Raw genomic sequence first — 144,179 nt, forward strand, 5'->3', positions numbered from 1 at the left:
TTCCAAAAAAAGTTTTTGCAGAAAAAGGCTTCTTCCTCATAGAATGAGGTTTACCACCGTCGGAAAAACCCCTCAATAGCAGCATGGACGCAAGTATTGTTTTTCAGAAAAACGCTGCAGTATAGACTCACCCTTAAAAAAGTGATGCTTGTAGTCAAACAGTTACAAAATGACAAAGTACCTTGTCATGATATTTCATCAGAACTGCTAATGAGAAGACGCCTTGTTCTTTGCCTTCACAGAGTTGTCTCAAAAATCTGAGAAAAGTGATCAGCTTGCTCTCATTAAAGCAGTATAACCATGCTGGTAGACCCTGAGAAGCTGTTTATGATCATACTCTTGAGCTGCCTGAAATACTGTCTCAAACAAAAATGAGAGAGAATCAGTATGGTTTCCATATAGGTTTTTCTACAATCCATACTACATATGTTCTGAAGAATGTTATTGAAAAACAGCCAGAACAACAACAACAACAGGAAGTTAACATTGTTTTTATAGACTTTGCAGCTCCTTTGGACTCTATTGCATCTGTCAGCACTGTAGATATGGCTGAAGTAGCGTAGGGTGCCAGAGGACTCAATGTACTGTGACAGGGTCAGTCCCACTCCTGGGTCCCAGACCCATGTTCAGTCCACAATCTCCAGTCTAAGTATTGCAGCACAGGTTTTGCTTATCCCTTTCAGCGTTTTGTGGAGGGCTGTCCCTTGGCAAAATGGCTGTCAGGACAGATGCTTTTGGTCAACTTGAACTGGGTTGCCAGTCCTCCCCAGTGACCAGCTGGACTCTCTGGTCGCTTGGGGAAGGGAGACCAAACACTCCCTGTTGGAGTTCCTCACCTTCCCCCTCTCTTGGCAATACCGTTGTTCTCTTTGTCAGCAACCTTCTCAGTAGTAACTCCTCTCCACCTCCTTCCAGGCTCCTCTTCCACTCTCCTCCCTGCCCTGCCCCACAGGGAAGCCTTTTAAAGAGGTCCTCTGTCTCCCTGAAATCAGCTCAGCTGGCCCTTTTTGCTTTAGAGCTGCCCTGTCACAGCTGCCCCTAATTAACCAGGGCAGTTGCTATTTCAGAGCTGCCTTTCTCCCCATTCTGATCACGCCATCTCACCTGCTCTGTCACAGTACTTAGTGGAGGTCTGTACAGAAGTCCATTTAGCTACGTGATGGTCAATCGTTGTATTGCAGACTGGTTTTCTGTTAAGTCAGAAGTATTCCTGGGATGCGTTCCCTCACCTACATCTCTTAATGTTCTAATAGACTATCTGATGACAAAACTGATGGAAGTGTATGAGTAGGACATTTAATGATTCATCGTTAGAGGATAGTGCATATATGGATGATACTGCCTTACTTGGGAGATGCTCACCAACTACAGCTCATTAATCCTGGAAGAGCTATGAAAATCTAAAGATTCCATGGGACTTAAGATCAATGATGATAAAATCAAAGCTGTGCATGGCCCCTCTAAAACAGAAACAAATGGCTTGCTGACACTGTACATCAAAGTCAATAGCTGAATGGGTGAATAGTTTTATCTAACTGAGAAATTGGTTGATAGCAAGAGGTTCTAAATAAAAAGAAGTCATATCAGGTTGATTTTGTGTCAGTGGCATTTCAACATAGTTGAAGGCCTCTTTAGGCACATCGGCATGTCTGTGTGAAAACTAAGATACAAGTGTCCGATGTGGTGACAACCCTGTTATATGGAACAGAAACATGGTCATTAAAAACAGCTGAAGTGAGGAAATAAAACAGTTTTCAGTGTTGAATGAAGTTATGGTGTATTCTTAACATCAATTTGTTTGATTTTGTCACAAAGGAAGAGATACTTAGATGAAACTGGCAAATTCCAGTCTTGCGTCAGTTGAGAACAAGATGACTGTAATGATAGGATTCACGTCCAAAGTGTAGAAGGCAGCACCCTTTTACAAAAGCTTTATAGGACTGAATTCGAAGTAGGGCATAAGGCCAACCACAAATGAGATTGAAAGATGCAATTTTGAGGAATTCAGGAAACCCAAATCCTCCCATACTAATTGTTTTTCAAGAAAAAATACATGCAAGGGCCTATTCAAGATGGTAGTCCTTTCTAAGTACCACCACAGCCCCTTTATAGCCATGTGCACCTAATGCATTTGTTGCTGTCTGTTTATGTGTCTCTGTGTACACCTATGGATATCCGTATGTGTATTGTCATGGCTCTGCTCTTGCAATATAATAATGAGCAACTACAGTAGAGTCTCAATTATCCGACCTTCCTTTATCCGACACTCTGTGTTATCCGACCTGCCTGTGGCTGCCCAAGGCAATTGTGCGGGCGGCGGAGCTAGCAGAGTGGATCGCGGAAGGGAAGGCGCCGGACAGTGCAGAGACAAAGGCAGTGAAAGAAGAGGGAGGAGAGAGCAGGGCCATGTGGCAGGATGCCGGAGAGCATCCGCCCCTGCCCCCTGAAGGTTGCGGGGCGCTCTGATCTCCTCCATTCCCTCCGGCCAGCCGTGCTGCCCCCAACCTCCCCTATCCCTCCTGGCCAGTTGGGCTGCCCCCGACGACCCCTATCTGTCCCAGCCAGTCGTGCTGCTACCGACCTCCTTGATCTCCCCCTGCCAGTCGTGCTGCCCCCGCCCTCCCCTATATCCTCTGGCCAGTTGCGCTGCCCCTGACCTCCCCTATCTCTCCCAGCCAGTTGCGCTGCCCCTGACCTCCTTGATCTCCCCCTGCCAGTCACGCTGCCCCGAATCTCCCTTATCTCTCCCAGCCAGTCGTGCTGCCCCTGACCTCCTTGATCTCTCCCAGCCAGTCACACTGCCCCCGACCTCCCTTATCTCCCCTGGCCAGGGCAGGGAGGTCAGGGGCAGCGTGGCTGGCCAGGGGAGATCATGGAGGTCAGTGGCAGCATGGCTCCCCATGAAGCAGTCGAGCATCTGCACAGCGGCAGCTGACAGAGAAAATATCTTGGACTCTGCAACGTATTTTCCATAATATCCGACATTTCGATTGTCCGACCATCCTTCGGTCCCGTTTAGATCGGATAATCGAGACTCTACTGTACCATAAACCAGAGCAAACAAGCAAGCAAAAATACGGTAGTGAAACACCCTTCTCCCATATTTTTCTTCTACAGCTCATTACTGTCTGATAGACAGATATGATTATGCCCTTTCTGAAAGGAAAGTATCACATTTACATTATAATCAGGAATGTTCTAATGATGAAGCTGTATTTGGTTTGAAGAACCAGCACTTAGTGCACCAGGAAACTGCATGATTTCCAACACTCCAGTCATCTGAAGAAGTGGGTTGTGCCCACAAAAACTCATGATACCATCTACATGTTTTGTTAGTTTTTAAGGTGCTACTAGATTATTTGTTGTTTTTTAAGATTTTCATAAAACACTAGGTGGCACTCCAAGCATATTTCAACCAGAAGGATGGCTACACCACAAACCACAGAGGTCTGCTATTCACATGATTTTTTTATATCCAGACAGATACTATTCCAGTGTCTGAGCTGATTTATCGAGAGAAAATTTGTTTGAAGATATGCAGTGTTGTGGCCATGTTTATCCCAAAATAGTAAGGAGACAAGCTGCATGAGGTAATTTATTTTACTAGATCGAGGTATGTTGGTTTGAGAGAAGAGGTTTCTAGTTTATATAGAGCTCTTCTTCAGGCTTGAAAGTTTGTTTTTCTCACCAACAGAAGCTGGTCCAGTAAAATATATTACCTCACCAATCATGTCTCTCTAATTTGTTTGAAACACCTTTTGTATGAGTTTAAAGCCAAGAAAGAAAGAACTCACAGGTAGCAGAGTACAAATGAAAGAAATCAGATAGATTCTTTTCTTTTCTTTTATTCTGGCTAGGCGCTTAAGACGAGAAACGCAATACACATGTCTGCAGAGGGCACTCTAACATATCTTACATGTGCCTGTAGTACATATGAAGGAGACTTCAATTATTGGCTTCACAGTTGCAATAGTATTTTTTTCACATAAAGCAAGATTTAAAATCCCTCAATTTCACAGTTCAGGGATTTAATTTGATCTCTAAATTTACTACAATTTCTGTTCCAAAGACAATTTAATTTTCTATTATTTTTTCATAAAATAATGATTAAGTTTGCAATAAAAAACAATGTCTGATCAGTCAGATTCGAAATGTGTCCATGACAAAGAATTTAATTTTCTTCCTTTTCTCCCTGTAACTTACCAACAGTAACACAGCCTCAAGCCTTCATCCAGATATGACCATCACATCTCTAGCACTGGCCACAATAGAGATTTTAAAATTGAATGGAAAAAAGTTATTCAATATTTTCATCACAACTATAGTTGGTTGGAGGAATTTTAAGATAACTACCTCAAAATATGAGAGTCTATAGAAATCAAAATGCTCTTCAAAATTGTGTCAATGTAACTGGAATTTGTTTAGGACAAAACAATTGGAAAAAATTTGTTGTGTTGTAGTGTTGAAATTTGAAATTACATCATTTCCAAGTTTTTACATTTTTATATTATATCATACACAATCTTCAAAAATCTAAAGTAAAACAAAATGTTTCACTTAATGCAAAATGAAAATGCTTAGAATTCAAAAATTTTCTGTTTTTGCTCTGATTTTGAATGAAGCCAGATTTTGAAGTCTCAAAATATTTTGTGAAACAAAAAACTTCCATCCTCTGTGTATCTCTAATCATAACCCTTTCCATTACACCAGGAAAGCCAGCCAGATATACCCATATCCACCACTCTTCAGCCATGCTTCTCATCCAGGCTGTGTCCAGACTCAGGGGTTTTTTCGGGAAAAGTAGCCTTTTTCCGAAAAAACTTCCCCTGCGTCCAGACTCAAGCCGCGTTCTTTCGAAATTAAATCGAAAGAACGCGGCTTTTCTTTCGATGGCGGTAAACCTCAATTTACGAGGAAGAACGCCTTCTTTCGAAAGTTCCTCTTTCGAAAGAAGGCGTTCTTCAATGTAAATAGGGCTTCTTCGAAAGAGAGCATCCAGACTCACTGGATGCTTTCTTTCGAAAAAGCAAGCCGCTTTTTCGAAAGTTCAACGTGCAGTCTAGACGTTCTCTTTCGAAAGAGCCTCTTTCGAAAGAGGCTTGCAGTCTAGACATAGCCCCAGTCTGCTCTAAAAATATTAAGGACTAGTCGACTAGTTGATTCCCCCCCCTTCCTGCCTCTATCAGACAGATATATCAAAAGGGGTTGAGAAAGAGGAAGTACTTCAAAGCGGCAGCGCCGCACAGGTGATCCCAGGCTCAGCTGTGCGACACTTCCCCTTTGAAACTCCACCTCAGCATTTCAAGGCGGTAGCCCCGCGCAGCATTTCCATGGAACCCAGGATCAGCTGGGGAGTTTCCTGCAGTGTTGGAACCAGTGCCAAATGCAGAGACAATACACCTCCCTCCCTATTCCTACTTGAGAATGTGGTACTGTGACCAAAAGGCTAATGTGATCAGACATATACACAGACTCTTGAGATCATTTTCAGTTGGTTATTCACGATGCCCCCCAAGTTTTGAATCATTCCACCCCATGTTAGACTAGCTCATCTGATAAGGTTAACCTACTGGCTAACATTCTTTGTTCTTAGACATAAGACCTTACATTTGGTTATACTACAATGCATACATTTAGCTTGGGCCCAGCTTTCCAACTGATTCATGTCACTCTGTATTAGTGTCTTCTGCTCTTCATTATTTACCACTCCTCAATTTTTGTTATCTACAAACTTTATGAATAATGACTATATGTTTTCTTCCAGACTACTGATAAAAACTCTAAATAGAGTAGGGCCAAGAACCAATCTCAGTGTTATCCACTAGAAACACACCAATTTGATGATGATTGCCTATTTACAATTAAATTTGGAGACATATCCATTAACCACTTTTTAATCCATTTAATGTGTGCCATTTTGATTTTTATATTGCTCTAGTTTCTTAATCAAAATGTCATGTGGGCTCAAGCCAAATGCCTCATAGGAGTCTGAATACATCACACCAACACTATTACCAAAGCAATTTGTAATTTCATTATAAAAAGATACAGAGTTATTTTGACATGATTTATTTTCCATAAATCCATGTTGTTTTGCATTAGTTATATTGGTCTCTTTTAATTTTCCATATAGTAAATCCTAGCTATTCCATTACTTTACCTGGGGTCAAGGACAAGAGTACAATTACCTGTTTAATCCCATTTACCCATTTTAAACATTGGCACAATATTTCTTCCTGTCCTCTGGAACTTTGCCAGTGTTCCAAGACTTAATAAAAAAATCAATATCCATTGTCCGGCCTTTTTTTTTAAACTCCTCCTGGATACAGGTGCTCTGGACCTGCTGATTTAAAAATATCTGATTTTAGTAGCTGCAGATTAACATCTTCCTCAGTTACTGGTGGCATAGAAATATTTAATAATAATTTGGCTTTATTTGAAAATACAGAGCAGATATAGTTATTGAACACTTCTGCCTTCTCTGCATTATTGACAATTCTAACATTTCCATCTAGTAATAGCCCATTGTTATGTTCCTTTTGTTCCTGATATATTTAAAAGAATGCCTTTTTATTTTCCTTAATTGTGCTGTCCATGTATTTCCTTAGTGTCCTTCTGCTTTCCTTATCAATCTTCTTCCAATTTATAACCGGTTACCAATTTTTCCCTTTCTCCATTTGTTACATTTAAAAAAAAAAAAAACATGTATAATGCTTTCACTTTTAAACAGGAAAAGCAAAGCAAAACAAAGCATTAAAATATCTGGAATTCAAAGGTTAAATGATCATTTATTCTGGGAAAGTTCCTCTTTCTTTCATAAAATAGGAAGAGGATGAAGGTGATACATGGTGGAAGGGGTGGGCAGGAAGCTTATATAATATATCCCCAAAGCTTCCTAAGATTCAGCCAACCTAATAGTGATGGTGGTAATAGTGTCACCTAGTTCTCTCCTCATTTGGTCTGGTCAGAGCATTTTTAGGTTAAGTCAAAAAGCAGCCCATTGCTGTGATGGAAAAAATAGCTGGGTCTCAGAAAGGTAAGTCAGGAAGGTGATGCTGGCTAATTGTTGGATGAAACGACCTCCAGGACTTTAAGATCCCAAAGATATTAAAATCCCCTTATAGTTCCTTCTTTAAAATATCCAGAAGATGCATAGTCAACCCTTTACTGTCCCATTAGTTTCACCAAGCAAAACTAATGTCAGGCTATTTCTTTCCTTTTCAGGGTATGTCTACACTAGCTCGTTAATTCGAGCTAGGTAGGCAAATGAGGCAACCGGAGTTGCAAATGAAGCCCGGGATTTAAATATCCCGGGCTTTATTTTCATGTTCCCATCCGGTCGCCATTTTGAAATTTCACTAGCCTGAACTCACTGCCACGCAGCTACACGCAGCAGTGAAACGTTAATTCGAACTAGGAGTAACAGTTAATTCGAACTAAGATCTTAGTTCGAATTAATGTTTCACTGCTGTGTGTAGCCGCATGGCAGTGAGTTCGGGCTAGTGAAATTTCAAAATGGCGACCGGACGGGAACATGCAAATCAAGCACGAGATATTTAAATCCCGGGCTTCGTTTGCAACTCCAGTCACCTCATTTGCCTACCTAGCTCGAATTAACGAGCTAGTGTAGACATACCCTCAGAGAATTCCTAGTTCCATAAGAATGCTTAGAGGTCATATCAAGACCCAGAATTATAATGCAAAAGGTAAGTACCAGTCTGTCCTACTCCCAGTCAATCTCTCCCAGTGAATCACTCTGGTGGCATGTCTATGGTGGATAAGAGATAGTTCCTCTTCTCTCTTGCAAAGTTTCTGAGCTGTTACTCTGCTCTGTCAGGGTTCAGCAAAGCAAGTATCTCTCGCTTCTACTGCCTTTCCAAATGCATTTTCTTCAACATCTTTGGCCTCTATCTGGTCCTCTTTCTACCACACTCTGTGACTGGCATTTGTACAACACAAAAATGGATTTAAGTAGCAGTTTTATAAACAGGAACATTATATGATCACTCATGCAGCTGCATAATTGCAGAGCACATGGGACCTGGTCCATAAGTAACTTTTGCATTTAAATTTTGGATTTCAAAAGAACAGCACACCAATAAGCTAAACCTAGTTATTTTCTATGATTCAGCAGCAGCAATGAAATAATTCATCATTATTAATGGAATCAGCTAATCACGTAGGGTACGTCTACACTAGCCCCCTAGATCGATCTAGGAAGGCTAATGAGGGCGACCGAAATTGCAAATCAAGCCCGGGATTTAAATATTCCATGCTTGATTTGCATGTTCCTGGCCGGTCGTGATTTTAGAAACTGACTAGCCCGAAGTAACTGCCCGCGTCTACACGCAGTGGTGAAACGGGATTCCGATTGAAAGCCCCAACTCGAATTAGCTGGTATTCCTCCTGCAATGAGGTTTACCAGCTAATTCGAATTAGGGACTTTAAATTGGAATCCCATTTCACTGCCGCGTGTAGACGCGGAAAGTTACTTCGGGCTAGTCAATTTCTAAAATGGCGACCGTCCGGGAACATGCAAATCAAGCACGAGATATTTAAATCCTGGGTTTGATTTGCAATTCCGGTCACCCTCATTAGCCTCCCTAGATTGACTAGGGGGCTAGCGTAGACGTACCCTTATGTAAGGGGTCTGTTACCCCTTACTAAAACTCTGTGGGAGTTTTTTGGTTTATCAGCTTCAGAAGGGGAAGGGTTCATGAGACTGACAGACCCCAGAGACAATGGAAAGCAGTCAACACTCCAGCTCAGCCTGACTGACAAGTTGTAAGTGGGGATTGTTCTGGCTCTGGCTCTGAACAAACAAGCTGTGTGCAGAAGAGGTCCTGCAAAGACAGAGAGCTGAAAGAGGAGTACAAGAAGAAGTCCTGCAGCGACAGAACCAGACACAGACAGGCCAAGCAGTGCAGACCCTGTGTTGAGCAGCAGACTGGCAGTGCTCAGAAAGCCAAAAGGAACAGAGAAACAACACAAGGAGCTGGAACTGGCCAAGCAGCACAGCCTGCAGCTGGATGTGGTGAGCTACTGGGACCTGCAAAGTGTGGGGAAAGGCTCTGGACTGGGAGAGGGGTCTGGCCACTTAGAGACTGAGGCTGTGTGGTCACTGCCAGTGCAAGCGTGTCCAGCCTGCAGCCCCTTGCAGCACATCCAGGGCTTCTAAGGAAGAGACTGTGAACTGTCCTTACACTCTGCAGACTGCTGTGTTGATGTCCCTGTGCTATAGAGCAGGGCTGTGTGTTCTCATTTAACCATTCTCATTGTTTCTTATTCTATTCTCTTTAATCAGTTGATGTTTAATAAATTGTATTTGCTTTGAACCTTATGAAGTGGTCACTGGGCCAAGAAGGCCTGCAGTGTAAAGAGAGCACCTCGGAGTGGGGACACCCTAACTCCTGCCCCTAGTGACTACAAGGTCAGGGATTAAGCCCCAGGAAACCTGGGCCCAGCCTTGTTGGGGTTTCAAGGGCTCTGCTACTCAGGAGAGTGGAGGGGGAGCCCTCAGGATCAGGGAGCCGTGGGGTAAAGGAAGTGGGAGCGGGGACTCAGATCCTTTCGCTGGTTCATTTCACCGGGGTGTATAGAAGCCAGGAAAGTTCCCCACAAGAGCGGGACCATTCCCCCGCTTACACTTAGGCAACTGGAAGGTACTTGAGATAATTTCAGCTGAGGACACTTTTGTTGCCTTGTTTTTTCATAAGACTGTCTGACACAAAGGTGATAAGCAGAACATGAGATGAAATCAGACTCAACACTCAGGTAACACAGTTCTGTCCTCCTACAGAGTGGGTGTATTCTCTAAAACTACTGATAATACCAGTTCATGTTCATCCTTCACTCACTATACTGAGCTTCACAACTGATTCAAACCAGCCTTGAAGATACTGAAAATTACCTGAGCCTCTGAAAACAGAGACAAATAAAGATATGAACTCTATCATGTATTCAGCCATGCAAAATACTTTTCTACACTTTAATTCAAAAGAAAACTCTCTATGTGTTTCTACATGCAAATCAGAGCATTAAGGAATCTGATGATGGCTGGATCATTTTCAAAAGGACTAAAGGTAACATTTTTAGATGTGCTTAAGTCACATAGGTTCCTAAATCCTATTCACTTTCCAAGGGAAATAGATACCTAATGATCAATGAGTCTTAAGTCTATTTTAAAAATTTTCCATTCAGCCAGACTCCTATGCACATATAAATTGCAGGATACACAGAGAATCTCACAGCCAAGGCATAGCTCTATGAGTCTACAGCTCCCATCTTAGTCTATCCCTTTTTTCTGCGTCTGTGTTACTGAGGTAGGTATCAGTGAGGCTCTGAGCCTAACTGGGCTCTTTATGAGCTACTTTGATATTAAATTAATAATAATCTAAAAATACGGTATCCTCTTTTTAACTGAGAATTTGAAAAAACTGTGAGCTAAAAATGCTGTAGAGTGGGAGTCTGGCAGCATGCCCAAGACAAAAGGGAATAAAAAATGTGTGTCATTCTCCTGAATGCATCAAATTTTAATCTGAATTGAAAGCAGATTTCTTTGTCCCAGGATGTCTCACTCTTTCATTTTAGGCAGGCTTTACTATGCTCTAAATAACATTTCCATAGCAGGATTTAAACAGGAAAAATGGGGTACATTTTTTTATATAATGGATGTGCTTAGATGATGCAGCCATCACTGTCTTCTCAAGGTATCTTACAACATGTAAAGATACCCACATAATTAAAAAATACCATTCACAAAGGACATTCTAGTGAAATGATTCTGTTTTATTAGGGCTATTGTCTTGCTGAGGAGGCACAGAAGATTACCAGGAATTTCACTGCATTCAAGTCAGCTTCAGCTAGAATTTCCCTGCAATCTTCAGTCTAGAGACTCTAGGGACAGCCTGTACAGAAGGGTGAGTAGAAGCCTCATCTCAGGGACTGTTCCAATCTAAATATTTCCAGCAACCTGAATATTAAGCAACTGGTATCAGGTTTCCAACAAAATAATTAACCAGGAGCTCAAGGCAGTGGGCCTTTTGTCAACCCTCCTGACTATGTGAACCTGGCAATCATATTGAGCTGCTCAATACTGTGCCCCTCTCCTCCACCACTGTCTCACTACCTGAAATGTTGTTGCAAGAGCTGTCATATGAATGAGGGATTGGAGTCTATCTCCCCAAACTGAGGGCCTGATTATCAGTCACTCTGGGTATGTCTACACTTGCACCCTAGTTTGCACTAGGGATGCAAATGCAGTCATTCGAAATAGTCAATGAATCAGGGATTTAAATATCCCCCACTTCATTAGCATGATCTCATCGGCGTGCTAGTTCGAATCACAGCTGATTCAAACCAGGAAGTGTGCACCGGGATGCGTTAGTTCGAACCAAAAAATGAGGAGTAATGTTAGTTCGAACCAAGGGGTTTGGTTCGAACTAACGCACCACGGTGCGCACTTCCTGGTTCGAATCAGCTGTGATTCAAACTAGCGTGCCGGCAAGATCATGCTAATGAAGCATGGGATATTTAAATCCCCGCTTCACTGACTATTTCAAATACCTGCATTTGCATCCCTAGTGCGAACTAGGGTGCAAGTGTAGACATACCCTCTGTTCCTGCATATGGGGCAGGAATGGAATGGGTAGGAAGACAAAGGTATATTGGGACTCTGAAGTAAAGACATACCCTAAGCAGGGGTAGCAGGTTTGTAGAAATTTTTGTGGTGCCCAAAATGTCCAGAGTCAGCACCCCTTTCTATCCAAACTCCCTCCCCGAACCTGCCTAAGTCTCTGGGAGGAAGTTTGAGTGGATGAGAGTGTCTCGGATGCAGAAGGGTCAGAGTTTGGGTGCTGGGTACAGGTTCTGAGCTGGCACTAGGGATGGAGTGCAGGAGGGGGTAGAGGAAGGGAGTTTGGGTGCAGAAGGGGAAAAAGTAGGGCTCTAGGAGAGAATGTGGGTGTGGGAGAGGGTCTGGGGTGCAGGCTCTGAGATGGAGTCAGGAGGCAAGTTCTGGGCTGGGGCAGGGGTTGGGGTGCAGAATGGGGTGAGGGATGCAGGCTCTGCGAGGAAGTTGGGGGCACAAAAGGGTGCAGTGGGAGGGAGGAGGGATGCAGGGGGAGTTTGGGTGCAGGAGGGTATATGTCAGGATGGGGTACAGGGTCTGGGATGGGGTCTGGATTCCCCTTGTATCCCTCCCCAGCAGTCGCCACTGCCCTAGTTGGAGTGCTCAGCTCACCAACAGCCTGGCTGGCAGGCTCCTTCCTTCCCCTACTCCCTCTGGCTGGGTCAGTGCTCCAGGAAAGGCCAAAGCCCTCTAGCTTGAGGCCAGGTGATCAGAGAGGGTGTGGGGCCCCTACCGGATGAGGGCAGTAATCAAGTGACAGATGATGTGAGGAAAGCTGAAGTACTTAATGCAGTGGTCCCCAACCTTTTGGGGCTGCCGTGCACCCGGGGGCGGAGCTGCTCATGCACCGCGTGTCTGGGGGTGGGCCTCTCACGGGCCACACATCCGGAGGCGGGACCACACATGTGCCATGCGCCAGGGGCCAGCACCAGCATGTGTCGTGACCCCAGGGCAGGAGCCGCCCATGTGCCAGGTGCCCGGCACTGGCATTTGCTGCGACCCCAGGGTAGGGGCCACCCATGGGGACCACTGACAAGGTCAGCTCCCACATTAATGCGCTAAGTAACGCAACATGGGACGAAGGTGGACAGCCCTTGGTGGGGAAAAAACAGGTTAGGAACTATTTAAAAAAGCTAAACGTACATAAATCCATGGGTCCAGACTTAATACATCCAAGGGTACTGAGGGAGTTGGCAAATGTCATTGAGGAGCCTTTGGCCATTATCTTTGAAAAGTCGTGGAGATTGGGAGAGATCCCGGATGATTGGAAAAAGGCAAATGTAATGCCCATCTTTAAGAAAGGGAAGAAGGATGATCCAGGGAATTATAGGCCGGTCGGTCTTACCTCAGTCCCCGGAAAAATCATGGAGAGGATCCTCAAGGAATCCATTTTGAAGCACTTGGAAGAGGGGAAGGTGATCAGGAATAGTCAGCATGGATTCATGATGGGCAAGTCGTGCCTGACCACTCTGATTAGCTTCTATGATGAGGTAACTGGCTCTGTGGATATGGGAAAGTCAGTGAATGTGATATACCTTGACTTTAGCAAGGCTCTTGATATGGTCTCCCACAATATTCTTGCCAGCAAGTTAAGGAAATGTGAATTGGATAAATGGACTGTAAGATGTATAGAAAGCTGGCTAGAAAGTTGGGCCCAGCGGGTAGTGATCAATGGCTCGATGTCAGGATGGAAGTCAGTTTCTAACGGAGTGCCCCAAGGTTCGGTTCTAGGACCGGTTTTGTTCAACATCTTTATTAATGACCTGGATGAGGGGATGGATTGCACCCTCAGCAAGTTTGCAGATGACACTAAGCTAGGGGGAGAGGTAGATACGCTGGAGGTCAGGGATAGAGTCCAGAGTGACATAGACAAATTGGAGGATTGGGCCACAAGAAATCTGATGAGATTCAACAAGGATAAGTGTAGAGTCCTGCACTTGGGACAGAAGAATCCAAAGCATTGTTACAGGCTGAGGACCAACTAGCTAAGTAGTAGTTCTGCAGAAAAGAACCTGGGGATTACAGTGGATGAGAAGCTGGATATGAGTCAACAGTGTGCTCTTGTAGCCAAGAAGGCAAATGGCACATTAGGGTGCATTAAGAGGAGCATTGCCAGTAGATCCAGAGATGTGATTATTCCTCTTGACTCGGCTCTGGTGAGTCCACATCTGGAGTATTGTGTCTAGTTGTGGGCCCCCAATTACAGGAAAGATGTGGATGCATTGGAGAGGGTCCAGCGGAGGGCAACCAAATGATTAGGGGGCTGGAGCATATGACCTATGAGGAGAGGCTGAGGGATTTGGGTCTATTTAGTCTGCAGGAGAGAAGAATGAGGGGGGATTTGATAGCAGCCTTCAACTTGCTAAGGGAGGTTCCAAACAGGCTGGAGAAAGGCTGTTCTCAGTAGTGACGGATGGCAGAACAAGGAACAATGGTCTCAAGTTGCAGGGGGAGAGGTCCAGGCTGGATATTAGGGAAAACCATTTCACTAGGAGGGTGGTGAAGCACTGGAATGGGTTACCTAGGATAGTAGTGGAGTCTCCATCCCTAGAGGTGTTTATGTCTCGGCTTGACAAAGCCCTGGCTGGGTTGATTTAATTGGGATTGGTCCTGCCTTGGGCAGGGGGCTGGACTTGATGGCATTCTGCGCTCTCTTCCAGCTCTATGATTCTATGATTCAGGTAGAGCTGAGCCCTGCATGTGCCAAAGCTTCACACAGCAGAGACATAGGGCAGCCTCTCTGCACCTCAGCTAAGCTCTGGACTGGTGCATGGGAGGGGGGACACTTTTCAGCCTGTTCATGCACCAAACTTCCAGGTTCCACAGAAGCCCTCCTGCAGGCAGGGGTTAGCACCCTCTTCACCCCACCCTTCCCTGGTCCTGCCCCCAAGGAATGCAGGGCTGCTCTGCCACTTAGGCTCCCTCCACCTTACTGGCCAGGTTCACTAAAGCCTCTGCAGTCAGGTTCCCTGGATCCTAGTGCACAATACAGCCTTAGGGTTTAACCCCTTCCTGCCCACACTGTAGCCTGGTTATGTTGGTGGCCAGCCGCAACTTGGAGGTGTTAGATGCTTTTGACACTGTGTGGGGAGGAAGGAAGGAACAAACTGCTTCTAGTCATAGAGGAAGTGTGTGTGTGGGGGTGGGGTGGGGGGTGGGGGCCGGAAGAGATGAACTCTGAAAAGACATGGGCCAGGTCATCCCTTCCGTCCCCTCTCCACTGTATCTGGAAGCAGCTCTCATCCTTTCCTTCCCACACACAGTGCCAAAAGGCTGCTGCTGGCCACCTTCTGGTGTGAACTCTGGCAGAAACCTAGAGAGACAGGGCATGTGGCCCTTCCTGTCCCCCTACATGTTGCTTTGGGAAGACATGGTGTCAGGTGACAGGAGAGGTGGGTCCATCCCAGGAGCCCAGCCAGGCATGGAAGGTGGAGAGTGCAGGGCAACGAGGGTAAGGTCTGTCGGCCATTTCCTCTGTGTGTGTGTGTATGTGTGAGTGTGTGTGTGTGGAGAGAGTGAGAGTGAGAGAGAGTGTGTGTGTGTGTGTGTCTGTGTGTGTGCGCGTGTGTGTCCTCTCCTCATGTGTGGGAGTAGAAGTGTGTGTGTCATCCCTCCTTGTGTGAGCCTGAAAGCCTTAATGATAGAAAGGTAAATAAAAGAATCCAACTACACAGTATTTCTTTTTAATGGGTGTTCACTCAATTAGATGTTAATTTTAATGTTTGTACTGCATAATTGTGATTGATTTCTATTGAACTCAAATACAGGAATTTGAACAGGTGCCCCATATTCAACATAGGGAAATATGGCCATCTTACCTAAGAGTGAAAGAGATTTACCAAATTAGGCATCCTAGCAGCAAGACATACGCAGTATTTCAAGTGCCTAAGAGAAGCCCAAATGTCAATCATTTACAAAAAACCCATTTACAGAGAATTCAAACTTATCTCCCCTTTTGTTCCCAATCTATTTATATCTCAATAAAGGTATAAGCTCTTAACCTTGAACCATGCGACAGTCTCCAAATTTTGCTTCCTTGAATCACAGAATAGCTTATTCTTTCAGACCCTCAGTTTTCCTAACAAAGGGATACCAGACCATTTGTTGTTTTTTAAGTTTTAAGTTGTTAGCCCATACAAATTTTAGGCTTGTATGAATGGCTAACATAATTTTGTTGGATAGATAAGGCTGATTTATGAGAAACATTCAGGAGTGTTGGTTACCACACAGGATCTTGAAACACTTTCAGCCAGCCATTTTAAGTAGAAAAAACATGCCCCTAGAAAAAAAAAAAAAAAAAAAAAAGAGTAGTGCTAAGCTGAAATTGTTTAAGATCAGTTTTTTTAAAATAGTTCCCAAACGTGATTAGCTTACTAGAGAAGATGTTCCCAATCAGAGATAATGAAGGGGAGTGACGGCTATGTAACTGGGATAGCATCCACACAATTTCCATTCCATGAAAGGGGGTGCACTAGCAAATGCCAGACGAGGCATTAAAAAATGGGCTTGAAAATTTAAGCTCTTATCTTAATACAAAAGTTGCAAAATAAAGATAATGTGAAATGAATCCAGTAAAATGTTGTAGTTGTTGTTGTAGTTGTTGTGGATATTCAATCAAGCACAGTATCTGGTTTTCTTCTCTTAACTGGGATGTCTGCCGGGGCATCTCAGTTAAGCAGATTTAGCACAAACCTACAGGAGTGTGGTCTCTCCCTTCTGTAGAGCCTCTTTGTTGAATCTGTGCTTGTTACAGTCCCCTTTTATGCCTTGCTATTTGAATGTGTAAGAGAAAATACTACATTGTCTTTGCAAGAGGATAAGAATTTAGTTTTGTTAGTGTCTTTTTAAATTGTCACCAGCTTAGAGTGCAACGGAAGCCAAGCTGAATCTCTTATTGTGTATCTTTTCTTTGAGACTGAAATTGCTCTGCCAAGTTTTCGAGCAGGACTTGAAAGACATTCTCTTTTTTTCCCCTTTTGCATTCCCCTCCCCCAGCAGCAGCAACAGGGCCTCTCCTCCCACTCACCACTCTCTCTCTTCTAGGCAGGAGAGGGCTTCAGGGTAAAGGGCAGGCAGCACAAGACTTGCTCCGCTAACCCAGTGGCCTGATCCAATCACAGAGAGGACTGAAACCCTGCAGCCCCTCCTTGCCTTAACTTCAAAGGAAGAGGGAGAATGCTAGGGTGGGGTTTGCAATTTAGGGCCTTTCTTTTTTGCAGGCCTCTTCTCCCCATAAGAAGGGGGCTGAGTTGCAGTTGAGGTGCAGAAGGATCACTTAGGTGTAAAATCCTAACAAGATAGGACTGGACACAGCCTCCCACCTGCCAATTTCATTCCAACTGCCTAACCCTTCCAGCAGCCACAATGGTTGATGCATTCTGTGCTACTTGGAAGCTGACTGACAGCCAGAATTTTGATGAATACATGAAGGCACTGGGTAGGTAAAAGGAGCTTCTGCTAACCATCTTTCTGGCTGTTGAAATTGTTCCTGAAGTTTTGATGATGTTTTCCAGCACAGATAGGCTGGAGAGTGATCGTGGGAGTTGAGGTTTTGCATTGGATGAAAGTATCTGAATGATTTCTGAGTAGAACCAAAAAAAGAATCACTATGTGTATGAAGTGAATAGTCTGTGCTGCTGTAGAGAATCCGAAATTGTTGTGGCTTTGCCTGCTCTGTCATTGCCATCAGTGTTTAATTCTTTATCAAAGTTAAGGTGATAAAGATATCATTTGCATGGTGGGTTTTTAAGTGTGTTTATGGAGAGCGGGGATCACAGTGGTAATGCACGGAGCCTGTTTTTAAACCTTTATTTTAGGAAAAGAAAATGAAATCAATTGCATCAACAAAGACTAATTGCAAATAAACACATAGGTTCCTCTCATACCGGCATGATAAAGACTGCCATATAAATAAGCAGGAGAAGAAGCTGAGATGCTACACTACACTGTTGACCTAAGCAGTCATTGTTGCAATATATTGTGTTAGTTAAATGGATACCTAAAGACACAGAAATTTATACAAAGAGCTTGAATGTAGGAACACAGATAGCAATTGGGCACAGAAGTGTAATGTGTAAGCATGATAGTGAAGGGAGCAGAACAGGATGTGAGTTTTCACCTCACTGTTCGGCAAACAGGGTGTAAAAGAAATCAGGGTCTGATGGCTTTTTGTTTTCATTTGGCCGTTTAGGAGTGGGGTTTGCCACTCGGCAAGTGGGGAATGTGACTAAACCCACAGTAATAATCAGCAAAGAAGGGGACAAAGTAGTGATCAGGACCCAAAGCACTTTCAAGAACACAGAAATCAGCTTCAAATTTGGAGAAGAGTTTGAGGAAACTACCCCAGATGACAGAAACTGCAAAGTAAGTGAATATATACCCTCAGGCTGCAGCACTCCCTTCATGTCACTTCCTAACCAGCAGTTGTTTAGCCACTGGAATCTTCATCTTTGGAGATTTTTAAGAGCAGGTTAGACAATCACTGGTAAGGGATGGTCCAGATAATATTTAGTCCACCATGAGTGCAGGGGACTAAATTAGATGACCACTTGAGGTCCCTTCCCTTCCTTTCAAATCCCTTATAATTTGAAAAGTCTTATTTTTTTGTGTATGGAGGGAGGATTAAGGAGGATGATTCAACTTCTTCTCTAGTTAGTTAATTTTCTAGTACAGAATGGGACTATTGGGAAACACAAGACTAAAACTTACTCATCTAAAGACAACTGTAGCTTTTTGTTCTGCCCTTCCAGTATGAAGAAGTTCTGCTAATGCCATCCATACAGGCAGTCCCTGATTTACGCGGATCCGAATTACGTCAGATCCGCACTTACGAACGGGGCTTTCTCGCCCCGGAGCTCGCAGGCAGCGGTCCGCCACCTTGACCTCCGGGGCGAGAAAAGCTGCTCCCGGTGTCTCTGGTCTGCTGGGGACCGTCTCCAGCAGACCAGGGGCACCGCGAGCAAAGCCGCAGCCGCAGCCGCTGCGGCTTTGCTCCCCGTGTCCCTCGTCTGCTGGGGGGGGGCGCAGCTAGTGTGCCCCCCCCCAGCAGACCAGGCTTTTGTTGTGGACCCTGGGGCAGAGCAGCTGGGGCGCTGCCGGTTGGTCCCGCAGCGCCGCTCTGGGCACTACTGGACCAACCCGGCAGCACCCCAGCTGCTCTGCCCCAGACGTCCTGATTCAGCCGCTGCTGAAACTGACCAGCGCTGACTACAGGAAGCCCGAGGCACAGTTGCTCTGCCCCGGGCTTCTTGGAATCAGCCGCTGATCAGTTTCAGCAGCAGCTGACTTGGGGACGCTTGGGGTTCTTAAGTTGAATCTGTATGTAAGTCAGAACTGGCGGTCAGTTTCAGCAGCGGCTGAATCTGGACGCCAGTTCCAACTTACATACAGATTCAACTTAAGAACAAACCTACAGTCCCTATCTTGTACGTAACCCGGGGACTGCCTGTATTTCTGTACCAGTCACTTTAATAAAAAGAATTTGGAGACATTATTCTCAACTGAAAATGAGGAAGTACATGGTCCCTGACCTTTGGAGTATTTAAAAAGTTGCTACACCAGAGCAAATGGGAAATTATCATTTAAATGACACTGAGACATGCAATGTAGGACTTATTGCATCCTTTTTGTACAAAAATGAATCAAATGGACTTTTCATTTTAAACAAAAATATTTAAAACTAATTTATAAAGTTAGGCTTGCATAATTTTTTGAAAAGAATCCAATAGAGGCTATTGTATATATTCCCTAGAAATCTGAATAGAATCTGCTACTTCTTTAAATTAACCCTTCTATTTGTATATTTTGATATCCCAGTCAGTGGTAACCCTGGAGGGAGACAAACTAGTTCATGTCCAGAAATGGGATGGCAAAGAGACAAACTTTGTTAGAGAAATTAAGGATGGCAAAATGGTAATGGTAAGTAAAATAATAACTAATCTCCCATATATCAGATACAACTATTTGTTCATATCTAGCAAGAACATGTTATTTTTATAGAAAATATAAAGCTAGTTATCCATAAAGATGGTAATTTTTGTTTTTCTTCATTTAAATCATTGCTCTGGGGTGGGGTTGGGGATGAGAGGTTCAGTATGCAGGTTGCCCCCGGGAGAGAGGACAACCCCAGCCCTCTCTCATTGCAGCAGCTTAGGGCCAGGTGAGAAGCACCTTTCCATGGCTGCTGCAGCTCCAGCAGGCATAAACAAGGGAGGGGTACATGTCCCCAGCTGGGTAGATCCAGGTTCACCTGCCCCCTGTGCTCCCCAGCCACACCGTGCACTTTCCCCTCACTCCTTGACAAAGGAGAACAGTCAGCAATGTTCCTGCATGAATTGAGGGGGGGAGGGGGGGAAGTTTCAGCCTTCCCTCCCAGACTCCTTAAAAGGTGGCAGGGGGGGGGGGGGGGGAGAGGTTCAGGCCTCAGGCAGTCCCAAAGAAGGAGAGCACCCCCCACTAGCCTCTTTCACCTACCTCGCGATTCTTTCTCTTTTCTGTATGGTTTTATGAGAAGCAATCCCATTCCAGACACATCCAAACACTTGTTGCTTTAAGTTAAGATAAGAGGAAGCTGTATTACGAATTTGGTGGTTCTCACTCATAGGACAGGTCTATACAGCAGGGCTAAAGCCTAAATAAGCTACGCAACTTGAGCTATGTCAATTGCGTAGCTTAAGTCGAAACAGCTTATTTCAGCTTTTGGCACTGTCTACGCAGCAGAAAGTCTGAGAGAACACACTTCCTCCAACTTCCCTTACTCCTCATAAAATGAGGGTTACAGGAGTTGGAGTAAGAAGTCCTCCAGCACGCCATTAGTTTAATATTATGTCAAAATAACTGCTTGTAGTGTAGATGTACCCTTACTGTTTAGGTGGAATTCTTGAACAAACAGTCTGACAGACAGTCAGAATCTCTCAAATACGTAGTAGATATATAGCTGCTTTGAATCTGTTTATGGACAATAGAAAACTTTCAGCATTTTTTCAACCAGCTATAGTTAACAGTTTTTAGAGAATATCAATGACATTTTAGATTTTTAAGGAAAGGTTATTTAAATTATTGTACTGATCTCAAATGAAACAAAATACACTTCTGGAACTGCAAAAATATGACATATTTGATTAAATACCCATTTTAGACAGATGGTATACTAAAATAGATCACAACATAAAATTGTCTTATACTTGCATGTGCAACTAGTTACTTAAAGTATTTCTCTGGGGTAAAATATCTTGAGAATTTTTGCATTTAATAATGCAAAATGCATCTAATGGAGTATTCCTGCTTAGATTATTTTCCAGAATGATGACTAACAGATCAGGTTTATGTGAAAAGTAATCTTTTACACTTTTAACCCAAATGCCCCCAGTGATTGTTTGAAAACAGGATTATAATGTTATAATATAATGTTGTGGCAGTGTTACTAAAGCTATGACTGAGAGAGCGCACGCTTTCTAAGTCCTTATAACACTGAGAGGAAGGGGGTTTGGAAATCTAGCCTGCGGGTTGAAATTTCTCATGTTTGTTCTTGGCATGAAAAGGAAGTATGTTCAGCTACTTTATTTTCTGTTACCCAGCCATTGGAAAATCAGTTTTAAACTTAAAATTGCAGACCCAATACGTAGCAGGTCAATGAGAAATGTGTGTTGTTTCTTTCTTTGTTACAAAGCAAGTAGTGATAGTTTGCTGCAGATGGGAAAATACCATCTTGCAAGAAATTTGAACAGGAATTGGGGACGCAAAATTCCAGATACTCAAATTACTATTCACAAAGCACTATTGTATACATATGTATTGGGAGTTTCATATACTAGAATTACCAGCTATATTCAATCATTATATACACATCAGTGGACATGGTACATCAGTGGTCATGAACACTTGATCCCCTTTACACATACCGCTTACATATAGTAAGCATTGCATATGAAGATGGGAAATATATACAGTGCATTGCGCATTCTGTGGATCAATGGGGATTCTGTTTGTTTGAAGGAAATAGTTTTAATATAGGTTCAATTTAATGGCTGAGAGTTTAAATGCATAAAAGTTAGGACATTCTGTTTGATTCCCAGGCATCTTTATTTTGGTCTCCTTTTTGATCTATTGTGTATTTAAAACAGCAATAGAAAGGTCTGATTACTTTAGAAACCACACCACCTTTGAATTCTGACTTAGTATTAAAGGTGCACTTGTATGTTTTGTTTACTTTTATATTATTTACATCCACAATAATAACCTGTATGCATTGAGCGATATGTAGAAAATAGTTATGAAATATGGCATAGTGTTTAACTTCTCTATTACTTCTCCAACTTGCAGACTCTCACTTTTGGTGATGTAGTTGCTGTTCGTCACTATGAGAAAGCATAGAACCTACCTGTCTCCTGTCCAGGTGTTACTTCTGCTGGATGCATTTTACTGCCATCCACAACTGAACATAGCTAAGTGACATGAACATTACTGGCATAAAAGATTATCAAAGAGTTTGTGGGTTGTTGGTATTTTTGTTTTTATTTTATACCATCAAATTGGCAAACTTTTGTTCTATAAAGTGCAACAGGTAGAACTCTGCATTAAATCTCTGAAACGCTGTTTTTGTTTTTTACAATAAATGGAACATATTTGACATATCATGGAATGTAATTCAAACTTAAAATTAAAATGTTTTAAAATCCATACCAGCTTTGCATTTAATGGACTAGTATTTCAGTGCTTTGGATGGAGATCATATGAAAAACATTTCCAAAATGGGATTAATACTGCAGGTAAAGGGGATGGCAAGATGCTACAGTAGGGAATGCTATATAGTGTGACTTTGGTCACACAGGAAACCAAATGTGACTTCACTCCAGTTTAGTGACATCACTTTGCTTGAGAAACTCAGGAGCATCATCTTTGCAATGGGGGAAGAGTGGTGAGAGGAAACATTGGCAACTGACAGCCCTCTTCCCCTCTGATAATTCACTTATAGCCTGATCCCAAACTCACTGAAGTCCATGCAAACACTTCCACTGACTTCACTGAGGTTTGAATAAACCCCTTCCTGGTTTTTGTGTTTGTTTTAACATGGCTAATGGAAGAAATGGGTGAGACCTCTATGTTCCTCAGTGCAGAGGGAGGTAAATCAGAACCAAAAGGCAGAAATGCTCCATAGATGGGGAGGAGGGCCATAGGAATGTAGCAGACCCTGATCAATCTCCACCAACTCTGTCCACAAATCTATACAAGTGACACCATAACAGGACTTAACCGCATAAGCCACAACATCAGGGGCTCATCCATCCACCTGCACATCTACTAATGTGATCTATGCCATCAAGTGCCCGCAATGCCTTACGCAATGTGTACTAGCCAAACTGGACAATCTCTGCGCCAAAGGATAAATGGACACAAATCAGACATCAAGAAAGGTTAAATACAAAAACCAGCAGGAGAACACTTTAACTTCCCTAGACACTCAGTTACAGATTTAAAAGCAGCCATTTTTCTACAAAAAAACAACAACAAAAACCCTTCAAAACTAGACTACAAGAAGAAAGAGCAGAGCTGCAAATCATTTGCAAATTTAACATGATCAAATTAGGACTGAATAAAGATTTAGAATGGTTATCTCACACCAAAGGTAATTTTACCTCTTTTGGTGTTTGCACCTCCCCATCAGCTGCTGGGAGTGAGCCATACCATCTTGACTGAATTCGCATCCTTAACACTGATCCTACACTTAAAAAGTTACTCCCTTCTTTTGATACACGAATATATATTTGATATACTAATACCTATGGTTTCCTGCCTCTGTATAGGTGGCCCCCAACTTGCGACATGATTAGTTCCCGGCGAAGTGTCACAAGTCGGGGGCATCGTAACTCAAACCCTCATTTACGATAGGAGCTGTGCACCATCATAAATGTGGGGCCGAAGACATAAGTTGGGTGTTTTTGGCCCCTTCCACACTTACAACCATTTTTGTAAGTGCGGGGGGTCGTAACTTGGGTGGTCGGAAGTCAGGGGTTTCCTGTAATATCTACTCCAATGCATCTGATAAAGAGGTTTTTACTCACAAAAGCTTATGCCCTCAAAAATGTGTTAGTCTTTAAGGTGCTACAGGACTCCTCATTGTTTTTGCAGATACAGACTAACATGGCTACCCTTCTGAGACTTTTCAGGGTTATAGCTTGCCTTTCCTATGGAACCTCAGATGCCACAGGGTTAGTGAGCCTTGCTCCCTGGGGGGAAACATAGAATGGAAACCCCATGATGTGAACCACATTCTGGAGTCCCTTCTTGTAGTTGTATCATAGGATGGTGCATTATGGACCTTAATTTGCATGGAGAGGCAGTTTTCCCTTCTAACAGCAGTACTGCATTTTACAGAAATCAAAATTGTATTAATAAAATATCTTAAAAGCAATATTAGTGTGAACTGGATCTATACCCTATATTTCTACTAATAATGTAACAAATAAAACCAAAAAGAGTTACACAGCATCATATTTGTAGCTCAGGGTGCATCTACATTTCACCATAATTGGAAATAAGATACACAATTTGAGCTATGCAAATTACATATCTTATTTTGATGCTATTTCGAAATAACTTATTTCGGCATCTGGTGCTGTCTGCAGAGTGCCAAATTTGGAAATAAAGAGCTATTCCAAAATGTCCATTACTCTTCATAGAATGAGGTTTACAGGGTCATTGGTACAGCAAGCTGATGTAAGGGGCTTGCTGTGAAGATGCAGGATAGTTATTTCAGGATACTCTGGAATCTTGAAATAGCATTGTAGTGTAGACGTAGCCAAAGAGAAAAAGATGTAAAGAGAATCCCCCTTCTGTTAGGACATAGCATCAATGGGCCATATCTCCTTTTGGTTAATTTACCCCTTTTTTGAACAGTGACACAGGGCTTAGTTCTGACATTTACCAATAGGCCACATTGGGGATGCTGCAGAGGCATATGGCTAGAAGGATGCTTGAGGAGGGGAAAATTGCACCTGAGCTCCCAGGCAAGAGGCTGGACCATGGTATTCCTTGCATCTGCTAATGGGTGTGGTGGAAAGTGGCTCTGGTTTTCCCCCACAGTAGGTGGCTGTCTTTCATAAGGACACTGAGTGAGGACCAGTGCTTGGTCTCAACGACTGCAACTATGGCTGGCCCTAATGTGCAGAGAGCACAAGAGCACCTCATTTTGTTAGTGTCTAGGCACAACTTGGTGCTAAAAAAGACAAGAATAGAAGCTCTTGTTTTATAATCACCTAAGTTTTTCAGGGAAGTGCTCTCTGAAAGCAAAATCCCACTTCTATTAACTAAGTGTAAACACACAGAAGAAAACCCCGTTAATACTGAAGCATCATGAACTAGGGATGTTAAATATCGGTCAATTGGGTAGTCCATTAACCTCATGAATTCTTATCAGTTTCATGACTATTCTGTAGTCCCCGGAAGTGGGGCTGGCAGCCAGTGCACTTTATCCCCACTTCCAAGGAGCCCTCCGCACTGCTGCTTAGCAGTGCGGGGTGCCAGGAGGGAGCTGGTCCGTGAGAGAAAACAGTTTAAAAACCAGCTCCCCTCGTGAACCGGCTACCTGTCATCCCTGTCAGACTGGCAGCATCCATTGTCCGGGATGGGAGGCTGAGCTCCTGGACCTGAGACGAGCCGGAACTGAGCTCAGCTGCCTGCCCACCTGTCTCCTCATACACTTTAAATGCAGAACTGCAGCAGGAGTAGGTCCTGGACCTGGCGCAAGCCAAGACTGAGTTGGCTGCTGGCCATCTTGCTAAAAAATGTACTCGGGGTGAGTGGAGGGGGGGTGGAATGCATGTAGTCTATAGCATTAACCTATAAGCTTTTCCTTATCGGTTAATCAGTTAACCGACTATACTATTACAACCTTATCATGAACATACTTGTGTTATTAATCACTTTGGGGCCTGATCCACAAAGGTGCAGAGCTCTTGCATCTGCAATGGACTTCAGTTAGAGTTGTGAAAGAGCCTTCAGAACAGCAGGTTTTGCAATCTTTTCACATGCATAAAGTGCTAGCGCTGTGTTCTAAAAAAGTGATCTTTTAGGCCAACAAGAGTGAAACTGGATTCTGGGTTGTTATGGCCTCTGTAGTCCATGTGTGCAACTTTAAGGGCCTCTTTTCTGCACTATCCCGGTTGATTTAAACCACTGATTCAGTGTAATAATAGGGATTGTGTCTGTCATCCATCAGTATGGCTCACATCACAGCTTTTTCTTTATGTATGCAAATCACATGATTCCCTTTCCCAGACATCCCTTTCTCAGAGATTTGTGAGCAGATGCTTTTGCTTCATCTCCATGGAAAGAAGCCATGATTCTCTACTAGTGGCATTAACATCCTTGACAACTGATTTATAGGGTCACAAAGTAAAAGAATAAAGTCTTTATTACTTGTGCAGAAAGGAATAAGAAGATGGCTAGAAAAGGCTCTGAAGTACATACAAGGCCTGAATGGTAAATATTTAACAATGGAACTCCCCATTCCTGCTGTTGTTTACTCGCCTTATATGCATTACAAACACATTTAAACAAAGGCAGTTGTTCCTAACCCCTTCACTTCATGCCCTATATGCTTATGTTTTACATGTATCAGCTACCCAGTAGTACAACTTTACCGTCCCAGCCTTTTCCCCTGTCCCAGGCTTTTGCCATCTCAAAAGTAAACAAATGAATATAAAAGGAAATTAGGTCTAGGAGAAGCAGCATTTGTGAACTGCCTGTGGGGTTACTGTGAGTGGGGGAAGCGAAAGATGGAGAAAAGCCAGACATACAGGACTTGCGCTAGGAATGTTAAGTAGCAGTTAATTAGCTAATTGAGTAGTTGATGGAATTTCCATTGACTATTTGATTGGTAAATGGAGGGGGGGGGGGCGCTTGCTAACCCCGCTGTGGCTCTGCAGTTTAAATGCAGCAGGAGCCGGGCACACAGGCAGCCCAGCTCCTATTACTTTTAAACTGCAGAGCCTCAGTGGGGTTAGTCCCGGCTCGCACCAGCTGTGGGACCACTGTGGCGGAAACAGTGCTGCGGGGAACCTGCTTCTAATCCAGCTCCCCCCAGTACTGGTTCCTGCTCCCCTCTTACTGCCTCTGTGTGAGAGGCAGCAAGTAGGGGAAGCGAGTAGTTTCTTACATCCTTACTTGCAACTTTGGATGGACATAAATATTTCATAATATAGTTAGGAAAACCATAGTAATGCAAACCATTAAAAATACCCAGAAGGAAAAATACATTCACTAGATGGAGAGCAATAGGACATTTAGGCTACGTCTAGACTACATGCCTCTGTCACCAGAGGCATGTAGATGAGGCTACCAGGCATAGGAAAATGAAGCGGCGATTTAAATAATCGCCGCTTCATTTAAATTTACAGGGCTGCCGCGCTGAGCCGATCAGCTGTTTGTCGGCTCAGCGCGGTAGTCTGGATGCGCAGGTGTCGACATCAAAGGCATTTGTCGACCACCCAGATAAACCTCATTCCAGGAGGCATACCTGGGTGGTCGACAAATGCCTTTGATGTCGACACCCGCGCGTCCAGACTACCGCGCTGAGCTGACAAACAGCTGATCAGCTCAGCGCGGCAGCCCTGTAAATTTAAATGAAGTGGCGATTATTTAAATCGCCGCTTCATTTTCCTATGCCTGGTAGCCTCATCTACTTGCCCTATAGTCTAGACGTAGCCTTAGAGAACAGAGACAGAAAGAGCCTAGAGGCGGAAAGCATAATTCTGATCTTCTGCTATTAAAATATCACTGGGTTAGTTAACCTTAGAACCTCGTGTTTTCCCTTGTGAAAAACAATTCTCACTTTTTTGTCTATAAATGGCATTATAACCCTCCTGTAGTATGAACAAATAGGCATTTGTATTTGCAATATAGCTCACTTACTTCTTATATTATGTCATGAGTACACATCTCAACTCTCACATCTTATTAGGTTTTAACTTAATTTTAATATTTCTATAATTACTACAGTTTTATTCATTCTGGAACCTACGATGCTTGAGGATATCCCTTCCAAGTCATATAAAGTTTTAGAATTAAAATTACTATACTATATTACCCAAAGATTAGTCCTCAAACCATAACTGTTTGCTTTGGAAAATGGAGGAATGCAAAACTGGGTCCCAATTCTGCAGACGTTTAGGCTCTGATCCTGCAATACATACATGCAAGCTCATGAATCATTATGAAGTATATTAACAGGGGTGTTGTAAAGTAAGGCAGAGGTGGTAACTGCCCTACTCTACTTAGCACTAGTGAGACCCCTCAGCTGGAGTACTGTGACCAATTCAGGGTACCTCACTTTAGGAAAGATGTGGACAATTGGAGAGTCCAGACATGAAATGAAATGAGAAAAGGTTTGAAAATTTGACCTTTTTGAAAAAGTATAATAAACAGGGCATGTTTAGTCTTGAGAAAACCGATGGGGAATCTGATAAATCTTCAGATGCCTTGAAGGCTTTATAAATAGAACTGTAATCAGTTGTTCTCTATGTCCATTGAAGGTGGAACAAAAAAGTACAGGGATTAATCTACAGTAAGGGAGATTAAAGTTAGATCTTAGGAAAAGCTTTCTAATTATCAGGATAGCTAAACTCAGAATAGACTTTTAAGAAAGATTGTGAAATCCCCATCACTGGAAGTTATTTAAGAACAAGTTGGACAAACACATGTCAGAGATGGTCTACGTTTATTTGCTGGTGCTTCAGCAAAAGGGACTGGACTTAATGATTACTCAAGCTCTGTTCCAGCCCTACATTTGTATGATTCTATGAGGTGCAGTGGTCCATCCATGCAGGATTTGAGGCCCTATACAAATGTGCAACTTTGCTCATGGGAGCAGTTTCATGGAGCAAAGTTACACACATGCTAAGCATTTGCAGAATTGGATCCTTTGTTAGTAGCTAGAACCTAGACTGTAAAGACCAAATTCTGTCTATTACACTCCTAATACTATTACTGTGCTGTTGCATAGCACTTTTTGTCCACAGGTCTCAAGCCACTTTACAAAAGAATTCTCATTCGTCCTATTTGACAGATGGTGAAACTGAGGCACTGAATCAAAGTGGCTTGCAAAAGGCCATCCACTAGGTGAGAGACTAAAGTATGAAACACAACTCTCCTGACTTGCAATGTAGTGCGACCATACACCTCTTTCTAGGGCACCTGCAATCTCAATCCTAAAATATTTTTAGTATGTTCTCCATTGTAGCTCTAGCAGGCTTCCCTACATGTCAGAGGTTTCTGAGTGCATCCCAGTACTAAATATGCCCCAACAACAAAAGCTTGTGACAATGAACTCTGTTAATAACTGGCCTAAACAAGTGGCATGCTAGCTGTTACCTCTCAAGAGAGAGATCTTGGAGTTATTGTGGATAGCTCTCTGAAAACATCCATGCAATGCACAGTGGCAATCAAAAAAGCAAACAGAATGCTGGGAGTCATGAAGAAAGAGATACATAATACGGACAATATCTTTTTGCCTTACTCTCTCTATAAATCCACGGTGCACCCTTATCATGAATGTTGCATGCAGAGGTGGTCACCTCATCTCAAAAAAGACAGATTAGAATTGGAAATGGTTCAGAAAAGGGCAACAAAAATGATTAGCGGTATGGAACAACTCCCATACAAGGAGAGATTAATAAGATTAGGACTTTTCAGCTTAGAAGAGACAACTAAAGGGGGGATATGATAGAGGTCTATGACATCATCAGTGGTGTGGAGAAAGTGAATAAAGAAGAGTTATTTATTCCTTCCCATAACACAAGAACTAAGGGTCACCAAATGAAATGAATAGGTAGCATATTTAAAACAAACAAAAGGAAGAATTTCTTCTCACAATGTACAGTCGACCTGTGGAACTCCTTGCCAGAAGATGTTGTGAAGGCCAAGACTTTAACAGGTTTAACTAGATAAATTACTGGAAGCTAGGTACATCAATGGCTATCACTCAGGATAGGCAGGGATGGTGTCCATATTCTGTCAGAAGCCAGGAATGGGAAACAGGGAATGGATCATTTTATGATTACTTGTTCTATTCATTCTCTCCGGGGCACCTGGCCTTGGCCACTGCCAGGAGAGGATACTGGGCTAGATGGAACTTTGCTTGACCCACAATGGCCATTCTTATGTTCATGCTTTAATGTACTGTAACTAATGGAAAGCACTGCACTGACCTCCAGACAGAGGGCTGGATCATCTCATTAGACTGGCTCTCCTGCCAACTGTCCTAGGGGAAAGAAAGCACCCTAGTTACAACTTCCACAAAGAGGTGACTTTTCTTCCTGGCAGTCTTGGCTTTGAGTGACAAGGGCCCCATCGCTCTCGGGACAACGGCTCCTCCCTTTGACAGCATGTCTACACCCCCACACCAAACCGGGGACTGGGTGACCTAAGCTTGTGTATCTGGGGTTTCCAAGTCCAGGCTTGAGCATCCACATTACATTGCAAACATGGGTTTAGAAGAGCTGCAGCCGCACCTCACAGCCACTGCCGCCGCACAGCGCTACGCAGAGCTTCTGGCTCAGGTGTGTCCACGCCGCAGAGACGCCCTCGGCCTCCGACACCGCAGGTCCCAGCTCTGAGCCGCCCCCCAGCAGGGTCCTAAGCCCTGAGGTCTCGCTGACGCCGATTCCTTTGTGGGCGGAGGAAGGGGGCTGGACTCACACCTGCCCCAGACCGGGGGTGGGCACGGTGCTGGTGCAGACACTCGGGGCTCCCCCGGGTGGGGCAGGAACAGCCTCCGCTGCGGAGCTGCCGGCCGGGCCAAGGCAAGGCGGAGCTGCTTTCCAGACCGGGAAGTGCCACGTGACCCGCCCCAGCTCTGCACCGTCCCCCCCACGCCCAGCCCCACTGAGGCCGGTCACACAGCGGAGCCCGGCCCCGGGCAGCTGCGCTGAGCATGGCGCGGGCGGGCGGGCGCTGCGCGCTCAGCTTCTGCCTGCTGTGCTGTCTGCAGGCCCCGGGCTCCGCAGCCCCCGCGCCGCCAGCGGGAGCCTCCGCCGCGGGTGAGTCCGGCTGCTGGCGCCCCCAGGGAGCTGGCGCTGAGCTTGTCCCCCCCCCCCCCCCCCGCGCGAAGTAGGGCGCGGGGCCGCCGGCTGCAAAGGAGGCGGAGGGGCAGGGTTGGGGCCCCGGCTCCATGGGAGCGTCACGTACGGCCCGACCCTCCCGACCGAGCGCGACCCTGACACAAAGGAGCTGCCAGTCACTAGCAGCAGCCAGCCGGGCAGGTTTCTGCTCCCCCTTCCCGCCCCTGCTGAGTGTGTGAGTCAGACAAAGCTCTCCTGCGGGCGGGAAGGGCGGTAGGGGCTTTCCCCGCTCCCCTCCTTGGAAACACCCCGCTAAGGCCCGGAGACGCCCAGCCAGTGCCCGTCCCTGCCGCTGTACACTGGCTCTGGCATTTCCATATTGCTTCACTTGCTTTCCTGTGGCCGCAGTCTCCCCCAGACAGGGAAGTTTCTGGACATTTCGAGACAGGTACAGGGAAGTGTTTCCCACGCACCCTCTTTTTTCAAGTCAGAACTTAATTTATGACCCAACACAAATTGGAGCATCAGATGTCAGAATGGACAAAGTAATAAATCCTTAAAGGGTTCCTGTCAGTAGGAACTTTTTAATTGTTGGCTAATATTGATGAAGATAAGAACATAAGTAGGGCCATCCTGGGTCAGACCAATGTAATTTTCAGACTGGCCAATGAGAAGTGATTCGGAGGGATTCTACAGAACACACACACATTCAGTGATCCGTCCCCTGTTGCTCATTCTTGTCTTTTGTCAAATGTAGGCTAGGGACGCTGCCCATCCTGGCTAATAGCCATTGATGGACCTATCCTCCATGAATCTATCTAGCTCTTTTTTTAACCCTTTTATAGTCTTGGCCTTCACAAGATCCTCTGGAAAAGAGTTCAAAAGGTTGACTATAGTATGAATACTTCTTTATGTTTGCATTAAATCTGCTGTCTATTAATTTAATTTGGTGACCCCTAGTTTTTCTGTTATGAGTGGTAAACAGCACTTCCTTATTTACTTTCTCCACACCAGTCAGGATTTTACAGATCCTTATCATATCCCCCCTTACTCCTCTGTTTTTCAAGATGAACGGTCCCAATCTTCTTAATTTCTCTTCACAGAAGCTGTTCCATACCCCAAAACTTTTTTGATGTTCTTTCTGTATCTTTTCTGATTCTTATATATCCTTCTTTGAGATGGGACAACCAGATTTATTTATTTTTATTTTATTTATTTGTTGTCGGCTTGTGTGCGTACAGTGAAATTGGTGTTTGCTGACATTTACCAAAAAAAAAAAAAAAAATCTAATCCTTCCAAAACTGAATGTAGGTTATACTGACTCTATCATGGTGTGGTTCAGACAATGATGCGCAGGCTAATCCTTGCATTACTTAATAATACAATATGCCTGAAATGTATTTCTTTGCTCCACTATAAGAAACATTAACTAATATTTTATCTTTGGTCAGGAAAGCAAACTCCATATTTGCAACATGTGATTTTATTTTTTCCAGTTATATACATGTATAAAATAACTCTTGCTCCATAGTCAGCTTCTGTGACTCATGCATCTCAAATTCAAACCTCTGCAAGTTTCCAGAAGACAAATCATGCAACTATTAGCAGAAATTGCAATATTACAATTTTCAGATGTCCGCATCTTCTTTTTAAGTTCCTGAAATAAGTTCCTGGTTAAAGCATGTTATGAGGAGTCTGACTGCTGTTCTGTTCCCTTCTCTTTGTTTGACTTGCTGTATGACCTTGGGCTAATCACTTTGCCTGTATGCCTCAGTTTCCTCAGCTGCTGGGGAGAAGCTTGGGGTTCCTATACCCTTACTGGAAGCATCCTCTTTTCTATCAACTTTTAGGGAGTATATGTCTGAAAAAAAAATTGACATTCCATTCTCCTCTAGCTGCTGGGAGGAAAAAGTGCTTTCTTTTTTTCTCTATACCTGGGGTTCCCAAACTTCTTGACACGGGGACCAGTAAATCCATTCACGAACTTTTGGAGGACCAGTAATGTTCATTTGAATATTTGAATATTCATTAATCAAATGATGAATATTCAAATAAGTTGTTTCTGGTCCTCCCAAAACCCCCAGTGCCAGCTATAGCAAAGCTTTTGATATGGTTGCCCACAATATTCTTGCCAGCAAGTTAAGGAATATGGTTTGGATAAATGGACTGTAAGACAGACAGAAAGCTGGTTAGACCAGGGTTTCCCAAACTTTTTACTTTAGTTGGAACCCTTTTTTTTCAGTACTGCTTTTTGCAGCCCAAAAATATAAACACATAAAAAACAAACTGAGAAAATACCAGACATATAACATGTCTGGTATTTTCTCATTAGGTAAGTTGTATTATTACTAGATGTATCAGTTTGTAGTTTCGAACTGCCTGGCTGGTAAATGTGCTCAGGCTGCATGAGTGTGTTTACCAGCCAGCTAGTTCGCAACTACTCGAGGGGGAGTGTGTATGGGGGGACAATAGAATCCCCAGGCTGGACTAACTCATGCGGGGGGTAAGGGGGGAAGAGGGGCAGCGTCCCAAGATCTACATATGGCCAGGTCAATCCCACTCACCGCAGGCCGATTCATTCCTCCCCCCTGCTCTCCCCGCTGTGCCACTGGCAAGCCCCACTTCCCTCAACCCCCTCCCGGGCAGCCAGGTCCACTTCTCCTCCCAATCTCCCTTGGCCAGCCCCACTGCCTGTATCCAGCCCTCCTTCCAGAGGCCGCTTCTTCTCCCCGCCCCCATCTTCCCCGGCCAGCTCCCTGCCCCCAACCTCGCACTACTCGGCAGCCCTGCTTCCACCGGCCCTCCAATCTCCCCAGCCTGCCCCGATTCGCCCGGCCAGTGCTGCTTCCGGTGGCCAGCTCTCCCCTCCTCCTCACCCCAGAATCCCCTGGCACCTGCACCTTCCCTTAGCCCTGCCCTCTCCTGGTGCCTCCCCCTTCCCTTACTGCCCCTGCCCCCTTTGTCCTCTCTTTCCCTGATACCCAACCCCTCAGCACTCTCTGCCCCATCCCCTCCTGCCCCTCTGTGCCCTCACACATCACTTGCTCCATCCCCACCTCTCTCATGCCCACCCCTTCTTTTAAGCCTTCTACCAGCACCTCCCTCTCTGCGGCCCATAGTTTGGGAATCGCTGCTCTATACCCAGTGATAAATTGGAAGGGTCTCCATCACTCGACCCCCCACCTCATCCTCCAATTTGAGGTAATTTTCCACTTCCTATGCTTATAGCTTCCCCAAGCAGTTGAGACAGAATGAAATTTATGTGATTCTTGTAAAAGCACTCGTAGTAGCTTCTGTACAGCAGCAGTGGCACCGATCAAAGTTTTGTTAAGTTTACTCTACCCCTGTTAAGCAAAACTTTGAGCACTATTGCAGATATATTCAGCTCACATTTTCAAGTTTCTTCATGAGGAAGTTTTTCAATTTTCAAGTTGTCTTTGTAATCATGAAGGCAAGAAACTTAGAAGGTCTTTTTTTTGTGAACGCTTAAATTCTGCAGAACATGATGACATCATCCCAGCATATGTCCGGGTTAGTTTTCCAATTTCAGGGTGGGTCACACAGCACACTAAACTTGAAATAAGATACGCAATTGCATATCTTATTTTAATTCTATTTCAAAATAGCTTATTTCGAAATTTGGCATGTCCACAGTCTCACTTTACCCTTGTGGAACGAGGGTTACAGGAATGCCGAAATAGCGAGCACCTTAATTTCAAAAAATATTTTTGAATATTGAAATAATGGGCACGTTTAAAAGATGCGAGGTAGCTATTTCAGGATACCTCTGTCCAGAAGTACCCTCAAATTGATTTGCCAAGCATAAGCAAGTGGATGATGTTGATTTTTTACCTCACTTACAATGCAAATTGCAAGGAGAAACTCAGTACCTTGGCAGCAAATAAACCATTTTCATTACTGTTTTCTAAAAACAGGGCAGTTCTGGCATGTATCGGATTTGCATTTAGACCCTACTTACCACATCACTGATGATCATACCAAAGTTTGTTCTTCTTCCAAAGGGGCTAATGCCTCCAACCCTGGGCCTTTTGGAGATTTTTTGTGTGATTCTCCGTATCAACTTATTTTATCAGCCTTTAAATACATGAAAGACTCTGAACAACAAGCTTCCTTCATGATATGGACAGGGTAAGTAATCAAGACAGTCAAAGTAATCAAGTCAAGTCAATAGCCACCAAGCTAGTGAAATAGTTTGAATAACTGGAAGACCATGGTGCACTAGTTTAAAATACTCAAGTATTTGTTTTGCACACAGCAATACATTTGAGTTTGATGCTTTTGGTAATGCTGCTTCTATCTGCTTCTCTTGCGTTATCTGAATTACTAACAATTAGGATTATTAATCGCGCTTAACTCAAGGGACTAATGAAAAACAAATGAACTAGATTAAAATATTCATGATTAATTGCAATTTTAGTTGCATTGTTAAAGAAGAATAGAATACCAATTTAATTTTATTGTAAATATTTTGGGTGTTTTTCTGCATTTTAAAATATCTTGATTTCAGTTATAGCACACAATATAAGATGTACAGTGCTCACTTTATATTATTTTTATTATAAATATTTGTATTAAAAGATAAACAAAAATTAATGTTTCTAATCAGCTCATATAATAACTAGTACATACTTTTTATAATTAAAGTGAAATTTTACAAATATAGAATTTTTTTACATAGCTGTACTCAAAAAAACAAACAAAAACACTGTAATACTTGAACGCCTATAAGTCCACTCAGTCCTAATTCTTGTACAGCTAGTTGCTAGGACAGAAGTTTGTTTGCATTTAGGGGAGATAACACTGTCTCTTAAAGATGTAATAGTGTAGCCAATTAACCAATAAGCAAAAGCTTATAAGTTAATGCTATAGACTACATTCATTCACCCCCTCCTTCCCCCATGGCCAGTACATGTTTTAGCATGCTGACCAGCAGCCCGGCCAAATCCTGGATCGCGCTGGGTCTGGGAGCTGAGACCCCCCCCCCAATCCTCCTGAACAGGGAGAGAGGCAGCAGTGTGGGGCGATAGGCAGCCGATCTGCGAGGGGAGCTGGTTTTTAAACTGTCTCCCCTTGTGGACCAACTCCTGCCTGGCAGGCAGCAGTGTGAAATGGCAGTGTGCTCCTCGGGAGTGGGGCCGGAGCACACAGGCTGCCAACTTCACTCCAAAGACTATAAAATAGTCGAGTAACCGATAAGAATTCATGAGAGCAATTGACTATTCAATTAACTGATATTTAACATCCTACTGTCCTCTTATTTACAACAGGAATGTTAATTGACTAATCAAATTGCTCCTGCTGCAGCTCTGCACTTTAAATGTACAGTAAAACTCCAATGATCCGGCATCTGATGGTCCGGCACTCCTGATGGTCAGGCACCATCAGGAACCCGGAAGTGCTCCGGGCAGCCGGACCATTGGAGCTGCTCTGCCCCTAGCTTCCCTGATTCAGCCGCTGCTGAAACTGACCAGCGACTGACTCTAGGAAGCCCGAGGCAGAGCTGCTCTGCCCCGGACTTCCTGGAGTCAGCCGCTGGTCAGTTTCAGCAGCAGCTGACTTGGGTACACCTGGGACAGAGCAGCAGGGGTGCTACCGGGTTGGTCCCGGCAGCGCCGACATGTTGCGCTGCAAGGACCAACCCGGCAGTGCCCCAGCTGCTCTGTCATAGGCGTCCCGATTCAGCTGCTGTTGAAACTGACCAGTGGCTGACTCTAGGAAGCCCGAGGCAGAGCTGCTCTGCCCAGCTTCCTGGAGTCAGCCATAGATCTCAGCAGCTGCTGTCTTGGGGATACCTCGGGTAGAGCAGCTGGGGTGCTGCCGGGTTGGTCCAGTAGCACCGCTCCTTGGCACTGTGGGACCAACCCGGCATTCCCCCAGCTGCTCTGCCCCAGGCGTCCTGATTCAGCTGTTGCTGAAACTGACCAGCGGCTGACTCCAGGAAGTCTGGGGCAGAGAAGCTGGGGTGCTGCTGGGTTGGTCCAGTAGCGCCGAGGAGCGGCGCTGCGGGACCAACCCGGCAGCACCCGAGCTGCTTTGCCCCAGGAGTCCCCAAGAGCAGCTGGGGTACTGCTGGGTTGGTCTCGCAGCGCCAAGGGTCGGCGCTACTGGACCAACCAGGCAGCACTCCAGCTGCTCTGTTGCAGGCATCCCCGATTCAGCCGCTGCTGAAACTGACCAGCAGCGGCTGAATCAGGGACGCCTGGGGCAGAGCTGGACTATCGGAAGGGGGGACTATGAGGAGTCTGGGGTGGCATCCCCCCTCCCACCCCAGACCCCTCATAGCTCTCCCTTCTGATAGTCTGGCATATCTGATAATCCGGCACCCCCTGGGTCCTAAAGGTGCCAGATTATCGGAAGTTTACTGTAGTAAGAACCCCCCGGACTCTTACCACCTTTAAAGTGTAGAGCCGCAGTGGGGATAGCTCCCTGGGGCAGCATGAACCCTTGGGACCACTGCGGTTCTGCCTCCCTGGCTCCGCCTTGCTCTGCGGAGATGGTGCTGCAGTGCACCAGCTCCTGTTTCCCTGATAAAGAGGCTGGGAGAGGAGGGGAGAGAAAGCGTGTCGTTGAGTAGTCATTCAACTAGTTGCTTACATCCCTAATTTACAATGCTCTCACCAGAAAGTGAGAGTAGGCACACACATGTATGGACAACTGGTGCCTGGAGGAAGAGAGGGTGAAGGGAAGGCCACCCAAAGGAAGGAGGCATGAGGAGACACCCCATTTATCAATTAAAATGTTGGCAGGGGACAGAGGGAGATGCACCTCCCAAGAGCTACCACAAGTCACCTACATTCACATGGAACTGTTGTGGCCAGATATTCTAAACATTCATATGCCCCTTCATGCTTCAGTCATCATTCCAGAGGATATGATTTCTATGGTGAATTTAAATTGGTATCTATTATTGTTTTACTTTGTGATTAAAACTATGAATAATTGTGACTTTTTTATCTTTCAGTTGAAATGATTTTTTTAATCATTTGAAAGTCCTACTAAAAAGTTGCAAGGCTGAATGTTTAAGCCCTCTGTAACAGATTTGAAGGTGCTGTGGAATAATTTATTAATATTGTATATTTATCTGATTTGCAATGTTTATTGTAGGAATATAATTGTATAGTTCAATAGTGGCTGTTGGGAAAAACAAACAGGAGAGAAAAAGAAATGAAGAACTTTTTTTTAAATCAATGGTGATTAGCCATTGGCACAAACTACCAAGAAAAAAGGGTGTATTCTCCATTTCTTGAAGCTGTGTTTCCCAACCAGGGTTCCACAGAACCCTGGGGTTCGGAAGAAATCGTGAAATAAATAAATAAATACAAATTTTCTTATAATGTGAGCTGACATACATATATATATATATATATATATATATATATATATATATATATATATAAAACAGCTCTTTACAAATAAATTTTCTTGACAATAATTTAGCAGTAATTGAATTACGCTCCCCGCTGTCAACTTTTTCTGGCCAAGCAAATGTTTTCATAGGTCGGAGTTCCTTGGGATATGAAAAATTATTTTAGGGGTTCCTCCATGGGAAAAAGTTTGGGAATCACTGTCTTGGAGACTGGATACCTACTTGTGCTTTAGCCAAGCACAAGCTACTGGTCTTAATACAGGGTTAAATGGGTGAAATTGAATGGCCTGTATTATACAGTAGGTCAGATTATATGGTTTAATAGTCCCATCTGAATTTAATCACTAAGAATTTATGAAAAAGAATGAATCAAAAGAAAGGCACTTCTCTACACACTTGAGGGTGATAAGAGACAATAATGCCAAGAAAGGAAGAGACCCAGGAGCATAAGTAATAAAAAGAACTCTGTCAGGTTTAAAAAGAAACACACTCGAGAGAGTGTAGAGTAGTTTATGGGAACCAGGCTGAGAGAAAGGCACCCACTGGAGATTATGAAGACGTTAGGCCTGCAAGGTTACCATTTTTGCCCCCCTTTCCTCCCAGTCCGGTCCCCAGCACAGCCCACCCCCCGCATCTTCTACTTATAACATATTTTTTCTGTAAAGACATTATTTCTTTTGTTAAAATAAACAATACTTTTGTCTAAGAAAAAACTTAAAGAACAATGAATAGTCTAGCAGCACCTTAAAGACTAACAAAACATGTAGATGGTATCGTGAGTTTTCGTTGGTACAACCCACTTCTTCAGATGAATGGAGTATTAAAAGTCCAGTTCCAAAATAAATATGGGATGGAAGGGGAAAGGAAAGGAAAAAATAGTGAATTAGAGTGTTCATGTTATGTGAAGCTGATAGAGAAGGTGCAAATTGTTCTTAAGTACCCATTGTTTGATTGGTTAAGTCATTAGGATGTGGAAAGTAGTGTGCTAGCTAGGTAATGTCTTTATTCATATATTTGTGATGGGTCCCAAACTTGTAAATAAAGTTAAGTTCCAACGCTTTCCAGTGTATTCGGCTTGTGGAATTGGCCTGAAACAACATGGTGACTTTAATGAGTGCCTAGGCAGGTTAAAGTATTCTCCAACAGGTTTCTGTGTGTTGCCTTTTCAGATATCTGATTCGTGTCCATTAATTCTTTCCCATAGAGACTGTCCAGTTTGGCCAATATACATGGCAGAGGGGCATTGCTGGCATTTGATGGCATAGATCACATTAGTGGATGTGCAGTTAAATGAGCCCCTGAAATAGTGGCTGATGTGGTTGGGTCCAGTGATGAAATCACTTGTGTAGATGTGTGGACAGAGTTGGCAATGGGGCTGATTGTAGGAGTGGATTCCTGGATGAGAATGATGGAAGTGTACTGCGTGGTTACTGGAAAGAATTTGTTTCAGGTTAGGGGGTTGTCTGTAGGCGAGGATTGGTCTTTCCCCCCAAGACCTGTGAGGGGTCATATTTCCAGGATTGTTGATAATGCATTGGAGGGGTTTAAGTTGTGGGATGTAGGTGATAAGTGGAATTCTGTTGTTTTTTCTTCTTGGCCTGTCTTGAAGTAGCTCATGTCTGGGTACTCTTTTGGCTCTGTTGATCTGTTTTTTCACTTCTCTAGGTGGGTATTTCAGTTTTAAGAATGCTCTATAGAGATCCTGTATAGGTTAAGAGGACAGTCTGGTCACTGGACACCTCTAATCACAAACTCTTGAAGGGGAATCTGCAGTACCTGGAGCCAGTCCAGTCTTCTGGGTAAGAATGGCTGGTGCAGAGCCTATTGTAGGCTAAAGCCCAGTGTAAGAGTTGGATGATTGTGAACTTCCACCCGAGTCTAGGTAAAGGCCTGAGACCTAAGGAAATGCACACAGAGAAACCTGAACAGAGAAAGAAGTGCAGCTGCTCTGTAACCATGGTAATCTGCTATGTGATTTTCATGAACTATGTTTTCGTTATCTGCAGTAATTCTCTGTCCTTTATTTTGTGATGTGGCTTGTTAAAAGAAATGTCTGGTTTTTAATGCTGCCCTCCTCATCTCTAACAACTGAAGGAGCAGTCACTGTGTGGTTTCAATCTTTGGTTGCACTACCGCACGGTTGTGCACACCAACCTAATTCTCAGAAGCTAATTATTTTAATTGCACATTGGGCTCATACTTATGCCTTGACTTACGTGGTGAACATGGCTGGAACAAGCCTGGCTACTCCTCAGAAGGGAAACTTTCAAGAAAAAAATGTGTCAGTTCTTAGGCAGGGATAGGGAACCGCTAGCATGTTGGCCGCTGGCACGTTGCCAAACAGTTTGTTTACCTGAGTGTCCCCAGGCATGGCCACCTGAAGATCTCAGTGGCCAGGGTTTGCAGTTCCTGGCGAATGGGAGCTGCAGGAAGCAGTCATGGCTGGGCCACCACTTCTCGCAGCTCCCATTGGCTGGGAATAGCGAACTGCGGCCACTGACAGCTGTGAGGTGCCGTGCCACTGGGCAGTCAGGTAAACAAAACATCTGACAGCCTTCCAGCGGCTAACCTTGACAAACTACATCCAGTCTGCAAGCCAAAAGTTCCCCACTCCTGTGTTAAGAACAATTCAAGACAATCCTCCTCTTTTTGAGTCAGTCTTCACTGATAACTCAGTACAGTATAGTGCTGATGGTGGTACTCTCTTTTTTATGAGAATTAGAACAAGCCTGTCCACTTATTGTGTAGTTGAGGCACTGGCCTGAGATGAAGGAGAACAGAGTTCATTTCCTATGTTGACTGTGGACACAAACCTCAGTTTCCCCTCTGTAAAATGGGAGTAATGATATCTCCAGTTATCTCAAGGATGCTGTGAACATAAATGCTTGTGAAACATTTGAACTCTGTGGTGATGAGGGCCATATCAGTATGCCATGGTATTTTCCAAAAGAACTGGAGGTGATTAGTTTGGCTTCCTAGCTAAAATGTGTTATATAAATACAGTAATATATTGGGAGTAGTGTGCTGACAAGTGTATGTATAAACAGACCAGACTAACCCATTACACTTTATTTTCAGTAGAATGGGAAGGAAAACCCCAAACACTTAAATGGCTTTTGGAGGGAAGGTGATGAGAGAAGTGAAGCAATGAAATCCAGATTATATATCAATTCTGAGTAGATTAGTTTGATTATAAGAAGTCTTAATACTGGTAAGGACTTATCATGTTAGACATGGAACGTATCTGTAAAGGGAGGAACTTGGCAGGGACCCTCTCAGACAATTCACAGGCTTTTCTTTTGAGTTCTGTATCAGTGTTCCTGGGTAGAATTTACATTAATCGGCAAAGTTATTCAGAACAACAGATGAGTAGGGTTTTTTTTCTTAGTGTTGCAGCTATTTTGACATTACAAAGTTCTCTTTTTTCTAGGGATAGCCCTCCTCATGTTCCAGTTGGGGAACTTTCCACAGAGATCGTCATTAATGTTATTGGCAATATGACTTCCACCATTCGAAGTTTTTTTCCAGACCTCCAGGTGTTCCCTGCATTGGGTAATCATGACTATTGGCCACAGGTAAAATGAATTTTCTGGAAGTTGAGCAGATGGGCTTCTTTACCAGGATAGCAGTGTATAAATAAAAGAGATGAGCACTTGAGTAAAAATGAAATTTGTATATGTGTATTATACTGGAAGCAGTATCATATGATAAATTTACACCTTGAAATATTTCCAAACTACAGTGATGTTAAGTACAACTTTTTGTTAAGAGATGTTAAGTACAAGCTCACTTAGATAAATTGGAAGCTTACAAATCATGAGAAAACCACTACCTCATATACACAGTTTATATACATTTCATTTTTTATGTGGGGTAAATCATGTGATTGTGTGTAATATTTGATCTCAATACTACAGATGGCATCCTTAATGGAAGGTGTCAGCATGTCACTAATATGCAAGGCCTGCTTAAAAGTTCATTAGGAGTGTGCCCATTGGCTTCACTGAACATTGGGTCAGGACCATGAACATTTTTTCTAATTTCCTCTGCTTTCTAATGGCAACATAAAACAAAAACAACTATCAACAAAAAGTTCCAGCATTCCTTCATTTATGTAAAAAATTGCATTACTGGTTTTGACCTAGTTTGGGATCGCTACAGATACTTCTGTTGACAAAAACAGGACTATGTAGCACTTCAAAGACTAACAAGATGGTTTATTAGGTGATGAGCTTTCATGGGCCAGACCCACTTCCTCAGATCAAATAGTGGAAGAAAATTGTCACAACCATATATACCAAAGGATACAATTTTAAAAAATGAACACATATGAAAAGGACAAATCAAATTTCAGAACAGAAGGGGTATGGGGGGGAGGTAAATGTCTGTGAGCTAATGATATTAGAGGTGATAATTGGGGAAGCTATCTTTGTAATGGGTAAGATAATGCCATTCTGACTTCCACATTGTGTTAGCAATGTTGTTCTCAGCATAGATGAAAACACAGTAGAAACCAAACATATCCACTAAACATAGTTCAAAGTTAATTTAGGAGTTCAAAGGAGTAAGAGACAAATTCATAGACTCATAGGATTGGAAGAGGCCTCAGGAGGTCATAGAATCTAATCCCCGGCTAAAAGCAGGACCAATCCAAATAAATCATCCCATCCAGGGCTTTGTCATGCTAGGATTTAAAAATCTATAGGGATGGAGATTTCACCACCTCCCTAAGCAAGCCATTTCAATGCTTCACCACCCTCCTAAAAATTCTTGTACCAGATCTCAGGGGAGGAGGTAGCTTTTATGTATGCAGATCAGTTGCAGTAATTTTCTTTTAAATTTTAGCTAGGATTCTGTAAAATGCTGGCACTTTCTAAAACAGTCCATCTCCAAACAGCATTCTGCAAGTTCATTAACCCTAATGGGGATCTTTTAATGTAATGTATTGCTACATCTGTTTCATCCCTTTACTTAAATAAAATCTAGTTCATTTTTAAAAAAAGGCACTTCAGCATTTTAGAAAGAATAATTTACGTTCTCCTGGGATTTAGACACAGATTGCTGCATACAAATATTCTCATACACATCAGCCAATGTAAATGCTCAGTGCAGACATTAGCATTTAGCTATTGGGCACTTTGCATGGTGAATGTTAGTCATTTTTGTAAAGCATATACAATGTAAAAAACTGAAATATGATAAACTAGGAAAGATAACTGTCATACTTCTGTATGCTGTTTAAAAGGAAACTGCATCAGTTTCCATGAGTTCTGCACTCTGAAATATGTGAAAATTTATTATATGGCATTTTGTTTTGAAATATCAAACTTCATCAATGTGCAGAATTACCATGATTTTCCCCTATGGTTTGAAAGTAACCAGGGTGAGGGAGGGAGGGAATGGGAGTACACAAGAGAGACACTGTTTGTACGATATGTGAGGGTTGTATAGATTTGTACAGGTTATATTTTTATAGGCACTTCCTCACTGTTGGCATTATGTGCCACAAACTGACATTGACAAGACACAGCACACATGGCTGTTGTTGCAGTCCAAAAGCAGGAGCAAAATACTATTGCCACAATACGCTGAGCCACTTCTTCTTTTCCGTTTGCTTCAGACTTACTGAGTACAGCTACTTAATGATCTTTGGACCTTTTCTTGTTACCACAGATGTGGAAAATATTGAGTCTGTGTTGTCACATTTGTCTGCTTGCACAAGCCTACCTGGTAACTCCATTTAGAGCAGACTCCCTAACTTAGGAATCTGAACACAGAACATGACCCTATAGTTGGGAGCCAGTTCCAAGCCTCCTTGAAGCCACAATTCAGCCTTTTATCTCGAGCTAGATTTAAGCATATGTGGTAGAGGAACATTAACCATATATTTGACTAGCGCCACTGTGGAAATTGCTTCAGAGAAACAGAAAGATACACGGTACATGCAACAAGAAGAGAGAGACTGATTTTTTTTTTATGGCTCTACTTGCACGTAAAGACTGAAAGATGCTTTGTTCACAGACCCTGAAGCAGGAGTATCTACTCAAAATGCAAAGTTTTATGTTTTATTTGAACAAATGTGAAAATCTCCATAATACTATTCTCCCTCTGCTCTCCCACATGAAAGTCAAAACCAAAATATTTTGTGAATCAGAAAGGTGTCATTTTCATCCTGAGTCAAAACAAAAAAATTGAAACCTTGACATTTTTGGTGCAACAGAGTGTTTAAGCCCTAATTCTATTACTTTAAGGCTGCGTCTAGACTGGCCGCTTGAATTTCTGCAAGAACACTGACTTCCTACTGTCTGAAATCAGTGCTTCTTGTGGAAATACTATGCTGCTCCCGTTCAGGCAAAAGTCCTTTTGTGCAAAGCTTTTGCGCAAAAGGGCCAGTGTAGACAGCTCAGATTCGTTTTGCGCAAAAAAACCCTGATCGCGAAAATGGCGATCGGTGCTTTTTTGCGCAAAAGCGCGTCTAGATTGGCACAGACGCTTTTGCGCAAAAAGTGCTTTTGCGCAAAAGCGTCCGTGCCAATCTTGATGCTCTTTTCCACAAATGCTTTTAACGGAAAACTTTTCCATTAAAAGCATTTGCGGAAAATCATGCTAGTCTAGACGTAGCCTAAATGTTTCCAGCACTCATTTACTACAGGTTGGATCTCCCTGGTCCATAACCCTCAGGACATGACCAGTCCCAAACCAGGGAATATGCTGGACAAGGGAGGACAATGACAGCCCCTTTGCTGCTGCCCACTGCAGGGTTCTGCTCTGGTGGCAGCAGAGGGGCCAGCATTTGGACTGGGGAGTGCTCGGGGGAAGAGGCAGGGTGGCTGTGGAGCCTCGTGACTTGGGGTCAGGAATGCACTGAGCCCTGTGGCCACTGGCCTGTGCTCCTGGACCTCTCCGCTGGCTGCAGGGATCTGCCTCTGGCTGTGGGACTCTGCAGCTACCCTGCTTCTTCCCCTGAGCATCCTCTATTCCGCTCTTCCCCTCCTTCTCTGATCTTGAGGACCACAAATGAGCTACTTAGATTTATAGACTTCTAGGGCTGGAAGAGACCTCAGGAGGTCATCAAGTCCAGCCTCCTGCCCAAAGCAGGACCAATCCTAACTAAATCATCCCAGCCAGGGCTTTGTCAAGCCGGGACTTAAAAACCTCTAGGAATGGAGATTACATCACCTGCCTAGGTAACCAGTGCTTCACCACTCTCCTAGTGAAATAGTTTTTCCTGATATACAACCTAGACCTCCCCCACTGTAAGTTGAGACCATTGCTCCTCGTTCTATCATCTGTCACCACTGCGAACTGCCTCTCTCCATCCTCTTTGGAGGCCCCCTTCAGGTAGTTAAAGGCTGCTATCAAATTCCCCCTCAATCTTCTGTAGACTAAATAAGCCCAAATCCCTCAGCCTCTCCTCGTAAATTGTGCGCCAGCTCCCTAATAACTTTTGTTGCCCTCCGCTGGACTTTCTCCAATACATCCATATCCTTTCTGTAATCGGGGCTAAGAATTGGATGCAGTACTCCAGATGTGGTCTCACCAGTGCCAAATAAAGGAGAATAATCACTTCTCTAGATCTGCTGACAGTGCTGCTCCTCCTAATGCACCCTAGCCAGTTGGTCCTCAGCCTGTAACAGTGCTTGGGATTCTTCCATCTCAAGTGCAGGACTCTGCACTTGTCCTTGTTAAATCTCATCAGATTTCTTTTGTCCCAATACTCCAATTTGTCTAGGTCACTATGGATCCTATCCCTACCCTCCAACATAACTACCTCTCCCCCTAGTTTAGTGTCACCCACAAGTTTGTGGAGGGTGCAGTTCATCCCCTCATCCAGGTAATTAATGAAGATGTTGAACAAAACCAGCCCCAGAAACGACCCTTGGTGCACTCTGCTTGATACCAACCGACAACCAGACAGCGAGTCATTGATCACTACCTGTTGTGCCCGATTATCAAGCCAACTTTCTATCCTCCTTATTTTTCATTTATGCAATCCATACTACTTTAACTTGCTGGCAAGAATATTGTGGGAGATCATATCAAAAGTTTTACAAAAGTCAAGTTTAATCACATCCACTGACTTCCCCATGTCCACAGAGCCAGTTACCAGTGTCATAGAAGGAAACCACATTGGTCAGGCATGACTTGCCTTTGGTAAATCCATGTTGACTATTCCTGAATACTTATGGTACTCTGGGAGGGAGGTGGAGCACTTGCTGAGTGTGGGGCCTGGCTTTTCCCTGTGAGTGCTCAAACCTGGGAGCACCCATGGGGATTAGGGATGTTAGATATCGGGTAATTGAATAGTCATGTAACTGCATGAAATCTTTACAGTTACATGACTATTTGATAGTTCCTGGGGTGGGTCAGTAGGCAGTGAGCTCCCAGCCCCACTCCTGGGGAGCCCCCTGCATCCCCGTGCTGATGCCTATACGTGAGAGGAGCAGCACAGGGTGGCAGGCTGGACCTGGTCTGCAAGGGGAGCCTGTTTAAAAACCAGCTCTCTGCGCAGACCAGCTGCTGGCAGCCCCGCGCTGCTGCCTCTGATACAGGGGTTGCTGGGTGGTGTAGGCAAAAACCTATCTTTTAAACCAGCTCCCCCCAGTACTGGCTCCTGCTTCCAGCACCAGCTCCTGCTTTCTGCCACCCTGGTGGAGGGAAGGGGGGAGAGTGGAGAGGGGATGCGAGTAGTCAACAAATTATTAGTTAATCTTATAGTTAACTACACATTGATGTCCCTAATGGGGATGCCAGACCAAAGATGTTGCTGGACTATGGAAGTCTGGATCATAGAGATTGAACCTGTAGTGATGTGAAATGCCATAAAAAAAAAAAGACTTCACATTCAATTCTGATTGAAATTCAGGCATTTTGTTCTGATTACTTGAACCTGGACCTCTGATAGCCCTGGTGAGTGCCCTAACCACTAGGCTGTTCTGGGGGAGGGTGCCTCTTCCATTTTGTTTTGATTTTTACACATAAAAGTTTTATCAGTATCCTTAACTTGGACTCCTGCACTTTCACCTGACCCAAGCAATGCTCAAATGGCTCTGCAAAGCCTAATGAGAGTAAATCTCTCCTCAAACTGAGACAGAAAATGGAAAGCTTTTCCTCCTAAAAAAGACTGTTCACATTTTTAGTATAGGAGCAAAAAAGAGGAAAATAATATTGTGGTGGTTTTCAGTTTTATTTAAATGCAATGTAAAAAATTAAACTTTGTAGGCACTTAGGGGTGGAGCCTCTGTCTCAGGGCCTATGGACAAAATGTCTTTCAGGCTTTGCATGTAAATAGGGCCATAAAAGTCTTTTTGCTGCATGCCCCACATATCTTTGTTAGGCTACGTCTACATTGCGCTTTCTTGCGCAAGAACATATGCAAATGAGGCGCAGCGATGAATATCTTAATGAGCTGCCATTTTTGCGCAAGGGGCTTTTGCGCAAAAAGGAGCAGTCTACACTGCTCCTTCCTGCGCAAAACCCCCCTCTTACACAAGAGCCGTTCTGCTGCTTATTTTCAGGAGCAGTGTAGACTGCTCCTTCTTGCTCAAAAGCCCCTGGTGCAAAAATGGCAGCTCATTAAGTATGCAAATGAGGCATGATGATATTCATCGCCATGCCTCATTTGCATATGTTCTTGTGCAAGAAAGCGCAATGTAGACATAGCCTTACAGTATAAAGAAATGCCAGAGCTGCACTGCTCATCAGTGATACCTTATGGTCAGAAGAGTGCCTTGAGCTCCCCCTCCTCGACAAGCTGGATGAGAGTTTGTGGCTTGTGTTTTCCAAGAGATCAAACTAGATGGTTCCTTCTGACTTTAAATATCCATGAATTTGTGTGCTCAGACTGATGAAAGTTCTGTTTTTTTTTTTTTTTTTTTTTTTTTTTTTGGACAGGATCAGCTGCCTGTATCTGCCAATGAAGTTTACAATGCAGTAGCAAATTTCTGGACACCTTGGTTAACTGATGATGCAGTCAGTACCTTCAAGAAAGGTAAAATTCATTTTATACACCTACATTTTATAAACTGAATGCTGAGAGGACTGGTAGTTCTATAGATTTACCCTGTTTACTGCACTATGTGTAAGGATGAATCAGTGCAGTAGAGAATTTGGCCCAATTTCTCTAGAGGTAAAAGCATTATTGATTTTGCTGTATAACAATTCCTGTCTAGAGTGATTCTTATAGTGATACTTTATTCTTGTTCTAGAGTAAATAATCATTCTTTGCTTTGGGTAGCACCTACAATGTTGTAAGCTTTGCACAAACATAAGGGACTCACTCCCTGCATGGAAGAGTTCACAATCTAAAATAAGTGTATAACTATCAAGGATGTGAACTCAGAGATTCAAAAAAAAAAAATTGAAGAATTGTTTACTTATTTTGAGACTATTTGCATTTCAAAGAGCAAGTTTCAAAGATCTAATAATGCTTTATGCAGTATGAGGAGCTAGCAAATAATCACTGAGATTATACAATTAATTAAAATGTTCTGTATCTAATTTAGTCCATCAGATATTATTATAGTCTTATCCTATAATGATTTTTTTAAAGCCAAGGGGTTGACAAACTCAGCTCAATTTCCAACCCTCACAAATGCTTTAGGTTTGGAAGTTTAATTTGAACTGGAATATTTGGGGGTTGGTGTTTAGAATAGGAAAGGCTGGGTAAGAAGAACCTGACAGCAAGAAAGGAAGAGAGAAACTCTAATTAAAAATTAATGTGAAAGGGGCACATCCTCTGCTGGTGTTAATTGACGTCAGTGGAGCTATACTAGCTGGGGATCTGCTCCACAGTATGTATGTACAACAGTAAAGCCTTAACGTTATGAACATCTTGGGAATGGAGGTTATTTGTAACTCTGAAATGTTTGTAAGCATGAGCAAAATGTTATGGTTGTTCTTTCAAAAGTGTACGACTGAACATTGACTTAATACAGCTTTGAAATGTTACTATGTAGAAGAAAAAATGATACTTTCTATTTTTTTTAGTAGTTTATGTTTCACAAGGCACTGTACTGTATTTGCTTGGTCTCTGCCACTTCCTGATTGTATATTACTGGCTCCAAAAGAAGCGTGTGGTTGACTGGTCAGTTCATAACTGGCATTCGTAATTTTGAGGTTGTGCTGTATGGTATAGAGGCTTGGCCATGGTTGTGGATTAATTTTTCACTCTACTACATGAATATGAGTGGCTGGGAAAACATTGTATTTTCTTAAACTGGACCACTGTTTTGGAAGTCAGATGCCCTTTAACTACACAAAAATCAATGAACTTGCACAACTCTAATTTTAAGAATTCTCCTCATGTCTGAAATACTGTTGTTGCATTTGGCACTACTTTTGCAATTACCCAATTCATACACATTTGCAAACTGACAAACAAAGGGCAAAAAGTAGAAGTAGGTCCTAAAAATGTCCTACACCATTTTCCTCACCTCTGAATGATATTTAATACAGTGAAATCAACTAGATTACTTGTGAAATAAGGTGTTCTTCAAAATGAGTAAGCTTGTCAGAATCTGGCAGATTGAAGTCTTACTATTCCAATAGTCAGTGTGGTACTTTCACTCTGAATTTGTTTCAAAAGCATTCTTGTTCTAAATCATGTTGATCTTGTTTTCACAGGTGGTTTTTATACACAATTATTTCAATCCAATGCTAGCTCTCAGCCACTCAGGATAATCAGTTTGAACACAAACCTATATTACAGCCCCAACCATGTGACTCTGAATATAACTGACCCAGCCAACCAGTTAGCCTGGTTGGAGAGCACACTAGAAATCTCTCTTCAAAAGCAGGAGAAGGTAAGGGATAACATGCAGAAGACAATCAACTCAATGTCGGTAGTGGAATCCATCATAACTATTTGTGTCATTGAAAGAATGCTAGCAAAAGGAAAAGAGAACTGAATCAAGTTTCAAGACTATTGTTTTCAGAATTTGCAATTGATTTGTTAGGGTATAATCTTTAAGAAATGTGTATTTTCTACCTGCTGTGTGTAGTAGTGAGCACTAAGAAAGAAGAGAGACTTGACTTTGGTCTGACTTATACAGGTTTAATACCATTATAATTCTGATCTCTCTCCTGATCTCTGGTGTTGCAACTGAGATCAAAATCATACCTGTTTCAGAGCTTTCACTGCTGTGGGAAATCCCAAATGGGATTATCCACAAAACTACAATACTTGATAAAGAGGATCTATTTCCTATTTAAATGGGAAATTGATTGGAAAGTTGCATTTATATCAATTTAGCAGAGAACATGGGTGTATTTGTATATGTACTTGCAGTACAAATATTACATTATTTCCTTTTAGCAGCTCATAAACATGAAAAGCATGCCTTATTTCACAGACACTATCCTCATTCTGAACACAAAATATTGTTCAGGCTGCTGAGCATGCAAAAGTAAGGGAATAAAAGTTAAAATTGCTCGCACAGTTTTGTCTCCTGTGTGGATACATTATGCTACAGTATTTAATTACACCATTACTGATCAGATCCTGCAATAAAATATCAACCCTTTTTTATGGAACCTAAAACAGTTCAATACATTTTATTAAATAAAAATAATGGTACAAGTGTATTTTTTCACTCTCCTTCTCTCCTAAATGACTGAAATCTTTTTACATATTTTTCCCCAAAATAGTCAAACTTGTCCAAAGAAGAATGCTAAAAAAGTCACCCTGGCAAATATTTTTCAAAGAATTACAAATGTCCAAAAAGAAAGGTTTATAAAGGAAATATATGCAGCTTTAGCTCTAGGAGTTGGTACTTCTCTAATATTGTAATAAATGTATTCACCTATAATGCTCATTTTCTGATGTAAAGTTTCTAAATATTGGTTCATAATTACGTACTCTGTTATTAATTACTCATGCTGCTCTAATAAAATTAACTTATAAGGTTGAGGATGGCAAAGTCTGTCAAAGACAGTATTATTATGAGAGTGTTAATGAGGTCTTGGGTAAAGCTAAAAATGTTTTTCGTATGAGGATGAAATATATGTTGTTTCTTATCTTTTAGGTATATGTGATAGGACATGTGCCAGTAGGATATCTGCCTTTTGCAAGGAACACTACTGCAATAAGAGAATATTACAATGAGAGATTAGTAAAGATTTTTCGCAAGTACAGTGGTGTTATTGCTGGACAGTTTTTTGGACACACTCATAGAGATAGTATCATGATCCTTCTGGATGAGAGAGGTAATGATTTTGTAAAATACAAGTGCCTTTGCTGCATCCTTTCTGGATGGGCTTCAAGTAAAATAATGTTTTGGTATGTGTTGGGGCCATCACACTCTGGAGTGAATTATTTTTAAAAATAAAGGTGGATGAAGGTGTCATTTATTTATATTTTATCAAGGTTGTTGAACACTTACTATGCAACACTGTATGAATGCTGTTCTTCCAAAATTCCTGTAATGAGAACTATGCAGAAGAACTACACATTGTATTGTAAGATAAACTGTCCATATATTCCTTTTCTGTTGATACTAGAAGAGACTTTGTAAGCATCACACTTCTAATTAACACTAGTAATTCCTAGACAAGCATCTCTAGCCTTTCCTCTCTTCTGTTTCGGTGACATGGTCAAATTACACTGTTCAGTTCCTGTTCTGTGTTATGTGTGTCAAAGGGAATGTTCTCAGGCCAAGGAAATGTGTTCTGCTTTTTGTTTCCTGCATCATTATTGAGCCTCTCTGCAGGGTTCCCTGCTACTTCAAAGTTAATTAAGATAATGGGGAGAAGGGGCAAAAAGAAATTGTCTTTGGGCCATCTCATTGATCAGGTGATTTCCCTTTGGGATAAGTACCCAGCGTTGAAGGTTTTGCATTGAGCTCTGAAATCGCTTATTTTTAAGTGTGTGTGGCTGCAAGGGACATTGTTTTTATTAGAAATTGATGCTTAAATATTTAAATACTCTGCTGCTAAATCTGTTTTATTGTCCTGTTCCTTTGACAGAAGTAAGCACGGACATGTCTAATGTTGCTAACTATAGGTACATCTAGACTACATGCCTCTGTCGCCAGAGGCATGTAGATTAGGCTACCAGACATAGGAAAATGAAGCGTCGATTTAAATAATCGCCGCTTCATTTAAATTTACATGGCTGCCGCGCTGAGCCGACAAACAGCTGATCAGTTGTTTGTTGGCTCAACGCGATAGTCTGGACGCGCGGGCGTCGACATCAAAGGTATTTGTCGACCACCCAGGTAAGCCTCATCCCAGGAGGCATACCTGGGTGGTCGACAAATACCTTTGATGTCGACACCCGCGCGTCCAGACTATCGCGCTGAGCCAACAAACAGCTGATCAGCTGTTTGTCGGCTCAGCGCGGCAGCCATGTAAATTTAAATGAAGCGGCGATTATTTAAATCGACGCTTCATTTTCCTATGTCTGGTAGCCTAATCTACATGCCTCTGGCGACAGAGGCATGTAGTCTAGACGTACCCTATGACTTGGCTCTTTTGAGACTGTTTTCATTGCAGGCATTTTCTTACTGACAAAGCTTTGCTGTTTTCAAACTCAATTGGAATTTGCAGCCAAAATCCATGTATTGAGATACAGAGTCAATTGCATCTCTTTCAGATGAGTCTGCTGCTTTCTAGCACTGCTCTTCAGCTTTCAGAGCTTCTACTCACCGGTGGCATTCAGCCTTCAGACATCTGCTCTGTTACGTCAGCTGCATAAAATAATATCTAACTTTCTTCTTAGAGATCATCTAAATACATGTACCTGTGTTTTCATCTGTCTTCAAAAGCCATCCCTTTGACTTTTTCTTAAGAGCAGGGTAGACCTAAGAGGTGCCAGCAAGGGTTTCTCTAAGGGTATATGTACACAACAAAGTTATTTCGAAATAACAGCCGTTATTTTGAAAAAACTTTCCTAGCATCTACACAGCCAGACCTCTATTTCGAAATTAATTTGAAATAGCGGAGCGCTTATTTTGAATTTGGTAAACCTCATTCTATGAGGAATAACACCAAATTTGAAATAAGTGCTGTGTAGATGCTTATTTCAAAATAGGGGGCCTCCAGCCCTTCCCAGGGTGCCCTAGTGGCCACTCTGGGCACACCCAGGAAAACTTCCTCTCCTCTCCTCTCCCCCAACCCTAGAGTCCTTAAAGAGGTAGACTCTGGCCACAGTGCCTATGCCAGCTCCAGGCCTGCCAGCACAAAGCCAGCAGTCGCTGCCCCTGACCCAGTGGCCCCACCATGAGCCATGCAGCCAGTGCCAGCCAGCCCTCCACTGTTCCCCGAGCCCAGTCCCCCAGATCCCAGGAGCCTGCCAGGGGCCAGAGAAGGCGGGTGCCTTTCTGATCCAGTGCTGAGATCATGGTCCTGATTGAGGTTTCGAGGGATGCCTCCAATGTCCATGATCGCTGCACTAGACGGAGGAACGCAGCCGTCTACAGATGGATGACTGATAGCCTGGCCACCAAAGGCCACGTGCGCACCAAGGAGCAGGTGCGCATGAAAATTAAGGAACTGTGGCAGGCCTATGCCAGGGCCACATGGGGCAGCTCCCAAACAGGGGAAGACACCTGCCTCTATTTTGACACCCTGGACCTCATCCTGGGGGTGGGACGGTCCGTGCCATCCCGGGGGTCATCGATCCTGGAGCGGAGGGCCCTGACCAGGGCATGGAGGAGGAGCACCAGGAGCTGCAGGAGCTCAGAGGGAGCATGCCACGCAGCCAGGACCCTTGAGCCGTCCCAGCAGACCTGTCACCGGTGTTATCCGGGGAGACAACAACATGTGAGTGCCCTCACTGTCCCCTTTTTGGAGGGTGGGGAGGGAGATCACGGACCGCGCACATGGGCCTTGCTTACCATGGATCATGCAGCAACCTGTGCACGTGTGAGCATGTGCCGTGCCACTCCTCAGCACGTGGCCCCACCTGGCTGCCACACAGGCCTTGGCCTATTAGCCACATGCGTGTGTGAAGAGACATGACATGCTCCTGACCCTGGGCTGGGACACAGCAGATCACCCTCCCTCCACAAGGCCATTCTGCACAGAGGCAAGGAACCTCTCCCCCCCACCTCACCCACACTATACACAGCACAGGGGCATGGGTGCAGTCTCGGTGAAGTTCCCACTCCCGGGGATAGCAGGACATTCCGAACATGGCCTGTGTGCAAGCACATCAGCTCTGATGGTGCAGGGAATGGTCATCCTCACCTTGCAGAGGGGGACTTGGCTTCACCCACTGTGTCCTCAGGGATAACTGACCACTTCTCTTGTTTCTCCACAGCTGCACCACCCCACCTGGGACATGCTTCCACACCTGAGGGCTCCGCAGGACCACCTGTGCCGTGGAGGGGTACCAACAGCAGCAGCTGGGGGCCCTGCGAGCCCTGCACTGCACCCTCCAGAACTGGGTGCAAGAAGATCTGGAGCTCCGGCGGGAGCAGCTTGCCCAGGGCCGTGCCATCTGCCAGCATCTGCAGACCCTGATGCACAGCGTGTTGCCTCCTGCCGCTCCAGCACCTGCTGCCTCCCCAGCTACCGCTCCTCCTCCCACTCCTTCTCTCCCTCCGCACCTTCCATCCCCGCCCCATCCCTCCGGGGACACCAAGGCCCCCGCATCCGCAATGCTGGGAGACAGTTGGCCCGGCAAGACTCCCACCCCTAAGTTTCCCCTCCCCCTTCTTCCCATTGCTTTCCCCTTCCAGTTCCCTCCTCGCAGGTTTCCCCTTCCTCTGTCCTCCCTTCTCCCACCTCCTTTCCCCAGTCTCATCAGAGTTTCATTCCCCCGCCTTCCCCAGTTTTGTTCAATAAAGACAGTTCCTGTTTATGAAAAAATGTATTTTATTTGACATCAGGAAGGGGGGTTAGGGAGGAGTAAGTGGAAGGACGTGAGGGAGGAATGAGGCACAAGCCCCAAGTGGGGCAGACCAGGGAGACTGTTAGCGCTCCTCAGGGTGGAAGCTCTCCCGCAGGGCCTCCTGGATACTGACAGCCCCCCAATGGACCTCCCGGATGGCAGCCTTCAGAAAGTGCAGCCAGGTTCGCAGCAGTGCGTCCAAGAGAAGCACTAGCATGCCCAGGGGCAGCTCCTGCTCCATGTTGCAGACTGCTGTGGTGTCCGAGTGAGGGCAAGCAGAGCATGCAGACACAAAATGCTTTGATGTACCTCAACGAGGTAGGCAAGCAAGCAGGGAAACCTGAGAACCGGCTGTCCTGGGAGGGGTGGGGGGGGCGGAGTTTCCCTTTAAGCACAAGCCTCAGATTGTGTGGCTGCTGCCTGAGGCTAAGACACTCCTCACCTGATGCCCTGCTGGACCTGGTTCTGGCTGGCCTTAAATGCAATTCAGCGTCCACTTAGTGTGGACACGCTATTTCGAAATAGCAAAACATTATTTCAAAATGTGTGTGTAGACGCCATACTTCAAAATAATTTATTTCGAATTAGCTATTTCAAAATAACACTGTAGTGTAGACATACCCTAATAGTCTAGTCAGGTGAGCTTCAGCATAAATTGTTGTCGGCTCCTGGCACGTCTGATAATACCAAAAACATAAAGGAATTTGCATGTAAGATGTAACTTGAAAATAGCGCGGATCTATTTCCTTTAGTGAGGTGTGTCACAGCTTAGGGCACCAGAACCTGATTTCCCTCTCCATAGTCCAGCTAGGGCACCCACTCTCAGGCTTCTGGCTTCCTAGCCATCGGCTCTCTTGGGTGGCGACCTGCAGAGTCTTTCTCTGTCCCTCCTGACCAGGGTATTGTCAGGCCGCACAGCTCCCTGTCTACACCAAGTGTCCCTGCAGCTCAAACTGCATGATTATGAGTAGGCCTGCTTTTCCTTCTCCTCAGACGTGCTTATTCTTAACGTAAAAATATTACAAATAAAATAATAAAAGGAAGGATTGGGGCCTCCCTGGGACACTTTAAACTCAGGGGCTATGTCTACACTGCAGGCTTCTTGCACAAGAACTGAACTTTTGCACAAAAAGTTCTTGTGCAAGAGCACATCCACATTGCCATGTACATTTGTACAAGTTTTTGGAGCCTGCAGTGTAGACATAGCCAGGGTGTTTATCCAGAAGTCCTTACTTTGTCTGTTGCTTCTCTAAAGAATCTAGTCTGGATCAGAATATGTGAATCTCTCCTGGTGGTAGCTCTCTGAAGTTATTATAGCCTAAAAATATGTATCCAATAAAAGAAAAATGACCTCACCCACTTTGTCTGCCTTCAATAAGGTTACAGAGAGGTAGCCGTGTTAGTCTGGTCTCTCTGTGCTATACATGACTGCTATTTTTGTTTCAATACGGTTGTTTCAGAAAATGGCCATATCTGTCATCAGGCTAACAGAAATGCACTGGATACACGGAGTATGGCTACATCCTGGAATTTTATGCAAATACAGGTATTCTAGTGCAGGTGTCCAATGTAGATGTGCTGCATTAATGTAAGATGGTGTTCAGATGGGGGAGACTTATCTAGCTTTGAAGCAATGCAGCACCCCTATGCTGAGCAGTTTTACTGGTGCAGTTATCCCAGTGCAAAAATCACTAAAATACTCTTGGGTCTTGTCTTGTTTGTTCTCTATGTAAACAATGCATTTCTAAAAGCATTTATCCTAAGGAAAATGATTATTTCACAATTTGTTTTTCAGAAAACCCAATAAATTCCTTGTTTGTGGCACCTGCTGTGACTCCAGTGAAAAGTGTGTTTCAGAAGGAGTCCAACAATCCTGGAATCAGATTATATCAGTATGATCCTTTTCATTATAACTTGTTGGTATGTAACAATTAAAAGTATTGTGTTAGTGTTCAGTCTTAAAATAGCTACAGTTCAGGCCTTTTTCATACTGCATGTCTAGCTGCCAGGTTGGTGCTAGGTTCTGTCTTCTTAATGGTAGAAGGCGGAAGGGAAAAAACTTCAAATAGGAACTATGCAGCCTCTGATGAGCCTGAAAGATCCACTTCCCACTTTTATTTCTGCCGCCTAAACCCTCGAAAACAGAATAAAAGTCAGAAAAAAAACTTTTGTTCAGCAGTGGGAAAGTCAGGTAAAATCCTGGCCCGTCTAGATAGGTTTCTTTTTAGCCATGTGTGAGTTTTGGTGACAGAAAACTTTGATGCTCTTAGTCTGGCACTGTATAAAACACCAGAAGAGAATTTCCTGAAGGTTCAGGGGTGAAAACTTGACCTCACTGGAGTCAATGGCAAAACTTATGTGCTTATCTGCTACCCATTTCTTACGTGATCCTCACTCCTACAGATGATCATTTCCTGAGGTTCTTCCCATGGCCTCCATGGGCCATGTATCTGTATGCCCAACAAATGGTGCACGTGAAAAAATGAGTTCAGCCTTTAGTATGTTTTTCCCTCTATATGGAACCTAGTTCTGTTTTAGATGTTAATTTGGCCAGCTCACCAGAGATGTGCATAAGGGACTCGGGTTTCCTTTCTTTGAAGTAAAGACCCTCCAATAGTGTAGCTGAGTTTAAAGTGTACCCCTTTTGTCTCTCTTCTCTTTTTCTCCCCCACCATCATTGCCATACAAGTGTCAGCTTATGATGTGAGCCCAACTCTTGTGGTGGGGCATGACCTCTTACTCAGTTGTGAATAATAAGCAGTGACAGCTTCCTAATCAATATTAAAAACTTAATGAAGCAAGCTAAAAAGCAATACAACTGTGTGCTCTCTCTCTCTCTCTTTTTTGGATCTGTAGGATCTTTGGCAGTTTTACTTGAACCTCACAGATGCAAACATGAAAAATGAGTCGGACTGGAAACTAGAATACATCCTGACCAAAGCATATGATATTGAAGACTTGAAGCCAGAAAATTTATATGAAATGGCAAAGCAATTCGCTATACCACATAGCAAATTGTTTCAACAATATTACAATAATTTCATTGTGAGTTACAACAAAAGCATTGTCTGTGAAGGAGATTGCAAGATTAGTCAGATATGTGCAATGCAGTATTTGGATCACTCTTCCTATACAGATTGTATCCAGCGGGGGTAGTGCAGAAATGAAGTATAATGCATTCAGTACTGAAGTTATTATGTAGCCTGTATTTTAAGAAATATGCTCCTCTGTTCTGCTGAAATGGGAGTGTCTGACAATCCTCTGTGAAATGCAGGAGGATATTAGATCCCCTAAATCTTTTATTTTGGGTAAATATATTGGCCATCATTTTCCAATTGTTTTGCTTCAATGCCTTGATTTTTTTCAGTAGTCCTGAGCACTAGTAACAGCCATTATGATGAATGTTCACTGCAGTTGTTCAATACTTATGAAAGCAAGCCATTGTTACTCAGGTGTGTAAATATGGGTTTAGGTGCCTAACTTTAGGCACCTTGGTTTGAATGAAGAGACACAATCATGTTTGAATCAATGAAAGTCACTAATTAGATATGAATACACATCCACCCATGCAAATATAGGCAAATGCACACTAATCACAAGAATTCTAAAACTTTCATAAGGTTGTAGTCTGGTCTATACCCTAGTAGAGTTTCTCATGAACAGACTTTCCTTTGGTTTGTGATTTGCACACACCACCTGTTCTATGAGTAAGCTGCAGTTACTGTTTGCATGAAAAAGTAGTATTATACAACTATTTTAAATGTTTTTTAATGCAAATCATCATATGGAAATGAGAAGTCATTTTCTGCTCTCAATGAAACACATAGCCACAGTTTGAGAACTGTTATCCATGAATAATACATGTACTAGCTAAAGAGTTGGCTGCGATTGCAAAATTATTCCCATTATTAACCCCTTGTTTTTCATGAGGTCTTAACTTACAGATATGTTTTGCTGTTGGAAAACATCCTGGCTGCGTCTAGACTGGCAAGGTTTTCCACAAAAGCAGCTGCTCTTGCGGAAAAACTTGCCAGCTGTCTACACTGGCCGCTTGAATTTCCGCAAGAACACTGACGATCTCATGTAAGATTGTCAGTGTTCTTGCAGAAATGCTATGCTGCTCCTGTTCGGGCAAAAGCCCTCTTGCGCAAATGCTTTTGCGCAAGAGGGCTAATGTAGACAACACGGTATTGTTTTGCACAAGAAAGCCCCGATAGCCCCGATCGCGAAAATGGCGATCGGGGCTTTCTTGCACAAAACCGCATCTAGATTGGCATGGACGCTTTTCCGCAAAAAGTGCTTTTGCAGAAAAGCGTCCGTGCCAATCTAGACGCTCTTTTCCGCAAATGCTTTTAACGGAAAAAATTTTCCGTTAAAAGCATTTGTGGAAAATCATGCCAGTCTAGACGTAGCCCCTATGTTTTCTCTCAACCCCAAAGTGAAATTATTAGGGATTGTCTGAGGGGAAAATCCCTTCAGCTTTTGTTATAAAGAAGAAAATTAAACAATAATAGTGATAATAATAATATATTTTTTTAATTGTTAGCTTTTTTGGTCAAATACTGTAGGCTATGTCTAGACTACAAGCCTCTTTCGAAAGAGATCATCTAGACAGTAACCACTTTTTTTGAAAAAGAGCCGCAATTTTGAAAGAGAGCACCCTGGCAATCTAGATGCTCTCTTCCGAAAAAGCCCGGTTTGCATTCAAGAACGCCTTTTTTCGAAAGAGCTCTTTTGAAAAAATATTTTCTTCCTTGTAAAATGAGGTTTACCGCAGTCGAAAAAATCTAGTCTAGAAGCAGGTGAAGCTTTTTCGAAAAAAAGGCCACTTAAAAAAACTGTAGTCTAGACAGCCACAGACTTGTCATGTAAGGGCGAGTGAGAAATGTTAGCTTTTGCTAAGGGTACGTCTACACGTGTTCATTTTTTGAGGAGTAACATTAGTTCGAACCAAGGGGGTTGGTTCAAACTAATGTGTCCTGGCGCACACTTTCACTTTCGAAGTAGCTGTTGAGCGGAGTAATGCGCCGGCAAGATCATGCTAATGAAGCGCGGGATATTTAAATCCCCGCTTCATTAGCAATTTTGGTCGCCTACATTTGCATCCAAAGTTCAAACTAGGGAGCAAGTGTAGACGTACCCTATGTTTGCATTCTGAAATAAATCTTTCAATGTTATTTATATTTGAGCATGTCATTGACTGTGCACAATTGGAAATCTCATTAAGTTTAAAATGGTGCACTTAATGATCAAGTCTGGCAACATGGATTTTGAAAGAAAGATAAAAAAAATTAATCTTCAATTATTGTCTGTAAACAAGGCTTCCATACTTTCTCATATGCTGGCCTTTGCACACCAGAATGCAGCATTAACTGACTTCTGAAGAGTATTGCTGTGGTTTCTGTAAGTATCAACCTGCTATTTTGTCCAAACTGTGCGTGTTTGCAATTAAGATATATATTTACACTTCAAAGTGATGCAACGGCATGAATAGAAAATTAAAGTTGTGTTTTTAAAATAAGAATATACAGGAATGAAGGTCCTCTTATGAAAGCAAACTCAATCACATTACACATTTGCAATATTTTCCCATTGCTGTTAGGAGCAATCTGTCCAAAAAAACATTTATTTGATAATTTGACCATTTGCATTTCATAATTTTGAAAAAGTTTGTGCACAAACTTAATTTCTGTATTAATATAATTTCCTTTGTACTTTGAGAGTGTGTAAAATACGAAAATATAAATAGTAACATGATGTAAACATAATCTTTTATGCCAATATTTATCATAAATTATATTTCCTGAAATTTTCTATATTTAGTTAACCTAGATGTACCTTTTCCTCCTTTTAAAATGGAATAAATAATTTAGAAGCAATACCATCAAAGAGTCTGATTACATTATAATGGAAGTGAAATAACCTTATAGGCCTTACCATTAGACTGATCTGCCTGTGTCAAGATATAGGTAAATAAATAAAATAAAAATTAGCACTTGTGCGCTCTGTGAATATGTTTGAGTGTCTAAATATTTAGATGATAAGAGGTTGATGTGGATGTGAATGCTAACTTAATTGATGGTTTCCTGAATTTCTAGTGGTTTTCTTGATTGGAAATGCACTTGAGCAACCTTAACTCTCCACTGTTAAAATACGGTAAAATACGTTGTGCAAATATAAGCAAAGAGGAAATGTTAACAGATGGTGCAATGACAGTAGCAGCTAAGGTGTTAACTATGTTTTCTTCTACCTTCCATAGCCAATCCCAGTCTCTTAGGGAGTGCGCCACTTGCTATTTTTCTCTACTTTTTTGTGGCTTCTGAGTCTATATGTTAAACAGTACCCACAAGACCGCAGTTCATAAACCATATACAGCAAATCAAAGCCCCTACCAGTTATTATTTTATGCCAGAACCTGAAAGAAATTAAAGCAGATACAAATTCACAGACTCAAAGCTTTATAGGAGATTTGGTATTTGAAATTAATAGAAATGTCCAGATTTTATCTGACTAGAAAAAAAGCCCCAGATTCAATTTCTTCTAATTATTGAAATATTTACTGAAATATTTGAAGTCATAGAGATTACACGGTGGCTATTTTCTTTTTGCAAGGGCAAATAAAATCCTACAGGTCTGATTCTTCAGGCATTTTCCCAAAAGCTATAAAAGCTGGCTCCCCTTAGAATTGTATTAAGGTTTAGGTCAGAGTTATAGGGCCCAAGGCAATTTCTGAAATCTCTCTTAGGCCATGTTTACACTAGGAAATTATTTCAAAATAAGTAAATTTGAAATAACTCCCAAAATAAGTATTTTGAAATAAGCTTATTCCTCAAGGAAAGCAGGAGTACGTTTTGTTGAATTCAGACCTGTTCTCAAGTTCATGCATTCTAATTCTGTCTTCCAAAGTGCTTGCAGTCCCTCCCTTCCTAACCTTAACCCAATATGAGCCTACTCCCCAGTCCATTATCTCATGGTGGTTGATTTTGTGTATAACGATATGCATGTGGCAAATCTGATAAGTGTGTATAAAAATTTGCTATCTATGGTCCAGAATCACTTTCCTGCTTTCCACTGGTGTGAAGAAAGTGAATAAAGAAAAGTTAATTACTCCTTCCTGTAACACGAGAACGAGGAAATTAATAGGTAGCAGGTTTAAAACAAATAAATATTTTTTCACACAAGGCATAGCCAAACCGTGGAACTCCCTGCCAGAGGATGTTGTGAAGGCCAAAACTATATCAGGGTTCCAAAAGAACTATATAAATTCCTGGAGGATAGGTCTATTAATAGTCATTAGCCAGGCTTGGTAGGAATCATGTCGCAGCCTGTTTGTCAGAAGCTGGGAATAGGTGATGGGATGGATCACCTATTCTCTTTATTCCCTCTGAGGCATCTGGCATTGGACACTGTCACAAGACAGGATAGTGGGCTAGATGGACCTTTGGTCTGATCCAGAATGGCTATTCTTATATTCCTATTAAAAATTAATAGACACAATTAAATTTTCTAATTTTTAAAAATGTTTAATGTATATTGCCAAAACTTGGAACTTTGATTTCTAATGCTTTTGTGTAAGCAAGATGGTACTTTAAGCCATACCCTGCATCATCACATAAAGCTGATGCCCAGTTATCAATCAGATGGTAGTCTTCACTGACAGCGAGTGAGAGAGAAGAGAGCAGTTTCATCCAAAGAATAGAGCAAGAGAAACACGAGTTGGAATTTTTAGAATCACCTTGAAAACTCTTTTTAAAAGCTGTATTTCTAGCAAATTGAAATATTAAATAGCTGTCTGAAGTACTGCAATGAATCACTGGAGTTTTTTCCTCTATCACATTTTCAAAGCGTGCGTGGTACAATAGTGGACAAAACTGACAACTTGATCATAACTCTGGTAAATTCTTCTTCATTAGAGCTCAGAGCAAGCTATTGCAAAACTCTCTGGAAAGAATCCAAACGCTGTATAATATGACACCCAACATGACCCAGCTAAATATATGCTAATTAATTAATTGTTATCACTGAGCACTTTATTGTCCTGTAAAGTCGGCCAGTGTGGTGATAGTGCTTGTGGGTCCTCAGCTGGTGTAAACTAGCATAGTTCTTTTGAAGTTAATGATGCTACCAATTTATCCTGGAAGTCAGGATTTTTTCCCCCCTCAAAAGCATATATGGGGCTTATAGAAGCATGAGCCCATTGGGAAGTTGATGGGACTTGTGCCCCTAATTCATTCATGGTGAGGTTCTGTGCTCTACCTTGCAGAATAAGAATACAAAACTCGCAGCCCAGAGTAGTGAGGCCCCTTTCAGGCCCTCCTTATACTTGTTTGCTCCATAAAGTCCAAAGCAGTCTGTGAAGAGTTATAAGAACATAAGAACGGCCGTACTGGGTAAGACCAAAGGTCCATCTAGCCCAGTATCCTGTCTGCCGACAGTGGCCAGCACCAGGTGCCCCAGAGAGGGTAGACCGAAGACAATGATCAAGCGATTTGTCTCCTGCCATCCCTCTCCAGCCTCTGACAAACAGAGGCCAAGGACACCATTTTATCCCCTGGCTAATAGCCTGTTATGGACTTAACCTCCATGAAATTATCTAGCTTCTCTTTAAACTCTGTTATAGTCCTAGCCTTCACAGCCTCCTCTGGCAAGGAGTTCCACAGGTTGACTACACGCTGTGTGAAGAAGAACTTCCTTTTATTAGTTTTAAACCTGCTACCCATTAATTTCATTTGGTGTCCTCTAGTTCTTCTATTTAGGGAACTAATAAATAACTTTTCTTTATCGGCCCTCTCCACACCACTCATGATTTTATATACCTCTATCCTATCCCCCCTCAGTCTCCTCTTTTCTAAACTGAAAAGTGGGACCTAAAACTGTATGATTGGGCAACAAAATGGCAGATGAAATTCAATGTTGATTTTCAACTAATACATATTGAAAAACATAAGCCCAACTAGACAAACAAAATAACGGGGTATAAATTAGCTGTTACCACTCTAGAAAGAAATTTTGAAATCATTGTGACTAGTTCTCTGAAAACACCCACTCAATGAAAAGCTGTCAGAAAAATTAATAATGATCAGAACTTTTAGGAAAGGGAAGAATACAAAGACAGTAAATATAATGTTGTTATATAAATCCATGGTGCACCCATGCCTGGCATATTGTATGAAGTTCTCGTAAAAAATATATATAAAAAAACCTTATTGGAACTGGAAAACACACAGAAAAAGACAACACAAGTGATAAAGGCTAGAGAATGGCTGCCATATAAGGAGAGTTTGAAAAGACTGGGATTGTTCAGCATGGAAAAGGGGTAACTAAAGAGGGATATGATAGATGTCTATAAAATCATGAAGGATGAGGAGAAAATGAATAAAAATGTTATTTACTCCTTCATGTAACACAAGAAGAAATTAAGAGGCAGCAGACTGAAAACAAAAGAAAGATTTTCTTCTCACAATGTAAAGTCACCCTGTGGAACTCCTTGCCAGAGAACCGATTCCCACCAAAAGAGGGGTTTTTTAAAAAGAAAACATTAATCTTACTGAAGCTCTCTAGTAAGTTTTTCCTATTATTAACAAGATATATTTCAAGGTGTTTGTTCTTAACAAAGACCTCTCTTTGTTTTAGGAAATTAATTGAAATTATATATTCAAGGCTTGATATTCAGGACAGGCTCAGAATTGTGCATGGAATAATTGTTAGTGTTTCATGAAGCATTTTTCTGTAGAATTCTTTTGTATCCTTTTTTTCCTGCTAAGCTAGCAAATTGCTGCCAGGAGGCATCAAGAAACCATAGCAACTATCTAGTGACAGGCCTAAGTAGTTTTTGTTCAGCAGAGAATCCATTAATCACTTACATTTCCTCCCTGCGATTCTGGGAACTTTCCGTTTTCCATTGAAAATTGTTGCTAAATATTTGTGTGTCATATACTCTCCCCAGTACAGTCACAATGGAAAATTTGCAGTGTTACTCAGAGATAGGCCTGCTGATAGGGTTTGGGGAGAAGGGAAAATGCCCCAGAGTCTGGTGATTTAAAGGAGCCCGGGGCTCCCAGCTGCTGCAATTGAGGGCTGGCTACCTCTGGCTCTGCCCCTTCCACCCGAGGCCCCGCCTTTTCTGAGAGTGCAGAGCCAACCCCCACACACACCGGCTGCATCTAGACTGGCGGCTGCTTTTGTGGAAAAACTTGCCAACTGTCTACACTGGCCGCTTTAATTTGCGCAAGAACACTGACGATCTAATGTAAGATTCTCAGTGTTCTTCTGCAAATACAATGACTCTCCCGTTCGGGAAAAAGCTCTCTTGCGCAAATGCTTTTGCGCAAGAGGGCCAGTGTAGACAGCTGAGAACCGTTTTGCGCAAAAAAGCCCCGATGGCAAAAATGGCTATCGGGGCTTTCTTGCGCAAAACCGCGTCTAGATTGGCACGGACGCTTTTCAGCAAAAAGTGTTTTTGCGCAAAAGCGTCCATGCCAATCTAGACGCTCTTTTCCACAAATGCTTTTAACAGAAAAACTTTTCCGTTAAAAGCATTTGCGGAAAATCATGCCAGTCTAGATGTAGCCACCTTGTTCAAAGTCCTGGTGAATCTGTTGGCCCCCATGCTCAGAGAATACATTTCAGTATAAAACTTTTTGAATTTGTGGCTTTGTACTGGTAGAATGCAGGAATTTTTCTCTTAAATCCTGGTACCAGAAGCTACAGACTAAGGATTACCCTGACTGGGAGGCCACGTTTAATGTGCTCATGTCTGGACAGACTATGTTTGTAGGCTCTGGAGACTATGTGATTGCTAAACAGGATTCTCTGCTCATTCCAGCAGCACCTGGACACCTAATTTAGGCACCTATTTGTTAAATCAGTGGTACCAGGTGTCATTTTTTAAATTCAGATAAGCCTATTGCACGTGAGTTTTCATTTTGGGATCTAATATTTCTTATTAGCGTTAAATAAGACTTTCCCTTTTTACCCAATGCTGCAACATTTAAGATACTACTTTTTGCCTGTTACACCAGAGCCATTCTAATACAAATATTCCATGCAATACACAGTGCAGAATGCAGTAAAGATTCAGGCTCTGATCCAGCAAACATATGAATGGGTCCCATTGACTTTAGGCAACATGTATTCCCATGTGTAGTTTCACTGACTACTAGAGGACTTCATTCTCCCAGAATCTATAATATAGAGTGTGCCCAGCTCCTTGGAAAGCATAGTTAAGGAGTTTAAATTCACCTTTAAAACTGTAAAATATAAAGAATTCACACACTATGAAGAAATGATGTTCTTTACAGTTTGGAACTCTAAATGCCCTGATTTTCTGTATCTACTGGAGATGTGTAAGCATCACAGATCTTACATGACCTAGAACAAGGGTGGGCAATAAGTGGCCCGTGGGCTGGATGTGGTTTGCCAGGATTAGCCATTGGCAGGCTGCTAGAGGCTTTATTTACCTGCACATCCCTAGATATGATTGCTTATAGCTCCTGTTGACTGCGGTTTGCCATTCACGCCTAGTGGAAGCTGCAGGTAGTGGTAGCCCATCCCACACCGCTGTCTGGACTTTAGACAGCAATGTTTATGTACAATAGTCATATCAGTTACAAGCTTCAGTGGGGTAGCCAACTTAGTCTGTAACAGGAAAAACTTAAAAAACAAAAAATAGACTAGTAGCACCTTAAAGACAAACAAAACATGTAGATGGTATCATGAGCTTTCGTGGGCACAACCCACTTCTTCAGATGACAGTGTAGCCCTGGAATTTTGTAACTAATAAGTCAGTTAGTTATAATGAATGTATGTTATAGCAAAAGGTTTGGATTAAGCTTAAATACAATATGTAGGCCTCAGACAAGCCAGGCAGCTTTGTTAATTTAGCTCCAGTTCTGTTTGATGTTAGCATGTTCTTATGTTAAAGAGAAGGGATGGAATATTGTAATGCATAGTGATGTTAATATTAGGTAAGGCCTTGCTATGTATAGGAAGAAGTTTAATGTTGAAAGACTTTGTAACTTTGTTAAAGTGACTAGAAGTATCCCTTTGTTCCATGCTGCAATTGTGTAAATGTATTGTTTGTGTGAATGAGAGAGAGAATGTTTTAGGAGAGAGAAGTGTGAAGGCCGCTGCATGCTCAAATGGTCAGAGGAGGAGCCGGAGACTCAGAAGCACCAAATAATTATCAACTAAGGTAAAGCACACTGAAGACGCAAACTAGACTGAGGCAGATTGATGAACCCTGAAGTTGGTGGCAAACACCCCTTGATAGGGAACTGATAACTTTCGACAGAAGACAACACCCCCAAGTGGTTGTCAGCATATGGATATCAAATGATTGTGAGAACAACTTCTTTCCGATAAGCATATGTCGTAGGAAGATTGAATGTGATGCTGAATGACTGAATAAGGCCTGACAGGGCAAAATGCATAGACTTGCATAGAAGGAAAATCCTATATAGTATGGGGTGTCTTGTATGATTCTTCGGGTTCCCATCTTGCTAAGATTATAGAGCATCAGTTCGGACTGACAAGAACCCGGCTCCTTCCTCGCACCCGACCTATCTGACCAATAGATTGGGCTGAGCAACAGACTGGTAACTATTTCATCAGCAGGGGTGTGTGTGTGTGTAAATGCATATGCTACTTTGTTATATTATCAACAAATGTGGTGTGTTGCCTTATCCCCCTGAAAAAGATCCCATGTGCTTCTTTTAAGCATAACAGGAATATTAGAAGTCCAGATCCAAGAATAAATAAATAAATAAATAAAGTTATTTATTCTTTGATCTGGACTTCTAATATTCCTGTCATCTGAAGAAGTGGGTTGTGCCCACGAAAGCTCATGATACCATCTACATGTTTTGTTAGTCTTTAAGGTGCTACTAGTCTATTTGTTGTTTTTTATTTTTTTCCATATTGGTCACGTTAGTCTCATTATAGACAAAATCAACTATAGTGTGCTCCAATGGAAATGTGATAATGTAAGTTAGCCTTGCTTCTACATGGAGGCCAGTTTTCTCTCAACTCTTGTCAGCATTCTGAAGTACCAAGTTTGGACTGCAAACAGGATCACATCCCAGCCTGTTATATGATATCCTGTCACCTGCTTTGAATGCTTCAAGAGAGATGTTTTCCCACACAAAACTGCATCTCTGTCTTAATTCTATCTTCATGCCATTACATGAGGTCATGCATTGCAGCTATTTTTCTTTGTAAGTACAAAATAAAATAAATATTTGAGCTGAACAATGTATTTTTTGCCTGCTGATTCTTCATTCCCCTTTTGAGGCCCATCCTCACCACATGCATTCAAAGTTGCTTAATTATGTTTTTCTTTCCCTCTTGAAGGTAGCCTGGGCATGGGAAGGTCTTGTCCTTTTTACTGTAAGCTCAGAATGAGTTGTATTGGTGTCTTGGGACTTCTACAACTTTCATTTCTGTTTTAGTCAAAAGGCTTTTACTATGTTGCTGAAGAATCCTATTGTGAATGTGCCATAAAATCCCTGTTTGTTTGGGTATTCAGCTGATAAACCACTTTCAAACTGCTTGGGGGAAAACATTCCACATAATAAGTCACAGTGCAGACCTTGACTCAGTACATTTGGGTCTGTGTCCTGATTGGAGAATGATCCCTTGCCATTTCCTAGTAAGAGTATAAAGCACACTTCTATTTATATAAGAATGTGTACTTTATGCTGAGGATCTTCTTAGTAATTCAGTTGCCTGTGCAATTATATTTTGTTCAGAGATAATCAATATAATAATCCACACATGTTTTCAATGTCCTCTGAAAGCACACTATTCTACTAATCAATTAACACCATAAACAAGAAGCAAATAGATAATAATTTAGTCCTGGAAACTGACTGTGGGACAGATTATCTGGTTTAAACTGGTGTAGCTTTGGTGAAATCATGCTGAGAATATCACTCTTTGTATTTTAAGCCATTGCTAAAGATGAAATAATGCACAGACTGCATATTACATTGGGCAGGGACTCAGCCATTTTTTATGAAAGTGTGCAGGAGGAAGGGGAAATATTAAACAGAATCTCACATGCACCATGTAAAATTACTAGAGGTATTGTTTATTTCCATCCTGTTCTTTATAGTACTAAACCAACCATTTGGTTGTGCAGTTAATTTTGGTCCTATTCTATTCTGTTCTGATTCAGATACTGGTTTTGTGCCCACCCCACTATGCTGATATTTGACCTTCAGATAAAACCTCTTAAAATATGCTTTTATAATTTTTGTTTTAAATCATTTTTCATACATAAACTTAGCAAGGCTTCATCACCCATTACTGTGAAGAATTATAGACTAACTTGGCCAATTTAAGTAAATGGGAGGAGAATACCATGAACTTGAAACAAACTGTCTATGAAGGCCATAGCTGGCCCAGAGTTAGACAGGGCAGCATATAAAACATCATGGCTGTGTCTAGACTGGCAAGTTTTTCCGGAAAATCAGCCGCTTTTCCGGAAAAACTTGCCAGCTGTCTACACTGGCCGCTTGAAATTCCGGAAAAGCACTGACGATCTTATGTAAGATCGTCAGTGCTTTTCCGGAAATATTATGTTGCTCCCATTCGGGCAAAAGTCTTTTTCCGAAAGACTTTTGCACAAAAGGGCCAGTGTAGACAGCACAGTACTGTTTTCCGCAAAAAAGCCCCGATCGCGAAAATGGCGATCGGGGCTCTTTTGCGGAAAAGCGCGTCTAGATTGGCCATGGTCGCTTTTCCACAAAAAGTGCTTTTGCGGAAAAGCATTCTGCCAATCTAGATGCGCTTTTCCGAAAATGCTTTTAACGGAAAAGTTTTCCGTTAAAAGCATTTTCGGAAAATCATGACAGTGTAGACGTAGCCCATGAGAACCACACTCACTTTATAACGCTGGAAAATGCATGGCCCCCAGATGCCGAGGACCAAGCCTGTTAAATTCCACTTCACTGTAAATCTGATACTAACTGATTTAACTAGCTTTTTATTTTTACTCTCTTAAATTCCTTTAAAATTATGAGTTATTAGCTTTGTGAAGAGGACATCCTATTCCTTTTAAATATATTGGAATATTAGTTAAGGGGTTCTTCCAACCCTGGCAGAAATCAGTCCTTTGAACAATACAGCCTTTTGTTCCCTAGACGCTTAGTAACAAATGGATTATGTGTAACAGCCTTCTATAGTGCTTTTGTTTAATCCCCATTCATTCTCTACACATTTAACATTGCTTCTAATGAGGCTGCCTGAACTATGGTAACCTCATGGCACTTTGTAAGCAACAGAAATTAGATGGATCAGTCTCTTCTAGGGATATGTTATGAGGTAATCGGTTTTCATTACAGAATTTATTTTCTAGGTGGTGGTTCTCAGTGAGAACATGCCGCAGGCACAGGGAGCACTTTGCTACTCCATAAGGCCAACTTCAGGGTCTCTGTGAGTGTGATGCTGCTTTCCCACAGCCCAGTTACAGTCAGTTGCAGGTCTTGAAATACAACCTTCCTTGCACATGGCCTCCCCTTTGCTCCCCTTCCAAATGGGTCTAATACTGGAATGATTGACTATCCTTTATAAAATACACAAGAAAGAACAGTTTTATTTACAAATTACCCCACCATGCAAACGTGGATCCACACAGACAAAATGAACCCAAAAAAAAAAAAAAAAAACCCCCAAAAAACCCCAAAATAACCAAGCATTTCACATCAGAATTAAAAGGACCATTTTTCATTTTCCCCTTTCTAAAGATTTCCTCTCAGGAGCTAGAAATTTCCATTCCTATGGATATAAAAACATAGGAAACCTATGGATATTAAAACACAGCAAACATAAAAACCCTTCTATATGTAAAATGACGTAATATGTGGGTTATATGTATTTATACAGGCCCGTACGTGGGGTGTGTGTATGCAAAGAGCCTATATATACCTATATATAACATTGTTGAACACCTACTACTAGAAAACAGGCTTCAGGTGCAGATGTATATGACTGCTCCTGTTCAGTAATGAATAGGAACAAAAACATGTAATTTCTCCATGTAAAATTGTATTATACTTGTTTTATATCCACAGCAAATAATTATTAAAAAGCCAACTGGTAGGCCTATAGGTCCCAGTGCATTTCTTTCAATATACATTTACTACTTGTTACATGCACTTCATTTTCTTCACATCCTTTTAGTCTACTTAATGCTTACTCTCATCATGAGGTTTTTCCTTTACCTACAGCTCATTAAAATCAATTGTCCAAGTTCTGGTCTAAGCAGCAGAGAAGAAATGGGAAGAAGAAATCAATGTTGAGATAGTCTGCACAAAGCAACTGCCGGGCCACTGTGGTAGTAGAAGGGATGCCCTTACAATACACGGGGCTCAAAGCAAGAGCAAAGCTTCAAGCTTTAGCCAGGAGCAAGAGAGGAGTAAGGAGAAAGTTTTCAGATCCTATAACTGGAGGGGAGGATTCAGTAATGAATTGTCTTCCCTTCTGTCCTGCTGTCAGCAGGACAAAATGAGGTCAGGCTGAGCATTGCTACATCTGAACAGAGCCCTTAAAGTATGTGTGCACTGTTGCTGGTAGTGTGCCATCCAGCCTGGCTAGGCAAAGTCTCATTAGCTGCACTCCATGCAAAAAATAGCAGTGTGGATGTTGCAGCCGGGAGAGGTGGTTTGGGCGTGCCAACTTTCCTGGGTCTAACCTCAGTGCCTAGCCCAAGCTACTATCTGTGCCCCCATGTCCACACTGTTAGGCTACGTCTAGACTACATAGGTAAGTCGGTAAATGATATGCAAATTGCGTATCCTGGAAAAGCACTGCTGTCTAGTTGTAGCCTTATTTTTAACATGCTAGATTGAGCAGAGCTAGCATGAGTCTGTCTACCTGGGTTCAGAGTTATGATTCCAGCTGCAATGTGGATATACTCTTAAAAGCATGTGGTGCCAGATAGTAGCTTTTGTTACTTGTAGCTCTTGGTAGCTATCAGTGGCAGTCTGAAAGATACAATACAATACAAATAAAATTAGTAGCAAGACCATGAAGTTGAGGGTGCCTTGAAGATAGGTTGTGGAAGAAAAAGTGTGAAAAAAAATTGTAAAAAAAAGGGGCTTGTAGATAGGAAGAGAAGTTACTTTACAAAAAGAATCTGGAAGGGCAGTGTTCTCTCTATTTTTTTCCTATTTATGTGCAGAATAAATTTTATTATGGGCTCCAAGACATGTTGAGAGGTGTACCACTAGAAGAAACACATGGTACCGGCCGTGGACACTGTGGACTAAGTGACTAGCTAACTAGTCGACTGATAAGCATAAGCTTATCAGATAGTCAACTAAAGATGTGACTACCCCCTTTTTCCCACCTTGCTGCCTCTATCAGAGGCAGCAAGGGGGGAAGCAGGAGCAGGAGCAGGTGCTGTGGGAGCTGACTTAAAAGCCAATTCCCTCCAGCACAGTCTCTGCGAGGGGCAGGGGAGGTAGAGGCACAGTGGGAAATGGCACGAGAGGGGACTGAAGCAGTCTCTGCTCATGCCACTTCTGTTGCGCTTCTGCTTTTGAAATGTACAAGAGCCCCTCTGGGGCTCTTGTACATTTCACAGGCTCAGTCGCCACAAGGAGCCTGGGGCCAATCCCTCACTGGCCCCGCACTCCCTGCGGTGCTTCCGCTTTTGAACTGTAGCAAGATCCTGGCAGGAGGCACCTTTATAGACTAATCAAATAGTCAATGGAAATCCCATCGACTATTGGATTAATTAATTAATCTAAATTTTACATCCCTACTGTGGATGCTCCACTAATCAGCTGGGCGGCATTTGAATCTTTCTTGGGTGGCCATCCCAGTGTCCAGCTTGCAGAGAACACTCCCCTTTCAGCCACTAGAGATGGGATAATGCCAGCAGTCTATCTCTTTGTGGTGAACCTAGTTGGGGAAGATCCTGCAGGTGCAAGAGTCCAGACTCCAAGATTCTGACTAAAGGGGAAGACCTGAAGCCCTTGCTAACTGCTGAAGACTTCCACTGTATTGAAGTCCTTATGTACACCCCAAAGGGTGAACTTGAATGTGGCGTCACTGGACAGCGGAGCTGCTGAAAGGACAGACTCCCCCCATACAGCAGAGCTCTAGTGAGAAAGGGGGAATGCTCAGGCAGAAGACAAGGGGTCGCACCCTAGCCTGACCATTAGGCAGCCCTACTTGTGAATGTCCCTCCTTCACTACTTGTTTATAAAAAATTACATGTTTTTAAAAATATATCTTAAAGTTTAAAAAAAAAAACCAACCTTCTTTTTAACCCACTGTCTGTCAGGACACTATAAGAAGATGATGGCTAGACTTTTTTTTTTTCATTTCTGTGGTTAGTATTGTACCTCTAACGGAAAATTTCTTCCAGAGTCTTAGAAAGTAAAAAATTCTATTTGAAAAATCTGAAACTCATATGTATGCAGATAATTTAAATTACTAGGTGTATGGAATTGTCAGCCGACAGACTGTTCAACATTTTGTGAATCCAACAGTCTTCAGCAACCAGACAGTCTGGGGCAGCAGAATGTCAAGTGCTGTAAATCCATATAATGCTACTGAAGTCAATGGAACGACACTGCTTTACACCAGTAGAGATCTGGCCTTGTATATTTTAATATATCACAATTTTCTCTTACCTTTCCCTCATCTCCCCCATTGTTTTAAAAAAATGCAACTCCTTCAAATGTTAAACTGAAGAATCCTACACTGCTTTTTACTACATGGTTCATACAGTCTCCAATAGGGCATTAGTATAAAAGCTGGAAACAATTTCTTTGCTGAGCACAAGATTCTCGTTGGTTTCATGCTTCACTGAGGCTTTGTTAGTGTGTGAATGCTTTCCCTTCAGCAGTCTTTCTGAGGACAGCTTGGGCTCAGATGTGATTTAGTTGGAAGCTGATTGCTGTTCCATGTGTGGACAGAACATGGCCAGTTTGGCTGCAGCCAGTCACTGTGGGCTTTGCACCTTACATCACTATCAGACGATGGCCAAGCCAGACAGCACCAAACAGTCTCCTTGTTGTTTTTCTTCTTTTTAATGGAAAAGAAGAAAGCCTGGGAAAAGAGCCTAGATCCTGACCTTCCTTGAGAACAGATGAATATTGTCTGCATGGTAATGAAGGGAACAAAAAGAATGTGTAGTTCAAGACTCACAAAAGCAAAGTGTAGACCAAAGAGGAAAAAATAAGAATGGGTAGAAAAAATTGGTGAGGAAATAACCTATGTCCCAATTCCCAAATACTATTTATCAGCTGAACCTGCTGAGACCGTCTATGCTGGCAAGCAGCCAAAACGTTGCTTTGGTGGTTTGTTTTTCATACCAGCAACATGAGCAATTCCTTTATGAAAAGGCTCATACGTAGTGAGTGCATAAGTGGACAGTGACTATAACACAGGATCATATTTTTAAACTAGTGCAAAGCACTCCTTTAAAACACTAATGATATCAATTTCTTGCACAGAATCAAGCTGAATAAGTGTCTGCTTCACTTTTATCATTGCAGGCTTCTGATGTGGCTTTGAAAGAAAGCTACAGCCAGTTTCTCATGCATACACTTGAAATTCAAAGCAACAATTAGTTGTGACTATAGCACTTTTGTTGTTTCTTTCAACCGTGGAAATGTATGGAAGGGAAGCTAATTCAAAGGGGAAAGTTTTTCATTCCATTCTGAAAGAGGTGAGCTCTGTGCCAATTCTTATATCTGTTTTTAAAAACAGACCCAGCTCCTTTGCAAAGTCCTGTCTCCCACAGAACTTGTTTAGCCTCTCCCTATTGGCTAATGGTTTCACAGCTCCAGTGCAACAGATCTGTCAGGAGAGGCCCTGGTCATGAATGAAGAGACGATTTCTCATTTAACTACAACCAGTCCTAAGAAAAGCTTTGAATTTCATGACCGAGACATTAAACTGGAATATATATGTATCACAATATGAAGCCAGTGCAGAGAGCAGAGCACTGGGGGTGAGGAGCTCCTGGTGACCTGAGCTGCTCAACACCAGGCCTACCGTCTTTTGTTAACAGTTAAAGCTTTCTGAGAGTGTGTGATTCTATTTCTAGAAGATTCTCTCTTCCATACCATCTCTCTTTTCCCAACTTTCCTACTCTGGCACCATGCTATATTCCTTCTTAGTCTGTCTGATACCTGTCCATCACCAATTCATTTGCACTCTAGACTAGTAGCCATGGGAGGCTACAGGGCCTTGAAAGTACACAGGGCATTGGTAGTCATTAGAATTTTAAGCACCAGGTTATGCAGACTTCCCCTGAGAAATATTAGACAACATGCTGTTTAAAATGTGGGTGGCTGCCTGGAGCTCCATCAGCACTAGACCTCCAATTATCAGTGGAACTTCATCAGTGTCACTTGTCAGAAAAACCGTAATGTTGACAGCCTTCCTGGCTCCCTTTGTCAAAACAATTCTATCTTTGTTCAGCATTTCAAAGCAGTGTAAGTATCCACTCTGGTCAGTTAGTGCTACTGGTATTTAAAGACATAGTTGATTCATGCCTGCATTTCCCCAGAATTTAAAGAGATGAGGTGGGTCAGATAATATCTTGCATTGAACCAACTACAGTTAGTGGGAGTGACAAACTTTTGAGCTGTCACCGAGCTCTTCCTGAGATCTGGAAACATACTCGGAGAATCACAGCTAAATACAAGGCGGAACAAATTATTTAGTGTAAGTGATTAACATATAATTCAAGGGATCATTCAAGGTGAAGTAGTCCATTAATATCCCTCCAGTCGCAGTGGAGAAAGAAAGGGAGGGGAAAAAAGCAGTATATTGAGCAGTGTTAATCTGGTCTACATTAGGGCTTTATTTAGAAATAACCCCCCTTAGGTCAAATTTATAAGCAGACCATCCATACTACCAAACCCGTTATTTTGAAATAAGGGCCACTTATTTCAAAATCTGTACTCCTGCTTTTCTCGGGGAATAATGCTAATTTTGAAATTGCTGTTTCGAAATAGCATTAGTGTGGATGCTCCAGTGCCATTATTTTGAAATAACTACTCCTCAGAGTAATTCCAACGAATTACTCCCCAGTGCTCCTGAGGTTCTAAGTTGAGGTAACACACCCACATTAATAAAGCCTGACTTGCACTAATTTCAAGGCTTCCCCGTAGTGGGGACATGTTATTTTGATTTTGCAAAATCAGGAGTTATTAAGTCATATTTAGTTATTTCAAAATAGTTTCCTAGTGTAGATATGGCCTTAGTAGGCTACAGATTGTTGTAATAACCCATAAACCCAATGTCTCTACTTAGTCCATTATTCTTAGTGTCTAACAAAGTTATATATTTAACCTTCTAGGCTCATCTAATAGAGGTGTGCAGATATCATTTGAGGATAAGGACTGATAGGTCAAATATGGAGTGATTGCTGTATGAAAAGTGTTCATCCACAGATGATATGGTGTTTTTGTCTTTTATCATTTTCGTATGTGAGTTCATTCAAGAGTGTAGTGATTATCTGATTTTATTCACATAGTTGTTATTATGGCATTTAGTACCTTGAATGAGGTTCAACATATTTTGTGATAAGCATGCTTAAGAACTATGGATCATGAAAGGTATGCTTTTGGGGGAGTATTGATCACAGTAGCAGTGGAGATATGTCTGAAAGATTTGCATCAGCAAACGTCTACACCCCTAAGTGATACATTCAACTGACCTACCCCCTGGTACAGACAATACTAAGATGGTGACAGAATTTTCCCTTTAACCTAGTTTCCATCTCTAGAGGAGGTGGAGTATTCATGCCAATGGGAGATCCCCTCCTGTCAGTGCAGGGGATGTCTTCACTGAAGCCCTATAGCAACATAGCTGCATCATTGTAGTTGTGCCACTGCATCATCTTAAGTATAGATAAGCCCTGAGTACATTTCCCAGACTTGAAGAAGACCTCTGTAAGCTCAAAACTTTTGGGTTTCTCACCAACTCAAGTTGGCCCAGTAAAAAATATTCTCTCACTCTCCTTGTCTGTTTAATATCCTGAGACCAACATAGCTCTACCAATGTTGAATACAGAATGTAAAGGCATTTCAGAACTAAGCCTTTTTTTTTAGCGAATACAAGTTCTTGTCAAACCAATGGAGTTCCACTGCATGTTTAACTTACCTGAAAGCATTTTTCTCTCTCCTTACTGTTCAGTTGAAAATAACCTGAATCTTCCACTTAATCAACCAAGACATCTCTCGCTGGTAGATGATGGATGCTGTGGTGAAGGATTTTGCAAGTGGCTCACCACAGGAATATGTCAATAGGAACATCAGTACACTAAGTCTGGTTCCCTAAATGCAACAGTGGCTAGTACTGTATGCTTTAGCTTCCTTTTTCTCCAATAAAGGAGGAGCTCAGGGCAAAAGGAAGAGAGTGTGGGGGAATGCAGGATTCAGAGGAGGGGCTGTGGGCATGTAGGGGGTAGTCAGGGAGGGAGGGCAGGGCAAAGACCCCCCTGAGATTTGAACCAGGGCTGCATGCTCTTCCCCTTCCTGTCCCTGTCAGGGAGCGAGAGCAAAGTGCGTAGTTCATCAGCTCCCTGTGCTCCCTAGCCAAAGTGAGGAATGCAGCAAACTGCACTTTTTTCTCACTTCCTGACAAAAAGGAACAACTAGCAATGTGCCTGTAAGAATCTAGGGAAGGGAGCTTCAGTCCCCCCTTTCCTAAATGGCACCTGAGGGTTGGGAGGCTGGGGCTGGGACAGTCCCAGGTAGGGAAGGGGGCACCCCTACTCAGCCCCTTTCACCTGCTTGGTGGTTCTGTCTCTTTTCTGTATGGTTTTATGAGAAGCAATCCCATTCCAGGCACATCCCATTTTCCTGGCACAACTAAACCCTTATGCTGCTTTAAGTTATGATCAGAGGAAGCTGTATACCAAATTTGGTAGTCCTAGCTCTTACTGTTTAGGAGGAATTCTTGAATAAACAAACAGACAAAATCCCTCAAATATATAGTAAATTATCGGTTACAAATTTATCTGGCCCTTTAAAACATCCAACTACAGTTAATAGAGCCAACATCCCTATGTGCTTCTACAAAGAAGGACCTGAATGTTCCCTAGAATATGTAGTGTACCTCTGCCAAACAGAAATGCGAAGGAATTCTCAGCATTTTAACTGCATTGTGGACTTAATGGACATTAATTATGGAAATGAGTGCTCAGTGTTCAGTTTTGTCAACAAAGATGAATTGTTGTCTCCCAAAAGAAGCCAAGTTCTGATTTATCTTGGAATTAATCAGGTAAAGTTGCAGTAGATTTTTAGAAGCACTATTAGGTTTGTTAGCTATTACCCAAATGTCTCACTTCTTTCGTAGCTTTAGTTCAACATGCAGCAGTCTTAAAGGCAAATGAGCACAAGATTTGATAAATATATTTATACTTATTAATAAATGACTTCCACTGAATTAGCAATTCTTGAAAGTACAATATAATATAAACAGACTATTATCTGATTCTCTCTTTCTGATTTGTATCTCACAGACCTATCTCTTTGGCTCACTTTTGACTTAATTATATTTTTCTGTACTTGGCAGGTATACAATTAAAACCAAAGCAGAGATTGTGCTGTTGGTTCAAAGATTTAATATAGGCTTTATCAAGAATCTTTAAACAGTTTAAATACATACAAAAATGTAAATTAGAATCAGTGTTTTGTCAGTGTCTAACAATGAATCCGAAATAGTAATTTCAGTACTAAACTTGCATTTCCAGAAAAGCTTTGCTGAAATTATGGATCAATCTACAACTCTTTAGTGCCCTCCCCTGTTCTAGTTGTGAAATGACTTTTACTTGTCAAGATGTTGAACTCTTTTTTTGTTGTTGAGGAAATAAAATTATCTCTTTGCTCCCAAAAAGGAAATATTACAGACACTTAAAAAAAAAATGAAAGTAGCTTCCCTGCTACTCAGACATCAAGTCATTAATTCTTCAATCCAAATATCAATTTCATTGTTCTTCTGGAATGAAGGGTTCTTTCAACTGGAGAGAAAATCTTACAGCCTTGAGATATGAAGGGATATCATTTTCTTATTTTGAAATTTTATTTTTGATAGTTCTTTTCAGTGAAACATTGAGGCTACATCTAGACTGGCATGATTTTCCACAAATGCTTTTAACGGAAAAGTTTTCCGTTAAAAGCATTTTCGGAACAGAGCATCTAGATTGGCACGGACGCTTTTCTGCAAAAGCACTTTTTGCGGAAAAGCGTCCGTGCCAATCTAGATGCGCTTTTGCGCAAAAAAGCCCCAATCGCCATTTTAGTCATCGAGGCTTTTTGGCGCAAAACAGTACTGTGCTGTCTACACTGGCCCTCTTGCGCAAATGATTTGCACAAGAGGGCTTTTGCCCGAATGGGAGCAGCATAGTATTTCCGCAAGAAGCACTGATTTCTTACAGTAGGAAGTCAGTGTTCTTGCGGAAATTCAAGCGGCCAGTGTAGACAGCTGGCCAAGTTTTTCCGCAAAAGCAGTTGATTTTGTGGAAAAACTTGCCAGTCTAGACACAGCCTGAGAGTTGCAAATGAAAAAAAAGGAAAACAATTAGAATTCCCTACTCTCCAGGTATGTCTGAAAAAAGTAATTCCATCTGATTTCTTATTTTTCAAGCAGCAGGTACGTATTACACTTTACAAGCAGGTAAAAGGGTGAGGCTTACTATCTAAACAGACAAAATACAGGCAAAGGAGGAATGCAACTACTTTTTTTAGCACAGGGGATAGCAGGATGATGAAAGAATGTGCAAAAATATCCACTAGAGTTGTTAGAGCTGTGGTTACTAAAATGGGGTCTCTCCTCAATTAAGGGTCTGCAGGAGGTTTTGTGAGGCTCTGTCCCTCACACTGGTGTTCAAACACTTTTTCCACGTGAAGGATGCCATTTTGAGAATAAACTAGCATCCTGTGAATAGTTAGGCAGCTTTCAAACGGATGCTCTGCAGAAAAAAGTTTGGAAACCACTGTATTTGAAGATTCCTGGAGACTTCATTATCGCACCAGTGTGAAATTCACTCAGTAGGGAAGGATGAGCTCAAAATCTCCACAGCACTTAAGCCCTGAACAAGGGCAGCATGTCTGCACCAGCCATGATGAAAGAATAACTAAGCACTGCTGCATGATGCAGAAAGTCTGCATGCCAGTCCCCCATAAACTGATACAGAAGGCTTTAATGAGAGCAGTGTTGGAGAAGGGTTGAGGGATCTATATTTTCCTGGAGCTTTGATGGGGAGAGGAAGTTTGTATGACACTTGGCCCTGCATTAAGATATGTGCAACATCTCCCCCTAATCTCTGTAGTGAATCCCCATATTCAAGATTTATGCAGGTGGATGGAGTAGATTTCACCTCTAAAGAACAATGTCTGCTTTAAATAAAACTGAGTCCTTTGAGTAATGAGCAATTCATTATGGATATAACATTACCCTTCTCTCTCCTACCCCATTTCATTTACTAATGAATAGCCTCCTCTTTTTTCTCCCTTTTAGATAACAGCTAACTGGTCTATAGCTTTTGTGCATTGCATCTGAATCACAATAGCCATCTCAGAGGTCTGAGCTTAACCTGTAAGATTTTTTTCTCTTGTTTCATTTGGTCCCTAATAATTTTGGGGATAAACCTGACATCCTTATCCTCTTTGATAAGGAGACATTTCAGTCCTATTTCTCACTCTCATTGTGTTATGCAATGTGTGCAAATAAGAGGCTGTCCATCTGTCTTGATTTTGTACATGTGATTTTGTATTCTACAAGATAGTTATGTGGGTTAGCTACTTAGCTTGCCTTCATATGATGTAAAGATAAGTAGATGGAACAAAGAAAGACAACGATTAGTTTATATAGGTCATGGATTTCTTCATCCCTCAAATAACTTTTTTTAAAGGAGAACAGGAATCCTAAATGCAGAGATTATCCAAAATAATTGTGAACATAGCTCCAAACGCTTAAGTGTATATTGTGTTAATTTGTATTACATTTACAAAACTATTTTAAAATCTAGTAGATCCAAATAAAAAAATCCCAAAATAGTTTGTTTAGGCTTTGTTTGGGATTTAAATTTTTTGACTGTAATTGGAAAATATTTAACGTCCAGATATTTGGGGATGATCATGCCAATGCCGGGCTGGAGGGAGATTTCCAAGTCTGGTAAGAACAGTCTAGCCAATAAGTGGATGAATTTAGCCCAGACTCTGCCATAATGGACCCCACATCAGTGCAGACTTCATTTTAGGATTGTGGTACTAATCATCCAGCCTAATGTAGAACTTTCAACATTACTCTGAACTAGTGGCGACCAATGGCCATAAAGAGCAAGTAGCTGTAATTCTAGCAGTAGGTCTTATAATGTGGATGATGATCCGTTATTTTCCATGTGCATTGCAGGTAAAACAAGAAGCACTGGGCTTAACCTGCAGGGAGATTGATCTCAGATATTAGGAAAAACTTTTGAACAATAAGATTAGTTAAACACTGCAATAGGTTACCAAGGGAGGTTTCCCCTGTCATTGGAGTTTTTAAAAGCAGGTTAAGATGAACACTTGTCAGGGATGATCTGGGTATATTTGGTCTGCATCAATAGGGAGGGATGGATTAAATGACTTCACAGGGTCCTTTCCAGCCCTACATTTTCTATGATTCTATCATTAGCCAGAAGAAACAGCTATTCTTAAAGGGAAAGGGTTTCCAAAAAACACAAAGGGATCTAACAATGTGAAGTAATTGTTTTCATGGGTTTAAAAAATCCTCTCTTTAGATGCAGTAAACTTCCGATAATCCGGCACCTTTAGGACCCAGGGGGTGCCGGATTATCAAATATGCCGGACTATCAGAAGGGGGGGCTATGAGGGGTCTGGAGTGGGGTGGGAGGGGATGCCACCCCAGGCCCCTCATAGCCCCCCCCTTACGATAGTCCGGCTCTGCCCCAGGCGTCCCTGATTCAGCCGCTGCTGGTCAGTTTCAGCAGCAGCTGAATCGGGGATGCATGCAATAGAGCAGCTGGGGTGCTGCCGGGTTGGTCCCGCAGCACTGAGGTGTGGCGCTACGGCACCAACCCAGCAGCACTCCAGCTGCTCTTGGGGACGCCTGGGACGGAGCAGCTGCCCCAGGCTTCCTGGAATCAGCCGCTGATCTGTTTCAAAAGCGGCTGAATCGGGGACCCCTGGGGTAGAGCAGCTGGGGTCCTGCCGGGTTGGTCCCGCAGTGCCGTCCTTTGGCGCTGTGGGACCAACCCGGCAGCACTCCAGCTGCTCTGCCCCAGGCATCCCCAAGAGCAGCTGGGGTGCTGCTGGGTTGGTTCCGCAGCCCCAAGGGGCAGCGCTACAAGACCAACCCGGCAGCACCCCAGCTGCTCTGCTCCCGGCTTCCCCGATTCAGCTGCTGGTCAGTTTCAGCAGCAGCTGAATGGGGGAAGCCTGTCCGGCTGCCCCAGCACTTCCGGGTTCCTGATGGTGCCAGACCATCAGGAGTCCCGGAGCATTGGATGCCGGACTAACGGAGTTTTACTGTATTTGAATTTTGTTTATTGTAGAAGGGAGGGACTTTGAACTTTAGTTCACTTTCCCATCCATTCATTCACAGTAAAAGGGAATAATGAAGATCAATAAAGGAAGATGATGAGGTAGAAAAAGTAGCTGACAAGCTTCCATGACATTGCTATCAGCATTTGACCATGTTCTTACAGGGTGAAATTAACCCTATGCAGAGGCTCTATACAAGAGCTATGCACTGCTTAAAATATGCAAAATAGGGCATCGGTTAGGAGCACTGCAAGACCTTGTACCTTTCAAAAAGGTAAATTTCACCCAAAGTCAGTACAGGTTGGACCTCCCTTGTCCAGCACCCTGGGGACCTGACCCATCCTGAATGAGGGAATTTGCCATATATGGGGAAATGATACCACTGGCTTCCCAGGACACTTGCCCTCCCTGTCATTGGCTTTGCACTGGCCCCACTGACAATTGGCTCCAGCCTGTAGGGCTTGGACTTGTGTTCTGGTCCACTGGGACTTCCTGGGGTGGAGATCCCCAGCTACTGTAGCCCAGATTCTCCACTACCCGACCAGGAATCCCCAGGGCTGGGGCTTGTTGGCTGCCCACTTCTGCCATGCTCTACCTGAGATCCCTGAGGTCAAGGCTCACTGGTCCCACTGCTACCCCACCTAGATGAGGCTCCGTGGGGATGGGGCTCACCAGTCCTGCGGCCGCCCCACTGGCTGGGGGGTCCCCAGGGATGTGGCTCCCGGCTGGTTCACACTTCTGGGTGCCAGGGCTCTCTGATCCAGCAACATCCATGGTCTTTGCAGACCATGGATGTTGCCAGACCAGTGAGTCCCAGATTTCAGCAGTTCAACCTGTAACATGATATAGCCAATCAGGGTCTTAAACCTACTGAAGTAAATGGGTATTTTGCTAATATCAACTCCAGTTGGCCATGGTACTCCATCCCATCCTACCAAATGATGACCTTGTCTCTTTTATACATGTCTTCATCACTTTTGGTCTGGATTTGAGAATGAAGCCATCTGTCTTAGCAGTTTTCAGCTACTGCAAAATGCTGCAGCATAAATAACCATAAGGACATTAGAACTGTTCTCCGCTCTTTACAATGGCATCTCCTATAAAATACTGCGCCAAGTTTAAGCTCCTGATCCTTTTTTTCAGGCATGTAATGACCTGAGCCAAGGGTTATCTACGAGGTCACTTAAAGTTCTCCCCATAAGAACTATAATTGACAACTTTGTTCAGCTGGCACAATGACACTATCCACAATGAGAGTAAAGCTCATCTGTGCAGGAGAGTTTTCTGGAGGGACTAGTCTAAGATTGCACAATGAACTACATGGTGTCACAAACCTCCCCTCATTCCACTTTAAGGCTACATCTAGACTGCAGGCTTCTTCTGCAAAAACTTCTTCTGAAAGAGAGCGTCCACACTGGCCAAGCACATCTTGCATATTAGGCCACCTGGATGCTATCTTGTAAATTAGGCCACCTGGAACCAGTTCAGGCAGGGCTTTAGGTCACCAGTTGCTTCCGAGTGCTGGTGTTGAAGCCTAGCTGAGACACGCGCTTAAAGGGACCCCTCTGGGCAGCCATTTCTCGACTTCTGCTGCGTGCTTGCCTACCTCTCTGAGGGACAGCAAAGCTCTTGCTGTGCCTGCTTTGGTTGCCCAGCTTTTTTGGATGCCACAGCTTTTTCGTTAGTGCCATGGAGCCGGAGCTGCACCTGGGCATGCGATGGCCCCACACGGTCATGCTGCAGTTTCTGCAGGCTGCCTTCCTGGCCCTGAACAAGCTTGACTCAGAGCTCATTCTGAAGACCCTCTCCCTGTGTGTGGGAGCAAGATCCGTGCAACTGCACACTACAGTGGAGAGGCATTTTTGGAGGCGGGACACCAGTTCCGACCGGTGGGACCACCTGGTCATGGAGCAGTGGGACGACCAGCAGTGGCTCCAAAACTTCTGCATGAGGAAAGCCACCTTCTTGGAGCTGTGTGCCTGGTTTGCCCCTGCTCTCCAGTGATGCAACACTCACGTGCGGCCCGCCATCCCTCTGGAGAAGCGGATCTCCATTTCCATCTGGAACCTCGCCATTCCAGACAGCTACCAGCTGGTGGGCAACTAGTTTGACGTGGAGAAGTCCACTGTTGGGGCTCTCCTCATGGAGGTAAGGCATTCTTGGGCTGCAGTCCCTGCCCGGGAGCGGGGGAGGCCTGGAAAAGGGGGGAACCTTGGGAAAGGGGGGGTGTTTGGGAGGCAGGAGGGTCTGGGGGGGGGGAAGCCCTGTCCCCCGGGGTTGTGTCAACCTGCTCTCACAAAGCCCTGCCGCTGGAAGGGGGCAGCCTCATAGAGGATGGCTTCCGGAGTTTGGGGGGTGGGAAGGGAGAGGTGGGACAGGCACCTCCCAAGGGCTCAGGCACTCCCTCTCAGTCTCTGTTTTGTGTGTTTTTTGGTCTCCTTCTGCAGATGGAGAGGGCCATCAACTCCCTCCTGCTGCACAGGGTCATCTGCCTGGGAGACCTAGACTTGATCATCACAGGATTTGCTGCGCTGGGGTTCCCAAAATTGCAGGGGAGCCATAGATGGGACCCACACCCCAATCTGCACACCTGACATCGAGCAGCCGAGTAGATCAATCGGAAGGGTTACTCCTGCAATGACGTTTAACAGGTAGTTTGAAATAGGGTTTATTTTGAATAGCCGTTTCACTGCCGCATGTAGACACAGGCAGTATATCCAGTCTTGTCAATTTCAAAAATGGCGCCCGGTCGGGAAGATGCAAATCAAGCGCAGGATATTTAAATCCCGAGGTTGATTTGCAATTTCGGATGCCTACATTTACAGCTCTATTTTTAATTAGGCTGCAAGTGTAGACAGACCTTAACTGATTAATTTGGGCACAAGCTTTTGTGTCTAAAAACCACTTTCTCAGATGCATGGAAACATTTAACATATTTAATTTTGTCCTCGTTTTGTATGAATGGTACTGCCACTGACATAATCAGTGTGAGATTGAGAGTCAGAACTGACACTATGTGAAAAATGCATTTAAAATAAGTAAAAGTTCTATAGTTACATAGCATTTTGGACAACCTCCATCTAGTGTTTGTAATCCACATGTGATCCCACAGAATAGTTTTTGCTTAATGATGTCTGTTGTGGCTCGCTCTTTCCTCATATATGCTTTTAGTCTTACCTCCGAGTATGTCTACACTACCACCCTAGTTCGAACTAGGGTGGTTAATGTAGGCAACCGGAGTTGCAAATGAAGCCCGAGATTTGAATTTCCCGGGCTTCATTTGCATATTGCCGGGCGCCGCCATTTTTAAATGTCCGCTAGTTCGGACTCCGTGCCCGCGTCTACACGCGGCACGAACTAGGTAGCTCGGATTAGGCTTCCACGAGGAGTAACGGTAGTTCAGAATAGGACATTGCCTACATTAACCACCCTTTTTCAAACTCGGGTGGTAGTGTAGACATACCCTCCCTTCAATTCAGTAGTGAATAGTGTGGACCTGGAAAACATCATCATTTAGTTGTGTGTGTATATACACTTGCAAGGGTATGTCTACACTACAAAGTTAATTCAAAATAACAGCCGTTATTTCAAATTAACTTCAATAGCGTCTATACATGCAAACTGCTATTTCAAATTTAATTTGAAATAGAGGAGCGCTTATTTCGAATTTGGTAAACCTCATTCTATGAGGAGTAACACCAAATTCGAAATAGCTATTTCGAATTAAGTGCTGTGTAGACACTTAATTCGAAATAGGGGGCCTCCAGCCCTTCCCAGGGAGCCCTGGTGGCCACTCTGGGCACAACTAGGAAAACTCGTCTGCTCCCCCCCAAGTCCCAGAGCCCTTAAAGGGGTGGACTCTGGCCACAGTGCTTGTGCCTGTTGCAAGCCTGGCAGCTCACAGCCAGCAGACTGTGCACCTGGCACAGGATGAGCCAGCAACCTGCTGCCATCCAGCCCTCCACTGCTCCCCAGGACCAGTCTGGCAGCTCCCAGAAGCCTGCGAGGGGCCACAAAAGGCAGGCACCTGCCTGGTCTAGTGCAGAGATTGTGGACCTCATCAAGGTTTGGGGGGAGACCGCCAATGCCCATGATCTCCACACTAGGTGCAGGAATGCAGCCGTATACAGCCGCATGGCTGACAGCTTGGCCGCCAGAGGCCACATGCGGACCCAGGAGCAAGTCCGCTGTAAAATCAAGGACCTATGGCAGTCCTACTCCCGGGCCTGCCAGCCAGGGGCCAACCTGGAGACCTGCCCCCACTTTGAGGCCGCATCCTGGGGGCTCACGCTGTCCATGCCCCCTGGGTGGTGATTGACCCCGGGGCAGAGGGACCCGTCCCTGACACCGAGGATGAGGAGGAAGACGCCGAGAGCCAGGAGCCTGCAGGGAGCCTGCCCAGGACCCAGGACCCCCGAGGCATCCCACAGAGCACAACGCCCGTGTCGTCCGAGGCCGGGGAGGCCTCCACATGTGAGTACCATCATGCTCCCCTTATGTGTATGGGGGGTTGTGGGGGGAGAGGGAGCCCAGGGACCGTGCGCCTGGGCCTTGCCCACCATGGAGCAGCAGCGGGTGTCATGCAGGGGCCCTGGCGTTGCAGAGGGGGGCTGGGTTTCACCCACCTTGTCCCCAGGGAGAATTGACCACTACTCTTGTTTCACCGCAGCCGCAGCACCTGGGACTGCAGGGCGCACCACCCCGCCTGCAACAGCCACCCGCACCCGGGCCAGCAGGCATGCCAGGAACCAGGAGGACTACCAGTGGCGGCACCTGCGGGTCCTGGAGTACCAGCTCCGCACCAAGGACCACTGGGTCCGGGAGGATCTGCAGCTGCGGCAGCAGAGTTTGGAGGCGCTGGAGGAGCAGGGCCATGCCCTCAGAGGCCACCTCCAGACCCTGGTGGACAGGTTCCTGCCTCCTCCTGCACCGACCCCTGCGGCCGTCCCAGCTCTCGCTCCTCCTCCCACTCCTGCTCCCCCTCCTGCTTTCTCTGCACCCCCTGTCCCTCCTGCCCCACCCTCCACACCCACTCCCCCCCGACATCCTCGCACCCGCAGTGTTGCGAGACGGGAGAGCCAGCAGAACCCCCAAGCCTGAGCTTTCCCTTCCCTTCCTCCCCTTCCACCCCTTTCCAGCTCCCTCCTCCCAGGTTTCCCCTCCCCTCTCCCACACTCACTCCTCCCTCCCCCCACCCCAGTTATGTAAAATAAAAAGAGATTTTTGTTGTCAAAACAGGTGTCTTTATTTGACATTAGGAAGGGGGGTTAGGGAGGTGAAAGGGGAAGGGGGGGAGGGTGGAAGAAGGCCCCAGTGGGGCATGCAGGGAGAGTTCAGTCCTCCTCCTCCACAATGAAGCTCTCCCGCAGGGCTTCCTGGATCCGGACGGCCCCCCGCTGGGCTTGCTGGATAGCGGCAGTGCGGGGCTGAGCGTAGTGGCCAGCCATGCGGTCAGCCTCAGCCATCCAGGCTGGCAGGAAAGCCTCCCCCTTTTGCTCACACAAATTGTGCGGCACACAACATGCTGCCACCACGGGAGGGATATTGTGCTCAGCGAGGTTGAGGTGGGTGAGGAGGCACCTAAATCTGGCTTTCAGTCAGATGAAGGCCCCCTCGATCACGATGTGGGCCCTGGTCAGCCTGGCATTGAAGGCCTGGCGGGAGGGGTTGAGGTGCCCCGTGTACGGCTTCATGAGCCAGGGCTGTAGGGGGTAGGCCGCATCCTCCACCAGGCACACGGGCATGTCCACGTCCCCGACCCTGATGTGGCGGTCAGGGAAGAAGGTCCCAGCCTGCAGCCTCTGGCACACAGAGGAGTTCCGGTACACCCGTGCGTAATGTGCCTTGCCGGATCAGCCCACATTAATGTCCATGAACTGGCCCCGATGGTCACACACGGCCTGCAGGAGCACGGAGAAGTACCCCTTCTGGTTGACGTACTGGGAGGCCTGGTGTTCCGGGGCACGGATGGGGATGTGCATCCCGTCGATGGCCCCCCCTCAGTTGGGGAAGCCGAGGGCGCCGAACCCCCAGATGACGGCATCCGTGTTGGTGAGGCGGACCACCCTGCGGAGCAGCACCCGGTTGATGGCCTTGACCACCTGCAGAGGGACACAGCAAACCACGAATCACTAGGGCGCCCGGGTGCCTGGGAGTGTTCGCTCCCTGGCACTGCCCCGCGCCCCACTTCTGGAAGCAATCCCCCCGGGCGGCGTGTAGTACGGCCGGGACAGACCGAACCCTCCCGTGCGGGGCATTTTCGCCTCCCCCCCCCGTTTTCCCTGGGGCAGTCCATCCCCTCCTTGCAGCCCCCCCCGGCCCAATGGCCGGTGGGTGCCGTACCTGCATGAGCACTGCTCCGACGGTGGATCTCCCCACACTGAACTGGTTCCCGATGAATCGGTAGCTGTCCGGCGTGGAGAGCTTCCAGAGGGCGATTGCCACACTCTTCTGGGGGGGGATGACGGGCCTCATGCGAGTGTCCTGTCGCCGCAGAGCAGGGGCGAGCCACTTGCAGAGCTCCAGGAAGGTGTCCCTCTTCATCCTGGTAGTTCTGGGTCCACTGTCTGTCTCCCCAGCCCTCCAGGACAATGCGGTCCCACCAGTCTCTGCTGGTGTCCAGATGCCAGATGCGGCGGGGCACGCTGGTGTCCGGGCGCTGCTGTGGCTCCTCCACGGCCCCCAGGGAGGCCAGGCAGAGAGGTAGGGGGCTGATGTGCACCAGGTGGTGTCAGGCAGCCTCCAGCCATTGCTGGCAGGCTTGCAGCAGCAAGTCCAAAAACTGCACCAGAAAGCCCAGGGCAAGCTCTGGCTCCATGTTGCCAACTATGGCGGCGTCCCGAATGGGAACCACCGACACAGACAGGCACAGAGAAAAATGCTTTGCTGTCCCTCGGCGAGGTAGGCAAGCAAGTGGAAAAGCTGAGAACTGGCTGTCCAGGGGGGTCCCTTTAAGCACGAGCCTCAAATAGCCTCAGACAGAAGCCACACAAAGCAGCTACTGACCTGATGCCCTGCTGGAACCGGTTTCAGCTGCCCTTAAATGCGCCCCAGCGTCCAATCGGTGTGGACGTGCTAGTTCAAATTAGCAAAACGCTAATTCAAACTAGTTTTTAAGTCTAGAGGCGCTAATTCAAATTAGCTTAGTTCGAATTAACTAATTCGAACTAAGTTAGTTCGAATTAGCGCTGTAGTGTAGACATACCCTCAGCGAGGTAGGCAAGCAAGTGGGAAAGCTGAGAACTAGCTGTCCAAGGGGGTCCCTTTAAGCATGAGCCTCAGATAGCCTCAGACAGAAGCCACACAAAGCAGCTACTGACCTGATGCCCTGCTGGAACCGGTTTCAGCTGCCCTTAAATGTGATCCAGCATCCAATCAGTGTGGACGCGCTATTTCAAAATAGCAAAATGCTGTTTCAAATTAGATTATGTGTCTAGATGCGTTATTTTGAATTAGCTTAATTCGAATTAACTAGTAGAGTTAATAGTGTAATAGCACTGTAGTGTAGACACACCCTAGAAGATTTACTTGGTGTTGCTAAGGTCATTCACTGAAATCATTTTTGTTTTTCTTCATTTAAATAATTGCTCTGGGGTTGGGCTGGGGTTGAGGAGCTCAGTCTGCAGACTTCCCCAGGGAGAGAGGACTATCAGCCCACTTTAGCCACAGCAGCTTGGGGCCAGGTGAGACGCACCTCTCCATGACCACTGCAGCGCCAATGGGCACAGCCGGGGGAGGGTAATGTCCTCCAGTTGGGGCAGGTCCAAGTTAATCTGTTCTCCCTCCCCCCCGTGTGCTACACAGCTAGATTGAGGAATGGAGCATACTATGCAATTTCCTGTTGCTCTTGGACAAAAGGGAACAGCCAACAATGTTTGTGTACAAATGCTGATATGGGGGAGAGAACTGCTGCCCCCCACCCCCCTTATGGGGTATGGGAGGCTCAGGACTGGGGAAGGGTGTGCCCCCAATGAACCCCTTTCATCTGCCTCGTGATTCTGTCTCTTTTCTGTTTGGTTTTATGTGTCCCCATATGCATGGGGGGAGGGAACTTTTGCACACCCCCAGCACAACCAAATTCTTACATTGCTTTAAGTTATGATAAAAGGAAGCTGCCTGCCAAAATTAGTGGTCCTAGCTCTTACCATTTTAGGAGGAGTTCTTGAACAAACAGACAGACAGACTCACTCATGCATAGATAAACAATCTTTCTTAAATATATCACAGCTATCTCTCTGGGCTGTGCTTACTGTATATATGTTCATGGGCTCATGTCAGTTAATCTTATTGTGAAAGATGTATGCTCCACCACAGGACAATGAAAACACGGCTTCAACAAAGAGCAATGTATCCCAAAAGACAGGTGATGTACTAGTTAAAGCTATGTTAAACATGCATCTGTATTGTCATCTGTAGTATATTTTATGGTATCTAGCTTCCGTTTCAGAAGCAATAGTTGGCATAGGCACTTTCGTTTTTGTCCTCACTCATTATTTGCATACAGTGGTCTATAGATTGTCAATTTGTATATTGGAGTAGCAGACTAATTCTTCTTTATCATCAGGCAGCTGTATGGAGTCAAAATGTGGAATCAAAAAATGAGTCTTGGTGCACACTTCCTGGTTTGAATCAGCTGTTGAGCGGAGTAACACGCCGGAAAGATCAAGCTAATGAAGCTTCATTAGCAATTTCGGTTGCCTACATTGCACCCCTCGCTTGAACTACAGAGCAAGTGTACACACACACACACACACATACACACACACACACACAAAATCACCTGAGTTTTTGTGGGCAAAACCCACTTCCTCAGATGAGCAGAATGGAGAAAAACAGGGAGAACCTCACAATTTATAAAAGAAAAACGGAGTAAAAGAGTACTTGTCAATTGTAGTGCCGGTGCTAATGAGGCTAATTGAGTGGGCTGGAAGTGTCCGATACTTAGCTTTTGATGCCAAATGAGTGTTGAATATAATACCCCATCCAGTTCATGTCTTTGTTTAAGCCATGAGAGATAGTGTCAAATTTGCTTATGAAGGCCAATTCTGCAGTTTCTCTCTGTAGTTGGTTTTTAAAATTCCTTTGTAGAAGTATGGCTACTTTTAAATCCATTAATGAATGCCCAGATAGGTTAAAATGCATTCTAATATTTTTGTGTATTACCATTTCTAATATCTGACTTGTGTCCATTTATCCTTTTTTGTAGAGACTGCTGGGTGTCCCTGGTGTATCCTTTTTCAATCCTGTGCGATTTTGGCATAGATATCAGTGTTTCTTCTACTGCTTCATAGTTCTGCCTGGACAGATTCCTCTCCTTACACAGTAATCACAGCCAGGATCTACATGTTGGAGTTCATTTGTACCCCTGGACATTCATGATCAGATATGCTGCTGAAGTGTGTTGCCTGCTCTGCTTGCCACACTGGCCAAACAGGAAATGGAATTCCAATTTTTTCATGGCTTTTCCTGTGCTCCTGAAGAGTGGCAGAGATGAAAGTGCTGGCCAGAGTGGTCACACCGGGGCACTGAGGTGTGGAGTCCAAGATAATTAACTTCCATAGCACTGCAGATGCACTCTCTAAAATTGACTATGGAAGGTTCAATTTGCTATTACTCCTCTTGACAATTAGGAGTACTGAAATTGACTTTAACAGCCCTTAAAGTCGGCAGAACAGGACTGGTGGTGTGAACTCATTGTTTAGAAAATTGACCGAATATGACTAATTTCAACCAAAACTAGTAGGAAAGAAAGGTTTCACTAAATCCTTCAGTGGTCTGATTAGATATGTTCAGTACATTTAAAAAATTAACTGACTATTGTATAGTTTTGATACTAATCTTTTTTAAATAGTGTGTGTGATTTACAGATTAGTCTGATGCTAGCATGAGCAATTATGTTTGCAACTGTAAAGGTAAAACATAGCACTAGCTAGGTCATTTCACTCCTATATCAAATCGTGTTTTGCAACAGAAGCATATTTTCTAGTCGTAGTTTATTTATTTCAGTGAAATAATTTGCGACTTGATTTTCTGTCAAAAAGTGTCCGAAGCTTGGATGTTTTATCTCTCCTCTTAATCAAATTCAAAGGTGCATTATAGCATCTCTGCTAAGTGGCAAGCTTCCAAAAGTCACTGCACTAATTTTCCCTGGGCAGCTTTGTTGTTGTTGTTGCCTTTTTGGCAATGCTTAGTTGACAGGTCCAGACCCAGACTCCACTACCTCCACGCCAACCCCTGTCATCAGGACTCACAGTGAACTTCAAATTATGATTCAACCTTTCTTCCAATCTCTACTTCCAACCTTTTACTTGTGTGGCTGATATGAATTAAATCCATCCCTCTCTGGCTGCCAGCTAAATTATTTCGGTTCACTCAGCTCCTCCTCCTTCTTCAATGTCTCCTATGACTGTCAGCTCCAAGGTGATGCCACAAATTTTGCCTGTCTTTAGCTTGCCTCTGGTAAGCAGGAAATCGAACACTTTTACTTGCCAAGACGCTATTTCTTTTTATCCTAGTTTCTGGTTAATGGGATTTTTCCCAGCCTGCCAGTGGCTAAGAAACACACACATAAACAGTGGGAATGTTTTGTACCTGTGATGGTGTATCCACCATACACAAGGGCTGAAGGGGTGTATTAGGTCAATTAACCCTTAGGCTGCACCTGGAGGAGAGTCAAGGTGCACGAAAAAAACCTAATTGGTTAATCAAGTCCAATTGGGGAAAAGTTGGGCCATATTTATAAAGCTAGGAAGCTAGCAATAGGAATAGGAAGGGGACCGCAGGGAAGCAGTTTGCAATTACTCCTTGGGAGAAAAGAGGGGTGTTTGAGGCTACAGGGGACAGTAGTCCCTGGGCGGAGGGAGTTTCAGATGGTATTCCTGACAGGGAGAACCAGAACTTCCAAGAGGCAGTGCCATCAAGCAGTGAGTAGAACCCTCATCACAGGACTTCAGGTGGGCTGGTATTTTGTACCCAAAAATGCAGGTTGTTCTATCTTGTTTTACATAATTACTTGAAGTATTATACCAAGGCATTTCCTTCTTTCTCACTATAATAATATGTTTTATTTTGATGTCTAGCATGCTGTAAATATGAAAAATAAAAATCATTCACAGCGCATATGATATAAATTCAGGGCTTGACAAATTAGTCAATCTACTCACCGGGGGCGAGTAGATTTTAAGCCAGCACAGCACTGCAGCGCGATCAGCGCATGCACAGTGCGGTCTGCGTATGCACAGCGTGCCAAACTGTGCGGCTGGCGAGCGGGGTTCACCGCCGCTTGTCAAGCCCTGTAAATTCAGATATATAAACACAGTAGGAAAGAGGCTATACAGTAAGAAAAAATTACTATATTAATGATATGATTCACTGTCCCAGAAATTTTATAAAAATATATATTCATTTCTGATAGTTTGCTAATATTAATACAATTTTATTCTTAGGTGGTCTACTACATCAAGTTTTACAATTTGGGTATGGACTTAAATCCCTATTCATATTAGAATAATGCTGAGCTGGAAGCTAAGTTGTACACCTACACTTCTGATATTATATTAACTTTTTAAACTGGACTGTGAGACTTTCATTTCCTTTGAGAGAACACAAAGAAAGAAGAAGGGAAAGCTATTAGATACACAAATCACTATCCCTGCAATTTCTAAACTGCTACTGTTATAGAAAACATTAGTTTCATTTTATAACATATATAAGAACATAAGAATGGCCGTACTGGGTGAGACCAAAGGTCCATCTAGCCCAGTAGCCTGTCTGCCGACAGTGGCCAGCACCAGGTGCCCCGGAGGGGGTGGACCGAAGACAATGATCAAGCGATTTATCTCATGCCATCCATCTCTAGCCTCTGACAAACGGAGGCCAGGGACACCATTTCTATCTCCTGGCTAATCATTTAAATCGCGGCTTCATTTGACTTTGCCTATGTGTCTAATCTACATGCCTCTGACGACAGAGGCATGTAGTCTAGACACAGCCTTGGTGTCCTCTAGTTCTTCTATTATGGGAACTAATAAGTAACTTTTCTTTATTCACCCTCTCCACACCACTCATGATTTTATATGCCTCTATCATATCCCCCCCAGTCTCCTCTTTTCTAAACTGAAAAGTCCCCGTCGCTTAAGCCTCTCTTCATATGGGACCGGTTTCAAACCCCAAATCATTTTAGTTGCCCTTTTCTGAACCCTTTCTAAGGCCAAAATATCTTTTTTGAGGTGAGGAGACCACATCTGTACACAGTATTCAAGATGTGTGCGTACCATAGTTTTATACAGGGGCAGTAAGATATTCTGTGTCTTATTTTCTATCCCTTTCTTATGAAAATATTAATTTTATCTTAAATCTTATATATGCAATTATTAATATATTTATAAGAAATAGTGAAGGTTCAGTAGTATTCTATAAGATGAAAAGACTGTTTCATCACAAAAATCTACAATTTAGGAAAAATAAAATTATTCCATGTTAAAATACATACAGAATATTTCCAAAATAATTACTCTTATTGCTGATTTGGATATTACTAGAATTGAATTTAGTATACGAATTATGTGGCGTATTTCTATAGTATTGATTAAATAAATGTTTGAGAAATAAAACTGACCACTGATAATTTTACCAATGAGAATAATTCATAATATTCTGGAAGTGGAAGGCCTTATGTATCTTTACCAGTCTTTAATCATAGGGATTTCTGCAGATTGAAGGAGCAGGCCTGTGGCAGAATTATAACAAATGTTTAAACAAAAGCAATATTGAAATTTATTTTGGGCTTTAAAATTCCTTAAAGAGAACTAACACACTCTCTCTCTCTCTCTCTCTCTCTCTCTCTCTCTCTCTCTCTCTCTCTCTCTCTCTCTCTCTCTCTCTCTCTCTCTCTCTCTCTCTCTCTCTCTCTGATTAATAGTGGCAACTAAGAACTCCACTGTATCCAAGCCCTTTTAGTCAGAAAATACCTGCATCCATACATTATTTGAATATATAGTGTGATCAGGGTATTTAGTAAGTGACTGAAGGCAGAAAAAACCCCAAGTATTTGCGGATGTTGAATTATTCACTTCTTAGAATCAGTAAATCTGTTTTTATTATCATGGATTTATATAGCATTAATACTGTAAGATGCTTTACAAATGTAGACTAAGACAGGTATCTTAGTCTGTTCCACACTGTGTGCTTGCAGTGAGATAGTATTAATACTTTTGTGACTTTTTTAGGATTTCAGCAAGATCTATGTTCTACATTCATTAAACATAGGTTCCAGACAATGTTCCCACTAACCTTTTCCATCAATATGCAGATTTTTTCAAAACATGAGCAGAATATTTTTTTATTTGCACCAAGGCTTTTTCGATTGTACACCAGGAGTAGAAACAAAAAACCTAACTGTGGGCATTCTGCTAATCATCTGGGCAGTATAGGAATCTCTTCTGAGCAGACCCTCAAGCACACAGCTTTCAGAGAACACAGATTCCAGGTGATATTTTTACTTTACAAACAATACAATTGCAAAAGTGTTCACTTTAAATAAACACTATCAAATTGTTTAGGCCATAATCGTACAGAAAATGATCAGTGTATTATGAGACACACCAAGTTTAAGGGTGAAACCATTTTAGTGTCATACAGTGCAGAATTCTAAGCAAGTCACAGTAAGAATGCAAACTATCTTTTTAGCACAAGAATGCTTGCAATTTTTCTTTTTAAGTAAGTGTTTCTAGATCCCTTTAAGAAGACTCGCTCTGTATGGACTCTTAAAGCCATCTAGTCAAACGAATGACTATTAATCAGTTCTCTCACTTTTTCTCTCAAGTCATAAGATGCTCTTGCTATTTTTCTAGAGTCTTCCACAGCAGCTTCCTTACCCCTTAAAATCCTATTGCTTTTTTCATCTTTCCTTTTGATGGCTTCCTGAATTTCCCGGAGGTGACATTTTTCATCATCTTCAACTTTTTGTTTTCGAAACTGGTGCTTTATTTCTTTTAAATAGTTATTTTCCTTGCTACGTTGTGCTTTGTCTTGGATATTTTTAGACATCATTTCTTGAGCTTGCTGAATCTTCATCTCCGCTATCTGCAGCAACATATTTTTACGCTTTCTTTTTTCTTCCTCTGTCTCTTTTGCTCTAAACTTGGCCAATAGGCCTTGTTCTTCATCCCTTAGAGATTTTTCCTTTAATTCATTGTTCCTTTCTTCCATCAGCTGATCAAGGATTTCTTGAGATCTTTGAAGCTTTTGTTCTATAGAAAGCCTCTTATAAAGCTCATCAGCTTTGACTTGGTGATCCATTTTTGCTTTCAGGTGCCTGTTTTTTTCATATTGGTTCAGATCTTGACTCCTTTTCTTCCCTTCCATTTCTTTCAACAGTCTTTTTTCAAAGGCTTGTGCCATTTTTTCCTTTAATAGATTATAATTGTACTGCTTAGCACTTTTCTCAGCTAACCTTTTCTCTTTCAGTTGCTTTTCTTGACAGTATTTTCTGTACTCAGCCTGGAGTTTAGTTCTTTCAAGTTTTTCCTTCCGCATCATTTCTTGCTCTTGGGCTAGTTTTTCCCACTTCTTCTGCTGTGACATCATTTCTTTCTCCCGGGCCTTCAAAAGATGTTGGTCTTCTAGCCTGACCCTGGCTTTCCGGTGCTCTCTGTCCTTTTGCCACTTTTCCAGGCTTTCAGCAAGATGGTGCTGCCTTTCTTTCTCCAGTCTTGATTTGAGCTTCTTTTCCCGCCTTCTCATCTTATCCCAGGTCTCCGACGTTTGCAGCTGCCTTTCTTTTAGCTCCTGATCATCCCGATGCCTGGCCAGCATCAGAGCTGCGATCTTTCGGTCCCTTTTAGGGATTAAGTCCTCATATCTCTTATCAGTGAGATCGTGGAGGCTGACCTGGGGCTCCCTCCGTCTTGACCTCGATGGATGGTGGCCGCTGCGGTTGTGGTAATGGTTTTCAGCCTGGGTATCCTCTTCGTCTTCATCTTCTTCCTGTCTGGCAAAGGAGTATATCAGGTCACTCAGGCTTGGGCTGCTTTCGGACGCGTCCTGCCATCCCCCGCTCTTGGGCGCCTTCTTCCCGGGCTTGCTGGGGGCCGCCTCCAGCTGGCAGGAGGACGAGGAGGCGCAGGCGGAGAGGGGCTTGCTGGCCTCACGGTTGAAATCTGGGCCATACCCCCGGGTCTTCTGCACAGGGCTGGCCCACTGATCCTCCTGCAGCCGGCTGCCCTGGCCCAAGCGGCGGCTGTCGGGGTGCTCCCAGCAGTCCCCCCGGTAGAGACTGGTGCAGGAGGGGCTCACGGAGGACGGGTACCCCTCGCCGGCCGGGGGCACGTGTCGCTTCCAGGAGGAGGGGCGGCGGGACTGGGAGGGGACCTCGCTCCTCTGCCCCTTCCTCAGGCCGTGGGCCGGGGCCAGGCTGCAGCCCCCTTCCCCGCCCGCAGTCTCCGGCTCCGAGCCGTACGGATCCAGGTAGCGCGGCGGCGAGAAGCGGCCCGAGCCCGGCCGAGCCATCTCCAGGCGGGGCGCGGGGCAGCCCGGCTCAGCGCGCGGGGAGCAGCCGCGGGGCGCGGGCCGCTTCCTGCTGCCTCTGGTGGACGCGCGCTCGCCCAGGGAGGTGCCCGCGGGCAAGCGCCAGCCGCCCTCGGCCCCTGGACACCGCCCCGGCCCTCGCCGCCGCCGCCGCTGCATGGCCCCGCGCTGCCCCGCTCCTGCCCCGCGGCGCCGCTGCACAGTGACCGCCGCGCCGCGTCACAATGGGCCAGCAGGTTTTACTCCCGCCCCTGCCCCAGCACCTGTCCCCGTCCCTCACACTCAGCCCCCCTCCCCAGTCCCCAGCCCCTCAGCACCGGGCCCAGCCCCAGCCCAACCCTCTCAGCCCAACCCCCCTCCAGCCCCTCAGCACCGGCCCCAGCGCATCACGCTCAGCCCTCCAGTCCCCAGCCCACCACACTCAGCTGCCCCAGTCCACCACGTTCAGCCCCCACCCCAACTATCCTCACATTGCACCCCTGCATCTATCCCAGCATCTGCCACAGACCTCCCAGTCCTGCAACATCCACCTCAATCTCCCTCCCTGCCAGCCCATCACATACAGCCTCTGCAGCACCTGCCCTAGCTCATCACACGGTTACACACACACACACACACACACACACACACACACACACACACACACACACACACACACACACACACACACGATCCACCCAGCTCATCATGCACAACCCCCTCCCTGCAGCACCTGCCTCAATCCGCCACACTCAGCTCTCTTCCCAACATCCACCAAACCCAGCACGCTGCTCCCCCACAGCACCTGTTCCTGTATCCACCCCAACCCACCACACACAATGCACACAGCACCTAGCTGCCTCACCATACACAGCCACCCTAACACCTGGCTCAAACCACCATACTGCTCCCTTACCTCACCCCATCCTTTGATTGGTAAGGCCACCACACACAGCTCCGCACATGCTGCCAACTTTGCCTATGGTGGGGTAGGGATGGGCCTGAAGGCATACAGGATGCTGCATGACCCATTTCCCCCAAATGTTACATATGCATCAATTATTGCAGCAATGCAGGAACATCTCTCGCCTACCTCACTGATGACAGCAGAATGATATTGGTTACTTCGGCAACACCAGGGAAGTGGAAAGTGAGTAGCACAGTTTATGACAGCTCCATGGAAGTTGTCAGAGTACTGACAGCTTGAAAAAAAATTAAGTGATGTCCTGTCTGACCAATTTGTCTCTGGATTATGAAATGACCAGTATAAGTACTTACATTCAAAAAGGCTAAATTGGCTATTGCTATGGAAACCAGGAAAAGGAGTCTGATAATCAGTGTGCACTAAGAAGTTCACTTCCTGAATTGGGAATGAAAGGAATTTCCATGTGGCCACTGTACATAAATTACACATGCTGACGAGAATTGCAGGCCACACCAGGTCATTGGCAAAAAGTGCCAGAAGAAAGGATACATCACTGTGACCTGTTGCACAGTTCAGTGAACACCAGCACAAAATAACTACACATCCAAGAATACACCTATGAAGACTGAGCCTGGGAAAGACTGAACCTATGAAATCAGGAATTCATAATGTGAAGATAAGAACTCTAGTGATAATGACCAAGACCCTACTACTGCATGTGTTACCAGGAGTCAGAAAGGGAATCTGGGTCACACCCTTGGTGAAGAGAATTCCTACAAGAATGGAGCTTGATATTGGAGCTGCCATCTCACTGAATTTCCATATACACCTATTACCAGACATTGGGTTCCTTTGGGAGAAATTTCCATAGTTTTGAAGACTTACCATCTTGGAACTAACTTTTCTAAGGGATACTCCAGGTAAAAGTTCAACTTAATGGACAATAAGAGGTTTAACCCTTGTATGAATTTGAAGAAAAGTGTCCACTATTTTGTGACAGATTTTGGCTTAAAGTGAACAGAGATCAAGGTGAAGATGATCAAAAAAGCACCATGGAATTAAAAAAAAAAATACTAGAGAAGCAGGCATTTCAAAGATTTGAAAAAGAATTTGGGACAAATAAGTAATGTATCTTTAACAAGCAAAGAAGATGACATCAGATGAAGTTTTTTTGCATGTTGATGCTTTGCTACCATTGCAGTTGGTTTGTGATGATTCACTACATGGAGTGGATACAGTTCTTCTTCAAGTGATCATTCACATGCATTTCAATAGGCATGTGCACACTGCATTCATGATGATTGGAAGGCTTTTTTTTCTATAGTGGTACCCAACGGGCTAGCTGCGGAGCCCCCTAAAATGGTGCTTGTAAAGCTGGCCCTCTATCAACAAAAATGATTAGGGGTTTGGAACGGGCTCCGTATGAAGAAAGATTAAAAAGACTTGGACTTTTCAGCTTAGAAAAGAGGAGACTAAGAGGAGGATATGATAGAGGTCTATAAAATCATGTCTGGTGTGGAAAAAGTGAATAGGGAAAAGTTATTACAGTAAACTTCCAATAATACGGCACCTTTAGGACCCAAGGGGTGCCGGATTATCAAATATGCCGGACTATTAGAAGGGGGGCTATGAGGGGACTGGGGTGCAGTGGGGGAGACGCCACCTCAGACCCCTCATAGCCCCCCTTCCAATAGTCTGGCTTTGCCCCAGGCGTCTCCGATTCAGCCGTTGCTGGTCAGTTTCAGCAGCGGCTGAATCGGGGACGCCTGCGGCAGAGCAGCTGGGGTGCTGCTGGATCGTTCTGGTGGCACCGCCCCTCGGCGCTGCGAGACCAACCCAGCAGCACCCCAGCTGCTCTTGGGGACGCCTGCGGCAGAGCAGCTGGGGTGCTGCCAGGTTGGTCCGGTAGCACCTCCCCTTGGCACTATGAGACCAACCTGGCAGCACCCCAGCTGCTCTGCCCCAGGCGTCCCCAAGTCAGCCGCTGCTGAAACTGATCAGCGGCTGACTCCAGCAGTGGCTGAATCGGGGCGCCTGGGGCAGAGCAGTTGAGATGTTGCCGGGTTGGTCCTGTAGCGCCGCCCCTCAGCACTGGGGGACCAACCTGGCAGCATTCTGGCTGCTCTGCTCCAGGAATCCCCAAGAGCAGCTGGGGTGCTGCCAGGTTGGTCCCACAGCCCCGAGGGGCGGTGCCACCGGACCAACCCAGCAGCACCCCAGCTGCTCTGCCCCCGGCTTCCCCGATTCAGCTGCTGGTCAGTTTCAGCAGCGGCTGAATCGGGGAAGCCAGGCGCAGAGCAGCTCCAATTGTCCAGCTGCCCCAGCACTTCCGGGTTCCTGATGGTGCTGCGCCATCAGGAGTACTGGAGCATTGGATGATGGACCAATGGAGTTTTACTGTAACTAGTTCGCATAATATAAGAACTAGGGGTCACCAAATGAAATTAATAGGCAGCAGGCTTAAAATAAAAGGAAGTTTTTCTTCGTGCAGCGCATAGTCAACCTGTGGAACTACTTGCCAGAGGATGTGGTGAAGACTAGGACTTTAACGGGGTTTAAAAAAGAGCTAGATAAGTTCATGGAGGTTAGGTCCATAAATGGCTATTAGCCAGTATGGGTAGGAATGGTGTCCCTTGCCTCTGTTTGTCTGGAAATGGCTTACAGGAGAGGGATCATGTGATGATTACCTGTTGTGTTCTCTCCCTCTGGGGCATCTGCCATTGGTTTATAGTTTCTGTGGGGGTCCCCTTCCACTTTTTGTTCATTTATGTTTCTTTTTCCTCTCTCCCTCCCCCGCTTCCCAGTATGCAGCAGGGGTGTTTAAGAACTGCATCACTTGTAGCAAGCCTATGCCTAAAAGGGATCTGCCTGCACATTGCATTGCCTCAGGTGTTTTGGTGAAGAATACTTAACAGACTAGTGTAATATCTGCCACAGTTTCATGCCTAAAACTAAGAGAAAGTGAGATCAGCACTTCAAACTCTTGTTAGTGGAGACGGCAGTTCGACCCCCAGTGCTGGACCCGATGTTGTCATATTTGGTGTGTAGCATGCTGGCCTCCATGTACAGTGCACCAGCTTCAATATGGGACACATTGGCACTTCGTAAGGAAGACCCAAAAGAGCACTGGCACCCATTCCCTTGCACACAAGACAAGCTCCTCTGCTCCTCAGCACTGTCCATCTCCGGTGCTGTATGAGAAGACAAGGCCTAGCAGAAGCCAGTCTCTGGACAAGAAGACCAGTAGTCACCCTCTGTCAGTGTGCCCCAGCCTGGAGCAATCTCAGGACAGTACAGTGCAGCCAGCATTGCCAACTCTGGACCCAAGGGCAGGGCCATTGAGTCCAGTGTTGTTGGACTCCACTGGGTGGGAAGTCCACAAGGAGGACCTGGACCTCCCTTATACACTGGACACTTCTGAGGACACTTTCTGACCTTGTGAAATGATGGAGCCTGCAGCACAGACTTTGATGCAGTCCGTGCCTCGGCACTGAACCTGGCACTGACCATAGGCCAATGTGCTCTGCCCCAGCCCTGGCCCCATACGTCATGCAGCAGTCACCCTGGCACCATAGCCTCGGAGCCTCAAGCCGGCACCAGTTATCATATGGTACCAAGGAAAACCGACTCTGCAGCAGCAGCACTCTCCATCCCTTTGGTGCCACTCCTCAGCACTGTTCAGCATGGTCAAGTATACCTTGGAGTTGGAAGCGCAGTCCTTTGCATCATGCAGCGGCTGGTACCATTCCCGTTCTTGCCCCCATTCCCAATACCGTTCCTGGAATCACCAGTAGGAAGCTTCTGCAGCACTGCTAACAACTTGATCCCTGCAGTGGAAAGTGCCTATGCTGTCGTCATTTTGGACACCTTGGGCCTACCATCAAAGTCAGTGCCCAATATAATGGGTAGATTCGGTGGACTTGTCCTGCCACAGTAGTGGCTCCTGAGCCCTTGAAGGACCCTCAACCTGTTCCAGTTCAATCACTGACTCAGCACTTGCTTACGACCACTGAACCATGAATGTCTCGGCCCCCCAGCATCTCTGGGAATGCCAGAGAACCTGAAATTTGTGTAACCAGATGCATATATTTTTATCATATTTGAACAAAAATATCTATAAAGAGAATCTTCCTTTTCCCCATATCTCCTTTATCAACCACTTTGGATAAAATTTGAAATGGAGACTTTTCCCCCCTTATATTGAGAGGTCATAAACTCTAGCTTGTTTAGTTTATGTCTTAATCCAACACTGACTCCATCACTCTGCCTGTCTTGCTTGGGACTCTACTGCTCCCGTGTCATGGGGCCCACTGTCCCAGGCAGTCTTTCCTTTCACTGCTCCTTAATGCTGTCACAGCCCAGTGGCTGATAAGGGAACCCAGAGCCATCTTCTACATGGGTTTTCAGCAGCATCTGCACAGTTCCAAACTTTATTGCCATATTCCTGGGCTACTTCCTACCTTGCCTTCTCACATTCTGAGTGACTGCTGTTTCTTTCTGCAGCATCCTTCTTCTCTTAGCTCCTGGGCTTTATACAGGCCTCTCCTGTTTCTGTTCATCTGAGCCCCATCACTGATTGGTCCTCGCTTCCTGGCTCCTCTGCCAGGTGCACCTTCCATGGCTAATTGGTCCATCTGGGCACCTTAGTCCTTTTGGGCCTTGTGTGGATTGGTCACCTCATCATAGGTGAGTGCACAACTAGTTGAAAAACTATTCTCAAAGAATTATCAATGATTCTCTGTCATGTGGGTAGTGGTAGGAGGATGTATCTAGTATGACCTCAAAGGGATCAGTCTTGGGGGTCTGGTACCAGTAAATAGATTTCCTTAATGACTTAGATAATGGAATGGAAAGTATGCTTATAAAATTTGTAGATGACATTAAGCTGGAAAGGGCTGCAAGCATTTTGGAGGATGGATTAGAATTCAAAACAATCTTGACAAACTGACTTGAATTCAACAAAATGAACATTGATTAAAGACAAGGGCAAAGTACTTAATAGAGGAAGGAAAAAAGTCAAACACACAACTACAAAATGGGAATAACTGGTTACATGATCGCATTGTTGAAAAAGAATCTGGGTGTTTTAGCTGAGCACAAATTACATCTGAGCCAACGATGTGATGCAGCTGAGAAAAAAGTTAATATTCTGGGGCTTACGTGAGGAACAGGAGGTAGTTGTCACACTCTACTCTGCAGTCATGAGGCATCAGCTGGAGTATCGTGTTCAGTACTGTGCACCACATTTTTAGGAAAGATGTGGACAAATTGGAACGAACCCCGTGAAGAGCAACAAAAATGAAGAAAGGTTTGGAAAGCCTGATCTTCAAGGAAAAGTTTGAAAAAAAAACCTTTAGTCTTGAGAAAAGAGTCTCAGGGTGGATCTGTTAAGTTTTCCAGTATCTTAAGGAATGCTTTTAAGAGGACTGTGTTCAACTGTTCTGTATATCTACCAAAGGTAGGACAAGAAGAAATGGGATTAATCTGCAGCAGTGGAGATTTATATTAGATATTAGGAAAAACTTTCTAATTATAATGATGTAACCCGCTTCCAAGAGAGTTTGTGGAATCCCCATAATTGGAGATTTTAAAGAAGTGAATGGACAAACACTGTAATGTTAGGGATGGTCTAAGTTTACTTGACCCTGTCACAGCACAGTGGAGCTTCCAGCCCTATCTTTCTATGATTATAATTCTATAGGAGATGGTATAATTGCTGTTGCTAACATTTGTTTAACTGTTGGAAATTCAAGATGTCCAAAATGATCACAATTCAATGAGAAGAGGATTTAGGGGATTATAATAACTGCAATTTATTATTGTAAACTACAATATGAAGTTTGCCACATGAAGTTTGCAACTTTAGCCACACATTTTCCATCAAAGATGCTCCATGACAGCAGGAAGCATTCTTTAGAAAGTCCAGTAGAGTGCACTAAGATGCCATCAAAAGTGTGATTAGTGGGAAATTGCACTGAGATGAAACACTGAGGATAACTTTGTTGCTATTTTTAAACAATTATATTCATTTAAAAAAGTCACTTAAGAAATTCCTGAAATCTAGAGCTACATTTTATTACTTTCCTAATAAAGATATTTTAAATACAGTTTGGTTCTGAGAACACTCCATAATTGCAGTAGAAACATTTGAACTTGACTTAGATCAAGGATTTCATCTCAAAGTAGATCCTGTTCAGCTTTATATGGTGGTGGTGGGTAAGGTTCTAATGATGTTACTATTCTAAGAATGGTTGGTTGAGACAAAGTAATCTCATCCCCTTGAGTAATGCATTAAATCCAGCAGTTACTCTTGTTCTGAATTGGGCCTGGTAGCCTATAGGGTTAACAATTGACATGTCAATGTGTTAATTTGAGCCAGCACCAACTCTCTGGTCTGACACCTCTTCAGCTCTGAATATTAATGATGACAGGCCCAGCTGAATGGAGGAAAAGCATATAGATCCCTTGGGGCTCTGTGCAGCTGCTCTGAGATGACAGAAGAACTTGCCCAGAAGGGGACACAAACCCATAAGGCCATCTGGTATTATATAGAGAGCTTAATCTCTTTATTGGCTTGGTCAAAGATTGAGAAAATCAAGGGTCAACAATAGGTTTTGTGATATTTTGTTTAATATGATAAAAGGGTCACAGAGAGAAGCAGCCTTCATTGATGTATCAGGCAAGGAGAATAGGTAAGATTTTGAGATAGGAAGGTGGGGAAGAAAAACTTAGCCCTGGTTCTATCAAATACACTTAACTCTGGACAAAGAGAGTAATTAAGTATGCAATTAAAAGCAATAAAAATGATGTTTAGATAACATAGGGTCTCAGATATAACCCTGGCACGTATAATAATATAATTCAATTTCCTAAAACATCCAGTTCTGCTCAGTTCAGGAACTCGCTGCAGTAGAGACACTCAAATCAGTAATTTATCAGCTAATCATTGAGATGTGGCTGAGTCATATGTATTATTCATACATAATATTTTTGAGAGGAGCATTATACCTTGGAGTACTATGGGTCTGCAATATCTCATGTTATTTTACAGATTCATAATACTAAATGCCTAGTGAAAGTCTTAGGAATGGTAGCTACTGTGCATGTCCAGTCAGTAAATTTTTAAATATCAATGTATCAGTCATCCTCGTTTTGATTTTTCTTCAAGTAAAAATTATCTCATCAGTATTGTAGCATTAAAGATTTTTGTCCATCAAACATGTGATATGTTCCAAACCATAGAACTATTGCAATTCTGCAACAGCAGTTAGCCTGGTGAATGCAAACTGAAGCCATGTCTACACTTACAGAGATCAATCTTCTAGCATTCAATTTAGCGGGTCTAGTTTAGCGAGACCTGCTAAATTGAATGGCTATGTCTTTACCACGGGACTTTCTTGGAAAAAAGTATGCAAATTGTGCTCCGCACTTTGCGTATCTTTTTCCAATAGTGTTTTTGGAAAAGGCTTTTCCAAAATTGGGCTCATCTACACAGGGCCAAATTTCAGAAACCCCTCCTCTTTTGCAAGAGCCCTTCTTCCTTATGGGAGGAGGAAGACAGGGCTTCCGAAAGAGTGTTTTTGCTCTTTCACAAAAAAAAGTGAAAGAGTAGATGTGTTTCCTGTAGTTTAGACATAGCCAAAGTGGGGGGTGCCTCTAGTCAGCGACAGTACTCCTCACAGTTACGAGGAATAAGGGAAGCTGAGAAGACAGCGCCAAGTTCGGCTACATTATTTACATAGCTGGAGTTATCAGCTATGTACGTTAGTACCAGGCAAGTTAGTGAAACTATAGCAAAGAATTAAATTGTCAGGCACATAGATGAACATAATTTGTTGAGGGAAAGTCAACAAATGGTTTCTGTAAAGGAAAATCATGCCTCGTCAAAGGCTTTCTGGAAATCTAAGTCACCAGGACCAGATGTGTCCTGGAAGATCTGTCTGTGTGTATCTGCATGCTTGACTGAGGGGTCAACTACCATAGACTGAAGCTTATTTTTCTCTTTTCTTTTTTAAGCTCTTTTGGGGAAAAAGAGCTTTGGGTACCCCCGGGGTTGGTTTCAAGTGTCCATCCCTATTTGTGGGTTCAAAAGCACTTGATGATGAGAGCAGAGTCCCCAAAATATGGGTATTAGGATTTTGGGGGGAAGTTTTTGTGCCAGAGCCTGTAGAGGCAAGGTTTTGGAGTGCTCTTGTAGGCCCCCAACTCCTGAATTTGTTGTACCAGAGTGGGGAACAGCCTTTTCATAGTCTAATAGTGTTCTCACTGCTTGAAAGTGCTTTATTGGATCAGCACTTAAATCTCTCTTTAGCTGATCCCTCCAGTCTTACTTCTGATCATACCACATATACTAGTGTGGTGATTCAAAGGTTCACAGGGCTTAGAAAGTAGCGTTGTGCTCCATTCTTAGTGTAAAGCCAGCTCTGTGAAGGAATGAGGGAGGAGCTATGCCTTCGCCTATTCTTTATCCATTTTTAAGTATGTCGTGTTTCTCAGCAGGCCAACCAGAATCTGGCCCAAACCAGACAAATGACAGATTAAGTGGAAGGATGCAGGAATGGAGAATTCTGGGTGAAAATTTTTTCTCTGCAAAGTCATTTTACTAGACCCATGGCTACAAATGGAGAATTAATTAGTTTTATAACTTTATGATTTAATTTTTCTATTTGTGACTGTCTCAACTTATACAAATATTTCTACTATGAGAGACAAAGCAGGTGAGGTAACATATTTTATTGGATCAACTTCTGTTGAAGTAGAAGACCTCTGTAGATCTCAAAAGCTTTCCTCTTTTGCCAGACTGCTGGCACTTAACATTAAAAAGGTCGCAGAGCAGTTTTTAAACTAAGAGATGGGGGAAAGCCAATTGGTGCAGAGGAGCACATAGATCAGACAGAGACATCTCTTAGAGGAGAGTCTATTGATAGAGATTCTCTAGGTTTTAGTCAGGAGGAGAGGATGGAAGAGGATAAAGTATTGGCCAGATCAGATGAAAAACATTCACATAAAAAAGAATCTGACACATCAGAAAAGGGCGGACAAATAAAGAGTGATAAGTTTTTAAAGTGCTTGTACACAAATGCTAGAAATCTAAAAAATAAGATGCGTGAACTAGAGTGCCTCGTGTTAAAGGAGGATACTGATATAATAGGCATCACAGAAACCTGGTGGAGTGAGGACAATCAATGGGACACAATCATTCTGGGGTACAAAATATATCGGAAGGACAGAACACATCATGTGGGTGGGGGAGTGGCACTATATGTGAAAGAAAATTTAGAATCAAATGAAGTAAAAATCTTAAATGAATCAACATGTTCCATAGAATCGCTTTGGATAGTAATTCCCTGCTCTAATAAGGATATAACAGTAGGGATCTATTATCAACCACCTGACCAAGACAGTAACAGTGACTATGAAATGCTAAGGGAGATTAGAGAGGCTGTCAAAATAAAGAACTCAATAATAGTGGGGGATTTCAATTATCCCCATATTGACTGGGTACATGTCACCTCAGGACGAGATGCAGAGACAAAATTTCTTGATACCTTAAACAACTGCTTCTTTGAGCAGCTGGTTCAGGAACCCACAAGGGGAGAGGCAATTCTCGATTTAGTCCTGAGTGGCATGCAGGATCTGGTCCAAGAGGTAACTATAATAGGGACGCTTGGAAACAGTGACCATAATATAATAATATTTAACATTCCTGTGGTGGGAAGAACACCTCAGCAGCCTAACATTGTGGCATTTAATTTCAAAAAGGGGAACTATGCAAAAATGAGGAGGTTAGTTAAATAAAAATTAAAAGGTACAGTGACTGAAGTAAAATCCCTGGAAGCTGCATGGACGCTTTTCAAAGACACCATAATAGAGGCCCAACTTAAATGTTGACAGCAGCCCAGAATGGTTTCAGCTATCCCATAAATGGAACGTAGGTACATGATTAAGTGCTTAGCTGAGCTGGGGGTCCAAAATAATCATCTTGAGGCAGGAAGAACGACTGAGGGTTCACCGTTAGAGTGGAACAAGAATCAGTGCTGTTGCTCCTCACATTAAGCTCTTGGCGCCATATGGGTGCATGTACTCCTACTTAGCATTGAAGGTGTGCGCACACATGCCAGAAATGGAGATCTGTACTTGTAATACCTAAAGAAAATTGGATAGTGATAACATGTGTTCTAAAATACTGTTACAGGAAAGACAAAATGAAACAATGCTGCGGTGTGCTAGTGGGAGAAATACTCCTCTGTCTTTTGTTACTGAATAATATAATGTTTTGTGGTCTGGGACTCTTTCAGGATTACATCTAATACATCACATATTAGCAGTTATGAAGAGACTATTTGGAGTCAAAGTGAAAAGACTGGGTAAGATGATCTCCAGAAAGTTTGTAATCAAAGAATGGAAAGTTGCCATTAGAAAGATTCCATTAGAAAGGCATCTGTAAAAAATAAGTAGAAAAGGGGAGAGGAGGCGAAATATTATTTATAAATTTCTGTGTTATGTTTTTCTAATTGAACAGGAGCCAACAGCCATTCTGGGCTCCTGGGCATAGTGGGAGGATGGCTCCACCCTCCAGAAAAGATCAGATCCTCTGGTGGAAGAGGAATGACCAGGAATAGCCAGCCCTAGTGCTGGCCAGACCATGGTGTCTCCCCACCCCCAGTGTACTACGTGGCACCCCCATCTTTCCAGGCAGACCTAAGTGCTTCTTGGAGTGCTGCCACGGTGCTCTGGCAGCAATTTAAAGGGCTTCAGGCTCAGGGTGCCACTGCTGCTAAAGGAGCAGCAGCAGCAGCCTGAGACCTGGGCCCCTTTGAATCACCAATTCCTCCCCCCCAAATCGATGGGCCTGATCTCCACACAATTGCTAACATTCTGTCAACCAAATAAATTCATGAATCATTTTTTCCCTTTACAAAATCTGTGTGGACTATTCCTCTACAAGGCATATTCATCTATGTTTCTAATCATTTTGTTTTTTACTGTAGTTTCGAGCAATTTGCCTGCTATTGAAGCTAGACTTACTGGTCTCTAATTACCAGGATTACTTCTGGAGCCTTTAAAAAAAATCAATGTTACATTAGCTATCCTCCAGTCATCAGGTACACGGATTCATTTAAGTGACAGATTACAGACTACAGTTCGTAGTTCTGCAATTTCATATTTGAATTCCTTCAGAATTCTTGGGTGAATGCAATCTGGTCCAGGTGACTTATTAATGTCAAACTTATCAATTTGTTCCAAGACCTCCTCTATTGACACCTCAATTTGGGACAGTTTCTCAGATTCCTTACCTAAAAATAATGGCTCGGGTTTGGGATTCTTCCCCACGTACTCTGCACTAAAGAGCAACACAATGAGTTCATTTAGTTTCTCTGAAATAGTTTTGTCTTCCTTGAATGCTGCTTTAACATATTGATTCTCCAGTGGCTGCACTGATTTTTTGGCAGGCTTCCTGCTTCTTATGTACTTAAAAAATAGTTGTTGTGGCAGAATACATTGCTAAATTCACACCCATAACACTTTGTAATACCTCTGTAGCAAATATATGTTGTGAAGTATCATCTGAAGACTCATAATTTGCTGATCAATACTGTCCTGGTAAAATATGTGTGGCAACATTCTGTGTAAAAGTTATGATTCCCCTCTATTGTTTTATTAACATATGTTCCAAACTTACCAGCCCTCACCAAACAGAGATTGGCAAACAGGTTTGTCCTAAATAAGTGAACATGTGCACTGCCTAATATGCATATAAGCAGAAAACAGAGTCTTTAAGCAAGAAGGCAAAACAAGCCCTTCCCCCACCTCCCCAGAGCCAGCAGAGAATATCCTTCCACATAGATTCTTTGTCTTTTAGTGCCATGATGGAAGTGTTTTTCAAGAGGGGGATGGAAACTATAAAAAGAAAAGACAAAACACTTCAAGGGATCCCACCCTCTACCTTCCTATTGTATTTACCTGAAGAGAAATAGGACGAAGGCACTGAACTTGGAATGGGAGGTGTCCTGACTTTAGAATTTGGTCAGTAATCTGCTGGAGCATGTGATGAAAACTTTGCTTGAATATCATATAGTTTGTTTAAATTGGGTATGTCTGCACTATGCAGCTCTCCTGTATATTTCAGTTGGATGTAGATTTCAATACACACAAAAGACAGGTAGCAGGAGAGATCTGTTGAGTTTACAAGATGTAATGGTTATTCAATGAAATATTATGTCACCATTATTTACTTCCAAAATAATGATTTAGTATCCTCCCATCAGACATTGGTGATTAAGGAAATGGAGAGAATAATTTAAGGGTAAAGATTAAAAGAGCTAAATATTAATAGTTTGGCGATGCTATCACTAGGGCAGATGGGAACATGCTAAGAGCCTGCAGAACAATGCTGGGCAAGGAAAACTAAGGCCTCCAGGGAAAGGAGAGAGAAAGAGTCTCTAAGTATGGTTTTGACAGTGGTGGTTTATTTTGAGTGTTCTCCACACCACTATAATTATTGGAGTTAAGAGGGGCACACATGTCCATTTTACACATTTCTTTGAATTTAAAGAAATCTTAGCAGCGGTACCTTGCTAGTTATGATCTGTAAGGAGCAGAGAGTTCTCTTACCTACTAAGCTTGGGAGAGAGAAGTTCTTCTCTTAGTTTTCCACAAGATACAAAGAAAGGACATTATCTCCACTCACCATCTGGCAGTTACTGGGATTTCTTGCCTTTCTCCACAGGGCAAACATAAGAAATTGCCTGTGATGTGTATATTCTTCTCTCCTCATTTCCTCATGTGTTTGAAGGAACAGATAAGGTCTTTCTGTCTCCTAGCAATGGGCTGGTGCTCTCAGCAGCAGTCACAATGGGAGAATAAATATTTAGCATCTGAGTCTATGTCTAGACTGCAGGCTTCTTTCAGAAGAAGCTTTTCCGGAAGTGATCTTCTGGAAAAACTTTTTCCGAAAAAGAGCGTCCACACTGGCACATTGAAAATGTGATCTGCTTTTTCAAAAGATAGCGTTCACATTGATTGTATGCTATCTTGCATATAAGGCCACCCGGAACCAGTTCAGGCAGGGCATTAGGTCAGCAGTTGCCTCCACGCGCATTTGAAAGGCACCAGCTGTGCGGCATTTCCCCAGAACCTGCACAGGCAGTGTTTCTAAGGGGCAGCTGCTGCACAGCTGATCCCCAGCTCAGCTGTGAGGTGTCTGCTCATTTGAAACGCTGCCTCTGCGCATTTCAAAGGGAGAGTAGAGCTCTCAGTCAGCCGGGAAGTCTCCTGCTAATCCCAGGCTCCACATTGTGCTGCCCCTTTGATGCACCACAGTGGCACTTCAAAGGCGCAGTGCAGCATTATCGCCTGAGATTAACACATTTAAAAATTTAACGTGTTAATCCTGGACTGCATTAATCGCAGGCGTTAACGCATGTCAATTGACAGCCTTAGTAGATACTTTTGAAAAATTTATTCAGTGTAACTCGTGATTTTGGGGTAATTAAAGACCCTCCCCCCACTGTTCAGAGTAGAACAATACTTTAGCATTTATGCAATAGTTTTACTTTTGATCCAATATCTTGGCACATAGAATCATAGGACTGGAAGGGACATTAAAAGGTTATCTAGTCCTGCTCCCTGCACTTACAGCAGGACTAAATATTATCTAAACCATTCCTGACAGGTGTTTGTCTAACCTGCTGTTAACTATCTCTAATCATGGAGATTTCACAACCTCCCTTGGCAATTTATATTAGTTCTTAACCGCTGTGACAGTTAAGAAGTTTTTCCCTAATGTCCAACCTAAACCTCCCTTGTGCAATTTAAAACCAGTGCTTCTTGTCTACCCTTCGAGGTTAAGAACAATTTTTCTCCCTTCTTCTTGTAACAACCTTTTATATATTTGAAATCTGTCATGGCCTCTCTGTCTTCTTTTCCATACTAAACAAACCCATTTTTTTCCAATCTTGCCTCATAGGTTATGTTTTCTAGACCTTTAATCATTTTTGTTGCTCTTCTCCAGACTTTCTCCAATTTCTCCACATCTTTCCTGAAATGTGGTGCCCACAACTAGACACAATACTCCAAATGAGGCCTACTGAGTGCAGAACAGAGCAGAAGAATTTCTTCTTGTGCCTTGTTTATGACACTCCTGCTAAGACATCCCATAATGTTTCTCTTTTTGGAATAATATTATGCTGTAGTCTCATATTTAGCTTGTAATCCATTATGAGCCCCAGATCACTTTCTGCATTACTGCTTCCTATGCAGTCATTTTCCATTTTGTATGTTTGCTACTGATTGTTCCTTCCTAAATGGAGTACTTTGCATTTGTCCTTATTGAATTTCATCCTATTTACTTCAGACCATTTCTCCAGCTTGTCCAGATCATTATGAATCTTAATATTACTCTCCAAAGCATTTGAAACCACTCCCAGTATCATCCACAAACTTTTAATTGGATGATGCCAATTTTGATTAGCAAAATTTTGTATTTGAAAATAGGGACACATTTTGGTAAATCATTTTGCAAAATATTTCTTCATTTTATGACCAGCTCTAGTATTGACACATTAGATTATTTAGTTACACAATAGTGGTTAAGTCCCCTGACAACATAGCTTCTCTAAATATGGTATATTTTTCTCTACATAAGTTATGATTCAAGGACTTATTTTCTATATGGCATGAGAATGAGGAAGGATACAAAAATTTCAGTCCAGCTATTTATTCACCTAAATTCTGTGATATATCCACTATCTAGTCTAGGAAACAATGTAAGGCAGACACGTGCTGCATAAACCAATGACCAGTCATTTGGAGGGCTGTCTTTTATATTAAGTCTGAATTTATACACATGGATCTAAAGTTTCTGTTATTCTGATTTAGATGAGAAATGCTAAATTATGAAGTTAAGCCACATTGATCTCCTCTTAGATTAGAGAAATTAAGACATGAAATTGGTCTACAGTATTTGTATGTCCTTCATTTTGGCCCTGTACTACATTGTATACTATATTTGGGTTTTGGTAATGTGAGAATTAAAAATGTATGCCTTCTGCTGAACTAATAGAAAAAAATGGTATTTGTATGTTGAGTTAATGCAAGAAGCCATGAAATGTAATTTGGAATTTCAGGGTGGGGCAAAGCATGCACATATAAAATCAAAATGCCAGAGACGTAGGTCTGTTCTTTTTCCCTAAGGGTATGTCTAGACTACACGCCTCTTTTGAAAAAGAGCATCTAGACTACAACCAGTACTTTTGAAAAAGCAAGCTGCTTTTTTGAAAGAGAGCACCCAGGCAGTCTGGATGCTCTCTTTCGAAAAAGCACAGTTTGCATTACATAGCGCCTTTTTTTGAAAGAGCACTTTTGAAAAAAGGCGTTCTTCCTCGTAAAATGAGATTTTCTGCAGTTGAAAAAACTGCCGCATTCTTTCGATTTACTTTTGAAAGAACGTGGCAGCAATCTAGACGCAGGGGAAGTTTTTTCGAAAAAAAGGCCACTTTTTTTCGAAAAAAATCTTGTAGTCTAGACACACCCTAAGAGTAAATGATACATAAAATTATGGTAAGAGCAAATGCTTGCCAGTATAGTAGATCAAATGGAAAGAGCCAAAGGCAAGGATCCTGGGGCACTTTTTGAAGCCAGGCTGTCCAAAGTGTTAAGTTCTCAGTGGAAATCTGGGAAAATGAAAATAGCACATTGAGCCTTAGGCTGGCTGATTGGAGTCACCCTTGAGCTATTATAGTCTGGTCAAATATCTTGCAGGACTAACAAGTGCTAGCAGTGACAACAGGCATGTGTATGGTATGTAACAGGAAAGAGACTCATTCTTTCAAGGCTTTTTTCAAGTAATACTTAGAGTCTGGGCATTGTTTCCCAAGGTGCAGCTGTAATGCAGCTACACAAGGTCAGTCAGACACACTTTGGCTTATCTTGCACTGCTTTTGGCTGCCAGTCAATGGAACAATAATAAGTTTTACTGTGGTTAATGAAACATGGATGATCCTTATACAGACCCTATTAGGCTCCTCTCTCTCCAGGTACAACTGAGCATATTTCCCCCACATAACAAGGAACTTATGAAATTCTTATAGCTGTGTTCCAACTGTTTCTGTGCCAGTTGTTTAAAACATCAGTAGCTGTGCCACCAAATGGGAAAGGACATTTCCATGTGCAGTCTTATTTATATGTAGCTTACACTTCCTTGTAATGAAAGAAAGAGCTGCTGAAAGCAAAGGCAATTATAGATAGTACTCCCTAAAATCGTGATCACCAACAGGTCGATCGTGAGCTACTGGTCGATCGTGAGGCATCCTGTCTGCCCCACCCCCATTTCCCTCCCACCCTCGAGAAGCCCCACTACTTACCTCAAGGAGGGGTGAGTCAGCCCTGCGGGAGGCATGCACAAGGTTTCCTGGTGCGTGCGCGCGTGGGGTCGGGGGGGTTGGCCCCGGGGCAGGCCTGCGCACGGGGCTTCCCAGTGCGGGGGGGGGGGTGGTTGGTGCCAGGACAAGCACACACGGGGCTTTCCTGCACCGGGGGTGGGGGGTCGGCCACCTGGGCAGGCACGTTCGGGGCTTCCCTGCATGGGTGGGGGGGCAGTTGGCCCCAGGGCAGGCACGTTCGGGGCTTCCCTGCACCACGTGGGGTTGGCCCCGGGGCAGGCACGGGCTGGTTTCCCTGGGGGGAAGGGAGAATCCTGGGAGGAGGGAGATGCAGGGGACTCTCTGCCTCCACTGGCACCCCACTCCCCAGCCCCCACACCCCAGCCACAGAATGCTGTCCCCACTCCCCTGGTCACAGCCACAGAACGCTGTCCCCATTCCTGTCCCCACTCCCCGAACTCTGTCCCCACTTTCCTGTCCCCAGCTTCAGAACTCTGTCCCTATTCCCGTCTCCACTCCCCGAACTCTGTCCCCACTGGCACCCTGTCCCCAGCTGCAGAACCCTGTACTCTGCCCTCCCAGCACCCTGTTCCCTCTCCCCTGCCCCTAGACACAGTACTCTGTCCCCACAAAATGTATAATTATAAATGCTTCATTTTAGATTTAAATAGCATGAATAAAAAACAGACCATTTATTTCATAACTATAAACACCTGATTAGAATTTTATGTATCACATAATTTAAAAATAAACTGTTTATCAGAGTGTGTAAGTAAGGGCTGGGGATAGCAAGTGATGGACAGGAGGAGAATAGAGAGGGTGGGGCTTCAAGGAAGGGGGGGCTTCAAGGAAGGGGTGGAGCAGTAGATCTTCACCTGTTCTGAGATTTAAAAAGTGATTTTGGGTGTAAAAAGGTTGGAGACCACTGCCCTAAAAGAATGAGTATGATTTGGATTTTAGAATAGTTTTGTTTTACTGCTTAACCTAGATAATATATTTCAGATCAGCAAACTGCAACACAATTTTCTGATAGCAGCTTTGATAGTAACTGATGCCTGAAAAATGGAAAATGCATAATAGGCCTGATTGAATCAAGCAAATATAAAAGTGTCGATGTTTCTCCATGTGGAGAATTACTGCATGGTAAGCTGGGGGTGTAAATCTACTGTGTACTAGCCTCCCAAAGCAGTGGCTATAGAACTTTAAGATGCATAAAGCAACTTTCCTGGAGCCGTGTGCTGAGCTGGCCCCAAACTGAGGTGCAAGGACACCACAATGAGAGCTGCCCTCTCTCTTGAAAAGCATGTGGCAATTGCTGTATGGAAGCTGGCATCTCCTGATTGCTACTGGTCGGTTCCAAATCAGTTTGGAGTCGGGGTGTCATGATTATGAGGGTTAGCCAGCAGCCTGAGGATTAAGGGGTTAACTACATCTAGCCAGGTGGAGTGACCAGTAGAAATGTAGGTGGGACTTTCAAACTGGGACAAAGGAATTTGGGTTTTTCTTTTCTCCCTTTTGTCTCTCTGAGAGAGTTCTCTGCAGCTACAGAGAGGGACAAGCATGTCTCTCTCTCTCCAAGACACCATTCTTCATTTTCTGTAAGTAGGGTAAAGTTTAGGTAGTTTCGTTAGGCTTTATTGTTTTAAGGATTGGGTATGGGATCTGAGATCTGGCACTGTTTAAAAGATGTTTGGCTTTTCTTTGTAACTAAGTTCTAGGCCCATGGAGTTTCTCCATGAGTATATTTTGTTACCTTCCTATCTAGTCATTATGCTTGCAACAGAAATATTGTTTTAATAATAAAAGTTCTTTCTTTTCTTTTTATTAACCTGGCAGTGGTTAATTGTGTGCCCTGATTTTTATTTTAGGGGTGAGATTTCCCAATTGATCTGTCCCCTGATTTCTTTATCAACATTTGGGTGGTGGCAGGAGAAGTTTTATTCCCAAGATCTAGGTTTTTAAGATTTTGGGGGAAGTTTTATACCAAAGCCTGGTAGATAAGGCTTTGGGGTACACTTGCTGGCCCCCATTTCTGCATTTATCATGCCAGAGTGGGGAAGGAGCCATGACAGGGAGAGTCTCTACCATTGGTGCTATACTGCTGCAAGCATGAAAAACAATAAATTCCATTCTTCTACAGAGAACTGTGACTCTGGAAAATGTGCATATCCAACTATGTGGAGCAATAGATGGATATACTTAACTCTAGTTTTAGCACCAGCCCACCTTGCCACCGAGTACATCAATAAGAAGGGGTATTTCTTGATGGTGCTGCAGGCACTTGTGGCTCACCATGTATGCTTCACAGACATCAACATAGGGTGGTCTGGAAAGATTCATGATGCTTGCATCTTCAGGAACATTGACCTGTACAGAAATCTGCCGATAGGGTCTTTCTTTCCAGACCACAAAATTATAGTGCGGGATGTGGAAATGCCCATTGTGAGTCTGGGAGACCTGGCTTATCCCTTGCATTCCTTGCTGATGTCTGGGTGCCTTGTATACAAACTCATGAAACTATATACAAGGACCCAGACAGCAGTAAGGAATGTTTTAACAATAGTCTGAGCAGGTGCCACATGGAGGTCGAATGTGCCTTTGGAAGATTGAAGGCAAGATGAAGGTGTCTCTATAGCAGACTAGACCTCTCTGAGGACAGTATTATCATGGCTATTGCCATGTGTTGCACTTTGCATAATTTGTGTGAATCTAAGAGGGAATTGTTTGTTCAGGGATAAAGCACCCATGCACCGTACTTGGCTGCAAAGTTTGAGGGCTATCAGAGGAGCTCAAAGGGCTGCTCCTAACATCAGGGAGACTCTCAGGGTGCACTTTGAAAACAAAGGGCACTAAAGTAAACCTCTGTTACAGTTTCTTGTACCCCTCCCCCATCCAGTGCAGTACATAGCTGGGAACATACCTTTAAAGCTTGCACCTGGGGTCACGGTGACTGCTTTGTGAGATTATTGAACGGTAAATAAAAGGGTTGTACCATTATAAAAGTGACTTTAGTCATCAGAAAACAGTGCAATAAAACACAGTAAAACACCCTAGATAGCTGGTAAGTGAGGTGCTAGCAAAGGGTTATACCTTACAAATATGTGTAGGTCTAGGTATCATAATCAAAGTTGGAGAGTGGATGTAGTGCATGGGAAAATGAAGACTCTCAGAGAGTGAAAAGAAATGTGAAGCCATAGACAGAGCGCTGCTGGACACAAAATTTTGAATTGACTGAAAGAGAGAGGGCAAACCTGTGCTGGCTCACTTTGCTGCTTGACTAAATACCTGAGGATCTCCATCGGTTCTTCCATCACCCTGATCATGTGTTCTGTGGCCTGCTTGGTGAAGGAATGGTTGTCCTTGCAGTTCCTCAGCTTCCTTCTGAAGTGTTGTTCCTGTCATCTGCACTCACTCGCTGACTGATTTAACACGTTGCAAACCATATCCTCCCTATTTCTTTAAGGACGCTTCCTTATCTATCGCAACCTCTCTGGTCAAGGTCTCTGCTGATCAGCTCAATGAACAAAATGGAGTTTGTTTACACTGAATCCTACACTGTCACAGTTCATTTACAACCCCTCTTCTGACATTTCCACTCACTTTCCCACAGAACCTTGTGAGGAATGCATTTCAGCAAGCATCCTAATCGTGGTGAGTGAGAGGGTGGGAGTGGCAGGTGGCCCAGGTTAAGCAAGGAAGCCAGGATTCAACTTTTTCAAGCTTGTGGCTTACTCCCTGCTCTATATACAGCCCACATATATTCCACTTTGGTTCCTGAACAAGTGATTGATGAATGCTATGAGTGTCCTACAATGGGGGAGGGGACAAAGCAACACTGCCATGGAATCTGTGGCAGAAAATTAACAAGTACCTCACAAAAAGTACCTCTCTCTGCAGGATTCCACTGAGATCATGGTGAGCATCAACATCCTAATTGGCTATATTGATTAGCTCCATAGGTCTACATGCAGGTCACAGAAACACAGCCAGCCTCCCACTTTGCTATACCCTCAGCCTTGCACTCCACAAACCGCAGCCACTTACCCTGCTTCCTGGTCCCTGGAAAGGGGTTGCTCCGTCAGCAGTGGAGAACTGTTCCTGGCTGCCAGACACACTTGGTGACCCTGGGGAGAGTTCCTGGTTCAAGTCTACCTCAACTTCATCATCTACTATTTCTCCTCTGAGGTAAGTCCTTTGTGTACTGGCTCTCTGTATCCTTTGAAGTACCCATGGGACTCTCTTCACTTCCAGGAATAGTGTCCAGCTCCTTACAGAAATGTCAAGCCTTTGGCGAAACACCGGAGCATCAATTTGCTTCCTGTGCCTTATGACAGGCTTGTCTGAGTTTTTTAATCTTTTCTCTGCACTGCAGTGTGTCCTGCTCATTCCTATGGATCACTCAGAGCTTGGAGTGAACAGACTCCTCTTCCCATACACTGAGCAGATCCAACAGCTTCATGGCAATTCATGTGGGGCAGTGTTTGATGTGATGGCCAGGCATGGGCATCTAGGAGACCACTGCATGCTGAGCCAGCCTGTGGAGGGGGAGTGACCAGATGCTCAGGCTGCATAGGGCAACCAGGATTTATAAGGTTGGCCCTGTGTGGTGTGCCTCATGGACTGCATCAAATGCCTCAGCTAGGATGTTGATGAAACCAGTCACTACCCTCTCCAATGAACTCACACAGAAAAGCCAGCCAGCAAGAAATAGGATTTCAATTTCACAGGGCTTGTAAGGGGTTGGGGTGGTCACTTGGCTGCAGGGCATCGGAGATCAAATTGCTAACCAGAGCAGCTGAGTGGAAATTGTGGACCACTTCTTAAAGGCCAGAATCAGCAACAAAATACCTTGAAGTGCCTACACTGCATGTTTGTTGACAACAAAGGGAGGAGAAAAGAAAAATAATCCCTCATGGAGATGGAAGTTTTTTGTTGACAAAAATGGCCATTTTACCCAGTAAAAATCACGTTGCAGTGTGAATGTTTTTACAGTTTTGTCGCCAAAAGGCATCTTTCCTTGACACAAATTTCCAGTGTAGACAAAACTGTAGAAAAAGTATAATTACATGTATATAAACAACAGAATACATTTATGGAAATAGGGTTATGCTCTCTAGATATGAGTGCTTTAACATCATATTGTGCCATCTGTTTTTGATGTATCACTATTTATATTTAAAATGTATTCTTATGTCCTGCAAATAAAATGAAAGAGAACAAAACAGTCACATTGCTTGTTAACTGTAATTACCTTTTTTTTGTTTTTACAGAACATGTTTTCCTGCAGAGAAAAGTATAAAAGGCTAAATAAAACTATGTAGTTGGCAAAACAAAGCAAGTTATGCTGCCTGGTGCCAAAGAATCCAGAAGGCTTATATGAAAAGGTAAGAGAAATCATGTTTTCCTTTCTGAGGCAAAGCATGCTACTTTTATTTCCCATTCCCATCTATATCGACTGCAGAGACTGAAAGTCTTCTGTCATTTTGTTGGCAATAATAAATGACACAAAACATTCTTGCATTCTATCTCTTTCTGTTTTCCTTGTCCTCTTTCTTTTTAAAGCCAGATACACCCGTTTTAAAAAGGAGATGTAATCCTCTCTTTGGGTGTCATCTTAGGATTGAAAGCAATGGGAGTTTTGCCCATTGATTTTGTGTGGTCAGGATTTCTCTTTTATTCTTTAGCATCATGGTTGAAATACATATACATAAGAGTATGTATAACAGATTAAGCTAGTCCTAGGGTAGCCATTGCTTTCATGCCTTATGCCCTTAGTGCTTTTAGAAACCACAGAAAAGTAAGTAGGAAAGGATTTTCAAAAGCCCCTAACTTTTTAAACTTTTTTTTAATATCTTTTGGAGGACATCAAAATTAAAAAATCACTTAGGCTTCATCTACACTGCAGAGTTTTTGCGCAAGAAGCCTTTTGCAGAAGAGATCTTCCGCAAAAACTTCTTGCGCAAAAGTACGCCCAGACCTCAAAGCGCATCGTAAAAGCTGTATGCTTTTGCGCAAGAGAGCATCCATACTGCATGGACACTCTTGTGCAAGAAAGCTCTGATTGCCATTCACAGATGGCCAGCAGAGCACCTGTGCTTTTGCCGATACGGGTTTCTTGCTCAAAACCCCCTCCGGAGCGTCCACACCTGCTGTTTTGCGCAAGAGCTGTAGCGCAAAAAGGAGATATTTCTCATGGGGAAAGGAACAACTCTACTTGCAAAAGCCCTCTGTTCTGCCAATTTACTTGTGCAAAAACGCACTTGAGGTGTGGATGCTCCACCGGTTTTGGCGCAAAAAGGCTGTTTTTGCGCAAAAACCTTGTAGTGTAGACGTAGCCTTAGAGCCTTTAAAAAAATCTCACCTGAAGTGCTTAAGTGATGAACAAAACTAAACAGGTAGAAAAAAGTCAGCAAATATAGACCCTTGAAAAATATGGCTTATGACTGGAATTTTCAGACACCTGGGAAGGTAGTTACTGAACACTCCTTGAAAGTCCATGGGATTTGATACTTAGGTGTAGGTCTTCAAGCCTATTTAAGAGTCTAACTTCCACTGAAATCAATGGAAGTGAGTCACCTAAATACCTTTGAGGCGCTGGGCCCTAACCTTATTAAGGAAAATGAGACACTTGTGGGAAGCCATCCAAAAATGGGCTAAATAATATAGAGAAAAGTTTTCATTTTTGTCTACTTGCCAAGGCAGGGTTCTTATCTGTGGAAGTGTGTACACAAGAGAATTCACTACCAGAAAAAAACAAGCTGAGCCCAAATCTTGCTATCTACAGAATGCAATACAAGATGTATCTTGGGCTAAGAATATGTCTAGACTGCGTTGTTCTTTCTGGATACCAGAAGTAGCCTGAAATAGCAACATCATGTCTTTAAAAGTGCCCGCTATTTCCTGAAATAGCGGGTGCACTATTCCGGCATCCCTGTAACTCTTGTTCCATGTGGGTTAAGAGATTTGTTGGAATAGTGCCTTATTTTGAAATGTGGCGCTGTGTAGACCGCACCAAATTTCAAAATAAGCTTTTTCAATTTAGATTTGGAATAAGCTACGCAATTTGCGTACCACAAATTGCATAGGTTATTCGGACAGAAGGGTGCTGTCTAGATGCACCCTAAGTCTTCCCTCCAGAATATCACTGCAGCAGAATCTTTTATGGAGGTATAGCAAGAATACCCATCTGAAGAAGGAAGATTAAAGAGAGGAAAAATGGCAAATAGGATCGTTTCTGAATGAGCAGTAGATACTTTTAATTTGTGTATGTACGGCTTGATCCGGTTGTCATTCTTATCAGTGGAAAAACTTTTATGCTGCAAGATCAAGCTCATAGGAATTTTCTTTGGGAAGGAATTTTCCTCCAGGGTAGATTGGCAGAGGCCCTGGAGGTTTTTTGCCTTCCTCTGTAGCATGGGGCACGGGTCACTAGTGGGAGGATTCTCTGTATCTTGGGGTTTTTGAACCATCGTTTCAAGGACTTCAATATCTGAGATATAAGTGAGAGGATTATTCTAGCAGTGGGTGGGTGAGATTCTGTGGCCTGCATTATGCAGGGGTCGGACTAGATGATCAAAATGGTCCCTTCTAACCTTAAAGTCTATTAGTCTATGGCTACGTCTACACTGGCCCCTTCTTCGGAAGGGGCATGCTAATTTTGAAAGTGGGAATAGGGAAATCCGCGGGGGATTTAAATATCCCCCGCGGGATTTAAATAAACATGTCCGCCGCTTTTTTTCCGGCTTGGGGAAAAGCCGGAAAAAAGCGTCTAGATTGGCCCGATCCTCCGGAATAAAGCCCTATTCCGGAGGATCTCTTATTCCTACCTGAAAGTAGGAATATTTAAATCCCCCGCGGATTTCCCTATTCCCACTTTAAAAATTAGCATGCCCCTTCCAAAGAAGGGGCCAGTGTAGACGTAGCCTATGAGTCTACGAGTCATAGTGCTTTAAAAATACAATGATGGACACATTAAAATACCAATAATGGAAACAATACAAAATAAGACTGAAAGAATTGGGCTTGTTTAGTTTGGAAAAGAGAAGTTTGAGAAAGGACATGATAGCGGTTTTCAGATATCTAAAAGGGTGTCATAAGGAGGAGGGAGAAAACTTGTTCTTCGTGGCCTCTGAGGATATAACAAGAAGCAATGGGGGCTTTAACTGCAGCAAGGGAGGTTTAGGTTGGACATTAGGAAAAACTTCCTAACTGTCAGGGTGGTCAAACACTGGAATGAATTGCCTAGGGAGGTTGTAGAATCTCCATCTCTGGAGATATTTAAGAGTAGGTTAGAGAAATGTCTATCAGGGATGGTCTAGACCAGTGTTTCTCAACCTTTTTTTTGCTCATGGCCCCCTTCTGAGCCTTATTCATTATATGCCTGGCAGTTAAGTTTGGGTGGCCCCCTCAGAAACTTACTGTGGCCCGCTAATGTTCTGGTTTTTTCCATGTGGCCCCCTAGAAGTAATGCATGCCCCTCTGGGGAGCCAAATGGCCCACTTTGAGAACTACTGGTCTAGACAGTACTGGGTCCTGCCATGAGGGCAGGGGACTGGACTCAATGACTTCTCGAGGTCCCTTCCAGTCCTAGTATTCTATGATTCTATAAAGAGTGAGGATACGTTGGCACTAAAGATAGTTCGCCAGCCCTTCATCTTTAGAGAAGGAATAGGATAGAACGTAAGCCATTCATCTCTCATACAAGGGAAATTAATTAGATTTTTAGATTTTTGTTCACCTAGAAAATTCATCAAACATTTTGACACAGGTCCATGCCAGGACTAGAATACTGAAATGGTCATAGATCAAGATTAAGGCAAGGGTTCCCTGGGGGAAGTTTCAGTATTGTATGCTCAATGTCAGGTGCATTTCAGTACTATCAATTCATCAGAGTACTAGGAACCAAAATATATGGAACATTTAAGAATGCAGGGTTTGAGATTCAAGGAATATTAAACATCTTAACTGATTTTTGCATTCTTACACATTTAGTCAGATTTATATTGTCTTTAAAGTAGTAAATAGTGATGCTGCTAATCTAATTTAGATTTAGTTCCATCTACAATTTCCCATAGCCATCGGCTTCTATATAGTAGATAATTTGTTATTAACTGTTTGTATATAAGAGTTGTATCTGCACAAATGGAGGCCAGGCTGAAGCCCATTGACAATGTGACTCCTCATACTATGAGTGTTGTGTCTTTTTTAGGCTGCAAGTCAATCCAGGTAGCTAGTCCCATGGATTTAGCAGCTGGAATGAGATATTCTCCCTTAGGAATATACTCAGAGCTCTTCTATAAGTATACCTTTTTTGCTTTCAAGTATAAATGATATTTGTAATGTCACTTGTTTAATCTGTTACTCACAATGTTAGCAATTAAATCCATATTTTCTGCTTTGTATTTGGCAGTGTACTCTGTTCTGTAAAAGCACCTACTTGACACTTCTGCAGCACTCTGTATTTTAAAAGCACTATGCAGATCACTTATTAATCTTCAGAGTACTTCTGTAAGGCAATTAAATAGCATTACATACATTGTACAGGTAGGGAAATGTGGGTAGGGAAATAGAGAGACTCTCCTGCAGTAACAGTGAATGGAGGAAATTATAGTGTAGGAGGCCCTGGCTCCCAGCCCTAAAAACACCTAAGGATATGTCTACACTACAATGTTATTTTGAAATAATAACTCCCGAAATAACTATTTTGAAATAGCATATGCACACTATATGGATGCCTTGAAATTAGTCCAAGGCAGGCTTCTTTAATGTGGACATGCTACCTCGACTTAGAGACCCAGGAAGCATTGCTAGTAATAACTATTCCCCAGAGTTATTCAAAGTAATTTCAAAATAAGTTCAGCTGAGCATCCACACTAACACTAATTTGAAATAGAAATTTTGAAATAGGTGTTATTTCTCATAGATTCAGGGGTTATTGAATGTAGACTGAGGGTACCCTGGAGGGAAATAAAATTGAACTAATGAAAGTTTGTGCTCTCAGTAGTATGTAAATTAATAGGTAGCATGTTTAAAACCAACAAAAGGAAGTTTTTCTTCATACAGCACACAGTTAACCTGTCAAACTCGTTGCCAGAGGATGTTGTGAAGACCAGACCTTTAACAGGGTTCATTAAAGAACTACATAAATTCCTGGAGGTTAGGTCAATCAATTGCTATAAGGATGGTAGGAATGGTGTCCCTAGCCTGTTTGTCAAAGTCTGGAAATGGATGACAGGGATTACTTTATGATTACCTGTTCTGTTCACTCTCTCTGGAACATCTGACATTGGCCAAGACAGGATACTGGGCTAGATGGACTTTTGGTCTGACTCAGTATGGCTGTTCTTATGTTCTTATGTAACAAATATCCCATCTTGAGTTTAATTTAAACTACAGTACTTGTGGCTCACAGAGATGCAGACATGTGGTAAACCATCCTTTGCAATTGGGGAAAAAAGTACTTGCCTTCGAGAAAGATAATGCTCATATTTCATTTCCCCTAGAGACAAAGTTGACTTCAGGGGAACAGGATAATATGAAAAAGGACTAAACCGATTATTACAAGAGCATGGGGATGCCTTCATGTAATTCCAGACATTCATGCAAGTTGGAATGTTAAATCTCACATTGTGGAATGAAGAATATAGATTGAGGGTATTCTGGAGGGAAATAAGATTGAACTAATGAAAGTTTGTACTCTCAGTAGTATGTAAAGAATTTCTTCAATACTGTCATAGCTAAAATAGTGTCTCTGGGCAATGTGAGTATTATCAGAGATAGAGATTTGAGCGCCCTTCTGAAAACCTGTGGATCACATACATATCATTTGTGCTGAGAGATCACAGTCTGTGGCTTTTGGAGGTATAAGACTGGCTGGATAATATCTTTATTTTATTGGACTACTAATAGTTGTTGAAATAATCTAAAATTAATTTGCACATTTTTGTGCCTTTGTAATAGGGTCTGTTCCCCACAGTCACCCTGAAAGGGGTTAATGTGGGCCAAATGGGCCAATGAACAAAAGAGGCTACACACTAGGGTACGTTTAGGCTGAGCGCAAAGTCCTAATGAAGGTAAGCACACCTGTGAAGGAACAGGCAGGGTTTCTGTAATGCTTGAGAGCTAGTGGCATAAATGGGCTGCAATCACTGTCCCTGGGGCAAGGAGGAGAAAGGGTTTGTCTAGCAGACTGGGATTTAACTAAAAGGGAGACACGTGAGCCTGGATTAGATAAGTTAGGAAGCAGTCTAGAGGAATGGCAGGAGGGTTCATAGCTCAGTGATGGGCAATCTGCTGCCTATAGGCTGCATGTGACCCATTAGGATAATCTGACTACAGGCCGTGAGACATTTTGCTGACATTGACCCTCCACAGGTGGCCCCTCTGCCTGCAGGCACCACTTCCCACAGTTCCTATTGACTGAGAAAAGAGAAACGTGGCCACTGAGAGCTAGGGGTGATGGTGGTGGTGCTTGCAGATGGTCAATGTCAGCAAAATGTCCCACACCCAAGAATCAGATTATCCTGATGGGCCGCATGTGGCCTCTAGCCTGCAGGTTGCCCACCTCTTCCTGAGCTGGGGGTAATAGGACCTCTGGGATGGTACCACAGAAGGGGAGGACTATTGTGACTTGGCTAGAGGGCTAAGCCATGAGGATGAGGCACGGCAGCGTCTAAGGAACAAAGAGGAGCTGCAGAGCAAGAGAAAGAAAGAGACTGAGGAGGAGCTGAAGAACCGAGAGAAGAGAGTATCAGGTTGGCAGAGCTAATCGCTGGATGTAGCCAGAAGAAGACACCACCTGCATAGAGGTCCCCATGACAGTCTTGTTGCAGTTTGTGAAATAGTGATACTAAAGCAATTACATTTGGACTAACTTCATTCTGAAATATTCCAGGGTACAGGTGTCAGACTGAAGTTTGTCAAGAAGAAATAACCTTTGAAAGTAACTCTTGGTTATTGTGGACAGATTTCAAGGCAATTAAATATAGATACAAATATGTGTGTCTTAATTATTAAAGTTCATAGAGAGATCATAATTACAAATCAAACTATTACAAAATAGTATAATAATCAGAAAATGTGTCTTAGCAAAAAGGATATTAGGTTACTGGAAAAGTTCAATGCACTAAAATTACAGCTGTTCCTTCTTGATTACCATGTGGCTTGTTGAAGTGAGTACAGTATTTCCCAGCAAATGTTTTATAAGGTGGATAAATTCCTTGCAAGGCTGAACAAGAGGGAAGCATTTCCCACTTTCATTATTTTCCATAAATGATAAATTAAAATTAGCTGCATTAAACCAGCTTTCAAATAGGAAAAAAAAAAGTTCAAGTTTTTATCTAGATGTAACTCCTTGGGTATCATGGTGACAAGATATCTAATTTTGTAAGTAGGAATTAATAATTCATAGCAAATGCTATAGGCTTAGTACCCTGCAGCAAATTATCCCTAAAGATGTTCCAGTAGCTCCAACATAACTATACAAATGTTTTTCAGATAAGCTGCCACAACTGGTGTGGACCTGGTTGCTGGCTGCTTGTGTTAGTGAAGAGCTCTTGAATGGGATTTTACTTCAGCTCTTCAAATACTTCATTGCTGAAACTGCCTCCTGCTCTCAAGAAAACCCAACTTTTCCTGGGGACCCTTTTCAACTCACTGTTATCAAAATGCATTACCTAAATATCCTTTCCCCTTCTGTCTTCCTAAATATCCAGCTATTTACCCACTTCTGTCTACTCGAAGTCCACACACACCTAGGCTGTGTCTACACTGGGCCACTTATTCCGGAAAATCAGCCACTTTTCCGGAATAAGCTGCAAGCTGTCTACACTGGCCCTTGAATTTCCGGAAAAGCAACGACGCTCTACTGTACAAAATCAGCCGCTATTCCGGAAAAGCTACACTGCTCCCATTCGGGCATAAGTCCTTATTCCGGAACACTGTTCCGGAAAAGGGCCAGTGTAGACAGCCCAGTAGTCTTTTCCGGAAAAAAGCCCCGATCGCGAAAATGATGATCGGGGCTCTTTTCCGGAAAAGCGCGTCTACATTGGCCACAGATGCTTTTCCGGAAAAAGGGCTTTTCCGGAAAAGCAGCCTGCCAATGTAGACACGCTTTTTCTGGAAATACTTATAATGAAAACTATTCTGTTTTAAGCATTTCCGGAAATTCATGCCAGTGTAGACACAGCCCTAAAGTTTTCTTCTCCACATCTTCTTCCTGACACTATATGGGGAACATTTTCTTCTTTACTCCCAGTGTTTGAGATTATGCATGCTGTGCAGTAAAGATGATGTAGTTTACTAGACTCAAATAACACACAACCTCTCAAAGAACAGAGGATATTCAAAATCTTTTATTCTCCAGGGTGACTTTCTAAGTTATACTACTCAGAAACAGGGCCAGCTCTAGGCACCAGCAAAACAAGCAGGTGCCTGGGGTGGCACATTGCCAGAGGTGGCATTCCGGCCTGAGAAGGAGCAGGCGGGGAGCCCCACGGAGACCGTCCTGAGCTAGGAGCCCCACGCCCGGCTGCTCGGAGCCTGTGCCTGGCCCCAGGGCACTGGGAGGGCGGAGTGCCTGGCCCCCGCACAGGGCAGCTGCGGCTGATGATGCTGAGCCTGGTGGGGCAGGCCGTGGCCATGGTGGCCGCTCCTGGAAGCCAGCTCACTGGTGTGGAGTTCAGGGACTCAGCGGGTGCTGGGGCTCTGCCACGGCGGGGCCCTGCCATGGCGGGGCCCCATCCCCTGAGTGGGGAACCCTGCAGAGGCCACCCTGAGCTAGGAGCCCCATGCCTGGCTGCTCGGAGCTTGCGCCTGGCCCCGGGGTGCTGGGAACTCTGCATGGGCAGTCCTGAGGCGCGGCCCCTGCTGGGGTGCTTCCTGGAGGGCAGCGTGGGGCAGCCATGGCTAGTGAGGCTGAGCCTGGTGGCCTCTTCTTTGCCTTCATGAGTGCGGCCCCCCCACTTGTGTGCTCCCCCCCGGCCGGCCACCCCTCCTCCCGTGCACCCTTCCCGCAACTCCCCCTCCCCTGGCTCCCCCGCCGGTGTTCTCTCCCCCGCAACACCCCTGTCTGTGACCCCCCCTTGCCCGGCTGTCCCCCCCCAGCCTGTGTGTCCCTGCCTGTGACCCTCCCCCGCTATCTCCCCCTTCTCTTCTCCTCCCCCGGCTCGGCCTCTGCCCAGCCACCCCATCTCCTGGCCCACTTCAACCCTGCTAAGACCCTGTCTCCTCTTCTTCCCTCCCCGCCCACCTCCCACCTGGATCCCCATCTCCTGTCTGGCTGTCTAAACAATCCTCCCTTCCCCTACTCTCTGAGCCCTGAACCCTCCCCCCCCCACACACCTGCCCAGGAACCCAGCCCCCTTGTGCTGTGTCCTCACCACCTCACCCCTGCCTCGTACCCAGGTGATTCTCCCTCTCCCTTTGTCTGAGGAAGGGGAAGTCTCGTGGTCCTAGTGCCCATGTCCCCAAGTCCCTTCCTGTCTGGGGCAGGAGAGCTTTATTAAAATTGGAATTGTGATCCCATTTAAATAGGCTTTGTTTTAAATAATATACCTTTACAATTAAATTAAAAATTATTACGGCCTACATTTATCATAACCTATTTAAATAACGTATGAATTAAATTTAAAAATTAAATAGAACATGTCTCCTGTCAATTTTTAAAGAAATTCTACCAGTTCACTAGTGTAAGTACTCAGAACCAGTGTTTACATCAGCAGTAGCTTCTTCTGCAGGTGAAGAGAGAATGTTTTTATCACTTTGGTTTATTCATCTAGTTCAATTCAATGATTAGTTCATTCACCGTTGAAAAACTGAGAGTTGATGAACCAGAAAAACTTGTTTTCCTCTTCTCTCAGTAAAAAACTGGTTATGAGAGAGTTCTAACATCTTGAAGAACATGATGACTAGATTTGATCTGTTAAATTTACTATGGATATTTCCTTTGTTTAATAAATGAATTTTAGCTGCAAAGTATGTTTGGATACTTTTTTGTTATGTGTCCTTCACATTTAAGGTAGTTTTATTTCATACACAAATTAAATGCTGGTTTTGTTTATTTTAAATAGAATTTCCGTGCAGACAGAAGTAAATGCAAATCATATGTTTTTAAAAATGTAGCTACCACTGAACAAATAATAAATGGGGTAAAAGCTGTCTCTTAAGTGTTCCTATTACACACCATTTTGTAATAGAATAAAAATGTAAAAATTAAGAATCTGGTTACATGTAAGTTACATAATTATTTGGGCATTTATTTAGTTGGTAGCTGTACTGAGTGTATTCTCCTGGTTAATAAATAGAAGCACCAAATTTGGCAAAAAGGTTATATTTAGTTGTAAATCAACATGTTTTAAAGGTTGCTAATCAATAAGACTCAACCATCCTTTAGGAAAATATTTTAAAAGTATAATTTTAATGTTTAATTGCTCATTTAAACATGGGTTTTCTTGCCAGTTTAAATCATGATTAAAATTAGAGATTTAAATCAAAGCTATTTAAATCAATCCACCCTGCTTCAGAGGCTATTTGGTCCGTCCCTGAAGGAGAAAGCACAGGGCTGAGCTCATGGAACAGGTCCTAGGCTAGTGGGGTTTTGTTGTCTGGTGCCTGTCTTGTTCTGAACAGTTGAGCTGTGGAGTTGAAACAAAAGTTCTCTTAATCCCTTTGAACTGTCTCATTGTATAGAGAGGCTGATTCTTGTCCATGGACACGAAGAGTTGGCCAGCTTATGTATTGGGGTTGGAGTCTGAGTGATTATAAGGCTTCTAATAATAAAATCCCTTTGCAGAGTGAGGAGTGAGACTGGGACTCCAGCACTAGGTGATGTGAACAACTGCGTGCTTTGGAAGTCTTTAACTGACTTGCTGTGGATGAACCTGCCCTCCCATTGTCCTCATGTGGGGAGTCTTTGGCACTCTCCCTGGGGTTTGGGCTCCCCCTGAAGCACATGCCCCACCCCCCAGGAAGCCGCACAAGTTGCATTTGCGCATGCACCCCCAGCAAGTTGTGAAAGCTGCATTTGCGTGCACACCCTCCCTGGACAAAAAACGGGGGGGGGGGGTGAGCCAAAACATTTTTTGCTTGGGGTGGCAATAAACCTAGAGCCAGCCCTGCTCAGAAAGGAAGATTTTCCCCAGCTAGCTAATACACTGGCTCTTCCTACCTGTACAGTTACACACCCGATCTCCATAATCAGTGAATACAAAGCTATTTTTGAAAGGACAATAATATCCCTTCAGACTCTTATAACTGGGATTCTAAGTGTCCCTGTTGCAAACCATCCAACCTCCAGAGCTCCTAGGACACACTGACAACTGCATCTAACCATGTATCAAGCTATATAGCATAAGCTACATCTTTGTAAATTCAGCCCTCTTATGAGTGTCCACCTGGTTCCCACAGGCTTTTCAGATAACAAGTGTATTTCCATATAGTTACTTGTAAAGTATTGCAAATGGAGGCAAAGGACACGCTGAAGAGACAAGAGGACTTAATTACACTTTCCTTGCTAGCAATTCAAAGCAATTAAAAATGGGAATATTGACAAACTCACAGTTTTCTATTTCACATCCAACAACTGCAAGTTCAATAATTTCTCCTTTGTGTTCTTCAGCAGGGTTTCTGAGATGTCAATATCACTAGCACCAAATTCAGCATCTTCTCCAACCTCCACCACTCTCAAGGATTCAGTTCCAGACAAGTTGCTAATAATGTCTCCTGTTTTACTGACACAACGTGCCCTACATGTGTTCTTGCACATCAGTGTACACTTACTTGTCCTAGCATCCGTAAGTGCTTAGAAGGTGTGTTAAACTGTTGCATACAAGAAAAAATAAACATGCCAGGGATTGATCACAATGATATATCCTTTCAGGGCCATCCTTATGTTTTTTGTTGTCATATGCATTCTTGAGCACCTGCATCCTCCATTCCCCAATGGTGGATGTGTGTGTGTATGTGTGTGTGTGTGTATGTGTGTGTGCACGCGCGCACTCACTCACTCGATGGGGGGAGGGTTGAGCTCAAGGCTGGGAGGAAGGCAGGAGGAGGGCAGAGAGCAGGCGGACTAGGTGGTACAGCAGAACAGGAGATGGAGCAGGTGAGAGTGGCACAGCTAGTCAGAGCTGGAGGCAGAGCAGGCAGAAGGAGGGCTGGAGGATTGGGGATACTGCTGCCCACAGTGGCCCTAGGCATACATAGCATAGGGCTACTAAATTTGGGGCTCTCTCTGTGGAAAGCAACATTGATTTGGTTGGGGGTACGATGTTTAGAACAAACTATTAGATGAGATGTAATCGCTCTATTCCTATTGTCCTTTCATCTTCCACTAGTTACAGGAGACTTTTATAGCCCCATTTTTATCGTGCTTGACTATAGTGCAAGATTGAAAACCTCTAATTATAAAGTGTACCAGGCTTCTGGCTCTCACAGTGTTTATTCCCTTCTGCAGTAGTGTTTACAGCAAAAATCCTACATACATTGAAAACAGTAAATTCCTCTCCGCTCTGCCGAGTCTCCAAAATGTTCTGGAGCTCACATTAACCCGTTAACACTTGTATAACAATTACATGCACTGAGAGGCAAAGGCAAAGGCAAAGGCAAAAGGCAGTTAATGGGCCATGTGAACGTCTAGAGAAGTCCAGCCTGAAGACATTTTTTCTCAGCTAAGAAACAGATCTTTTTCTTCTTGTTGATATTCTAACCTGCTTTCTAAGTAACTCATCAGTGGAAATATCAGTCTGTCCCCATTTGTAACTAACATGGCTGCAAGGAAACTTACAATTAAAAGAGAAGAGGATACTAACCAAGTTAAAAATGACTTTGTTGTGTGGCTATACTACAGTCATGCTACTTGTTGCTTGGCAGCACCTCCTTGTGGCTCATCTGGAGAATTACCTCACTTTTGTCCACCCTGTTCAGCCTGTTGCCCCAGTCACTCACACTGCAGTGCTCTCACTTCTGAGGAGGTGAATTCCTTCCTGGCTTAGCCCTTTGGCCAACTCTCTATCACCCTCCCTCTCCAGGGATCTAACCACCTCCTTCCTCAGAGTCTCAGGCAGTCTCCATCTCCTCAGTGCTGATTGCATCACTCCCATATTGACTGGAAAGGGAACCCAGACTTGCCCTCTACCTTGAGTTCCAGTCCAGTGACTCTCAAACCAACAGCTCAGATCTATCTTTCTCAGACTTTTCTGCTTCTTCCTATTCTGCCTTTCTTTGGTGGTAGGCAGCAGGCATGTAGGCAGGCTCCTTCCCTTATATCAGAAAGTGTGACTATAGGCTTCCTTACTGCAGCCCACATCTACTACCAACTTCTTCTCTTTATAAACCTAGCCAGTTCTGTAACCAGAAGGACATGACTCCCACGCCCCACTCCACTGGAGTCCACTGGACATATTCCTCTGCTCTCCCCTTTTCCATTGACCCTACTTCTCTTAGTTAGGGGTAAGTTAAGTCCTTATCATGTCTTCGGTATGTTAACCCATAGTATTTACATTAGGTCCTTTTAGTATGTCAAGTAATTCAATTTATGGTAAGTTTCTAGTTACTTACCTAGAAACCATGTAGCTTATGAATATGTATATAATCTGTGGAATATGTGTGAGGTGTGAATAAGAAATACCCAACCAAAAAGGCAGTTTAGGACGTGTGACCTCTTAAGGCAGACAAAGACACTACAAGCAGATAAATTCACTGAAAAGCAGCCAAACAATCTCTCTCTCTCTGACAAAATGTAACATCACAGCAGAAACCTGGGACTGGCCCAGAAAAAGTAAAGCCTCCTGCAGATCTGAAGGGATCTCCCAAGGAACATCATGGTCAAGTCTCCAGGAAGCTGATCCTGGCCAGCACTCCAGCTACCAGCAATATTAAAAGTTATCTACACTGCACTTGCAGCCTGCCTCCAAACTGTCAGCATGAATGCGATCAGTGTGCGTGAGTATCACCTTACTCTTTAGAAGCTGTACCAATAAGCAACCCCAAAATTAATACTGCTTCAGCCCACCCTTTGTCCGGGTTTGTTCCTCAACAGGTCTGAGGAAGTGCAACAAGTTCTTCCCACAGCTGGACTTAGCAATTAGAGCTTAGCATCCCCTGGTTTTCTTGCAGGTGCAACCTGTAAGTTAATTGGCCTAATTTACCCCTGCAAGCCTTTTGTGTGGTGAACACCCCATCAAAGTTACATGAAGAGAGTACTTTGTACATGGCTATGATAATATAGCTTGCCATTCCACATATCATAGATATCCAAGCACTGCTCACTCATAGCTATTCCACTGTTGAGTTATGTAAGTGTCTCTAACTTATGTATTAATAAGGCACATTCACCGCCAAACATGGAACTATACTTCTTTTAACCACAGAAGTTCAAGAGAATTGCATCATATGCCTTGATGGTTCACAATTTATGGTCCCTGGACAATGAATGATTGACAGAACACTTGTAGATAGTTTCATGTTGCTGGCTATCCTTTTTATTTCCAGTATTAAATACATTAAAAGATGGCTAAAAGTCATATATGTTTTCCTAATATCACTTTCCCATCACCAGTTGCTGTAGCTAGTAGGTGGACACTATGCAACTGCAAATAGGAAGGGAGACTGTACATGTATGGGAATAGCATTGGTATGTGTGATTGCTAATAGGTATAGAGCAGCTTCACAAACCCATTGCTATTAAAATATGATCCAGAGGACAAAACTGTTGAGAATCTCTCTTATGTCCCATTCTGTCAGCCGATGATCAGGGCAGTGTGTGTGTGTGTGTGTTACACCCGAGTCTTCAACTGCTGGGACACAAGGTCCCGTCGCAGTGGGCAGTCTAGGAGAGACTGACGGGCGCCCCGAGGAGTTTAACATCTGTGTCTTTGTCCGCTAGGATCAGGATCCCTTCGCGGAGGGCAGCCAACAGGTTGACAGATGCCCCCGAGTTTATACGAAGAGCTTATTACATCTCAGATTTTAACTGCTAAGATACAAGATCCCTTCACACTCGTAGCTTGAAATACGCTACACAATTTGAGCTATGCAAATTGCATATCTTCTTTCAAGTTAATTTTGAAATAGCTTATTTTGAAATTTGGCATTGTCTACTTAGAATCACAGAATCATAGAATACTAGGACTGGAAGGGACCTCGAGAGGTCATCGAGTCCAGTCCCCTGCCCTCATGGCAGGACCACATACTGTCTAGACCATCCCTGATAGACATTTATCTAACCTACTCTTAAATATTTCCAGAGATGGAGATTCTACAACCTCCCTAGGCAATTTATTCCAGTGTTTGACTACCCTGACAGTTAGGAACTTTTTCCTAATGTTCAACCTAAACCTCCCTTGCTGCAGTTTAAGTCCATTGCTTCTTGTTCTATCCTCAGAAGCCAAGATGAACAAGTTTTCTCCCTCCTCCTTATGACACCCTTTTAGATACCTGAAAACTGCTATCATGTCCCCCCTCAATCTTCTCTTTTCTAAACTAAACAAACCCAATTCTTTCAGCCTTCCTTCATAGGTCATGTTCTCTAGACCTTTAATTATTCTTGTTGCTCTTCTCTGGACCCTCTCCAATTTCTCCTTTTTTTATTTTAACTTATTTCGAAATAAATCACTATTCTGAAATGTCCCTTACTCCTCATGGAGTGAGGTTTACAGGGACATCGGAATAGCAAACGTGTTATATTTTGAAATAATGGGCACACTCAAAAGTCACAGAATAGCTATTTCAGGATACCTCTGGTATTCCTAAATAGTGCTGTAGTATAGATGTAGCCCCCTAGTGCTTGTTGAGTATTACCATATCTGGACAGCATATGCATGTGAAATGACTATTGAATTTTTGAGGGAATTCACTGGAGAATACAGTTCCTGTATGCAGTCTCAGTTACTTTTTATTTAAAACACTAATCTATGTCTATCAGGGGAATGTTTCAAAGGCAAAAGGGCAGACAGGCTCCTAGCTCACATTGAAAGTTTAATTTATTTCTCTTTGTGCCTTTGAAAAACTCTTCACAAGATTTTCCATCTCTTTTTCTGTTACCTGTGCTGTGGTAATCTTCCAACATCAAGATGTCAGTTTAAGATTGGCATAAAAAACAAAACAAAACCCAGAAATACAAAAAAATGCAGTTTTCCAATTAAACTTGAGACACTTTCAGTATTATCTCCCTTGTTTCCTTTTCTATAATTTTTTTCTATTATTCTGACAAGGACTGTTGTAAAAGCCAAAGCTACCAACCTGAAACTGACAGAAACAGTGGAATAAACACCAAAAGAACAAATTCTTTTGACAGAAATAACAGGACTCTGTCGTCTGTTGGAATCACCTTTCATTTTTCTTTTGTGCATTTTCTTTCCGTTGGATTCCCTTTTCACACCTAAGTGTCAGCTGGAGGTTGTCAGACATAAATCTATGAAGACAAAGAAAAAGAAATGCTACATGACAAAACTGAAGGGGTATCTGTTTTTCCTGACCTAAGATTAATTTAAAATCCAAACACAAACTTTAATTTTCAGTCATGTAGGAAAGTGGCCTATGAGCTCTTTGATTCCAGCTTGGCTTTGCCACTTATAAAACACAGATCTGTTTCCAAGTGCCCCTTCCAGTAAGCTGGAGAAATATATGCAGTTAGGACCTGATCTGAAACGCACTTCAGTGGACACTGTATCAGGCCCGGAGATGGTAGAAGGGTGTTCCTCCTTGATGCGGTTATGAGTTCTATAGGAAAGGTAGGTATATCAATAGTTACATGTGTTTGCTGGTTGTGTTTCCTCAGCACATGGGGCTGGACTAGGTCCCGCTCAGCCCTACTACATATCTATGGTTAATATAAAAAGCCCCATCTACTGTAATGTAAAATTATGGAGCATTGTTCATAATTATGTAAGCTCCATAAAATCATTATATATTACACATGGCTTCATGAAAGCGGCTCTTTACTGTTAGTGCTGCCACCATAACGTCTACTATTATGGTGCCAGCACTGCTTTCCAAATAGCTCCTCTGGTGGAAGAATATGTTAGTGGCACGACTATCAGTGTTAGGTCAACAATTCACAAGAGTGGCCTGGTACGTTCAAGCTGTAACATCTCAGTGAAAAGCAGGTGAGTACACCTTAAAACAAGGGATCACAACATATGTGGATACGGCTACACTGCCATTTTTTGTGGAAGAGGATATGCAAATCATGCTCTCATTTGCATATCTTCTTTTGATTTTTTTTTTGCAGAAGAGGTTTTGCCAATGATAAGCCCTGTGTAGACCAGGCCATTTGTTGGAAAAAAACCCTTTTGTGCAAGATCCCGTAAACTTTGTTTTTTGAGGAATAAGGGATCTTGCAAATAAGGTTTTTTTTCTGACAAATAGCCCCATCTACATGGGGCTTTTTATCAGCAAAACCTCTTCCGCAAAAATAATCAGAAGAAGATATGCAAATGAGAGTGTGATTTGCATATACACTTCCACAAAAACAAAAACAAAAACAAAAAAAATGGCAGTGTAGCCATAGCCCACAGTGATGAACTCTTTAATTCTGAGAACATAGTTAATGCAATATTTAGCAAGTGCAGGTCATTCTAATGCAGTGTTTCTTAAACTGTGTTCCACGGCACACCGGTGTGCCACGAGGCAGTTGGAGGTGTGCTGTGGAGAACAGAATTAAATATGGCCACTCTTAAAGGAGAAGGTGACCTTTTTATTTCTTTTTTAGTTTATTTTATTTTTTTGCTCAATAATTTTTCCCCAATCCTTTTTTTTTCTCTCGGTAACTTTCCCTCAACCCTTTTTCCCCGCAACATATTTTTTGGCTTTTTTTTTTGCTCAACAAATATCCTTGGTGTTCCTCATAAAAAAATATTGTTTGGTGTTCCTCACTCTTAGAAAGTTTAAGAAACACTGTTCTAATGTTTCACCATAAGGAGTGAGCCTATAATCCTGTCTCAAATACTCAAAAACCTCAGCTTCAAAAACCTGAGAGTTGGCCTTGCTGCTTCATTATCTGCTCTGCAAGGATCATCTTCTGTAGCTCTCTTTTGTCACACTGGCTCTGAAGCCATTCACTGAGGCATATGAACAGCACTGGTCATCTCAGCCAGGTATGCATTTACTATTTATAAATCACCACTTCCCAGCGGAACATGAGAGTTCACAATGTTCCTCATTCTTTATCCAACAGGAAGAAGCTGAAATAGCAGTGTGGTAACTACTAATAAATACTGACTTTTTAATGGCAACTGCTGTATCACATTACAGCCTCTCTCCAAGTTACGAATGAGTTATGGACCAAACACTTGGCCATAACTCGATCCGTTCGTAACTCGGACTCCATTGAGTTACACGCGACCATGCTGTTCATAAGCGTGGGTCGCGTTCGTAAGTCAGGGACCACCTTTACGACAGTTCCATGGGAGCTTTGGTTGTAAGTGCAAACGGTCGTAACTTGACCATTCGCAACTCGGGGAGCGGCTGTAATTGCTGATACTCCTTGTTGTTTTCCACGGCATCAGCGTATTTGGCTCATGAATATAAGAACTCACAGTGTGATGTGTTGTGATTCCATAAGTATTAAAATCAGAAAGTTTCAAAATGGCTTCAAGCAGGTCCTGAATACTGCACAGCAAGCCACGTTTGCCTGACCAAACTGGGCAGTTGGGGGTGGGATTCACAAAGGTAAGTAGATACCTAAGTCCCATATTCAGGCACCACTGTAAACCACAAGACTTGCTCAGCAGCTGCCTAACCTCGTAGGCCCAGAACTCATTCAGTGACTAAGCTCTGGCTGCTGCTGCCTCCCTTTAGATGGCAGGTCATCTATCCTCCACCTAAGTGCCAGAGCAATTCACAAACCTTGGGAAGATAGGAATCTAGCAACCAAAGTCACATGTGGTGGACTGGGGGCCCAGTCTTGCAGGCTCAGAGGTTGTCAAACTCCAAACAAAGCAGAGTCAGACTTCCATTATAGTTTTCAGCTAAAATATTGGAGACTCCTGGTTCAAGTGCCTCATGGAGAGAAGGGATTTGAATAGGGTTCAACCTTGTTGCAGGTGAATGCCCTAATCTCTGGGCTACAGAATCATTCCCATTCTTTTTCTGGACTAATTTATATTTAAATAAAAGTAGAACAACTCAGCTTGACAGTATTTTGACACTATTTCGAAATTACTGCCTGCTGTGTGGATGCAGACTAAGTTATTTCAAAATAGTGTTGCAGTGTAGACGTGCCCTTAGAAATCTCTCTCTCCCTGTTATTGTATAGGGATGTATGGACCTGACTCAGGCCTTGTGGATTGCAGTGTTGTTCCTGCACTGTTCTAGATATCTAAAAATTAGGCATCATGATGTTCAGCACCACAACACCAAAGTCTCTTTGTGGATCCCACCCTTGGTTATCTAAATATCCAATCAGTGCTGACAAAAGAGAAGGTACCAATTTAAAGGCCACTCATGAACCTATGGTCCCAAGAGTGCAGATGTTCGGTGAGGCTGGATAGCTGGTTGCTGTGACCAACACATTTTTCATACAGCAGACTTGTAACATCTGTTAGGTGAGGTGATTGCAAGTAAGTATGTCTTTATAGGGAAATTGTTTAATTATGTAGTTATTCACACCAATCAATTTATAAGGAACAGATAAACACAAGATGGGAAGAGTAACAAAACATAGTGGCAGAAGCCTTAGGATGCTTGCATCAGCTTCTAAGAAATAACGGGGAATCACATCATTAGAGGCTCTCTCCTTGCGTGTGGCATGTGAATGTTCAATTTAAAGTGAGACTCAAGAACATTAGGAAAGGTTCTGGTTGTAAAAGATTGTTTTCAGGCTAGAATTATGTGTGATTAAAGTGAACCAAAATAAAGCACGATAGACTTAGACCAAACTTTTCAAAATGTGGTTGTTACTTTTTGAATATGTAGGTCTTAAAACTCAGTTTACCTATCTTTTAAAGTATCCTGGATACTTAGCTCAGTTTAAAATTGAACTCAAGCATTATAATGCAGAGATTGAGTGGCTCAGGTGATTGGTAATAAAATGTGGACTCATTCACCATACAGCTGGTGGTGTAATTTGTGTGTTCTAATATTGAAAAGATATCATTATGTTATGGCTTTTCAGTGGTTTATATGAAAAGTTTTTCATTTGCTAGTAATAGTTCGCTTCATCGCATTAATCACCATTACTAGGGCCACTAACCGGCAATCTTAGCAAAGAAGCCGAGTTTAAATGGATAGAAGAAATTAGTGCTGATCATCCTTTTTTGAACAAAATTGATTTTAATCAAAAAGACAATTCTTCCTTTCTTATAAATGTTCACAAAAATGCTCATTTGAATACAATGAGAATATGGGAAGATAGCATTTTTCATATTTCATTTTTGTTTTCTTGTTTTTTCTCTCACTTCCGATCTTTCTTTTAGTGACAAAATGCAAAAGTATGAAAGGGAGGAAAAGAACAAAAACTGATAACAAACGGAATAGAAAGAAAAAGAAAAGAATAACAAAATAAAAAGAAGGGGGAAAGTTTGCAGGAGAATAAAAAAGAAAGAGAAAACAAAAACATTAAGAAAAGGAAAAATGAATAAATGAAAAATTTCAAAATCAAAACATTATGATAAAAATATACATGAAAAATGAAACCTGCATAAAGAAAATGAGTTCAAGATTTTGAATTTGTTTTCAAATTTCCCCCCTCAGTGCGTGCGATACCTGTTTTAATGGAGGATGAATGCTCCTGTCTTGGCTGGAGATTTGATTGGACAGCTGGAGTTTAGTACAAAGATATCATCACTCTAGAGCTAGGCTCTAATGAATGGCAGAAATGAATGGGGTTTACTCTGTTCAGTGGATAAATAGAATTTTGATTTCCAGTATTGTCCATAATTCAATATAAGCTATTAGGATATTTTCATGCTGGTCTTCATTCATGATTGTTCTTAACAGGATACAATGTGTTTTCCTTGACAACAGTTAGCCTATTGGATACTACTGCCTATTATGCTGGCCAATATTGTCTCATTGTTTCCTTGTGCTTCTCCATCTGTCTGTGTATCCATCTGTTGTCTCTTACTTTATGTTTACATCATATGTATCCTGTGACTACATCTACACTGCGGAGCTAATTTGGGATATATTTTCAAAATATAATGTGCTTGCTATTCCACTGTTCCTGTAAACCTCATACCATGAGGCTTAAGGGATGTGCTGGAATATTGCTATATTTCAAAATTAACTTGAAATGAGCTATGCAATTTGCATAGCTTATTTTGAGAAAAGGGAGCAGTGGAGACACACCCTATGAGTGCTATATCAGTAGAGCTACGATGCGGTAGCTGTACTGCTGTAGCACCATAATGTCGATGCTTCCCACAATGACAGAAGGGGGTTTACTGTTGCTGTAAGAATCTGTGTCCCCAAGCAGTGGTAGGCAAGTTAACAAAAGTATCCTTTCATTGACCTACCTGCAGCTGCACCAGGAGTGAGGTCTGCATAACTATGGTTCTCAGGAGAGTGAATTTTTCACACCTTTGAGTGATACAGCCATGTGAACCTAAATGTTCAGTGTAGACCAAGCCTTAGACTTTAAGATTGGACAGGGACTGTCATTTTGTTCTGTGTTGAGGCACTAGGATAAAGCCAGTGATGCAGTGTGAAACGGACCTCCAGAATCAGATGAATGGGACCCGAATCTAACTTTGCTTGCTCAGCAAAGGTAGTATGAAGGAAACACTGGGCTTAATTCTTATCTTATGCTGGTGTGACTCAACAAAAATTCTAATGTTGTCAGTGGAGTTATAACTGTGTAAACCCAGTATAAATAAAATTAGAATCAGTCTCTTTATAGCAGCCCTAAATGCTTTTAAAGTATGTTACTGTTACATCTTTTGCTTTGTTAGACTTTGGTAACATAATCAAGAGCATTTATAAACTAATACCTTTTAGGGTTGCCAGGTGTCTGGTATTGGCCTCTGTCTGCTAAAAAAACCAAAAAATACCGGACATGTAAAATGTCCGGTATTTTCTGTTTTTCTTGGACAGAAGGATGCTTGGGACATTTTTGGGGGGCAGGGGGAATGGTGAGCGTGGGAATTTAAAGGCACAGCACCTCTTTCTTTTGTGCTGTTTTTTGCTCAGCAACTTTGGTCCCCTCCCTGCTTTTTTTTGCTTAACCAATTTTTTTCCTGCCATGTTCGGGTTTTTTCAAAAAAGTATCTGAAAACCCTAATACCTGTTATTCACAGACGTTTGAAACAAGCATCTTTTTAGGTCATCTTAAACAAATTAGAATGAGTTACTTAGTGGTTGGATGTTTTCTAGTGGGTACATTCAGTCTCCTGTGTTGAGTGTTGTGTTCGTGACAACTGAAACAGAAGGAAATCCAATTACCCACCGCTTGCTTCTTTTGAGAATATTTTCACTTTCCATTCAGTACACTTGTTGTGTATACTGATGGGTGCCTTTAAGGAAACCATAGTTTTGTAACCTCAGAATTGCAACAGTGACTTGGTTTGTGCGAAAGCTATGAGAGGCAGAAGCTGGTTAGCCACTGCAGTGCCACCAGTATTAAACCTGTACCTCTCTGTGTGTGTGTCCCTGGATGTTTCACTTGAAGTTCTGAAACATGTTTTTAAATATTCCTCAGAGCAGGCCTAGTGGACCAGTGGTAGTGAGTTCCAGGTAGCACTCATCCATCATGACAGGTTAGTGGCTGAACTGTGCATGAATAAACTCCTGTGGCACTCAAAGTGGTACTAGCGACCTCCAGATGAGGATATACTCACGTGCTTCTTTAGCCACAGAGAAAACCTTTGAGGGAGGTGAAAATAAGTGAAGGGGTCAAAATGGGTATCTCTGAGTATTCTTGCCAAAAAACAGCCCAGAAGTACAGACCTAGGATGGTACAAATATTCTAATACCACACTAATATTTGCAACTTTATAGCAAACAGTAAAGTCAAGTAAAGTCAAGTACAGTCTAGAGTTATCTCTGGAATATGTACAGAATTTGTCTGGATTGTGTATTTTTCATAGCTACTACTCAGTAGACTTTATAAATCATACTACACTTGACAAGATTTACAACCTCACCAGTTAGATTTTTCTGGGTAAGTAATCCTTTGATATTTAATGTTTCCAAATGCCACCGGGTGTATCTGATCTTTAAGTGTAAATCTTCAACTTAATGAAGAGAGATTTAGCCAAAAGTCTACCATGAACGTGTATGGCCATTCAGAGTCTAAAATCTTTCATGGTGCATTTGGACAATGCCCAGGACTGTCAAGATTCAGCTGCACAATTAAAATTAGAGGAAATGTTAAATCAGAAGTATGATTTGAAAATTCAGTTCTTAATGTTGTCCTAAAACAGAGTAGGAAGCCATTCTGGAAGCATGCTCTGTGACTACAAAAAGAAGTTTTGGAACTAGAAGTTTAAAGTAGAATGATGTTCTGATCTGAGCTTCACAAGGACTTGGTTAACTTTGCTACAATGTTAGAGCATTAAAATCCACTTGTCCAACAAGAAAGGAAGCATTTTCAGTGTTATTTAATAGCATTAATCATGAAAAATAGGAAAGCGCCACAGAACAGACAGAATTTTAAGATTGCAGAACTCTTATTTATTCTTGCTCTTCCTTATTTGTGGAGAAACAGCTGTTTCATTCTAATATTTTAAGGATTTCTAATAAAGAATTCAGAACCTCAAGAACTAATTTCATCCAGTAACTTAGGTTCTGTCCAATTGTGAATTTCACAGTTTCTCAGTCAGCACTGTAGTATGTCATTATATCATTTTATTCCATCATTAATAGTGATATGGACCATAGTGTTTAACCTTTTCATTAACATTATAATTTATAGAGTTAGAGAATTTAAGACCAGAAGGGAACACTATAATTATTTGATACAACTTCCTATTATGGCCAATTGCCACAGAATTTTATTCAGCAATTCCAA

The 144,179-nt window shown here is 43.2% G+C and overlaps 3 protein-coding genes and 1 long non-coding RNA gene across 4 annotated transcripts; 2 read left to right on the forward strand and 2 right to left on the reverse strand.

Moving 5' to 3' along the window:
• Positions 1-5,124: 5,124 nt before the first annotated feature.
• On the reverse strand, positions 5,125-30,272 carry LOC149524674 (uncharacterized). Its single transcript, XR_016349160.1, has 3 exons — positions 30,136-30,272; positions 29,833-29,885; positions 5,125-6,343 (listed from the first exon to the last, which is right to left on the reverse strand). It is a non-coding gene; the product is annotated as an uncharacterized LOC149524674 (long non-coding RNA).
• Positions 16,730-22,306, forward strand: FABP7 (fatty acid binding protein 7). The gene is made up of 4 exons (XM_006139453.4): positions 16,730-17,066; positions 17,820-17,992; positions 19,445-19,546; positions 21,950-22,306. Exons 1-4 carry the CDS (start codon positions 16,994-16,996, stop codon positions 21,998-22,000), a joined length of 399 nt encoding a protein of 132 aa, XP_006139515.1. The 5' UTR covers positions 16,730-16,993; the 3' UTR covers positions 22,001-22,306.
• A 76-nt stretch (positions 30,273-30,348) lies between the features above and the next one.
• Positions 30,349-60,917, forward strand: SMPDL3A (sphingomyelin phosphodiesterase acid like 3A). Its single transcript, XM_075924071.2, has 8 exons — positions 30,349-30,663; positions 34,620-34,833; positions 41,502-41,646; positions 47,966-48,062; positions 49,697-49,875; positions 51,097-51,277; positions 56,701-56,825; positions 57,762-60,917. The coding sequence occupies exons 1-8, from the start codon at positions 30,558-30,560 to the stop codon at positions 58,059-58,061; spliced, it is 1,347 nt and encodes a 448-aa protein (XP_075780186.2). The 5' UTR covers positions 30,349-30,557; the 3' UTR covers positions 58,062-60,917.
• Positions 60,918-95,903: 34,986 nt separating this feature from the next.
• CCDC185 (coiled-coil domain containing 185) lies at positions 95,904-98,138 on the reverse strand. The gene has a single exon (XM_075924072.2). It carries the CDS (start codon positions 98,105-98,107, stop codon positions 96,197-96,199), a length of 1,911 nt encoding a protein of 636 aa, XP_075780187.1. The 5' UTR covers positions 98,108-98,138; the 3' UTR covers positions 95,904-96,196.
• Positions 98,139-144,179: the final 46,041 nt, after the last annotated feature.

This window comes from Pelodiscus sinensis, chromosome 3 (genome assembly GCF_052426305.1).
Source record: "Pelodiscus sinensis isolate ZL-2025 chromosome 3, ASM5242630v1, whole genome shotgun sequence".
NCBI lineage: Eukaryota > Metazoa > Chordata > Testudines > Trionychidae > Pelodiscus > Pelodiscus sinensis.

Coding starts and splice junctions, on each gene's coding strand:
- FABP7 (XM_006139453.4), top strand. CDS start 16,994: ATGGTTGATGCATTCTGTGCTACTTGGAAGCTGACTGACAGCCAGAAT. Junction 17,067..17,819: donor TGAATACATGAAGGCACTGG/GTAGGTAAAAGG, acceptor TTGGCCGTTTAG/GAGTGGGGTTTGCCACTCGG. Junction 17,993..19,444: donor CAGATGACAGAAACTGCAAA/GTAAGTGAATAT, acceptor TTGATATCCCAG/TCAGTGGTAACCCTGGAGGG.
- SMPDL3A (XM_075924071.2), top strand. CDS start 30,558: ATGGCGCGGGCGGGCGGGCGCTGCGCGCTCAGCTTCTGCCTGCTGTGC. Junction 34,834..41,501: donor TCCTTCATGATATGGACAGG/GTAAGTAATCAA, acceptor TCTTTTTTCTAG/GGATAGCCCTCCTCATGTTC. Junction 51,278..56,700: donor GATCCTTCTGGATGAGAGAG/GTAATGATTTTG, acceptor TTTGTTTTTCAG/AAAACCCAATAAATTCCTTG.
- CCDC185 (XM_075924072.2), bottom strand. CDS start 98,107: ATGCAGCGGCGGCGGCGGCGAGGGCCGGGGCGGTGTCCAGGGGCCGAG.